At 48.4% G+C, this 116,073-nt stretch overlaps 9 protein-coding genes, 3 long non-coding RNA genes and 1 other non-coding gene across 26 annotated transcripts; 8 read left to right on the forward strand and 5 right to left on the reverse strand.

Annotated features, from left to right (window-relative positions):
• The first annotated feature begins 996 nt into the window (after window positions 1–996).
• LOC119133823 lies at window positions 997–9,114 on the forward strand. Its single transcript, XR_005100198.1, has 3 exons — window positions 997–1,066; window positions 3,424–3,507; window positions 9,009–9,114. It is a non-coding gene; the product is annotated as an uncharacterized LOC119133823 (long non-coding RNA).
• zgc:158291 (uncharacterized protein LOC572084 homolog) lies at window positions 7,380–11,788 on the reverse strand. The gene is made up of 2 exons (XM_037269991.1): window positions 11,595–11,788; window positions 7,380–9,970 (listed from the first exon to the last, which is right to left on the reverse strand). The coding sequence occupies exons 1-2, from the start codon at window positions 11,712–11,714 to the stop codon at window positions 8,957–8,959; spliced, it is 1,134 nt and encodes a 377-aa protein (XP_037125886.1). The 5' UTR covers window positions 11,715–11,788; the 3' UTR covers window positions 7,380–8,956.
• A 20,095-nt stretch (window positions 11,789–31,883) lies between these two features.
• klf5l (Kruppel-like factor 5 like) lies at window positions 31,884–42,008 on the forward strand. Its single transcript, XM_037269469.1, has 4 exons — window positions 31,884–32,372; window positions 36,310–37,234; window positions 37,751–37,810; window positions 41,136–42,008. Exons 1-4 carry the CDS (start codon window positions 32,229–32,231, stop codon window positions 41,312–41,314), a joined length of 1,308 nt encoding a protein of 435 aa, XP_037125364.1. The 5' UTR covers window positions 31,884–32,228; the 3' UTR covers window positions 41,315–42,008.
• Window positions 32,972–35,380, forward strand: LOC119133527. Its single transcript, XR_005100153.1, has 2 exons — window positions 32,972–35,273; window positions 35,323–35,380. It is a non-coding gene; the product is annotated as an uncharacterized LOC119133527 (long non-coding RNA).
• Window positions 42,009–44,827: 2,819 nt separating the features above from the next.
• klf8 (Kruppel-like factor 8) lies at window positions 44,828–72,721 on the reverse strand. Its single transcript, XM_037269465.1, has 8 exons — window positions 72,593–72,721; window positions 71,445–72,113; window positions 55,758–55,904; window positions 50,389–50,652; window positions 50,065–50,302; window positions 49,167–49,278; window positions 48,419–48,558; window positions 44,828–48,194 (listed from the first exon to the last, which is right to left on the reverse strand). Exons 2-8 carry the CDS (start codon window positions 72,096–72,098, stop codon window positions 48,013–48,015), a joined length of 1,737 nt encoding a protein of 578 aa, XP_037125360.1. The 5' UTR covers window positions 72,099–72,113; window positions 72,593–72,721; the 3' UTR covers window positions 44,828–48,012.
• rbm41 (RNA binding motif protein 41) lies at window positions 57,166–73,653 on the forward strand. 5 transcript variants are annotated; one of them, XR_005100152.1, is made up of 10 exons: window positions 57,166–57,180; window positions 62,177–62,252; window positions 63,134–63,285; window positions 66,279–66,395; window positions 66,588–66,789; window positions 66,857–67,061; window positions 67,368–67,750; window positions 67,883–68,033; window positions 68,122–68,236; window positions 72,312–73,653. XR_005100152.1 is itself a non-coding variant. In XM_037269467.1 (9 exons), the coding sequence occupies exons 2-9, from the start codon at window positions 63,233–63,235 to the stop codon at window positions 72,327–72,329; spliced, it is 1,254 nt and encodes a 417-aa protein (XP_037125362.1). In that variant the 5' UTR covers window positions 62,177–62,252; window positions 63,134–63,232; the 3' UTR covers window positions 72,330–73,653. The 5 variants fall into 5 exon arrangements, 2 of the variants coding, with proteins under 2 accessions (XP_037125362.1, XP_037125363.1); XR_005100151.1 differs by lacking the exon at window positions 72,312–73,653 and adding an exon at window positions 71,267–71,645; XR_005100150.1 differs by lacking the exon at window positions 57,166–57,180 and adding an exon at window positions 71,267–72,126 and having other exon boundaries at window positions 68,112–68,236.
• Window positions 73,654–74,420: 767 nt separating this feature from the next.
• On the forward strand, window positions 74,421–82,885 carry clip2 (CAP-GLY domain containing linker protein 2). Of its 4 annotated transcripts, none has more exons than XM_037269460.1 (18): window positions 74,423–74,994; window positions 75,565–75,742; window positions 77,770–78,275; window positions 78,407–78,531; window positions 78,588–78,801; window positions 79,378–79,575; window positions 79,648–79,751; window positions 79,914–79,974; window positions 80,212–80,262; window positions 80,606–80,881; window positions 80,968–81,453; window positions 81,516–81,567; window positions 81,652–81,735; window positions 81,812–81,968; window positions 82,049–82,208; window positions 82,284–82,472; window positions 82,588–82,650; window positions 82,773–82,885. In XM_037269460.1, exons 2-18 carry the CDS (start codon window positions 75,640–75,642, stop codon window positions 82,779–82,781), a joined length of 2,838 nt encoding a protein of 945 aa, XP_037125355.1. In that variant the 5' UTR covers window positions 74,423–74,994; window positions 75,565–75,639; the 3' UTR covers window positions 82,782–82,885. The 4 variants fall into 4 exon arrangements, with proteins under 4 accessions (XP_037125351.1, XP_037125355.1, XP_037125353.1 ...); XM_037269458.1 differs by having other exon boundaries at window positions 82,758–82,879; XM_037269459.1 differs by having other exon boundaries at window positions 74,424–74,994; window positions 82,770–82,885.
• Window positions 82,886–83,754: 869 nt separating this feature from the next.
• Window positions 83,755–92,903, forward strand: gtf2ird1 (GTF2I repeat domain containing 1). 3 transcript variants are annotated; one of them, XM_037269453.1, is made up of 27 exons: window positions 83,757–84,167; window positions 85,649–85,779; window positions 85,844–85,985; window positions 86,077–86,286; window positions 86,371–86,554; window positions 86,737–87,041; window positions 87,136–87,231; window positions 87,306–87,389; window positions 87,503–87,686; window positions 87,791–87,816; window positions 88,000–88,123; window positions 88,215–88,258; window positions 88,323–88,403; window positions 88,469–88,588; window positions 89,431–89,487; window positions 89,548–89,628; window positions 89,705–89,888; window positions 89,989–90,044; window positions 90,146–90,217; window positions 90,297–90,564; window positions 90,640–90,668; window positions 90,734–90,781; window positions 90,849–90,932; window positions 91,012–91,204; window positions 91,373–91,410; window positions 91,488–91,606; window positions 91,716–92,903. In XM_037269453.1, exons 2-27 carry the CDS (start codon window positions 85,654–85,656, stop codon window positions 91,782–91,784), a joined length of 3,024 nt encoding a protein of 1,007 aa, XP_037125348.1. In that variant the 5' UTR covers window positions 83,757–84,167; window positions 85,649–85,653; the 3' UTR covers window positions 91,785–92,903. The 3 variants fall into 3 exon arrangements, with proteins under 3 accessions (XP_037125350.1, XP_037125348.1, XP_037125349.1); XM_037269454.1 differs by having other exon boundaries at window positions 89,551–89,628; XM_037269455.1 differs by lacking the exon at window positions 90,734–90,781 and having other exon boundaries at window positions 83,755–84,167.
• Window positions 92,904–92,951: 48 nt separating this feature from the next.
• Window positions 92,952–98,697, reverse strand: dtx2 (deltex 2, E3 ubiquitin ligase). Of its 2 annotated transcripts, XM_037269461.1 has the most exons (9): window positions 98,111–98,697; window positions 97,017–97,692; window positions 96,879–96,937; window positions 96,249–96,467; window positions 95,563–95,630; window positions 95,319–95,495; window positions 94,988–95,149; window positions 94,806–94,895; window positions 92,952–94,001 (listed from the first exon to the last, which is right to left on the reverse strand). In XM_037269461.1, exons 1-9 carry the CDS (start codon window positions 98,442–98,444, stop codon window positions 93,762–93,764), a joined length of 2,025 nt encoding a protein of 674 aa, XP_037125356.1. In that variant the 5' UTR covers window positions 98,445–98,697; the 3' UTR covers window positions 92,952–93,761. The 2 variants fall into 2 exon arrangements, with proteins under 2 accessions (XP_037125356.1, XP_037125357.1); XM_037269462.1 differs by lacking the exon at window positions 96,249–96,467 and having other exon boundaries at window positions 98,111–98,696.
• A 30-nt stretch (window positions 98,698–98,727) lies between these two features.
• On the forward strand, window positions 98,728–103,973 carry LOC119133523 (FH2 domain-containing protein 1-like). 2 transcript variants are annotated; one of them, XM_037269464.1, is made up of 12 exons: window positions 98,728–99,893; window positions 100,363–100,697; window positions 100,778–100,839; window positions 101,107–101,203; window positions 101,283–101,368; window positions 101,658–101,758; window positions 101,833–101,903; window positions 101,984–102,091; window positions 102,174–102,244; window positions 102,326–102,443; window positions 102,678–102,842; window positions 103,113–103,973. In XM_037269464.1, exons 2-12 carry the CDS (start codon window positions 100,392–100,394, stop codon window positions 103,812–103,814), a joined length of 1,887 nt encoding a protein of 628 aa, XP_037125359.1. In that variant the 5' UTR covers window positions 98,728–99,893; window positions 100,363–100,391; the 3' UTR covers window positions 103,815–103,973. The 2 variants fall into 2 exon arrangements, with proteins under 2 accessions (XP_037125359.1, XP_037125358.1); XM_037269463.1 differs by having other exon boundaries at window positions 98,728–100,697.
• Window positions 103,974–104,099: 126 nt separating this feature from the next.
• On the reverse strand, window positions 104,100–104,171 carry trnaw-cca. The gene has a single exon. It is a non-coding gene; the product is annotated as a tRNA-Trp (tRNA).
• A 231-nt stretch (window positions 104,172–104,402) lies between these two features.
• LOC119133753 lies at window positions 104,403–105,330 on the forward strand. Its single transcript, XR_005100185.1, has 3 exons — window positions 104,403–104,455; window positions 104,543–104,757; window positions 105,158–105,330. It is a non-coding gene; the product is annotated as an uncharacterized LOC119133753 (long non-coding RNA).
• Window positions 105,331–105,396: 66 nt separating this feature from the next.
• LOC119133752 (glutamate receptor 1-like) lies at window positions 105,397–114,361 on the reverse strand. 3 transcript variants are annotated; one of them, XM_037269887.1, is made up of 18 exons: window positions 113,942–114,361; window positions 113,295–113,432; window positions 112,482–112,721; window positions 112,232–112,416; window positions 112,084–112,137; window positions 111,779–111,937; window positions 111,544–111,711; window positions 111,322–111,426; window positions 111,147–111,257; window positions 110,806–111,012; window positions 110,523–110,738; window positions 110,372–110,462; window positions 110,036–110,168; window positions 109,772–109,970; window positions 109,418–109,665; window positions 107,607–107,721; window positions 106,143–106,277; window positions 105,397–105,835 (listed from the first exon to the last, which is right to left on the reverse strand). In XM_037269887.1, the coding sequence occupies exons 1-18, from the start codon at window positions 114,015–114,017 to the stop codon at window positions 105,623–105,625; spliced, it is 2,793 nt and encodes a 930-aa protein (XP_037125782.1). In that variant the 5' UTR covers window positions 114,018–114,361; the 3' UTR covers window positions 105,397–105,622. The 3 variants fall into 3 exon arrangements, 2 of the variants coding, with proteins under 2 accessions (XP_037125782.1, XP_037125783.1); XR_005100184.1 differs by lacking the exon at window positions 107,607–107,721 and having other exon boundaries at window positions 105,706–105,835; XM_037269888.1 differs by lacking the exons at window positions 107,607–107,721; window positions 109,418–109,665.
• Between the last annotated feature and the right edge of the window lie 1,712 nt (window positions 114,362–116,073).

The following is a 116,073-nucleotide window of genomic DNA, read 5'->3' on the forward strand; positions in this document are numbered from 1 at the left end:
GCGTCCCGAGCTGACAGGCTAAGCTAGTGTTGGCATTAGTGTTTTTTGTTTGTTTGTTTGTTTGTTTGTTTGTTTGTTTGTTTGTTTGTTTGTTTGCTTGTTTGTTTGTTTGCTTGTTTGCATAGTATCAAAATGAGCTGTATGGCTTAACGAGTCAAACTAAATCCAGATCAGATGCGAATTATTCATTAACACCTCCAGTCATGTCGGAATGGGAGCTGTGGGAATGTTAGAAGGAGGTGCGCCGGCCACGTGTCTGGGAGCAGGCCCGACGCGGCGGCGCGTGATGTCGGTCGGGGTTGGGGGGCCTCGGAGGCCGAGCCCGCTAAAAGCCTCTCTTCGGGAGCTGACGATGGAAAGAATAAGGGCTCCGCTCGGGGGTGCGCCACCCAGGAGAGGGTCTGGCCTCAGGGTGATTTTTCACAAGAAAGTAGCACTGGAGAGATGTAATAGTAGGTGGGAGAACATAGAGGAAGGGTGGGGGTACGGAGCACCTTGGAGCACCCAGCAATGATCCTTTCATGCCTGGATCCTCACCACACGCACCTCTCTCATGCCCGACGTGCGTTAATATGCTAACAAAGCTCTTTAGGCACACAGGCTTTGCACCCTCCCATTCTATCAATGATTGAAGAGGCTCGACAAGTTCTCGTTTTGATTTTTTGGATTTTTCTTGCTAACCTGTGAATTTGAACCCACCTGCGTGGATCCCAGTAGTGGGCAAACTCTGAGCTCAAGGGCCGCCTTTGATTTTTCAAATAGACAGATGAGCCAGGCTATTCCACAAGGAGGTTTTGAAAACAAAGTTAAAATGTGTAAGTAAATATGTCAAATGAATACATCCATTTCATGAAACCAACATGAGTGGAAAAACAACCACCCAAATGTATGTACAATGGGTCACAATATTCAGCAGAGCAGAACCAAAACACTTGTAATTCCGCTAGTAGCCAAAGATGGCGTACGTTCAACAACATCCCGAGTGTGTGACTAACAGAAAAACAGAAGAAAAGAGTCCTGCTCCCTTCATCTTTTCTGTCAACGTTGACCTTGCCACAATGACCGGGTGAGCGAGCACAGCACTTGATACACATATGACCTCAAATGTGACCATTTGTTACTCTCTGAAATCACTCTCAGCTTATTTGTTTGTTTCTTTGTTTGTTTGCTTGTTTGTTCAAAAGTACCTTGACTTGTTCCAGTTACAAACCTACTCTCAATGTTAAGTTTTAAACTTGAAATGCTACCAAAACTCCCCATTTTAAGTTGCTATGGAAATTGACTTGCCAAAACCTGTGAGTATGTTGATCCCCTTTGCAACCTTGGTGCCTTGCAATTCCAACACCTCAAAGAATCTGTTGCACACCCACCAAAGTGGGAATTCCACCGTGATCCGTGCTGGTTTCAAGCGCTACGCTCGCCGCATAAATTCAAATGTAGCTCAAAAAAATGTGCACTCTGCAAAGGTTCTCTCATTAAAAAAAAAAAAAAAAAAAAAAAGGGTTACAGGAATATCCTTCCAAGCTGCAGCCAAATTACTGTCGGGCTGCAAGCTTGAAGGAATCCATTTTTACCACTCAGATAAAAATGCATACCATTGAGGGCCCTGTGTTGCAGAGCAAATATTTTATCGGGTTAAATTCTCGGAAGACTGTGAGCTCGTCAGAAGCGGGGGGAAAAGTGGAAAAACGCATGCAAATGTTCTTTCAAGGCAACGTTTGTGAACTGAAATGCAAGATAATGAAAAGGAAGCGATGTAAACATGTAACGGGTATAGAAAAAAGAAAACAAGTAAGTATATTTTTAGCCCTGCTACAAAATGAACTACATTGTGAAATTTCATTTTGACGAGAATTGACGGCATAGGTTGCCCCCAACTTTACGGAATACGGCTGTGATTATTATTCTATCCTTTGTTTACATTGCAAGTGTTAAAATTGTTGAAAGGTTTATACTTCTGCTCATTTCTTTTAGCCTGTCTATGGCCTTTTGCATTGTACGTTAGCATTAAGCTGGATAGAAAGTCGACCGTTTAAGATCATGCAGATCCTCAATGTCGATCCCATGTGGAAATCTTTGCGATCACGCAAACTGAAAAGCTCACGAATCGAATTACGATACCAGACGAAGGCGTCGGATTCTTCCATACGCCGGCCAATCAAAGAGCCGTCATTCCATTTCATCCGTCAACCGCTGGGATATTATTAGGCCTGATCAAAGGCCTCCGATTGAAACCTTTTTGCCGCGCGTGCGTGGAAACCTTCTCGCTGGCCGTTTGGCCAACGCTTGGGGAAATTAAAATCAAGAGTTCATCATTTTAAAAAAAAAAAAAAAAAAAAAAAAAGAGGAGGAAGGCGTGTATCCTCGAAGCAAGGTTGATTAAACTTTCATGCTAAGTTGCGGCGGCCACAACAGGTCGTACTCTCGGGTGGCGAAGACTTCGATCGCCGTAAACCTCGGCCGCCTCCGATACCGAGTCTGGAATCAAAGCGTCTGACTTGATTCGGAATCAATATCTCTTCTCGCCCCGCCTCCCGCCGTGTCGGCTTCATCCAAAATGGCCGCCGAATCCTTCAGATGGTTCACGGCAGCTCGGCTCATTAAGCTCATCCCGGCCGTTAATGTCATCAGATCCATTATTTATAGCCCAGAAGGAATACAAAGGAGCAAAAAAGGAGTTGGGGATCTTCACACCGCAGATCAATGAAGGCCCGCCGCGCATCTGTCTGCTTTACGGCTCTCGGAACGAGCCCGCCCCGTTTCGAAAACTTCTCTGCCGATTAAAAGCGCTGCTGTTCATCCGGAAAAAAAAGTCCAAAACTTCATTAAGACAAAGTTTTGCAGAAAACCCAAGCGGATTTCCGCGATTGTCACTCACTCCCGATATGACTCGTGAGCAGCCTGAGCACAGTGTGGCGTCGCCTCCCTCTTTTGACAGATTACAGGGTCAGCGGGCGCCCCGTAGTCAGGTTGAGGCTTCCCGCTGAGCCTTCCTGCGGTGGATTGGAGCGGCTTTTAGAGGCCCCTCCCCCCCCCACCCGACACCGCCTACCGATCCGGCAATCGTCTCAACGAGATGGAACGCGCGCGACACAATCCTGCCAGGCGAATCCTGCCAGGCAAAAAGTAAACAGCGAGCGCCTCTCCCCCTGTGTTCCCTTCCAATTGTTATTCATAGAAGGGATAAATATTTAATTTCATCTAAGGATACCTTTTGTTAACAGAATTGCTCGACAAGCCTCGCCGCCCGTAAAAATCCCTCAATGAATTGAAATTTTGCTCCTTCTCCTCATATGGCGTGCTGGCTGACTTGGCCTCTCGATGGTGTTTCACATTTGACGTTAGCAGTCAGCTGACAGACGTTTGCTCGTTGAAACATTTTGACAAAATGTTGAATCCTTTTCTGTTTTCTGCCTCTGACAGTAAACTTCAACTGGGAAACCTCCAAGCAAGCAAGCAAGCAAGCAAGCAAGCACACTTGGAAACTTATTTGGAGGACCGTTGCAAGTGAGTCTTTCTTTTCCTCAAAGTGAGAATCGAGGAATACTTTACAACTGATACCTTTAAGTGTGAGGAGTAAAACGATTTGTTCAAGCCAGCAACTTGAAGTGTAATTAGCAGACAGCGTCTTTCCACTGCTAAATCAAAATCACAATTATAAGGTGAGAGTGCCAGTGCAGCTGGCAATGACTGGGAACACTGGTTAAGCAAATTACTATTTAACTGCAAACCCGGCGGCCTGGCGCCGCTGCATTATTCATCAGCGAGACAAGAAAGTAGCGCTTCACGCACGCACACAGTACAGTATATGGGCCAGAGCAGGAAAGCAAGCGTAGCAGGCGAGTCCGCATGGAAGTATTCCCCAAACACGAGCACATACCGAGCCTTCAACACACACACGCGCACACAGCAATTATTGGTTCGCTGTCAGATTGGAAAGGCAACGTTGGGCTTTTGCAGCTATAGTGGCTTGTTGCTTTATTTATTTAGTTCTATTCCAGATGTTCGAATGTCCGCCCGCCCGTATTGCTCGAAATCAATTCAAGTCTGATCTTGAGGACACATTGTACTGAATGGTCTGAGCAAACGGCTTTGATGTCACTCCTCTTGCTAAATCGGTACACGCTTGCGTGAGGCCAGCTTTACATGACTTTAGAACAACGCTGTGGAATCAATGGGCGTGTGTCAGATTGAAGACATGCAATACTTCATCCGTAGCCATTTTTTTTATAAGCTCATTTCCGAGAAGCCAAAATCAGCTTCCCTGAGCAGTCGTGTCAATCGATTTCTTTCAATTTCATTAAAATTGTACCGCCGCTAAATGGTGAAGTTTAGCCAGTGTCCATCGAAGGGGGGGAGCGTACGCTCTGCGCCGCCCGTGGGTTTTTCTTTTTTTCAAATGTATTTCTTTTTTGCAAGGCATCTTGTCAGTTTTAGGCCATTCATTATGGATGAGATGTGATTAGAGGAGCCCGATGCACTGCAGCGCGCTTTGAACACACTTCTCTGAATTAAGTGCAACTTTGTATTTACGTCCGGGGCTGCTGAAAACATGCCTTTATTTATCGAAAAAGTAAAAAAAAAAAAAAAAAAGGGTGACCCTTTCTGGCTCACTTTAATTTACACCAAGTGTACAATAATGTATGTTGCATGGGCTTATTTTATATTTATGTCCCCCCCGCTTTGATTCCATTCAGCAACATTTCCGGGCTTTCGCTCAGGAAATTCTCAGACGCAAATTCAGATTTATAGTAAGACAATGAAAATGATTTCATCACTTGTGGGTTTTTTTTTTCTTCTCTCTTTAGTGAACTGCTTGTCTTGTAATATTAGTTTGAAGTACGCAATTGAACAGCTTGTACATCTCGGCTCTTTCATATTTCACAAAGTTTGACGTAATTTCTCCCGTTTATCCCCCCCCCCCCCCATCCTATTTCACGCTCTAAAAATATCTCCTAAACGAGCTGCGCTTTTATTGACTCAGGTGTCGGCCGGCGAGCTACTAAATAATAAAGAGCAACATCTCGGCAGGGCCTTAAGTCATGACACGAGTTGAATTATTGCTGGTGTGCATATAAATATTGCAATAATTGCTGTTTGCTACATAATTGATTAGAAATGATCAAGAACTATTTGAGTGTAACAAGGATGTTGTTTTTCATTCTTATGCACGTTGTTGTTTTTTATTTTTTGATTCCCGGTTTGTCATTTCTGCTTCTTCTTCTACGATTCGACTCTTCTTCTGCAGACAAAAGGAGGCTTTTCCAAGATCTGGGAGTCCTGCCCTGTAAATATTGATATGGCTGCTACGATATTGTTCCATAATTCATAGCATTGCATTCCATCAGGAATTTGCCCCCCCCACCCCCCGCGTTGCTTTGTTTATTTTCCATTTACAGTGAGCACCTGAACGCCTCACCGACATTTGGTATGATTTGTCCGAAATGCTCGTTATTGTCGTCCCGCAAGCCCGCTCCATTAGGCCTCATAAGTCGACTGTTTGATCACGGCCTAGACCCCTGCGCACACACACACACACACACACACACGCACTGCTAACCCCCCCACTCGTGCTCATTAGGCCTGATTAGTTATACAATGTTCCTGATTACCAACGCCATGTTTTAATTAGCGCCTCGTATGTTTAACGACATCCTCCAACGCCCTCAAAAACTGTCGCAGATGGAGAGAAAATAACGTATGTGGTCATTCACAGTGTGTGAGTGTGTGTGTGTTTTATGCACAACTTCCAGCGCAAATGGTGAAAATCTGTGATTAATTCACGCCCATCCAAAGAGGTTTAGAGTTGCCTATAGATGGTGGCAAAGCACCACTTTTGTCCAAATGAAGCTCCTAGACTCACTTCTATGCGGTTCCTTGCTTAGCAAGGTGCCACAAGATGGCGACAAATCACTTCTTTGGACCTTTTGCAAGTGTGTGTGTGTGTGTGTGTGTGTGTGGTCACGGCTGCCTCAATGAATTTTCCCCATTAATGGTATTAGCAGAGGTCAGTCTCCTCTCAATAATAATAAAAGAATAACAGATTAGATTTCCACTGCTTTTCCACTGGAGGGGGGCAGCGGTAGAAAGAAGGCCTTGTTTGCATATGTGTGTACGTGTGGCAAGAGACTTAGTAGCGTAACAGAGGCCTGCTAATCTCCGAGGCCCCCACCCCACACCCAATGCTGCACTCAAGACTCGGAGCGTCATTAAAGTTTCATGGCCGCAGTGCTCGGCCAAGGTCTATTTATGAAAATGTGCTTCCTCGCTTCATGGAGAGAAAGAAAGAAAGAAAGAAAGAAAGAAAGAAAGAAAGAAAGAAAGAAAGAAAGAAAGAAAGAAAGAGAAAGAAAGAAAGAAAGAAAGAAAGAGAAAGAAAGAAAGAAATGCATCCAAAAGCACACAAGGCGGTTTTGGGCTCATGTGAGAGGAGAAGCGGCATGAGGTGCAGACATGGCGAATGTTTGTTGAGATGTGACGCGCTGGCGTTGCCACCTTGGCAAACATTTGTTGAGATGTGACACGCCGGCCGGCGTTGGCGCCTTGGCAAACATTTTGCCGCCACTCAAATATCAACCATTTGGAGTCAAGTCCAATGACTGGATTATTTTTTTTCCTGAAAATTTCTCGTGATGGAATCAGTGACTTTCCAATGTTTCCAGGAATCGAAGGGACAAGCCGACATTTGAAACAACAACAATGCCTAATTTATTGCAGGTTGATGTTTGCAAAGTGTTTTATCTTTCTAATTATTGATATGGCTATCACTGATGGTTCCACTGCATTTGTTTTCTTTCCTTTTGCTTTTTTCCTTCAATTTTCATTTCATTTGTCGACTTAAAACTAAAAGTATGAAACGAAAACAATGTTTTTTCCCCAGTTGTAGAAATAAAGCAAGTTTGGATTTTAGCTGCAGAAAGAAGGAAGGCCTCTCGTCACATTGGTAGCGGAAAGTTCACTAGGACATAAAATACATGGTGTAAATTGTCTTAGCATGAATTTGCAACAACAACAACAAAATCGAATCCAATAATCTTGTGTGCTGCAATCAAGTAAAAGGGAGAGGCCATGTCAGTTGGTCGGTCGGTCGGGCCCTCCAGGCTCCCTTTTGGAGGCCCCTCGTGCTTACAAAAGTTGCTGTCAGCTTTTCAGGAGAAGATATTAGTAACTGGCACTTTTTACACGTTTTTCAGAGTCGTTTGCTTCTTCTTGAGACCAATCAATGACACACACACACGCACACAAACATTTTTGTGCAAAATATCTTCAGCATCGGTCACACGTTTTAGGGAGGCCATTGACTGATACTTCCAAAATTGATCAGATCAAATCCAAACTGTTTACATTTAGATAAAAATGGTTGCTGTGAGAGTCTGACGTAAAACGTGCACGTTTTATTTCAGCTTCTGTCATGTACACAGACTCATTATTGAAGAACACAAAGGAAATCCATTCATTGTCATTTCCCCAAAAATCCAAATCAATTCTTTTTCAATCAAAACAAAAAAGTGGGGAGACATGTTTAAATAATGAAATAAATAAGTTTGGTATCTACAAAGTGCGCTCCGTTGAATAAATAATCATGAATAATCCAAATGAATGGATGGTCATACTTGATTGTCAAAGCATCATTGTGGTGAGAGCTTTTTACAGTGACTCCTCCTTCTACTGTGAATCCACCATCCAAAAACCAAAGAATGTTTTTTGTGAGCGTGTGTTAGATCACCATGAACACTTTGAGGGTGTGTGTGTGTGCGTGTAGTAATGAGGTAGACACACAGCCACGACACAACAGTGTGTTGCTTCTTCTTATTGCGATGCGTTCGTCGCGCTGGGAAGTTACAAAACTTTGCCCTCCGTCCATTTAAAAAAAAAAAAAAACATGCTTTTTTTTGCGCTGTCTCTCTCTCTCTTTTTTTTTTTTTTTTTTTACATTATCATCAAAAATAATCAACAAAAACAATTCAATACATTGGTGCAGCCTATTCACACAATATGTACAACAATAAATATAAAAAAGGGAGTCTTTTGTATTTTTTATACAATAATTGCCATATGAATGAAAAAGTCCCAGCATGGTGCCTTCACTCGTTGTTATCCACATCCTCCAGTCCCTTATCCACTTTTTTTTTTCCCCATTTGAAAACATCTCAACAAGACACATCATCACCCTAAAAAAAATTGCATTCGCCTCAAATCCCTCCTGTAGCTGACAGAAATGATCATAAATACGGTGATGGCTGGGGAATATCTTGCTTCTCCTAAATGTATCTTCATCCGTTTTGCTGCTGTCCCTGGAACCCAACCACCTTCTGACTATTTGATTAGCCTGTATCTTTTGTCAAATGACTTGATCGTTCGAGGGAAAACTAATCAAATCAAATAGATCAAGTAAAAATGGAAGTACCTACAATAACGAACTATTTAGTTACTTCCCAGGACAGTAATGTCATTTCAACAAAACAATGAAGTTGTGACGTCATCCGCTAAGATTGACCAAAGTCGAAGTACACAGATCTGTTTTCAAATAAGGACGGTCCAAAAACAATTAAGTGCAGTTGCCAGGAAATCTACTTCAGCACAGTAACTTGATATTTCGTTAAACATGGCAGCCAGGCCATCGTTTGTCTCCTAAAAAAAAAAAAAAAAAGTAACGGGCAAGTTGTTTATTTTCAAAGAAGCTATTTTGCTAAAGTACTGGGTGTAACGTACAAGTAGCAGGAAGTAGTCAAGCAAAAAATTGCAGAACAGATAGCTACCTGAAGTAGTGGAGGAACGAAGTATTTGGTTACCTCCCACATTACTCGAGGTGATGAAATGTCTCGTCGAGGCACGAACATAGCAGCCGCTCCATGATTTGTCTTTCCAAAGTGAAAGGGGCCTTTCTTTTTCTTTTTCTTTTTCTTGCCTTTCTCATCCCCTCCCTAAGCCCGTCTTTTGTCTTTGCCGGTTGTTTTTAGTGCGTGGCCGAGAACTTCATGCGCTTCTGTTTCTGCCTCTGGTTGCAGAACCAGACGCGCACCACGTTCTTTTTGAGGTCCAGCTTCTCGGCGATGGCGGCAATCTTCTCGGAGGAGGGCCGCGGCTGCACGGCGAAGTAGGCCTCGAGCGAGCGCTTCTCCGGCGCCGCGATGGACGTGCGCTTGCGCTTCTTGTCGCCGCCGCTGAAGATCTCCGGCTTGGCCATCTTCTCCCGCTGCGCCCGCTCCGCCTCCTCCAGCCAGGCCTCCAGGATGGGCTTGAGCGCCACCATGTTGTTGTGCGACAGCGTCAGCGACTCGAACCTGCAGATGGTGCTCTGGCTCAGGCAGCCCACGCCGGGGATCTTCAGGTTGGCCAGCGCCGCACCCACGTCCGCTTGCGTCACGCCCAGCTTGATGCGTCGCTGCTTGAAGCGCTCGGCGAACGACTCCAGCTCCCGGGGATCGGGCTCCGCGTCTCCGCCGCCCGCCGGCCCGCCGCCCACGACCACCCCCGCGGCGGCGGCCGCGGCGGCGGCGGCGGCGCTCCCCAGGGAGCCGTGCGAGGCCAGGCCGTGCGCGTGCATGTTCATGGACTGCGGGTGGTGCGGGTGATGATGATGGTGGTGGTGGTGCTGCATGTGGTTGATGGCGCTCATGTGCGACGCCGTGGAACACACGTCCGAGCCGGTCATGGCGCCCAGGGAAAGGCCGGGCGTCAGGTGCTCGAGCAGGTCGCCCTCCAGGCCCTGCGCCGGCTGGTGGTGGTGGTGGTGGTGCGCCGCCGCCGCCGCCGGGTGGTGGTGGTGCGAGGTGAGCACGGACGGGTGGTGCAGGTGCGCCGACGACGACGTGGGCGTGCACGTCATGCTGGTCATGGTGGTCATGGTGTGGTAGGTGGCGTCAGGCTTGAACGGGTGGCTCTTCTGGCTTGCGATGTCCACGGCGGCCAGCGCCTCCGCCCGCTGCAGGAGCGTCTCGTCGAAGCCGGCGAAGATGTTGCCCTGCAGCTGCCGGCGAAAGCGGGCACAAGCGCGCACGGTTAATAATCGCAACAGTTCCGTGCGCTCCGACCGCAAGTGGCTCGTTTCTGACGGCCCGTAATTGAAAGAAAGAAAGAAAGAAAGAAAGAAAGAAAGAAAGAAAGAAAGAAAGAAAGAAAGAAAGAAAAAAAAGAAGCGATTATTTAGTGACCAGGAGTGCATGGCTGGAAATAGAAATGCCTTGCAAATGACGCGTTCACTCCACTTAATTCATCCCTTGAGAGTGAAAAGAACTCTACGACAGATACCAGCAAAGTAAAAAAGGAAGATAATAATGCCACAATTCAATGAAATCGTCATCTCAGAACGAAGAAAAGTCAACAGAAAATCCGCATAGACAAACGCTTGAGTAATATTTGTAGGAAAGTGTGGAAAATGACCATCACTTGCCCCTACATTTTAATTGTCTTCACACGGTGACCGGAAGTGCGTGAACATTTAGCGACATGCTTCCGTAGTCATTTCCAATCATTTGTTTGTGTTTTTAGCATCTTTTTTGTTGTTGTTACGGATTCAATTTTGACATCACCATATCCAGTCTTTTTCATGTTTTCATGTAGCTACACAGAGGCTGGAAGTGTCTAGAAACTGACCAATCAATTAATTCTAATGACGTGCCTATCATAACACTTCATTACAATTATAATAATAATAATAACAACAGAATCCATACATTTTGGTATGTGTCTGGGAAGTAACATAAATCAAGGAGTCCGTTTTGCTGTTAAGTGAAGGTAACTGAATTTACTCAGTGACCGTGAATAAAGTCAATTACATTCTTTAGTTCAAGTGTCATCGCGCCGAACGCCAGCCCGCCCGTATATGCTCATTTTGCCGTTTAATTGCATTTGCACGATGACACCGACTGTAAATTAAGAGTAATTTTTTTGTAGGCCAACTTTTTTGTAGCCCAATTTCTCGGGGAAATTCCACTCAACAAAACGCGTCCATATTTCTAAAGGCATTGGCTAGATTTATAGATGATTACATTTATTGGATGGATTTTTATTACAGTGTGATTTCAATTTGTATTTCAGCACTGTTTGAAAATGAAGACCTCCAATTTGTTTTCGTTGTATGTAAAACCTGAGTCGGTCACAAACTGTCCAGTTGTGCACCAAAAGTGTTACTTCAAAACTGGTCTTTGCCGAATGTCGCATTTACCAATTCAAACCAAATTCATCCTGCAATTACTTTCCTCCTCACTCCAAAGAAATGAAACGGACATTTTCCTCGTGTGCGTGCATGGCATGTTCCGCAAAGTGTGCCAGCAGCGTGGATAGACATTCATCTAAAATTAATCCTTACAACGGGCCCCCCACACACACACTTCCTTTTGAATAATTTGTGCCTCTACAAATAAACGAGACAGGCGGGTATTGATCAATGATTCCTGAATATAAAATCATGCTGCTGTGTATTTTGTTTGGAATATTGACATTGGTGTGACGATACGTGCTTAAGTGTAAGAAATATGCACAATATATTAGGATTATTATTGGGACTATTTTAATTCGTTTAAAGTTGATTTATTCTTCCGTTTGAGTGTGTCTTTTTTTTTTTTTTTTCTCCCACGCAGTGTTGGACTCACCGACGGCGTGGGCAAGCATGCCCGGCGGATGGCCTCGGAGCTGCTGTGCAGCGGCGTATACTTGGGTTCGTGCAGGATGGGGTGCATGCTGAACGGCTGCTTGCTGTTCATCGACATCATGATGAGGCAGGTGAGGGAGGCAGGCAGGCAGGCAGGCAGGCAGGCAGCCACGCAGGCAGGCAGGCAGGCAGCCACGCAGGCAGGCAGGCAGGCAGCCACGCAGGCAGGCAGGCAGGCAGCTGTCCGTCGTCCACTTTTCACAAATATGGAATGAGAAAAAAATACCACACACACTTTGAAAAGTTGTCAAACGTATTGAAAGGGGAGAAAAACGTCCTCCAATCCTCGCGTGTGCAACACTTGAGCGATGAAGACGAAACTTGGCCCCCCCTTCCAGATAGTTTTATAGGGAGAGCGCTCGGAAGAAAACACGCCCCTAGAAGGCTCCTCAGCCAATCAGAGTGTGCGCGTCTGAGTTTAGCCACGCCCATTCGCGTGTCTCTTTTGTCGGTCTTGCTGAGAGAGCGAGCGAGCGAGCGAGAGCCAGGCCGGGTGGCCCGCTGCAAAAAATAATCTCGTCTTCAACGATACAAAATTTAAAAAAAAATGGAATTCCATCACACTCCCGAAGCGACACAGAGTAAAATTTAAAAAATTCGTTATGGTGAGTATAAATCGTAAAACAACAGAATGCAAAAACAAAAAAAAACGCGGGTTCTGGCTCATTCATACTTGATATTAAATACATATGATAAAGACAATTGTCAAGAAACAATTGATTCCGGTCTCTCGACAGATTTGAATCATATCAACAGTAGTGACTGTATGTGTTGATTTAGAAAAGAAAAAAAATGCTCATTTTATTTTGCAACACTACCATTTTATTGATATTCGTAATATTGTACAACTAAATCAAATTGAGCTAACTGCTAAGCAAATTGTGCAAAAATGATTTAACTGTAGAGATTCAATCCACTGATAACAGTCGATTAATCACTAGATCCCCAATTAATAAACAATGTGACGACACACACACGCTCAGAGTTATTTATTCAGCTCGGGATTATTAATTGATGTGAGGCGTGCAGGAATTTCCTCCTGCTTGTCTGCGCGAACCACATTCACTTTCATGGCAATTAATGCATTAATTAATCATGCTTCATTTACTTTGCGGGTGTCGTGGAAGGGAGTGGGGGGGACAAAAAAAAATCCTAAATCAAACATACACACGCAGCGATAAAGATTGAATATAGACAAGTGACTCGCTCCTTGTGCTATTTGATAGGCAATTCATAAAAAGAATTCTGCTCATTTAACATTAACTGCTGGATGGAAGCATTTCTCTTTTTATTTATTTATTTATTTATTTATTGATTTCATTGTCATCTTTTAACTTTTATGAAGGAGAAGTTAAAAAAAAAAAGGTTATAGTTTGGGTGCACAGGAAATGTCAGGAAAAGCTTACTAGAACATCTGAACTTTCTATTTGGCACATCACAAAAACCTGGTAATTGAACAAGGGTGTGTAGACTTTTCATACCCACTATCGTTTCCGTGAATTTAATGTGTAGTGCACAATTAATGAACAAGACTAATAAGAGCAAAGATGGGAGATGTGTAATTGAAAATATGAATACCATGAATAATTGAGCCTTTGACCTTTTAATATGTGCTGAACATCACATTTAAATGATTACTATCAAGTTGACAGGTTCCAATGTATGGAAATGTGACACATCAATGTCATTTCCAGTGTTTTTCCACTTCTTTTTTTTACAACAGTTTCTATATTTGCAGGTGCCTAGTATCGATTTTTTATCATAAGTATAATAATGATGATGTTGACATTCTTTTGTTGTTGGGAACAGGTTTGCAAGCAGTGGCTTGCAAAAAAAAAAAAAAGAGCAACACGGCACTGCGTAACCTGAGCGAGGTGGCCATTGTCCCCGATGCGTGCGGCCCCTCTCCAGAGGGTCCCCGGGACCCGCTCATCAAATATGCATCAGCCGCCGTCCTCCGGGACCCGAGCAGGCAGGCAAGCGGGCAGGACGCTCCTGCGGGAAGGCGACACTGGCGTGAGGAGGAGGAGGAGGAGGTTGCCGACAACAACCCAGGTAGGCGCTTGCAATTAAGGCTGCTGACCTCATTTCACTTCAATTTGTTGTGAGCTGATTCAGGTCCGCTAGTTATTGTTGTGAGGCCTTGGCGGAAGTCCTGTCCTCTCCGTATGTAAAAGCCACACATAGAAACAAAAGAAAATCCTTTTTTTGCGTCTGATGTCACACCACTTTGTTTTACCCTGTTAAGAAAATCGAATGAGCCAGAGAAAAAAGGCACATTCGGAATTGATGCAAAAAAAGGAATCGACAACAGAAATTTTGTAATTTTATCGATTTGATCAAAAACGATTTTTAGTGCCCATGAAGTGCTTGGACGCCATCTCATGGCGCAATAGGCAGCCAATAGCACAACTTCACCCGATGCTAAAATGTTTGCGCCATATTTAAGAAAGGACTTCCCAGTTTCTCCTTGTCCCGTTTGCACCTTGCATGATTCATGCCGGGTCAAATCTGCCGTTGTAAACTTTGCTGCCACAGTTCACCAAAGCGGCCTTTGAGGCAGCGCGGGCGGGGCGGGGCGGGGCCTGGCCAAAGGCTAGGCTGTGTCTAACCACACACTCTTAATGTAATTGCAAGCATGTAGGGGTCCTAGTGAATATTTCATTGTCTGCCAGTACAAATTAAAGACACCAGTGCTTCTCTGAGGAGCACAGATCCTCTCTCTTTGCACTTTACCTGTAAATTTGTCCAAGCCGGATGGGAAATGGAGACCGTGTTCCTTCCGCTTGAAATGATGACAAGCCCGCACTCGTCCTCGTGTCGACAAGACCACCAGCCACCTAGTCCTAATGGTTGGAGTGGTTCATGTAGCGCTAGTTGTTGTTGACGACTTGGCGGTAGGAGTGCTTGCGTTGTTGTTTTTGATTGTAGGCTCTAGTTTGTTGCTGTTAACATTAGAAGAGGAGCGATGACAAAAAGTGAGCGAGGCTGCCGAAGGAGAAAAGACACAAGACATATTTTGGATCAATGGATTAACTGAGTGCTCATGTATTATGCAACGTAGCCCTGCAGCACTTGCACGCAAAGTTGGCCGATTGGCGTGTAAAAGCCTCCGCCGGGCCCGGCCTGTTTACCCGCTGCACGGTGGCCGGCCCCGAAATCAGGCGGCATTGTTATACGTGACTTTTTTGAAGTCCCCGTCGACCTGAGCGTCAGAACCCGACATTGGCCCGTAGCGGTTCGATCCACCGAGGAACGGGCATCAAACGACCACACACACACCCCCTCATCAGAAAGCCGCCATGGCTCATTAACATGCAAGCAAAATCCTGCACGCTGTACTACAACAATAGCTCGCTGTCAAACAAAAGGAGCAAACAAGCGAGGGACATGTCGCGCGTCACAAATGAATTTTCCGTGAACGTGCGTCTCTGATGTTTGCCGCCGCAGGGACCAGCAGATAGAGACGCTCGCGAGATGAATCCAAGCTATTTTCAAATTACGACCGGAGACGAACGCTCCGGAAATGCCGACGGCACACCTAGCAGCATCCAAACAAAACCGTGGTGGCTTTTTTCGTGACCGAATCGTTTTTGATAACTGAACTTTGAACCAGTATGAAGAAAAAAAAGGTTGTTATATTTTTTTAAAATAACATTCCATAACGTTAGCATTTCATGCTAGCTTATTTCCTTTTGCGTGAGTATGATTTGTTATTTTCATGCACGGGGGGGTGAAATATACAGACATCCATCCATCCAGCTGGTGTGGCCCAAGGGGGGCCTTTGTGTCAGTCATTCATAGACCCCGCCCCCCTCCGTCCTCAGGGCATTGACTCCCCAGCAGCTCACACTAACAGGATTAGAGGACGGAAGGACCTGGCGACGTATGTGAATATAGAGGTGCTCCATGTGTCAAAAGGGGCTGGTCCCTCAAAGGCTCCCCGAGGGACATGAGACGCCAAATTCGCCCATGTGACCAGGTGTCCAAGCATGTGCAATACAATGGAGCCAATGATGTCACGACGTGTACTCGGACTCATCTGACGTCTCCATGCTACATTTGTTGCTTCTAATTGCACGAGGAGTTGTCATAGTTGTAAGTCGTTGTATCAAATCCCGCTTTGTCAGGTGCGAGAATTTGCCTCCGTAGGCCGCCGCCTCACCTGTAGCATCAGGGAGGGAGCGAGCGGCGGCGCGCTCTCATTACGCCGACGATGAAATAATGATGATGGGAATATCCATTGTATTATTTATTCATCCCGTTCCCCGGGCTCAGGGGGAGCCAGGACGCGTATAAACTTCGCCGCCCGGCCCTGATGCCACTCACTCGCCGAGCGGAGGCTCAGGGACGCGCTGGCTGGCTGGCTGGCTGGCTGGCTGGCTGGCTCTTCTTCTTCTTCTTCTTCTTCTTCTTTGGACACCCTCCGGCTTTGCTTTACTTTTCCATACGCTGTTGTCTAACACGGACGCCATTAGCTGGATGATTCAAAGACTTGGAACGGTGCAACCGGTCAAAGGGTACGGTGGGCTGTGGTCGGGGGGGGGCGCACAAAGAAACCCATTGAAGGTGCCTCGCAGGGCTGACATGACAGCTGCGTGACAGGCCGGAGGCGAGGCAGCGGCGCCTCGGGGGCACAACAGGTGAGTGATGCGCTGACTAATTATCACTCAATAGATCCTTTAACGGAGGCTACTGTTACTCCGCAGTACAAGTAAAGCAATCACATGTCAGCCTGTGTGACTTGACTTGTTCTAATTTGGCACACATTTGGGAAACAGGCCTATTCCCATCTGCAGTCAAGTGCCTAATATTGCCCCTGAGCGAAGATGTTTGTACGCGGCAAACAGGTGATTGGCGGGTGGACAAAATGGCCGCCGCCGCCGCCGCCGCTCACCTTGCACAGACAGGTCTTATTTCACCTGCTGCCAAAACTCAGGAAGGAAGCACATAGGAGCAGTGAAAGCCTCGTCTATCCTCCCTAAAAAGCAAATACGTATTTGTCACTTTCACTTGAAGTCTTCTGTAAAATTGACACAGAGAAGCAAACAAGAGAAGGACTCATGCAAGTTCGCTAGCTCAATGCAAACATGCCAAGCAAAATGCTATGATTTGGTACAATCAAGCGGGCGCTTCAACGTGACATTTCCAAATGTACTGACAATCACACGAAGCATTCCATCGACAATATTAGCGGCGCGTTAGCGTGCCAACCCGGCCCCTGCTGGAGAAGGCTTTTGGGTGCGCGCCATCAATAATGCAGCACGTTTCCGCGGCACCCGCGCACCGGGAAGCCCAGGCAGTGACGACGGGGATATCATATAATACGACACAATCGTATTATATCGGGTCAGAGACAAGTTTGAGCTCATTGGATTTCTTTTATTTCATTGGCTTTGAGAGTTTGGATGCAATGTTCCAGCAGCATTTAACAAGTCAAATTGAAAACAACTTCTCCCCTTCTGATGTTAACGTTGATTTCAATGATTTAACATCCATCCCGTTTGCCAATTCTGCCACCCACCGATTCTCCTTTTACACATTTTCGACTGACATTCTGCTCGAGCTGTTGAAATCCACGTTTGGCGCCCGCCAGTGCGCGGTGCCCGAGCTCGACGTCCTAACATAGATCCCGTGTCGTCTCTGATAAATACTTGATGCGGCGGCGGCGGCGGCTATCTGGCTCACACTTTTCCAGGCGGAGGTTGTGCAACTTTGTCAGGGGCGGTGGCGTTATTGATTGGCGGCGGCGGCGCGACCAGTGAGAGGTGCAACAATCATCATAAATAATTCTCCTGAAGAGGAAATGCATTTTTTATGTTTTTACTTGACCTTAATTTAAGGCGGACAAGCATGATGTCTTATTTACGAGCTCTGCAACAGATGGGCAAAACCATTTAGGACACTTAATACACTTTGCTACTATTGCTACTACTACTGTGTGTGTGTGTGTGTGTGTGTGTGTGTGTGTGTGTGTGTGTGTGTGTGTGTGTGTGTGTGTGTGTGTGTGTGTGTGTGTGTGTGTGTGTGTGTGTGTGTGTGTGTGTGTGTGTGTGTGTGTGTGTGTGTGTGTGTGTGTGTGTGTGTATGTGTGTGTGTGTGTGTGTGTGCGCATGCGTGCGTGTGTGTGCGCGAGTGGTGAGAGAGAGACTGCATTTTGCATTGCCCTCATGCTACTGCAGTCAATTGATTTGTTATTAATTTTTGTGGTCAATTTCTAGGGAACTCAGTATTTTTTGGGGAGGTCGGATTCAGGTCTTCTTTCTTTTGAACGGCAGGCACTGCCATGCGCCCAGAATCCGACACTACGTGGCATCATGCGTTGAAAAGGCAGAAGAAAGAAACGAGATCAGAGGTTCAAATATGAGACAAGCTGGGATAAAAGCGTCCGTAAGCGTTTTCCCCGCTTGTGAAGTGTGTCGCTCAGCCTTCCGGGATTCGCCGGTTATCAGCCTTCGGAGACGCCCTCATCCATATTGCATGGTCGTTAGCATCGCCCGTGATGGGGACTTTGAATGGGATGGGAACAGTGGCAAGAAGGTCCCACCAGTGGAGGCGCCTGGGGGGCTTTGCAAAGGGGGGGGGGGTGTCACTCTCTGAACTGTCATTTCAATCTAAGGTTGGAGGTCTTGTCACAAGATATACACTCCAACATCTAAAGTGGTGGAACATCAGAGCCCCCACCCCGCTAACCCAAATTGGGTCCTACCCAACTTTTTGGGATATTTTTATTTTGGGTTATCAGTCCAATGAGCAGTGATAAGAACAAATGGTATCAATTGGACTTGCAGTCAAACAAGAGGTTTTGAAATGTTCCCTTTGATTGACTCCCACTTGCTACAGTGCAAAGTGCATTCATAATCAGAAGGAGTTGCTAGTGGTTTAGATTGTTGGGCTGGTAGGGGGGTGCTCCGCTGAGGATAATGGGAGCAGCCCAGCCCAGCCAGGCGGCATATGGCCAGGCTGGGCTGCCTGCTGGTGCACCAGCTGTGGAACTGGTGGCTGAGATCACACAGCCGCTAAAGAGGCCATCATCATCACCATCATCATCATCAGAGGCCCCTCCCTCCCTCCCTCCCGCCCGCCGCCGCACAATCCCATCTAGTCTTTCTCACGGCGCTGCGCTAATGCTAAGCAGTTAGCTAGACAGTGTCAATGTCAAGTGGATTCAGTCGACTGTACACGTTGGACGACGTCCTCATCTATTGACCCGTAAAAGGCTTTTGTTTTCATGCCTTTCTCAATTGCATGGAGAGAAAATAAAACAAAAGAAAATGACGTCATTTTCTTTTTTATTTGACCAGTTCCGATGGCCTTTTAAAGTGCAGTGCAGTGCAGTGCTGCCCTGCCCTGCCCTGCCCTCCCTGCCCTCCCCTCTCTGACTTTAGCCTCAAGGCTTTTCTCATAGTCTTGGAGTGCTTTTAGCCTCAGTGCACTAGCCCACCACCGCCACCCTGTGTGCTCCCCCCCCCCTGCTCAGGCCAGTGGGACGCTTTGGGTCGGCTACAGTTTCACACAAGTTTCACTGCTGTCACTTTTCTACCGCGTAAAGTTGACAATCAGCAATCATTGCACCCGGATCGGGATTGTGAAAAGTTTTTCCATTGCGTCTCTCCCTATCCTGCACTAAGTCACTATTTCAATGTCGTTTGCAGCGATAAGTAGCTTCGCTAGCTATTTGACGTGTTGCTTTGGTAACAGCGGGAGAAATTAGATGTCGTTGCAATGCGCGTCAAGTGTCGGTTGGGATGTTTTGCTAGGTTGCTAACGCTAACACACACACATACACACAGAATCTGTCACTACGATATTCACTTGTCTCTTGGGCAACTTCTCATCTTTATAGAAACACACACACAGTGTGAGACTCCCAATGCTAATAAATATTTCAAAGGCGGAAAGTTTAGTAAACAAAGGTGCACGTCTGTGTGTGTGTGCGTGTGTGTGTGTGTGTGCGTGTGTGTGTGCGTGTGTGTGTGTGTGTGTGTGTGCACACAGATGAGGTGTCATATTTGCCTTCAGGATTCTTCTCTTCTTCCTGGTCGAAACTCGACGCAGTAGTTGTGCTGTTTGCAGCAAACAAATACACCCAATACACAAAACCACACACAAAATACACGACACGATGACCGCCACAGTTTTGCGAGCCGAATGAACGAGGGGAGGGAATTGACCCGAAAAGCGCAACTCCATGTATCAGGTGCGCATGCGATTGTCGTCACCGTGAGATCACTTTAATAGCAATATGCAAAATGTAAATTTAGTGGCGAGTTTCCGCACGACATTGTGTGCCGGATACGGGTAAATGTAACATTTTTCTTCGGTGCTGGATCCGCTTCATTATTTGTAATCCTGCTGCATAAAATTCCATGTAAAATTCCTGTCCTACAATATCGATGATGCATGATGATGATTAGCTTCATCACATGAACTAATGTTATTTTTATCACGTGCTGAATATTTTTTTTACTAGCATGCTACAAGGACACCAAATTCCGTGTGAAACAACGTCAGCGCGCTCGCTCATTTCCCATTTTCAAGGTTTTTCCGCCTCTTGATGCTCATTGAACGAGCAAACGCGGAGTAAAGCGTCGGCGCGCCTCATAAATCTTTAAGCGAGCTTTGTTTTGCCCCGGCGAACGTAATTAATACATAATTAATATTTAAAGATCGACTCGTTTATCAAATTTAATTTAGGCGCTGCGACAGAAGCAAAACAAACAAAGGGAGGAAGCCTCGCTTGTTTTGGGGAAGAAGAAAGAACGGGAAGGCAAAGCAAGGAGGGCAAGCCTAATTAGCGCTAATGAGGCACAAATGAGGCGGCGGCGACCTAATTAACCGGCCAAGTCCCTCAGGTAAACATGGTATGTCTACCTGCTTGTGTTTTTCCAACTAAGACGTAACAGTCTGCTTGACAGTTGGCGCAAAATGGAGAGTCGACAATGATTAGCAATTTATTTTCATTGTATTTCATATTTTATTCATTTGTAGCATTTAGCTAAATGGGAAAAATGATACAAATTTCAGGTGCACATGCTCAGGCACTGTCTTTTTTATTTATATAGGTACGTATATTTTAAAATTGTACCCAATGTTGAGTACAAACGTTGGATAAACTGTGAGTGGATACAAGTGCAACTGTTTTGTGTTTATTTGTGTTTCTTGAAGTGACCGCTTGACATTTATGAAGTGGGCCTATCTCTCTCTCTCTCTCTTGTTGTCGCCCGGCCCCCCTTCCCCCGGGGGAGCGCTGTTAAGTAGGACCACTTTACGCTGTCAATACATTCAATACCATGCTCACAGCGGGAAAATGAGACGGCAGGACAACTGACTGAGGAAAGAAACATTTAGAAAGAAAATATTTAACGTACACTTAACGTTTGACTTTCAAATGAGCCTGATTGATGAAGCTGTTCAAATACGGAAGACACTTCTCCGAGATTTCTCTCGGTACTCTTCGAAACTCTTTTTCAAAATCCCGCTTCTGTTGACGTGATTCATCGATAGATATTGGAAGATAGATGGACAGACTGCACGCACGCACGCACGCACGCACGCACGCACGCACGAGCAGAGTGATGAAAGCATCTCTGGGCTAATGGCTTCATTTCATTCCACTGCTCTCTTCCATGTTGAAGACAATTAGTCCGGAATGGCGTTGTTAATTTTTAATGACCAAGAAGAAAAGGTAGGACGAGAGTGAGGAAGCAGGAAACCAGCATCCAGGATGGAAAATTATGGATGGATGGATGGATGGATGGATGGATAGATGGATGGATGGATGGATGGATGGATGGATGGATGGATGGATGATAGATAGATAGATAGATAGATAGATAGATAGATAGATAGATAGATAGATAGATAGATAGATAGATAGATAGATAGATAGATAGATAGATAGATAGATAGATAGATAGATAGATAGATCCCTCACCTGCAAACTGGTGACCAATCAATAGGTTTCCCCATCCAGCAAGCTTTCCATTCCACCTACCCATCAGCGTCCAATCAATCAATCAATCAATCAATCAATCAATCAATCAATCAATCCTCCTCTTTGTCATCGAGGCCATGAATAATTCAGACTTTTGATTGGCTGATGAGGATCAATTGGCCAATTAATGAGCCTCTTTCTTTTTTTTTTTGCTTTTGTTTCTCCTGTTCCAAAGGAAGAACGTGCAAACGGCTCGGGTGATTGGCAGGCGCCGACCGCTCGTCGCCTCGGGGCACGGCGGAGCGGCTGTCAATCATCCATCCGGCATGCAGTCTAATTGTGACTGGACGGCTGCACGGGTCAGACGGAACGTTCGTAAATAAGGGCAACATCAGCGCGCGCGCAAAGCCTCTGGAGGAGGTCCGCTCCATTCTCTCAACTTGTTCAACTTCTTTGCAGTCCAACTTTTACACGTCTCACAGAAAAGTTTGGATCCAGTTGAAATAATCGATCCTTTCAAAGTAATGGTAGAACAATGACAAAGTACTGAACTGTACCAAAGAAAGTGACTTTGCTTTGAGTCTTCATTTTCCCAGACGACTTGAAAATGGATATCTGTGCTAAAAAAGATTGAATGAACGCTGAACGGTCAACAAACAAATCAATCCGTCGTAAAGAAGCAAACATTGACATTTACAGTGGCCCAATGGAAATGCAAATGCGGGATTAAGAGTATCCGAGCGGAGGGGGGCCGAGCCGGGCCGGGCCGGGCCGGGCCGGGCCGGGCCGCAGGCAGGCGCCAACAGAGCATCGCTTGTCAGGTTAAGCTTCACCTGGAGCCAGCGGCACGATGAAGCAGCATATGGCACACGGGGCTCAGGATGGATCAGCTATGCAAAGCGCTCCACGCTCTCCTGTTTCCCAGAGAACAGCTGTTGCTCTCCAACGCCACACAGCACACAAAACAACGATGCTGGTGGCCATAGAAAAGACCTCCTCAGAAAAAGGGAAAGAAAAAAAAAAAAACATATAGTAGTATACATCTCGATATACACAGACATCCCTATTCAAGCCATAGCCTCAAAGAAGATAAGCTACTCGACAAGCCGGTGTATGTTTTTGCGGCAGTTTCCCCAGTGGGACAAAATGAAGTGCAGCGGCGTAATGCACTTTATTGATATGTGCACATGTCAAAACAACAAATTAGCGTCCTGCCGTCTGCCCGAGATTTCATCTATACATCACCTTGCACTCATGGCAGCCAGCATTAATGCATTTTGTTGATATCAGCGACTCTTTGGCCATTAAGAGAACGTCGATACACGTCTACGCGCATACGCACGTCCGAGCTAGAGATGCTGGCACGCTTAAAGACGCTGCTGCTTTTCATTAGCATTAGGCTAGCTCTGCATCTACAGTTTCAGTATACTAACTATACATGTATAATTCACTCATTAGGTGAGCTCGTTCTCACTCGTTCAAACAGAGGACGTCCTTTCATGTGCCCAATTAAGCCACAACAAACGATCACGTCCTACGTGTGCAGCGAGGCCGACGCTAAGCGGGTCCGACGTGGACGTATGGCGACGTGGTTGACCCCCCCCCCCGCCGTCGCTTCAACACTTGTAGCTTTTTTAGGGGAGTCCTTTTGTGGAGCTGCCGGCCGGCGGGTCCAACAAGGAATAGGGTCGCTGAGGTCAAAGGTCACAAGGTTGGTCAAATCTAAAGAGTCGGGAGGGGCCAAATGAAATATTCCTGCTGGGCTGACCTACAAAGATGGCAAGGAAAAGTGTATTGGCCAAGTAGGAATTCATTCAAGCAAAATTCCATGGAAAATGATATCAGAAATATATTTTGGAAATATGATTTTGGTGTCGAATGTGCAATTTTGCCCTGAGCAGTCGTGCCTGAAGCAAAGCGGCGAGAAAAAGGCCTGACGTAACAGCACCTAGAAAAGAATCATAAGTGCTCCCCGTCGGGCCCAGCTTTACCCCCTGCGTCGTCATTCTCACAAAGCTCCTTGTCATCTTTGTTGCATTGTCCCTCCGCTGCCCGTTAAGTCGCCTCAATTGACCCGACGGCATCAAAGATGCAAAAGAAAACTACAAAAGTCAGTTTCAAACACTACAAGCTAATAACACAGAATTTGGTTTTCGTGTGGGGGGGTGACCTGTTGACTGCAAGCTTGTGTAATGAACAGGAGCCATTCATTATACATCACACACACACACATCATTTATTCATCTGTCTGTAAACATGACTGAGATTTACAATGTGTGTGTGTGTGTGTGTGTGTGTGTGCGTGATGGAATATTTCCACATTTCCAGAGTTGGAACGTCAGGTAAAAGCGGTCATTTTTTTTTCCGTTAGCAACGTTATCGTCCGTCCGTTGCTTCAATTGGCCGTTTTTCCATTCAAACTCCCAACGTCCTCTCGATGCAAAAAGTTCTTTTCTTGCTCTTATCAGGTATTGTTTGTCCAAACAAAAGCTTTGTTTTTTCTGCGGCGTGTGCCGTCGCTTGCCATTGTCATCGGGCGGGATCGCCGGAGGGGAACGTATCGGGTTAGTCGGCGGGAGGTTTGAAAATCCCATTTGTATTTTTTCACCTACTTTTTCGGAGTGTTCCTTGTCCAATCAAATGTCGGCAGGTGCTTAAGTAAGCGTGTCCTTTCTCATGTGATGATAAACGAGCGGCATCCCCCGCGTGGCAGCGGCCGTGATGGATCATTCCAAAGGGCACGCCGTGGCTAATTAGCCCAGCCGTGGCTGGGCCCTCTCGTGTCAACACCCGTAATAGCCTGATGGAGAGTTGCGTTGGGGTCACGGGTGTGCGAGCGAGCGAGCGGTCGATGAGGAAATGTCGCCGGCCATTGCCAATGGATGGGCTGACTAATTTGCAGTTGAATGGGGAAGAGAGCAAATCAAGCGATACTATCAATAAATGCTTGGTCTTTTGAAGCCATATTAGTCAGACGGTCGGTCGGTCCTCTGTGGACTGTTGTCCCCGCCGATCGGGACATCGGCGGGGCGGGCGCCAAATGGGCTTGGCGTCAAGTCAAGATGGATGGGGACGTGTTGGCCTTCTTGTTCAATGCTTGCTCCGCATTACCTGGATCACAGAGCACACGCTCCCTCTGGGCCGCACCGCACCGCGCACACACATTTACATCCGCGTTGCCACGGCATTGCGACATCTGATCAATAGACAACACTCACTTTGTCCTTCATTCTTACGTTTTTCATCTCCACTTCGTATTGATGGCAAACACGTGCGCGAGTGCCACAATACAATGCCGTACAAAACGATAGCATGTCATAATATGATCTCGTGTGTAACATTTACAAAGATAAGATCAAGATAAGAACAGATCAAACTGCTGTTCAGCAAGACCGATTGTTAAAGGTAGGTCTGGGCTGGTTTGTTTGTTTCTCTGCAGTGAGGTGTCAGAGCACTGCTGCGCCCGCCGGCCGGCCGGCCGGTTGCCGCCCCGTTGTGTCAGGCGACTCCATTGACGCCTCCGGCGGGCACCAACGTTGGGTCTCCGGCCTCGTCCAGTCGGCCCGAGGCTGACACCCTTCAACCTACTTTTTTCCCCCCGAGCGCTTCGCCGTCATCAACTCTGAACTTTGGAGGCCTGAGCTGGTCGTGAGTGAAAGCAGTGTCACTTTAATATTTCATCTTTTTTGCCCCTTTAATGGACCACGCTGATGACTGACACATACATAGCACCACATGAAACTTTAAACAACGCAAGCACGCGCACACACACACACACACACGCGTACACACAAAAAGCAAAAGATTTCAGAGCAGAATGTAAAAAAAAAAGTATGTTTCAAAAAACTTTTAACATCATTGAAATAATGCATTTTTCAGACCAAGAGGGTTCACTTCCTGTCCTGTCCTGTTTTGTTTTGTTTTGTTAGCTGAAATAGCAGCGAGGTCGATGCTAAGAGGCCAAGCTTCAAGAGGGAATTTTGGTAGCTGCACGCTGACTTATCACTGCACGGGGGGGGGGGCCTCGGAGGTGCAGTAAAATTCAACCCCTGAGCCGGCGGTCCGGAGGAAGCGGCCTTAATGGTCTAATGGCCCTCTAATGGCAGTCGGCGAGCCCTGGCCGACCGGCCGACAATTACGACAGGAAAGAGAGCGAAAAACCAGCGTTTCGCTGCCACTAATGAACGTAAATGAAAAGAGAAAAAAACCACAAGCTCGCTCGGACATCCAAGACGCTTTACGGGGCCTGACGTGAGCAGGCCCCTCCCTCCCTCACTCACTCACACACACACACACTTTTTTTACAAACAAAGCGGCACATCTTGTGAGAGCAACCTTACCTTTGATTCCACTTTGAGTAGGCGTCACGCGATTAAAGGAACACCAGTTGCGAATTGCGAGCCAGCAGTCGGCGTTAGCTGCCGTTTGGTTGGCGGAAAAGCTTTTGACACTTGCGTTGACTTTCATTACAGCTCCGGATGAAGCCTTTTCGCAAAGCTTCATACTCATCAACGGAGAGGCAAAAGCAGAAAGTGGGCGCCTGCTTGGAAATTGCACATTCACTGCGCCATCGCACTGTGGCGGATGCACCCAAATGCCCTCCAAATGCACCAAATTAAAAGCAAAGTCATTCATGATGGAGGTAGGAACCCCTTTGTTAATTTGTGAGCTGATGTTTTGATTAGAAAGCTTGTTGAGCTCATTAGCACGTGCGTGAGAGTGTGTGTGTGTTTCTATGCAAATCATTATGAAGGCAGAGAGTTTCCTGTCCCAGGGGGGTCTTCATTAAAAGAACATCAGGTGCTAATTAGCCCAGACTTACATATCCCTCATCTCAACTCGTCTCTCTCTTGGCTTGCAGCAGTAGCACTTTCTGCAAGGTCTGTCCTTTGGCGCCCCCTGGTGGTCTTTCTTAGTCTCTGCTACGTCTGGGACCCCCAACTGCTACCTTCGCCGTTTGGAAACAATCATTTGCTAAGGGGCAGCAAAATCCGAATTTAGAATTGCGCACCTTCGGCGTAGTACCGATTTGTGCCACGACATGCTGAGCAGCACTGTGCTCAACTGGAAGACACGCAACGCAATTGCTCTCTCTCTCTCTCTCTCTCTCTCTCTCTCTCTCTCTCTCTCTCTCTCTCTCTCTCTCTCTCTCTCTCTCTCTCTCTCTCTCTCTCTCTCTCTCTCTCTCTGTCTGTGTTCAAGTAGCAATTGTTTGAAAGTTTACTACAACGACGTAAAGACTGAGTCAAAGATCATCAAATATGGTGAGAAGACAATAAGCTACACAACAAACAAAAATAAGATACAAAGTGAAAAGTAAGATATCGTTTCATGTGATGCCGATATGATATGATACAATAAGACAAGATATGTTCCGTAAACATACAAAGGACACACACGCACCGGACCGAGCGCACGCCCCCCAGACAGCCAAACTGAGGTGAGACAAGGCGGCCGGGTGCTTCTCAAGGTCCCTGAGGTGACAGGGATTAAGCCGGCCGGCCGGCCGGCCGACCGACCGAGCGGGGTCTCTCTGGAGGGGTCATTAAGGCGGCTATGATTAGCTCTGATCCGCAAATGCACACACTCACACAAACACACGCATTGATCTTTCCTGGTTGGCTCACATGTGCTTAGCATAGGACCTTGAAGGCGGAAATGTGACACCTCATCATCACTTCAACCAGCTTGCGCGTGCGCGCGCGCCGTGCCCTTCCGATCAAGTCTGCTGCTTGGAAGAACAAACTGATCAATGTTCTTCCCTTTCTGTCCACTAGAGGTCAGTGTGAACCTCTGAAATGTATTGAAATGTAGTGCGTGTACCTGAAAAGCAGCTGGAATCCGCATCTTAAGAGTTCTGGTTGGTGTTAAAAGTTCTGCTTTCGGAGTAAGGATTGGTGTTCAGCTGATGTCAATGAAGATGTAGAAATGTGACCTTTTGGGGTTTGTGTCACCGTTTCAGCTAGGCGTTAGAGTTCGTATGAAGCGTTGGAGCTAAGTTGGAGTAAGATCTCCATTTGTTCTATCATCATTGCAATACACGAGCTGGATATTTGGGTGCGTCCTGGTTCACGTGTTGGACAAAGTTGGAGTGTGATGGCGTTCCGCACTCTCTCAGGCTTGAGTGTTTGAACGAACACTCGTCCATCCATCCATCCATCCATCCATCCATCCATCCATCCATCCATCCATCCATCATGTTCTCATACAGTAAGTGTCACAATGGTGCCGGTCAAAGGTTGCGTCTTTTTGTGTGTGTGCGCGGCAGTAATCTTAAAGTAAACACCACCATACAGGCCACGACAAAGCTGCTGTCATTGCAGCTAGTATATGAATCCATCCGCCTGTTGCAGGGGGAAGTTGAAGCCTATGTAAAGCTGGAGGAAGAGCCCGCCTGCTTTAAGAACGTCACGTTGTCTAGGTCAGACAGAGGTGGGTGAGGAAAGGACTCTGAGGACAATGACTTGGGAACCCCAAAAAAAATCCCAAAGTAACAAGGCAGATTTGGTAAGGGGTACAATGGACAGACATTTACTGTCGAGATGAATCCTTTGCGTAAGAAGAAGAAATAGTGAAGGGAAGTGAAAAGGACGGTACCCTTGTACTTGGTTACTCCTCCCCAGCAATGTTGTAGGCTGCCAAGAAAATTGGGTCTCATCCAGTGCTCTAATTAAAATACTTAACGGCCTGAGTTGTGTTTGCTGTAGTAACCGCCGGCAAGTTGTTTTCCGCCAAGACGAATCTTTTGTTCTCGGCTCCCCTGAAAAATGTCAGCGGTGCAGATTGTGTAAAACGCCGCTTTGTGGGTGTGCAGGCTTTTGCAGGCACATTGTTAAGGGTGACTCAGCACACCTACGGATTCACAAGAAAAATGAATGACGTCACGGATGTCGTTGGCGGACGTCAAATGTCTTCCTGAAAAGATCGTTTTAAAAATGGTTTGTTATACACAAACCTTTCAAAACTCAAAGGAACATTCTGTGTTGAGGGCTTCCGATTGATTGTTGGTGCTTTGTGACCACGGTCTCCGTCCGGTCCATGGTCTTGGATTCGTGGTCCCTGATCCATAGTTGAGCGTGCGAGGGAGGTCTACGGTCGATCTTGTCCTCTTTTGTACCTTGATCCACCTTGAAAGAACAAGGCGATAGATAATACCACCAATTGATGTTCAGCCGTACAGCTGCGGCCATCACGCTGGAAGTCCTCCACCATCGTCTGAGCCTGGAATGTTGCATTTGACGCAACAAGAGGAAGTCAAGTCATTTTGCGTTTGTTCAGACACGTCGGACGGATGCGTCCAAATCATCATCCCGTCGTGGGTCAGTCACCCAACTTTTATTGCGTGCGCTGTTGTCAAATGGGACAGGACGTCAGATCAAAGACTCCATCAGGGAAGTCAAAGTCAGACTTATCCATCTGACACAACAGATTAGAAAGCAATGACCGTCGGCATCGGTTTCACCAGTCACCCACCGTGAAATTGGCTGGACAGGTCAATGGTGATCAGACATCTCACCCCATTAGGTTTGAAGCAGCCACATTTTTTGATTGCCGACTTGGATTTTGCCGTCCGTTGGATGTAAACGGCGTTAGCTTGTTTATAATTCACGCCGGCTAATTCGTCACACGACAGCGAGCGAGCGAGCGAGCGAGGGAGCGGGACGTAACGGGCCTGCCGGCGCGACGGCAAGTAGAATGTGTCGCTAGCCTGGGAGCGAGCGCGTGTGCCAAGACGGCAACGAGATGCGCGCATATCTATCATATCGTGTTCCGCTGGATGCGGCATCGGTTTACTATTGTTAACACACACGCCAAGTGTAAGGCGACACACAAGCTGATGCTGGTCGATCACACCGTGCATTGGGAATCTCCCTGGGAATGTTGTCAACTCCTATTTCATGCCAGTCTCTTTTTCGGATGGGCCCCACAAATTCTGCCTAGCAACAAGACATTGCTGACTTTTTGTTCTTGAACAAACTACGATATGAGAAAAATTGCATCTGTAGGAAATGTTCCGAGGATACGAACGTTACGATGTTTATGTTTTCCCCGTTTGACACGGAAACAATGAATCATGACCGTCCCCCATGGTGACATGATAGGGCAAGAGATTTCCATCTTTGGAGGAACGTTTGGCCGACCTGTTGCCGAGTTCCCGTGTTTTCAAGGTGGCGTCATCTCAGAAGGGATTCCAGGGACTTCCTTGCGCCCAAATATGGTCACGGCTGGTGATGGTGAAATATATGTAGCTTCTTGGCTTGCTTGCTGTCATGTCACACACAACCAATTGTGCATTTTTCACCTTGACTTCCTTCACCATAATTGACATAATGAGCAGGAATTTGTCTTTCCATTTGACAATTGTTTCTTCCATCATAATCTGCGTGTTGTGCAATGTACCGGCGACATATACAGCCCTGACGTCGACTCATAAAGTCTATTCGTTTTCCTACTGATAAGACAATTCTGCCTCCTCTAATGTTAATGATTTCTTAAAAAGTTCCACTCTTGCAAATGTCGCACAAGTCAGTAGACTGTAACTGCCTGCTACTTTGAGCAATTGACCAATCATTTGATTTTGTTCTTTTAAATTTGCAAGAATCAATTATTCATTTGAATGAGTCATTCTTTTGGGCGCTGGGGACTTGACAGAAAGCCATGAACAGCGGCTATAAAATCATAACGACTGCGTCATCACATCTGAGTTGCTACAAGAATTTGGAGTCATTTTTTGGGTGACAGGAAGTAGGAAGGGGCAGTACAGAAGAATGACGTTGCCGCAAATCTAATATCTCTGAAGTAAGTAGGAAGGGGCGGTACAGAAGAATGACTAATATCTCTGAAGTCGGATGATGTTCCACCGTCAGTTGAATATCAATACATAACATTTGGATTTGAGATATAGGCAGTCTTATGTATATAGCTATACAGCGTATATAGCTAGTCTATCTAGCTTGCTAGCTATGTACGTAGCTAGTTAGCTAGCTAACGATATACAAAACATGATTTATATGAAACAAATATGATTGATGCAAATGAATACAATTGATCATATACAGGTGTTGACCTGTCACTTCTTCACTGTTATCCTGGTTTATTTGGACCCTCTTGACATTTTTTCGTCTTGAACTTGACAAAGCGGCACCGAAGTGGATCAATGCCTCAGCCGTGGCCTTAAAGGAAGGCAAACAGGAGGCGTCATCCCTGAGAACAATCGCAAACTGTTCACCGTTTCCGCCCTGGGTCAATATGAGGCCGGGCAACCAATTGCGCCGCTTGTCTTCAACACACCCACTGACATGTTATTTAATACTGTGATTTACAACTAGGCAGTAGTATTTGTAACATAATAACGTTTTAGTAAGCTATTTTTCATTTCACACGTCTATGTGGATGACCTGACCACGGGCTTTATCCACGGATAGTAGCTCGGCTTCACGTTGGTAGCATAATATTTGGCTAATGCACAAACGACAGCGTGCCGTCATTTCAGCTTTCAGGTTGCCAACCGCGTAGCTTTATCCAAGGATTGGGCTGCCATTAGCATGTTGGCTAACGAGCTTCACCAACCTACTGTCATTGCGCCCGGTAGAATCGACCAAAACTATCTGGAAAATGAATAAATGTTTGCTCATTAACCAAACTGCTAACACAATGGTGTTGCCTGGTTGCTATTTGTGTCCCCAAACTCAATAAAGGGCGTTAGCCTGCCCATGTGTTTTGATGGATCCCCATTAAGAAAAGGTCGCCATTAGGGAGGGAGGAATCAGACTATTCCGGTTCTCATCTCATGGCTCTTTTGATGTTGGCGCTTCGATGGAGACAGAAGAAATGTCTATTTAGTCCCTTTTTGCCTGGAAATCTCGACACCGTTCAGACCTGTGGGAAAAGCTCAATTGGGCAATGCTAGTTTTTAGCCACAAATGTTAACTAGAACCCATCGTCTTGTTTCTTGCTGACGTAAATCGACTGAACTTCTTTTTTCATTCCAAACCATTGTGCAATTATGTCATTTGACAGCAATTAAATGAAAATGAAAAGGGCAAAGGGAACCTCCCAGTGTTATTACTGTTAATGACTTCAAGAGCAGTGTCGATTTTTTTCCATGTGATCTTTACATGCCAAGCAGAGTGGGAACGAGAAAGTCAACGTTCCTTATTATTATTATTCAATGTATAACTTGTACTATTGTCAAAAAGCTACTCTCTATTTCTTTTCACTCATTTATTCTGCATTGAACACCGTTCTTTTGTTTGTAGTCAACCAACATAAGCAATATACACATACAAGTAATGTGCTGTTTCTTTCACTGTGCAGACTCAACGAATGAGAAAAGTGAAAATATGATTTATTCGTGTTGATGACATGAGGCTTGCGCCTCGCTTCCTGCTCACGCTCAGGTGTTGTGTCCCGCCCTCCTCGCAGGCGATTGGCCAGCTAGCCTCGTGCCCTCATCTGATTGGTAGTTGGAATCTCTACTTGAGCTCAGGTAAAAGATCACACAGGTAAGAAGAGCGCGGAAGACTTTGCTGGACTTACTGTGTCGCTTCTTTCAGCTGCTGCGGTAAATATACCCCCCCAAAAAAACAATACATGTGTTTCTAAAACAAGAATTTCACCTTAAGTGAACCTTTTGAAATGGCAGCGAGTGTAGGGCCGGTCATGAATACGCCGCAGGGGAGCGACGAGCGGGTGGTTTTCACGCAGCTAAAGCCGGTGAGGATGTCCGGAGCAGCGGACGGTGCCGAGGACTCATCCGTGTTTGAAGACGTTAAGCCCGGGGTGAGAGTCTCCGCCGACCCGTCGATGTGAAGCGGAGCTCCTGCTCCTCGAGGGCTCAGTCTGTGTGTGTGTGTGTGTGTGTGTGTGTGTGTGTGTGTGTGTGTGTGTGTGTGTGCGCGCGCGCGCTCTTGTCACATACGCGCGCTCACCTGCGCGGGTTAAAGTCCTGCTTGACGTCTTATAAAGAGAATCTCTACTATTACGTGTTGGGAATAGACAAAAAGCGAACGTTTAAAGAGAGCCGAACTCCCTCCCTCCCTCCCGCATGTATTCATTCTCATGGAACATCGTGCGTTAGTCATGTGATGTCATGATTGGCGAGTTGAATTAGCCAGGCAGGAATGATGTGGAGATCCCGTCCGGCCGTCCGGCCGTCCGTCCGTCTGCACCGCGCGTGAAAGTTGCGCTTTGTTGGTGTCTAGTAGCTTGCTAATACTGCAGACAGGCAGGGGGAAGGAAGCTTCTGCTGCCAGCCAGGACTCGCAGAAACCTTTTGACGGCCAATTGAAGACACTCATTGGCGGAAAAAGACCTTGATGCTTGTCACTAAAATGCAATTTGGCATCAAAAGACATGACAAATTGCTATAGATGATGACGACATTTCTTCTGAAAAGATGTCGTCAAATGTGTAGATGGTAACTGTGGTTAAAAGAAGTTGAATTGGCATCAAACAGGCAGAGATGCGAAGTCAGAGGTCACAACGCTGATTGTCATTAGACGTGACGAGGCAAATTGTAGGCATGAATTACGGTCAAATGAAGTTGATGGTCATTTCCATAAAAAAGTGGATTCTAAGTGTTGTAAAAGACATTGACATTCATTGTTTTCAAAATGCGGCCATTGTGGTAGAAGACGTTGATTGTCACAAAAATACGTCAGCAAGAAGATGCCGAAGCAAATGGTTGTAAAAGATGCTTAGAGCTGCATAGCTTTGCTAAAAGACATCAGTCCTTATTATCATACATGTTTTGGACAAGAAAATCATACATTTGTGGTTTAATTGTTCTGTTCAAAATGTTCAAAAGTAGAATTTGCACAGCGGATCATTTTAAAAGCTCCTGTGGGTCATTCCATGACCCACTTACCTCACGTTGCACACCACTTAAACTGTAAAGGCTAACTGTAAACTTGCGCTGGTCTTTTTTTTGTGCTATCTCCATTTGATCGTTTCCAGACCTTTTTTTTTTTTTTTTTGTCATTTCTTTTCCTTTTTTTTGTCGTTTGAAGTGAGCGTCTAGTCAGTGTCGTGACAGCAGTATGTGGTCCGACCTGTCTGAGCAGGGCCCGCATCTCCATAAGCCTCGAGGGAGGCACCGCCGTCAAAGGCCCACCGCCATGAGAAAGTCAAGTACGGGGGGGGAATGTGTGTGTGTGTGTGTGTGTGTGTGGAGGGGGGGGGGGGGGCATCATACAGGTTTACCTGTTATGTGCTTGCTTTTGCTTGGCCGCACGGTTCTTCTATTTGCGTCTCAGAGTGATCTTTTTGACACGGGATTTTCAGCGTGCCTGCCTGGCTTTTTTGAATCTAGTCCCGTACATTTGTTTCGTGCAGTTTGTTTGTCTTTGACGTTGAAGTCAAACACGAGCTATTGCGTGACTACCTCAGAAAGGGCTCAGCGCCACATTGCAGTAGCCTAATGTTGCTTTGATGAAGATGTTCCTTCACGGCGGGAAAGTCTTTCGTGTCCTGCCAGCCATAACCGCAGAATGAGTAACCCATATGAAAGCACTCACGGGATTCTTTAGCCGTTCTATCAGCGGCCGTAAGACGACGGCGCCGGTTACACAGTAACCTGACGGTCACGCCTAATGATCCCCTGCAGATCAATATTCAGATACGGCGTAACTATGTTTGGAGGGGAAACATTTCTTTTGTCATTGTGCCGCTCTTTCTTCTTCCTCGACAACATGCGAGGAGTATTTGCGTGTACGCAAAGCAGCGATGCAGAAATCCGTCACACTCTGGCATCCTTGAAAAGGATTGTGGCCATTGTTCTTGCTTAGTCTTTGGGTGATAAAAGATTGAGAGCATCAAGTGTGCGAGGGGAAAAAAATCCAAGCAATTCAGTTGATCTCGATTTGTCGCTCAACAGTTTCAGGGTGAATCGTAGAATATTTCTAGTCGCCGATTAGCATCTTTAGCTAACTGAGGATAATGGCTCTCAAGTTTAGCGCAGTGTGGTTATGCTAACATTCTTTTATGTTTGAGTACTTTGCTAGGTTCAGGGCTGAAGCTAATGGCTAAGCGTCGAGCATCTCATATTATTAGCATGTTCGCCTAACGCATCTTGGAAGGTGGCTCAAGAGCTCATCCAATATTACCAAATCACACAATTCTGTGCTAGGGTACGAATCATTTAAAATCCAATTCAAATATATTCGTCCAAAGCTCACAAATGATCTTTTTTTTGATGGATGCTTTTCCCACTTTCATTTTGGATTTGAACGCCAATACTACAAGAAAGTGAAACTCACTTGTTTTTCCCAGCACGACTTATCGCTTGCTCCATCAGGAGGTCTTAAAAATAATAGCCAAGTCAATGTTTTCCATGTTAGCAAAGCAGTTTCCTGGTAGCTTGAGTCATGTTCATTTTGGAGTTCAATCGGAATGCGAGGAAGCGATGGAGAATAATAGTAATTCAAAACAAGCCTTGTTATCGCTCACTGCGTCATAAAATATCAGCGCAGTCTCAAAGGTTTTGATGCTGACATAAAGTTGGGATCAGGCATTGAACAAGACCAGACAGGACATGGTTTTAATGAAAGAAATAGAAGGTGTTTTCCTCTGTTTGAATAGCTCTTAATCCATAGTCGCTGGCGTAAGAAGCAAAACATGAATCCTGTAACGCACATGCTAGACAAACAACAAATGAAAAATCCTCTCCACACGGGTGTGTCGGTGGAAGCCAACGCACTCAGACAAGCCAAAAAACAAAGGCCGGAGGAAGGGAGGCATGCAAGCCATGTAGTGAAACGTAAACTCTGTCAAGTCAAAATAGACACAAAGAAGAAGGGCTGACAAATAAGAACAAAAGCCCCCCCAAAAAAAACCTTTGGAATGAAGATGAGCCATTTACCAGGAAGCTAATCTGACCAAGACATCGGAAGAAACATTTTCTCACTCTCATGATGCTTGAAAAATGTCTGCTTACTCATCTCTTGCATCTGATATCTAGTCATAGTAGACATAACCTGCTGAGCTAACATCATTTGAAACAATTGACTGCCGACAAACAGATGGGAAAATGCTTTGCTGGTCGCGTTAGTGCTAACACACAGATGATTAGCATTTTTAGCTAACGTTTATGGCATAACAATTCCAACGTAGATCGACCGGTTAATCGAGAGCTTTGCCTTTAGGCTCAGCTCCTTCTTCACCACACCACACCACACCACACCACACCAGACCAGACCAGACCGGCACAAAGTCTGCATCGCAGCAGATGCTGCACAGTTAACAATGTTTTGGATAAACAAAGTACAGTACAAGCGCAAGAAATCCAAACCCTTCTCGCTCAGGTTTGAACAATGTCTCCAGGCATCAACAGTCAGTCGGTTGGTTAATAATTGGAGAAGGCGCTTGACTGATCCCGCTATGAATCCTGGCGTCCGATGATAACAAAACAGTAAGAGTCTCTTATCAGCTCCCTTTTTGACTTTATTGGACGAGAAGGGGAGTTTCCGTACTTCCGGCCCATCTAACAGTTGATCCTTAGCTCACCCGCCGCAACTTTGTTCAGATCAAAGCTTGGTGCTTTATAAGGCGGGAGGGAACCTGGCTGCGATGGTTCTCCATTCAAATCACTGACAGAGTGGGTGAGTGGGTGAGTGGGTGAGTGAGTGAGTGGTCATGATTTTGTAGCCTCAGGCTTCCACTTAGCCACCCGGTCCACGGATTTCTCCTTCTTATTGTCGGCGGCGACTTGTCCTTCCAGGTCCAGTTGGAGATGGACAAATACCTCCCGCAGATCACCAGCTCGCTCTTGAGTCCCGCCATCGACCTGAGCGACAAGAAGTACCGGCGGGAGAGCGCCTCGGTGGTGGACGAGTACTTCTCCGAGGACAAGCCCGGCGGCGCTCCCTACAGCTTCAACATCAACGTCATCCTCCCCAGCTCTTCTCACCTACGCACGGGTCTCTACCGCCACAACTGCAAGAGCCTGGCAACGACGCAGATCAAGACAGAGCCCGGACTGGAGGTGCCCTGCTCCTCCGCCGGCACCCAGGCCCTGCCGGACTTCACTTCGGTGTTCAACGTGCCGCCCGTGGTCAACGGTGTTTTTATCAAGCCGGACCTGAACACCGGAGGCGTCACCCTTTCCGGCGGGTCCCAGCAGCAGCAGCAGCAGCAGCAGCAGCAGCAGCAGCAGCAGCAGAGTTTGGACACGGAGCTTCACATAGGACCCCCGGCCCCCCAGCCGCAGGTTTACCACATGCCTGTCAACAGCACAGCAGACCTCACCATGACTCTGTCTCACTCGGCACCCTCGGCGTCCGGTTGTCGGACCATGCTCAACCTGGGCAACGCCGGCGGCTACCTGTTGGCTGAGCACCAGCTGGGGGCCCACCACGCTTATTACCAGACATCCACCCAGCAACACGCGGGCCCCCACAGCCTGCCACCCTCGCCCCCAAACTCGCAGCCGGGCAGCCCCGAGGCTCAGGCCGAGCTGCTGAGCTTGGCCAGCCAGCCGCCGCCTCCGTACCAACAGCATCTGGTGGCTGGGACAAAAGTCACGGGGTTGTCTCATCACGCCATGCTGATGACGCACGGCCAGGGTGTCCTCACGGGGCCCAAATACAACCGGCGGAACAACCCGGAGCTGGAGAAGAGGAGGATTCACTTCTGCGACTATCCAGGTCTTTAACCGCTTCCAAGCTAACCTTTGAAAGCGAGTTAGCGCACTCACTCTGTGTCGCTAATCCGGCTTTTTCATGGAAAATCGAACCTTGGCGGTTCATCAGCATTATTTTGAAGATTCTCTAGATAGCAAATTAGCGACTTTCCTTGCATCTCCATATCTAGTGAAGTACCCTTGAAACAACCTAAAGCGTTAACCAGCTATTAATGGAAAGTCATGGTACTCGATGACAGATTTAATTGACGCGATAAAACATTTTTCTGAAGACAATAGCTCGCCCGTTCACCTCCGCTAAGTACCTTTTTCCTCCTTGGCACACATTTCAAGCACAATGTGTTCCTTTTACACGGCGTACCCTTTTGAAACAGGGTGAAACGCTTATATGCAAATTTCTCATCCGAGGTGCCAATTACTTTTGTTGTCGTTTCACCAAGATGCTCAACTTGTTTTTTTTTTTTCTTTTTCCACCATCAGCTTGACTCACATTATGATTTTTGTTGTTCCCATTTTGCAGGCTGCACAAAAGTTTACACAAAGAGCTCACATCTGAAGGCACACCAGAGGACGCACACGGGTAAGACTAAAAATGAATACATCCAAAATACAGCTAATAAGGCTGTAAGCAAGTGTGCTAATATCCTGGGGTAACAGCAAAAGAATTCACTTTTTCTCTCGCCTCGTTACATGTCCAAACCTGCCCGGCAAGAAAGAAAAAGCAGAAAGGGGGCGTGGATGGGAGGAAAGGGAAATGTGGAATAGCCAAGGCCAAAACCGGTTACTCCTGCTTTTTTAGACCTTTTCAGAAGAAGATTGAGGGGCATAGTTGTCGTCGCCATACGCATTCGAATGCAAGGCCGGTTTCGATATAGACCTTGTAAGGTGAAACCACCCTGGTTTCTTTTTTTTTCGTGTTAGTTTTTTTTTGTCAGATGGCGATACACTCAAAAGCGTGACATTGAAAGAGTGTAAATGTCATAAATAGATAACACAAACGGGTCCCGTGGGAAAGTTGGCGCCGTGAACAACAGCAGTGAGAAAGTTAAACACAAAAACGAAAACGTAGCCGGAGGTAACAACGCTAGCGATCTGAATCATGAGCTGTACCTACAAAGTAGTTACACAATCTAGCAAAGTAGTTCACATTTAGATCTTTAGCTATGTATTGAAAATCCATAGCTCGATAGAATAGCTGCTAGCTAGCTAGCTAGCTCAGCTAAAGGGCCCGAGTGTGGTCAGAGCGTCTCATTAGCAGGTTTCACTTGCAAAATTGAACTTGTTCCGTCTTGTTTTGTTCTGTTCGGTCGATGGCGGTGACTCACGAGTCAAGTATGTGGAACGGCAAGGTCTTTACGGCTAAATGGAGCAAGAGAAGAAACTCGGAGGCTGTCGTCGATGTTTGTGCTGCGATATTTTCATTGGCGCTTTCTATGGCGGTACAGTGCGGCATGTGGCCAAAGCGGCTGCCTCGCAGTTTCGAGGTTCTGTGTTCAAATCGGTGGTCATGCAGGACTTTTTGTATTTCGACCCCATTCCTTCAATGCCGTCCAAAAAACAGGCATGACTAAATCGGCCATATCCTTCAGGGTGTTACCCCGCTTCTCTTGCCAAAAAATCAAATGCCCAAAGATTGATTGGCAACAAGTCCAGGGTGTTACCCAGGATCAATGAAGACTTTTGCGAGTCTGGCCCAGAGTCCAGAGGATCTGAGTTGGAAATCCCCGCTCGGGTCTTTAGCCCAAGCTGAGCAATGTACTTGTCTTGTTGTTTTCGTGAATGTGAACAACTGATTCGAACTCTTGATGGACTTTGTGGCAGTAATAAAGCAAGTCATTCACAAATGTGTTATCATATCAATTGGCCCGTCCCACATATGTGTACGGAGCCCCAACCTTGAGCGTGAACTTGTGTGTCCGGACCCTCACCTATACCCCTCCACCCACGCTCAACCAGCCAGCCAGCCAGCCAGCCAGCCCTCTTTCCAAACACTAGGTGAGCTGATAAAGACTTTACGGGCGTCCTGGAACGCCTTTTAAGTGTTTACTCTTTGCCTCAGTAAAAGCATGTGCAGGGAGTTGTAAAATAATGACTATTGTGATACAAGACTTAGGAATGAAAGAGCCCGGATGGAGCGCAAAGTGGATGACATCATGGCGTTGCACTTTTTCAATCCTCCTATTGGAAGAGAAACGTCAAAGGACACAAAAAGCCTTTTGTGTGCACGAGCGAGTGATGGATGCACTTTTGCCGTGTTTTGTTTTGTGGTGTTTGACGGGACCATTTCGAAGGCGCTTCTATGCGCAGACATGCTACATTAGCGTGTTTCAGGTTTCTAATTTGCCAGCTGCACAAACAGTTGAGCACTCAATGCTTATTAATGACACTTTGGAGTGCTACTTCGACGTACACGGTGAAGTTGGATGATGAAAAAAGAATCAGGGCCATTCGCTTGGCATAGGCAAATTTGGGCCGGCCGCACAATTATTAAAAACTATCAGTGTGATTTGAATGTATTGGCTACAGCTTACTTAATGTGGCCTTTCTTTGATTGTGTTTTTTGGGACAAGTCACGCTAGTTTTTCATCTCTGGACATATAAATCATACACTAATGACCTCCTCAAAGACAGCTGACCTTTTCCCTCAGCTTGTTCTGAAAACGACACCAGCCGAGAGTGTTTATCCAGCTCGAGTCGGATTTCAGCTGCCAATTTACGGAGGATCGTAATCTATGTCAAGCGAGCGCGCACACACACACACACCTGCGGGGCTCTTTGACCATACAAACATTGTACTCTATTGTATCGTATAGTTCCAATAGGAGCCTGGAGAATTTTGGGGGGGGAAACGTTTGTAAATTGACGCTCGTGCCAGTTTATTGTGGTCACCTGCTGCCTGCCCTTTGGACTCGTCCCGTCGCCGTTAACGACTTGCCCGTGTCACGATTGATTGGTCAATAGTTGGGCGCTAATCTAATCGGTGTCGGTAATGAGCGCTTGATGACCCAAACGGCCAAAAAGACTCGCCGATAGGAGGATTAGCTTCTCGGCCAAGGAAAACCCACAATAGATCGCACTTTGGAAAGTTAGCTAGTTTGCTAGCTTATTTTGCCACAAATATGGATTGGTATGAATTGGATCAAATTTGATTTGGTGAAGCTGGCGAGTTTGCTGGTTGATATTTAGATATACTGGTTTGATTGATTTATTTATTTTTGAATTAGCATGTTTGCTGGTAATGGTAGAAACTGACTAGATGTGTGGAGCGATTTTGTGGATTTCAAAGGTTTATCAAGTGTTTTGATAGTGTTCATATTCTAGGAAGTTGTTTCAGCTCATCTGCTGTTTATTGATGTCATTTTGTGAGGTTGCTCCTTTTTTTGGATCAACTGTGACATCCTGAAAAGTCAGCCTATTTGCTCACCGCTCCAAAGTAGAAAAGCTTGACTAACTGAATGAATATCTCATTTTCTTATCATCTTTTCGGTTGATATCTTTTCTCTCTTCCTGCTTTTTAATCTTTTGTGTTTCTTGTGGTATGTTTGCATAGGAGCCCATTCAACGTCTTTTCTTTTTTTCTGAACTCAGTCTTTGTTGATGATTAGCTGGCACATTTCAAATGTCAAACGTTTGGGTGTGGTTCATGAAACGTCTGGTTGGATTGAGCTCATTATGTTTCACCTTTTCAAGTTTTTTCCCCCTATTATTAATAAGGGAACAAACCTATTCATTTCCTGGTCTTCAAATGTTGAATTTGCCTGCTGGGTGTCATTTTTTGCCACTATTTTTCATACTCCCAGCCAAAACACCTTTACATTGAACATTTATGCCATATATTTCGTTTGTTTTTGCTGCTTTTGTCTTTTTTTTGACTGAGCCGTACGGCGTCATGTTGTGGTTGTCAGGCGAGAAGCCGTACCGCTGCACGTGGGCCAACTGCGACTGGCGCTTCGCCCGTTCTGACGAGCTGACCCGACACTACCGCAAACACACGGGCGCCAAACCCTTCAAATGCGTGGCGTGCAGCCGCTGCTTCTCACGTTCGGACCACCTGGCCCTGCACATGAAGCGCCACCAGAATTGAGAACGCCTCAACCAGAGCCGCTGCAGGAAGCGGTGCGGACAAATCGGAAAAAAGGCACGCTTTTTCCTAATCACAAAACATCTTTTGCAAAATCTGGTCAAACAAAAAAACATGCAGAGCAGAGCGCAAACATCTCTGACTTGCATCATTAACTTAAACTACAAAACAAAAACCTTTGCCTGATCTGCTCTGCCAAGAAGTTTGCTTTCTTTGCCTTTGTGTACATTGTAAAGTCATTTTCAAGTTACCTTTTGTGGCAGTTTTTTATATTCCGTCTCAGCTAATTCTCTTTGACAAATTCCCAAACTTTCTGTGGGACAGGTGAATGCCCCGCCCCTGCTCTCGTGTAAATAATGTTTATAGAGCTATTGTGCATATGCAAAGAAATCATTTCCCCCCCCATATTTTGTTAATATGAGTTTAAATTTATCTGAAGTGCGTCAAAAGAAAAATGAAACCAAATTGGACTTAGTCATGGACTGGTTTTGCCTGTTTTGGAGGTCACAGGGCTCAGTCATTGGCTGCTGTTTGTGCCGGGTCCTTCCATGGCAACCAATGTATGTAATCAAATATTTTTGGTGCCATTTTTTGTTCAGTCATTAAAAAAAATGTTTTTTTTTAAATATACTTTGTAGGCCTCCATCATCGACACACGAGAGCACTGCAGTAAAATTGTCTTATTTCAATGCTAAAATGACTTTTTCATGCTTTTGTAAGGATTCAAGTTCTCTGAACGCAATGTGTACATAAATGACAAAAAGTGTCTTGAATTATTCATTTCTTTCTGTAAATAGTTTTGGGGTTTTTACGACTTTGCATCAGGATTGAATCGGAATGTTTGTCAAAAAAAAGGCTTTTGCCTTTTTTTAGTTAAAAAAAAAATTACAATGAAATAATAAAAAAAATGACAACGTGTGACTTGCCTTTTGCTCATTTGGGTCAAAACCGGTGTAAAAAAAGAGCAGTTTAAACAGTTAAAGATTTAACAAAAACAAATGTCACTTTAATGTAATTTGATCAAATTCGTTTGTATTGAAGGACGATCGCTATACAAGCTTAGAGTATATCCATTTGTTGACCTTTTTTTTTTTTTCCCCAAAGCGCCCGCCCGCCCACGCGAAGAAGAACATTAGTGACACCAACGAAGAAGAAAGGGCGCACCTGCTTTGCCTGTTTTCGGCGCCAATTAGCATCACAAGTATAACTTGACTTTCTAAAACGCCTTGAAGGGTCGCCTCAGAACAACGCGAAGAAAAAGATGAAATATTGTGCGAAGGAGGTCTCAGCACATGAAGACGAGTTAACGGGCTGGCGCGTTTGACGACCTCGGTTCTTCTTCCAAAGCTCAGCCGACAGACAGCAGCTCAGCAGCGCAGCAGCGCAGCAGCTCGTCCGGTGAGTCCAACAACGAACGACACAAGCACTCAGTCAGTCTGACAAAGTGTGAGGCGGCAACTCAAATACAATTAAGCAGCTAACCTTAACATATTGTGACAGACACATTGTCAACTCACTGCTAGCAGTCTTCTGATCATCTGAACTTGCTCGATCTGTGTTAGCCTATTGTTGATCTACACAGCAGGTGAGTCCATCGTGTAAAGTTATTTTCATGAGGTTTAAAAAAGAAAAGAAAAGGGAAAGCTCTATGGGAGCAAAGAATTGTAAATGAGTTGGGTTAACACGAACCCCCTTTGCTTTATTTTCATAGAAAAGTCCATCAAAAAAGTGCAAAGTTGATCGAAAGTTCCGATGAATTCATCCAGCAATAACAAGACTATAAGAAATTCTGTTTTTCAATACAAAATGTGGTTTTAGTTGGAAAGTGACAGTGAGGTTTGTTTTGGGGGCACGTCAACTTGAAATGCTATCCACAAAGAAGAGAAAGCGTCAATACATATTTTGTTGAATGGATTGGGAAATTGGTGAAAGTCAAACACGTCGTTCCTTAGCTGATGACACAAAAGAGCAACAGATGATGAGAATCGTCATCGTGAGAATAGTCATGAGAATATGAAGGAAAAAGACACAGACAGGGTGGAGTCGCTCAGAAATAATTGGACTGGTTGTGCTCATGTCTTTCGAGCGAGATTTACCTGGTCGTCGTGGTCACGCGAGGACAACGCCCTCATCATTTCTTGCCATATTATGTTGTTGTAATGTGCTGAGCAGGTTTGTGCAAAGGAGGCTGGCTCCCTTTTGTATTGCGCTCATGCATCAATACATGCACTTAACCTGGATTACGTATGAGGCGAAACAAACAAATGCATCGTTTTTCTCGATTTTTCTTTTAGATTTTGTATGGGGGGAGGTTTGAATATTTAGTCGCCGCGGTTTTTGAAAAACATTACAGGGCAAGCAAGTCAATGTTTGTGTAGCTATATACGTAGGTATATTTTTCTGCGATGTTCTGTGATCTTCGTTCCCGGGGGGAAATGATTCATTTGTTTTTTTTGTTTTTTGCTAAGCTTTCACCGTCAAACGCTTGTTTGGGCCTGTTAGCGTGATTCTGCAATAGCGCCTGCAATGCTTTCTTTAGTCATACAGGTCCATTTTCAACATGACCTTGTATTGAGCTGGGCCACTGGTTGGTGCAGTGGTTCCCAAAGATGACTTTGATTCTCAGTGGTGAGGAACCTGTCCAGGTCCATTTTGACGTTAAATGTACTCAAGTTACCACATAGCGCGCCTTTTTCCGTTTAATAGCAAAATGACATTCAACTGTTCAATTGGTAGAGAGAGTAGTGGTTCACATAGCAGGATGTCAAGCATACAGAGTCAATGCGCAAAGGAATCCACAACCATTATTCAGATAAGCTCATGGGGGAGGGTCTATTTCCTGGATGGCTTCATCAACTTGGAACAGGAAGTTGGACTTTTCCCCATGCTGAATGTAATACGTATGGGGAGGAAGTAGGATGTTGCAAGTGCATTCCAGGTGAGAGGCTGTGAAATGCACTGTCACTCAGCGGCAGCATTTGTCCAAACGTGTCCCGTCCCGCCTATCAGTCAAACGGCATGGCGGGGCACTGCATTAAAAGCAGCTTGCTCGGGATGGTGGCAATGAATTTTTTGGGAGTGACTCATGGGAGGAAAGAGTAGGACTCAAATAAAAGTTTAAAAAAAAAAAGCTGCAAAGAAAAATCACCTTTTTTAATGACGTTGTCATTATTGTGCTTTTATAAGTGGGATGCTGTAATTAATATTAGTGCTATTTTTCTTCATAAAAATTCCCACTAATGCTACCCCTACATTCAACCTAACCTTAACCAGTAACACTAAGCATAAACTTAAACCAAACCTTAACCCTAGTTTAAAACCCGAAGCGATATATATTGATACGTTCCTTTTTCAACGCTAACCTTAACATCCATCCATCCATCCCTCTTCAAACCTAACGAAGGGGACGTCTTATTTGCCTTGGGCACAGCGCCTCCTAGTGACGTTTGCATCTCACTGCACACGCATCTTCACTTTTCCAGTATAAAAAAAAAACACACACACACGCACTGGAAGTAAATTGCACCAAAAACAAGTTTATTCTATAAAAGAAGGAAAGAGGATGAGGAGTAATCATCACAAGTATACAGAAGAGAAAAACAAAGGACTTTTTAAACACCAGAGTAGAATCACAGTATCAAAAAGCTCACGTTTCTTTTTTTCCTTCCGCGTCCATCTTTACATCTCTTTGTTCTGTACACAAATACAAAAAAAATATTCTTATAATATTCTTCTCATTATTATTATAACCATAATAACTGCATTGCACTGAGTAAATAAAGAGTACTGGCCCGCTAAAAATTACTGCATTCATCAGGGAGGGGTTAAGAAAACGTCAAAGATAAAAGCGGCGATTGATGGCGAGTAAGATGCGCAAAAGTGGGCATTCAAATTCTACTTTTTAAAATATGTTTGTCAAACATACAGAATAGGTTAGGCTAGCTAAACAAGCCCTCCCCAAAAAAAGATAATTATCATCAGCTAAAAAAAAAAAAAAAAGGTTTTGGGCGCTATTTATGATTGTTCAAAATAGTTTCATCGAAGCTACATATGTTAGCAGGTATAGCTAAACATGGTTAGTGTCTATTTTGGGGATTTTTGCGTGATATGACTTTGATCATTGATAGCAAAAGGCAAGCCTGGTTTCTAAAACGTTAGCATTTATTGCTAATTGGCCCACCAAAATCAACACAGAATCAGTACCCCAAATTGTTAGCTTTTGGTGGCTAGAATTCAAAATAATAGAAATGATTGCGTTGATTGAACACACCGCAATAAATAGTTTTGTCACTTGTGGCTGCATGCTAGCATTTTAGCATGTTTTTTTATTTTATTTCACGTTCTTCTTTTTGTAGAAAAATGTGAAACAAAACAAAAATTGACAAATTGGCACACAAAATCGTCAAAGGGCTAACCACTAGCTTGCTGTTGCTAAAACAAACATCGCTACCCATGTGGAACTTTTTTCTTTCCTTAAAGGTTTTGTGCAGAAGTGATCATATCCAACTCTTTTATTTTTATAGGTAACGTATTTGTATCCTCAAAAAAGCCAGATGTTTCGCACGCACACACACACGCACACGGCGACATGCTCGCCAACGTCACTAGTTGAAAACAAGAGGGCAACTCTCCATGCAACACAAATATGCACAACACAACTGGGACCAATAGTATTATTCTTATTATTGTCATTTGTAAGAAACTACAAAAAAAGTTGTAAAAAAAAAAATGAGAGGGAGGGAAAAGGGAAGGGGTTCACATTATCTAGTCAGTGTTAAAAATAGAACTCCACCCGTTACATTTACTTTTTAATTATATACATTTATGTACATGGATTCTTTTTTTTCAACTCTGTTTTCTTTTTCTTGTTGTTGCCGTCTTTATCCTTAATGTTTACAAAAGAATGCATAAACTCTTCTAGAAAGATGTGCTTTTTCCATTTTCTTGTTCTAGTCAGACCAAATAAAAAAGGCGGGAAACGCGCAAACAAAAATCCCTCCAAACAAGAATCGGTTCGGATGTTTTATGCGTCAAAATTGTACGTAGTTTCTCGTCTCATTCTACCGGAAATTCACAGAGCATTTTCGCTCCCGTGACCTAGTTTTCAAATTGTTGTTAAAGTCGCCACTCTCCCCTCCCCAATCTTGAAAACTTTTTCCCCCCCTATAATCCCCAACTTCGGTTCAAGCTCAACGTGCCCAGAATGCACACTCGTTAAGTTAAAAAAAAAAAAAAAAAGATGTATTTGTCGCAAAACATGCAGACGAAAAAAAGAAACATGCGCGACCACTTGGCAAAGTCGGGTAAAAGTTCCCGTATTTCCCTGCGATAAGGTTTGAACTTCTCCGCCGACCAATACTTCACAGCGTTTAAAAGACGACCAAAGACCAGAAATAGTTCAAAACGACAAAAGCGAGACTCTGCCACAAAGGTTGGAAAAGCGTAGACAAACCTCAACGATAACACGCAAATACTGTTTTTGTTGTTAAAGTGTGTGCAGGATATGCAACAAAAAATGTGATGGGAAAAGTCTTTAGAAAGTTCACAGTTGTCATAGCGCGCCTGAATTGATAAGGAGTGTCTCAAAACCCGACTTTTAGATGGCAAAATGAAACAGCGCACCCCGAAGGTGAACTCTGTGTCAATTTATACTGTAGGAAATTCTGCTTACGATGAAGACCCTAATGAAACCCATGAGAAATGTCGTCTATTTTTCATCATAGTTTAAATGAAACGCCGCCGCGCTTCATGGATTAAAAATGGACTTGTGCTGCAGTGAACCACTTTGAACAATGCCAAAATCAACACAGTTGGACTTGGGCGGTCGGTCGGTCCTATTGCGAAAAGCTGCAACAAATTTGATCATCTAAAAGTAAATGCCGTACCCCAAGAACGACATGTCTCCTATCGTATGCCTGACAACAAATTTGTATTTTCATTCAACCTGGCAAAATGTGCTATTCAGGCTTTTAGATATAAAAATGAAACACCACATCCCAAGGATGAAATCACTGTCCAACCTTCCCTGTGCATCGAGACAACTTGACAAATGCATTAAAAAAAACAAAAAGAAATTGAAATCCAGAACAAAATGACTTGTTCAGGAAACTACTTTTAGACCATAAAAATTAAACACCGCACCCCCGAGGATATAAAAAGGTCAACTCCTGTGATGCAACAAAAAATAATCTATCAGCGTTAGGAAATTGAAAAAAAGAGAGACCCGGTTGTCCAAACATCTACTTTTATGATCAAAAATAAAATGCCGCACCCAAGGCAAAAAAAAAAAAAACGTCATCTCCTGTGCTACAATGTGACAACTTCAAAAATGCATTCAATAGGTAGGCCAGTCCTGCGATTGGGGGGGAGGATGGGGTGACGTCCACAAAAAATGTCTCGTCCAGCCTTCTACTTTTGGATCATAAAAATGAAATGCCGCACCCCAAGAAGGAAACACATCTTCCGTCACGACCTGTGCTGCAGCCAGACAGCGAGCGTGCCCGATGCATTCAAAAGGATTGCATTCCTGCCAGAAAAAGAAAATGGGGAAAAAATGTCTGGGAGGACGGACGGACGGATGGATGAGTGGAAAAAGAAATCCCCAACCTCCATTAATGCCTGGTACTCCTGCAGAAGAGGAGTCCGAGAACTTTGTTTTGAAGGCGACGGGAGAAAAAAAGCCCAAATCAATCCAAAAGAGTTCACATCATGACGTGGCGGCGGCGGTGCAAGGACAGGTGGTCGGAGCGCGAGAAGGAGCGGTCGCACTCGGTGCAGCGAAAGGGCTTGATGCCCGTGTGCTTGCGGAAATGCCGAGTCAGCTCGTCGGAGCGGGCGAAACGCCAGGTGCAGCCCTCCCAGGTGCAATGGTAAGGCTTCTCACCTGTACAGGGCAGGGCGAGCAAATGTCAGGCAGGCAGGCTTAAGCACTTTCTTCAAGTGATCGACCGTCATTTCCGTTCGCTGCTCTATGATTTGCCTTTCACATTGCATGAAGCGAGTTGACTTTGAAATAAACAATATCAAATTCCCTCGTTTACACCGTTCCTAATGACAAGGTAGCGAGCGCATCGACGGAACGTCAGCTGTCAGAGTTTCCGTATTCACCTGTGTGTATCCGTCGGTGAGCTTTGAGGTGCGAGCTCTTGGTGTAGACTTTTTTGCAGCCTTCGTAGTCGCACATGTGGATCCGCCGCCTTTTGACATCTGGGGAGTCGGGGTCCGCTGGCTCCAAGTCCAACATGGACCTGAGGGCCAACAGAAGTAGACTGAAATGTTGTACAACGTACCCCCCAAAAATGGTGTGGTAGGCAGTGAGTCTGGAAGGCCACCAGGGGGTGCCAAATAGCTACTCAAGTCACAACCGAGATACAATCGTTTTTTTTACACATCAAGTTGTCTGTATAGTGAGTGAGGGTTTTTGTTTATTTTGTTTTCATTAACTTTGCATTTTATTCCTTTTCTTTTGCACATGCTTTGTTTCTATGATGACATTTCATGTTTTACATATTGTCAATTACGTCCCATTTTGGATTGGTTTTAAACTGTGTTCCACCTTTTAAGCCATTACAGAGCCTTTTGTTCTTCTATGGGCCCGATAAAGGAAGGTCAGTGACAGGCAACTTGGAAAATGAGGTGTGGCGTACACACATGTGCACTCACACGTCCGATAACAGCTAAGCTCCAAGGTCCACACCCTAACTTTCCGTTAACACCGCAACGCCTCGCCCACGTAGGTGTGAAGAAGACACTCTGACTGATTTCCAGACTCAAACAAACGAGAAACCTTCCAGGACCGATGAGTTAAATACTTTTTTGCGTGTAACGCTAATAATAATAAATGCGGTGCGCTCACCCTGCATCGAGGCTCTGGGCGCTGATTGACGCCGATCCGGACTCGGTTCCGCTCTCGACGTCGCTGTCGCTGTGATATTCCACCGGAGACGTCGAGCCGGGCTTAATGCGAACTGAGGAAAACAAGGCCAGGCAATCATGCAAAAACGTACTGATGTGACGCTACATTTCCATGACCCTGTTGGCATTACACTGCACGTTCATACCGTGATGTTTACATTGGTTACATCACATTAGCTTCTGCTATGCTAGGTTTATGCAATGTTACTTTGCTCATGTTTTCTTCGTTTTACATGACCTTACTTTATGCTTTGCCCCGCTTGCACTGCTACATTACTCTGCGTTATGCTATCTTGCGCTAGCTTCTTTTGACCTCCATGAGCTTACGCTACATGACTTATACGCTGCTATGAAGGGAAACATGAAAAGTTGAAGTATACTGTAGACGTAAACTGGAAGGGTAGAGAGTTGAGTGGAAGCGTTACACCCTGCAGGATAAACAACGTCCACCCTGCACGGAGGCGAGGGAAGGATCGAGGGTGTGGCACGCTAAAGGAGCGATGGGTGCAATTTGGTGCCGAGACACGCACATAGCAAAATGAAATGTTCTTCCTCTCTGGAGACAATGATTCCACCCACTCCCTCTCAGACACCGCCCATTTCAAAGAAAAAAAGGAACATGCACTCTTAACCCTCACTTCCTCGCCATAAGGTCTTTGCCTGAAATACGTATATGAATAGAATGAACACCGAGATGACAAGCTAGCTAGCAAATAGCTAACTAAATGTAGTGGTGGCTCCAGCTACTCTTTCGCGCCACAATAAGTTCAGATAAAAGGTACAGAAATGACAGACAAGTAATTCATGGTCTATGAGAGGCATCGGCCGGCGTTCCTGACCTGAGCCTTCCGACCGTCCGTCGCTGCCAATGAGCGGCACGGTGATGGCCGCGGTGGCGGCCACGCTGTCTGCGGGCACGGCGGTGTAGACCAAGGGTAAGGACTGCACCACCACGGGGATGGTCTGCAGCTGGCCCACCTTGCTGGGCATGCTGACTGACGGGATCGTGTGGATGACGTGCAAGATCTGTTGGCCGCCTGCGCCCTGCGTGGCCAAAATGGAGCCCGGCGATAAAACCTGGGGGGGGGGGGGGCAAGTACGTCACCCATCAGTTCTAGCGAGTGTTGACGCACGCTTTAAAAGTTAGGCTAGCTGTTATTCACCATGGATCCTATGGACTGTACGTTGGAGGTGACGGGCGTGGCCGTGAGTCCAGGCTGTGCCAGGCCGCTTCCCGGCGCGGGGTTGACGGGCACGTTGACGGTGGGCAGCGAGGACGAGCGAGGCTTGTGCAGGGACAGGTCCACCGGTTCCGTCTGGTCCTCGGTTGGGCACGGGCTCGGCGAGTACGGCTCGGTCTTGCAGCTCCGCGCGTCCGTCTTTGCGTCGGGGTCACTTTGGTGGGAACGCTCGTCTCCGACGTCGGCCTGACAGACGAGGAAAGAACAACGGAAAATTCATTTTTGGAAAATATGACTTTTGGGGACAAAAGTTTACTGTTTGATCGGAATGTCGCGCAATCTATAATAAAAACATCACTTTGTTTCATGTGGCCTAGTGGTAGAGTGTCCGCCGCCCTGAGACTGGAAGGTTGTGGGTGGCCGGCCGGCCGGGTCATACCAAAGACTATAAAAATGGGAGCCATTGCCTCCCTGCTTGGCACTCAGCATGAAGGGTTGGAATTGGGGGGTTCGATCACCAAATGATTCCCGAGCGCGGCGGCGCTGCTGCTCACTGCTCCCCTCTCCCCCAGGGGATGGGTCCAAATCACACGGGGATGGATGGGTTCAATGCAGAGGACGAATTTCACCACACCCAGATGTGTGTGTGAGACGATCATTGGGACTTTAACTTTTTTGAACTTTTTGCCGTTTCGGGTCGTAAGTATTTCATGATTTCTTTCTTGTTGTCATACTTTCTCACGAAGCGACACGTCGTGACTTTTAACCTAGGCGAGGAGCTGAATGCTAACTAAGTCTTTTTCCGGCCGGCAAGGGCCTGCTTTTCCCCGCCCGCATGTCGTTGACGGGGGAAAACAATGGCCCGCTGTGTGGGATGCAACCAGAAAGCAGGCTGAGGGGGGAAGTGAAAAGACGAGAAAAAGAAGCACAAGAAGAAGAAACTGGCCTCCCTCCAGTTCAGTTGAGCGTGGCTCAGCTCTGGGCGAGGGCCAGGGCGAGGGCGAGGCCTCTATTTGGCCCTTTTAGATCGGGTGACGCGGGACAACCGGAAGGCCGGGCACACGAGCACACACACACACACGCCAAAATGTCCTCTCCTTTTCGTAAGTTGAACATGTCGGATAGGAGAGCAAAGAGGTGAGGCGGTGAGAAGAGACTAAGGGGGAAGAGTGGGCGGGAAAAAAAGGGCCTCACGTCGCCATGGAAACTGGGGAGCTATCAGCCGCCGCCACGTTGTGGCACTCCTTTGCCTTCCCCGTCCGGCAACACCCTCGTCCGTCCTCGCTCACCTTTCTCCCTCCCTCCCTCCCTCTCGACATCTTCCCGCTCGCTTGCGCCAACCACACCCTTCCCGCCCATGTGGCTTTTGCTTTGCCGCCATTTTGTGTGGCGCGCTTCAGAAAGTGGGTCAACTATGTCCTCGCCTCACAATTCATTCACGCCGGCCGACCACGGAAGGAAATGGCGAATCGATGGGATTTACACGGAACCCGGCGAAGGCAGGATGCCCTTTAGCGCGTTGGGCTCCCGTCCGTCCGTCCGTCCGTCCGTCCGTTCGTCCCTTTAAGGTCCCCTGAAGATACTTCAATGTATTGTATTGTTTATTCATTTCATGATTTGACATTTACTTGAAATATGTTCTAATGTTATTCTCATTGAGAGTTTTACTATTATGAATGATTTATACTCGGTTATCATCGGTTGACTTTAGTCACCAACGGCAATGGCGCAGCACGCCGCCGGACAGTCTCATTAGCTTTCACTTCCTGTCATTTTTGCTGGCGTTTTTCTCGCTCGGGGCGCCAATCAATAGGCCGAGGATTGAGGGAGGGGAGAAAAAAAAAAAACCACTGGCGACTGTTCGTTTTCATCAACATGTGCAGCTGAGCGGCACGGTCGTTACGCTCGGTTATCAGAAAAAAAAAAGAAAGTGAGCAAAAACAACAGCTGGCTTGGATAGAAACCACAAAAGATGCCAGCAGGCCGCCTCTCCCTGGCCTACGCCCACCCGCCGGCTGCCTCGCCCACCTGTTAGCGTAGCCCGCTAGCCGCACCCTGACGTTACCTAACCCAACGCTGGCGCTGTTGACGCGGCGGCTGCTTAGCGACACCCAACGCAAAGTCATGGACTTCGCCTGGGGAAGAAGACCTTCAGGCTCAAAGCATGCAGTGAGGAAAGAAGAACTCAATGGACTTTTTGAGACTTTTTTTTTAACTTATGGTGCAAAATCCGATTCACAATTTGTGGCACAAGTGTTTTCCAAATTTGCTACGTGCTAAACAATGGCGCTCTATTGTGTGACATCAGATAGTCATGACAACATTGCTAAAACATTATCCAACGAGTTGTGTTACATTTTCAAACAGCCACAGCATGTAAGACCTCCTCCAATGTTGAAGTGTGTGTTTTCCTTCAAGCCAAAATGTAGTAACATCTTGCAGAAAAAGTGCACAATCATTTGTAAAAACATGACAAACGTTTTGTTATTGTCAGTCGGCATCGTTAAGGTTAGCGGTCGACAAATGTGGGTTTGTCACATGGTTTCTTCTGCCAAAACTGCTGGACTCCAGTTTAAACTCTGCAACCCCACTGGTGGCATGTCCGGACTTGTTAGCCAGTGAGGCGCTAACAAGAATTTACGAGCATTTTGCACCAAAATTGCTCTGCTATTTGTTCAAATGGCACTTGATTTGGTGTCTGGAGTGGTCAAATCAATTGCGATGAACCCGGGATGTCTTTCCCCTGCGCCTTCTTCTCGTCGGAGCTCTGAAAACTCCCGTTGGTCTCGAACGCACCATATGTGAGTGATGACATCATCAGCCCGCACCAGCTTAGGCGTCGCCGCATTTGCTACCGCGCCTTTCCCACTGCCCCCCTCCCCCATCCATCCCCAACAAAATTGTGCATGGTTGTGTCCTTTTGCTGATTTGTCTCACACACGCACGCACGCACGCACGCACGCACACACACACGCAAGCAAGAAAGCCTCCTGGCTCGAGTGCGAGGCCGCTAACCTCTCATGACAAACACGTGTGCAAGTGTGTGTGTGTGTGTGTGATTGCTGCCAACGTCGTGCATGACTGCTCTTGTTTGCTGTAGGACAACCGACTTGTTTACGTGCACACACACACACACTCACACACAAGGCCTTGTTTGTGCGAGTGTGTATAGCAGAGAAAGAGAGATTACAGAGCTATTCAGTTTGCTATGCTGGTAGCTATTCAGCGTGTGTGTGTGTGTTATTGGCTGAAGTGGAAAAAGGTGGCAGAGGGAGGTGCGGTGGGAACGGAGGAGGGTCTGGGAGTCTTTTTGGGCAACTCCCGCCGCTGCGGTTGCTACAGCGACAACGAGCGGAAGCGCAGTCCGGCCGCTGCCCTCAACACATCCTATTCGGGGCGAGGTGATGTTAGAAGAAGAATGGAGGTAGAGCAGGAAGCAAGAGCTTCGACCCATTGAAGGTCCAGGTGGTGAACTTTGAACCCGACGTTTAATTTAATGAGGCTGACGCAGATGCTTGGTGACCAATTTTATCCAAGGGGAGACGAAGGGCAGTGAGAAAATGGGGCCCGAAAACAAAGACGAGACTGGGGATGGGACTGTGTACAGATCAGATCTCTGCCAAGGTTCAAATCTTCATAGCTAGGATTTTTTCACAAAAATGGTATCATAACTAGTAATTGTATAGCATGTAACGTCCAAACTTGCTATTAATCATGTATCCAAGAGGAGACTTAGGGCAGCAGCAGCAGCAGCGGCAGCAGCGGACTGCAAACTGTGGAGTATAATACTCCAGGGTACAAAATGGTCAATTAATGTTAGCATGTGGGCTTAATCTGGCTTTATCTCAATGTGTATCCCCAGATGTTCATGGACACATTATGACCAAGAAGAGACCAAGACTGTGGAGTATAAAAGTGCAGCAGCAGCAACAGGATGAGGTGAGCATTTTTGCAATTTTCTCCTTTCTCTCAACATATGCTTCAATGACAGTCAAGCTGATTGTACACACACACACACAAACATTCAATTTGAACTACCTCTTAAAAACAAACATCCTCACTGTTAGTAATCAGATGATGTGTTCACTGACCAACTGAGCCTCGACAGAGTCATGTGATTGCGACGTGAAATGAAAAAGGGTCCGAGCAGTGGGCCTTGGGGAACTTCTTGGATTCAAATCGCTCTGCTCTGACGCTTCCTGGAACAAAGGGAAGTCTGTCTTTGGGGCTAAATGTGCCACAAGTCTCATTCTATTTTCCACAAGATGAACTTTTGACCTTTTTCACACAGTCAGAGATCATTGGACAAAAAGTGATGGGAGAAGTGCAAAACACAAAAATGTGTCATATCCACCCTCCTGTCTGTCTAGTTCATAAATAGCAGCAAAAAAACTCACTGGGCTGAAGATGAGATGCAAACATCATCCGAGTTCCTGGTGTACTTATCTCGCCATCAGAACATGGCTGGGCGTCTTCATCCCGCATTCTCACATACCGTCGCGAGCATCGGCACTTTTCATGTCGCGTCGGCAATCTCTGGGATCGGTCTCAAACTTTTAAAGGCAAAACATGCGGACAGCACGTCCCCACACATTTTATTTGATATAGGAGTTGATCTGGTCTCATCACCAGACACAAACCCCAACCTGCTATCTACTTACTAAATGCTAGCCACTTGACTACTAAGTGACAACTGCTACGATCTACCCTATTCACAAAATACATGATTCCATTTGCTGGATGCTAATTCCTCAAGGCTAACAGATACTCACTGTTATGCTAGCCACTCGAGTCCATCCGCTTGACTGGGGGATATTAATGGTCGGATGCTGACCGTAAATGCCCACCACTAAGCGCCACCTGCGTCCACGAGACGCTGCCCGCTTGATGCCACCCTCCAGATGCTAACTGCTACACCTTATCAGCTCGATGCTACTCGGTAGATCAAGGGTGTTGAGCTCAGTTTTGCCGCGTACCGCGTTAAAGTCGGTCGGGGTCTCTCTCGGAGGGCCCGGTGTGGCCGGCGGGATCTGGGGTCTGACAGCTGTCCACTCGATAATAACCGCTATATGTTCATTTCTAGATGCTACGCGCAAACTGCTCGTCGTCGGATGCTAGCCGAGACGGGCTAGCGTGTACCGACCGGTGTGTACTCGGCGCTGCATGCTAACCTCGAAATACTCGCGCTGGTTGAAAAGTAAGGGACAAAAATGGGTTTTTAGACCCATTTTAAAAGCCGCTTCATGCTAACTGCTGGATGCTCATTGCTAAAGCACTCTATGCTAACCCTCAAATGGACCCACACCCACCACACTTCCTCCCCCCCCCCTTTCTTCCTCCCTCCTCCTCACCGTGCACTCCATCTCCTCTGGCTCAGCTTTGATCTGGACTGAGGGCATGTCTGACGCCTCCTCTCCCTCCTCGTCCTCCTCTTCCTCCTCCTTGGCCGGTGAGGGCGGCGCGGCCTCCTGCGTCAGGGCAGCGACCGGCGGCGGCGGCTGCTGCTTCTTCTTCTTCTTCTGGGCACCGCTCCTCCTCTGAAAGGAGAAGGAAAGTGTCATGGACAGGAGTGAAGGTAGAAAAGTTGAGGAGGAGGAGGAGGTAAGACATGAACATTTAGTACCTCACTTTGATGAAGGGAGAGAAAGGATATTTTTCAAAGGACAGAGAGGATTCGAAAGAAAGAAGAAGAAAAAAAAGGAGGCCTAATGTGGAGGCTTCCACTGAGGGAATGAGGAGCCGGCGAGGAATAACAAGCCAGAAAACGAGAGCGAGGTTGGGAGGGGGAGCAGGGAGGAGTCGCCCCTCCCTCCCTTTCAGCCAGGCAAGCGGACACACCCTTTTCTGGAAACGCGCACACACAATGAGGTGTGGCTGGCGAGGCCTTTTCTGTCCGCACACACGCACATTTACATAAGTCTCAACTCCTGATAAACAAACCATTTCCTCAAAGAACTTCCTCGAATGGTCACAACAACGTAGCAGACGGTTCAAAAGTAGCCCAAAAGCAAATGCCACCTCCAAACCAAAGATGACCGTAACGCAAGTCAGCGAAAGGCTACTTCAAGGGCCAAAAGTGATTTGAAACAAAGGTAAAGAACTGGACATGCCACGCCCCGCCCCGCCCCTCAGCTCACCAACACAAACCAACCAACCAACCAACCAACCAACCAACCTCCTTGAGCTTTCAAATGCTCCACCTTCCATCCTCCGACCTATAGCATATTTAGCATGAGCGCAATAACGATCTCATAATCACTTGAAACGTGTCGTCACAGGACATCACAATACTGACTTCAAAGTCACTAGCTAAATGTGCCTTGGAAAATGGCCGCTTTGATTCCTAAAGAGGATATTTAGTACATTGACACGTGCTCCAAAAATGATGACGGTGTGACAAAATGCACTCTGGGATGGCCTCTTCAATCGGAGTAGACTACAACAAAGATTCAATTTCATTTGAGTACGGCAAAGTTTGTGGAAGTAATAAACAAACATGTCAGTTACTGAAATAGATGTGATTATTTGTATGTTATGTGGAACTGAAAATGTTGATGAATAATTTTCGTTTGGATTAAAAAAGGTCCGACACAAAAGTGAAAGCAATCGCTTACAATTTAAACGTTTTTGTAATTGGCACTATTTTGTTGTTGTTTAGCACTGAGTTGATTTGGCGTTTATTGTTTTACGACCGAACACATTTCTTCCAGGGTGTGTCTGAGGAACTTACAAAGGACTCCATGTCATCTTCTTCTTTGAGGCCAAACAAAAACGGTACGAAGAAAGCAACACTGTTGCGCGTACACGGGGAAGGAAGGAAGGAAGCAATGAACTAAAAGCAGTCTCAAAGTGCATCCACCAAAGTTAAACTTGCATTAAACGCTAACGAGAGTCACACAGCGCTGGAAGTAAAAACGAGTGGGCGTATTCAATTATTGATGCGCTGAAATGCGAGCTGCATTGTAATGGAGACGTCGTCTAAACTTTGGAGACCAAAGTCAAAGTTGGCTCACGTGCTCCGCCCACATGCCATTTGGCACCACCCATCTCTGAGCATTGTGTAGAGCAGGCTAGCTTACTTAGCGTTTGTAGCAAAGCAGAAGGCTAGCTATTTTGGTATAAGGATGATCCCAAAATGACGTTGCAAAAAAGCAAACTATTGTTCAAGCCTATACGACAGAAAAGTGCAAAAACATCCTGTGTCTTCGGGCATGGCTTCTTGAGAATTTGTTTTTTTGCGGCTGATTGACATGCCTACAAAATGATTTCTTTTTTTTGCCAGTCTGGGCCTCTGCGGACTCGATCGTCAAAGAGTGTTTGTCATGTGACTCGGTCGTAGCGGATTCCACACTGAGGTGTGGCCCGGACCAATCGGCTACGGGGTGTGACTGTCTGCGTCACCCCTCCCAAACGCACACACGCATGAACTCACGCTGGTGGCCCTCCAGTTCCATTGTGAGAGGGACAGAGCCCCCTCTGTGCTTCGAAACAAAGGTAAAGGCCTCTCCATGCCACACCTTCCCCCCCCACTCTGCCTCCTTGCACTTGTCCACTTTCCTTCAACAAACGAATGACATACATACTTTGAAACATTCCCTACGATATTTCTTCATGAAATTGTAGTGCTGACTCTGAATCCATTTTTCATAGCCCTTTTATTTTGCAAAACTCATTGACAGCACGTTTTGTTGTTTAACATGCTCATGAAAAAGACTTCTTTGTCATTTATATTCTTATTGGCTTTCAGGCAAAATAACATTTGGATTTCATTGGCATTCAGACTGGAACACCCATTCATCTGAGAGACCTGTTTATCTGCCACCATAGTTGCTGCTGTTTTGGTTAGCACTTGCATAACTGGGGACACTTTTTGTCTCCTTATGGCAAACAGTGGGCATCAATTTCACTTGGTAACAATAAGAAACAAAAAATATCAACATTATCATTCCTTAAGTTCGAAAATCTTGTAAATCTACCCACCCTCACCTCAAGCAAGATTCTGAACACAGCCGGGAGTCCAGGGCCCAAGTCGTGAAACCAAATAGGAAAACACAACAGGGGGGCTGCTTGGGAAACTGTAAGGACAGTGCAAGCGCGCCCCGCCCCGTAGAATGGGAAAACAAGCGCTATTGTTAAGCCACCGGCTAAATTAAAGACCGTTCTCCAGTTCGCTTGTCCAAAGATTGACTTTCGAATGTCCGAGCGTGCATTGCAACTGCGATTTTGACACGGAGGAAAAATTATATATATATATATATATATATATATATATATATATATATATATATGCCTGCAAGTATCATGACATCATCTGTCTGTGTTGCTCCACCATTTGTGTTCAAATTGCTTCTAGAGTATTAACACTGCGACACAGATGCTATTCCTTGGCTCAACTGTAGCGTTCTGCATTGTTTGTTGATATTTAGCTAAACAGACCTAATCAAGGATGCAGTTGGTTTGTATGCGCAACCCGGTGATCAAGGGTAGACATCAAAACATTTTTTGGTTTGCATACATTTCAAATTCTAAAACGGAAACGAGGGGACCATTTTTCTTGAAATGAGAAACAACAGCGCTAACAATGTGTTTGAGAGCCCTGTTCGCTCCAACCACGAGATGGCGTTCCAAAAAAAGTCTCAAAAACATTTGCAAAAATGTCTTTTGGCCTTGACGGGCTTAACGTGAGGCAGCCCGAGAGGCCGCAACCACAAGGAAGGATTAGCCAATAATTCCTCAAGGTTTGTTTTGACCTAATCTGGAGCACCCCCACCGGGCGGAGGATTCAGTGCAACAGGATAAAAAAGAAAAAAAAGGGGGGGGGGGGGGGGGATAAAACACGCTAATAGGAAGAAGTCATCTGGACTCCAACCGGGTCCACTCAGAAAAGGCAAGAGTAGAAATTGTCTGCAAATCCAACTCGGACGAGGCAGTTAGGGTGGAGGCTTCGGTGGGGTGGGTTTAGGGGTGGGTTCTGTTAGCATGGAAGACCTTATGAGGACCACTAGACTGCGAGAGGAGGGGCCTCACTCTGGGAGTGCAGAGTTCCAGGAACTAGAAAAAAAAAAAGGGTGGGGTGGGCGCGACCCTGTCAGCTTGTGATCTCCTCACAGGAAGTCGGGGAGGGGGGTTATTGAGGGTGGGGGTTGGTTAGCCAAGGAGACGACCAAGAACCAAAAGACAAGAAGGGGAAAAAAAGGTTGAGGAGACAGTGAACAAATAGTGTTTGGGGGAAAACGAATTTTGCACCCGTTTTTGTACTCATCCCAAAGTCCTTTCTAATATAAAAGTAGAGCTTTGGCACCATCTTGTGGCATCCTTGTGCCAAGGAACTATGTTGAAGTCAGGGTAGGTGCTTCATTTAGTCAGGCAATATCCCTGTCTAATAGAAAAGTAGTGCTTATCTCATGACATATGCAGGCAATTCGTGACCCTTTTGGCACCTATCATAATAATAATAATGGGGCCTTTCATAATTTCAGCTGATCCAGACTGCAAACATTGTCTTCATGCCTACAAAAGAAACGTCACTGGAAGGTGTTTCTTTTTCTTACTCTCTCCGTTTTTAGTCCCGCCATCACATTTGAAGAGAGACTGAAGTATTTGCGGCGAGGGCTTCAAACGCATCTCTGTCCCCGGCACTTTTTTAACAAGCTATTTTTACCCGCTAAAAGGCCAGCCGAGCGTGAACCGCGTCCACGCGTTAACGCTCGGCCGGCTACCAGCTCGGGAGGAGACACAAGAGTCACGTCGGAGGTGCGTCGTCCGGCCGGCAAAGTGGATTGGAGCACAGTGAAAACAGTTAAAACAACACAAAGTTGTACATTTGGCAGCTTGTTAAATACATTCAAAGGATAACCCCATTTTTGCTTCAGTATTTTTGTGTGATTGTTAACGATATTTTATTTTGTGCACACATTTGACGAAATAGAATTGAAAAAAATGTTTGTCTTGAGATACAAAGGAAAGAAAAAAAAATGAAAACACACGTGTGCGTCAGACCCCTACCAGTAGATGGTGCTAGCAAAATTCCCAACATCCAGCCACCATCACGTCACAGTGAAAAGCAGCAATGAACATTGTAGAAGAAGAACAGGGAAGGCCCCAATGCAAATTGAATGGACATCAATGATACACCAATTGTCACTATTTCACCGTTTTCCCACCAGTCCTCTTCTGTACCAATACAAAAACAATCACTTTGATGATGCCTTCAAGTGGACGCCAAAACTGTAGGAACCTTTTGAACCAGAAAAAAAATTGGATACCACCAACATGAAAACTGGCGAGTTGCTGGCTAATGTTTGGACGATCTGCCACTATGATTAGCAGATTAGCATAGCTCCACTTAAGCGTTATTACATGCTTCCCCCTTTACAGCGTGAGAGAAAGAAGGCGGGACAGCCGAGTCTAACTGGGTCAGCGCTCTACTCGCTCGCTGTCACTGCACACACAAACACACACACACACACACAGGTCCTCACCATGTGTGTGTTTGGGGTGGGGGGTGGGGAAATGCCCCCTGCAGGATCCACACATATGCGCTGGTAACGCGGCTGCCCGCTCCCACGAGCTGCTCGGAGGCGGAAACCTCCCCCAAGGCATCCCAGCAAAAAGCAAAAAAACAAAACTACACACATCACATTGCAGAGGATCTTTTTCGTGTTCTATTTTTTTTTTTGCACAATGTGCGTGAGTAACGAGGGTAAAAATACAGTGACCGCACGCTCCGGGTTCACGTCAAGTTCAGCCCTAAAAAGTCGTTCTGACATGCTGGACTGCAGTGAGATATGAAAAAGGGAAATTGCGAGATGGAAATAAGACTTGAGTTGTCGGGGGGGAGCAATAAAAAAACTAAAGTAAACGTGAAATGAATGTCAATTGCGAAAATGTTGGTGCACTAACAAAAACATGGATTCTCTCTGTTCGATATTTTGTATTTCTATAGGATAGAGGAGAGCGACTAAGTGCAATCATAATCTGCCTCCCATTCGAGTACTTGATCTATCGTGCTCCATCGTCTCCACTTTACGGCCCTCATTCTCCTCTCTGATCAAATGCCTTTCAATGTGTTTGCTGCGGGGCGGCTTTTGCAGTTTTGCGTCCAAAAACGACCACCCCGAACCAAGACGAGTCCACAGACGCACATGAGAGTGAAATGAAACACCGGGTGTGTCCTCCATCTGGCGAGCAGTGAGGCAAGCTAGAGAAGCCGCCTGCCTGTTATCACACCACACCCTGCTGACGCGAAGCTGGCCGCCACTTCCCTACACACCCTCTTATCCGCACACACACACACGTAAGCACACGTACATACAGCGCAAACAAACACGCTTGAGCAGCTTCTGTGGTCAGAAGGTTCCCCAAACGTTGTGTTGAAGGACACAGAGTGCATGGCGCTATCAGCGAGCGTTGACGGAAGCAAAGAGAAACTGAAAGCAGCGCACATTTCAGAGCATTCATGAAAACAGCAAGAAATCATTCGAGACGAAGCGCAATAAGAAACTACGAGCAGTACAACCTTTTGATCCAAGGCGAGACTATGGAGTACCATGCTGATGCAACATGTTAAGCTAACATGAGCCTTTTTGCGTTTACTTTTGTTATTCTCAGCATGTGTTGATTGGTATGGAGATGCATTTGTTCTGACAAGAGAGTGAGGTCAAGTGGAGACTAAGGGTGTAGTTGATCCAAATGGAGACTGTGCAGTACCACAACACAGCACTTGCCAAGTTACATGCCAAGCTAACAATTGCATGTGTGCTTTTTTCAGTTATTGCCATGAAGCTGATTTGATCCAAGAGGAGACTGAGGGCAAACTCTGACCTCCAGAGTGAACACCGCCACAAGGTAAGTTGTATGTTTGTCTTTATTTATGCTGTCTGCAGTTTATATTGACTTCTTTGTGGCATGAAATGATTTTTTATTGGCGAGGGGGCAGGGGTATCCAGGAGGAGACTAAGGGTTTAGAAAGTTGTCTGTGTGTATCTATAAATAAAGCTCAAGCAGGGCAAATGAAGAAAATAACGTCGTCATTGCAGCTTCAGGAAATGAGCCAACTTCCGACCCAGTTTATTGACTCAATCTTCCCTCATACGACATTGTGGGCTTTACGTTGCCTTGTAATGTCGCGATTGCTATGTCCGTGTGCCGTGGGAAATGATCACATTTCACTTTAGAAAAGGATGATAACAAATACAGAAAGACGTGAATATCAGGTCCCCTCCATGGCCACTATCAGCAGCGCAGCACATTCATTTTCGCTCCCCGCCTCTGCCGCGCACCACGCCGACTACCTGCCGCTCGTTAATTCTCGCTGACAATGTCGCCGCTCGGCGACCCCGACGTGCCGCCGCCCGCCAGCGGCGACCCTCGAGCTGGCCCCGAAGCGCTCGGCCCATTCCTCACACCATGTCGTCTTACGTCGCCTCGCGCTCGTTTATCTCGACGCGCGCCCGCCCGCCCGCCCGCACAAAGAAGAAGCAGCCAGCTGGCCGACTAACTGGTCATCCGCTCAAGCCACCTGATAGCAAAATACTGAGCCAGCGCATCAAATGAGCTTCTCCCGTGTCAGGCTCTCTCCGAGTGAAGCTTCCACAACCTTCTGCAAAGAGCACACGATCAAGAAAGTCCGGTACGTTAGGCTATCGATTGCAAAATGGACCAGAAGGGTGAAGGGGAAAAAACCAAAATGGACTTTCTGTAACTCTTGTAATGTTTCCGTTGTGACCTGTCACATTAAAGTCGAAGATCTCAATTTTGGCCTGTTGTACTGCCACTTCTCTTCTCTCTTACGGACTGTCTGCATATCTGTTGCGACGACCTGCTGATGACAATGCAGCGGACTCGAGCGATGTTCCAGCTCTGCTACTACCTTAGCAGGTGGAACATTGCCAGCTTGACTTTTTTTTTTTTAAATGATCTTCCACGTGGAGATTCCGCAAAATTGGAGGCGTCACCAAAGAGCTGCGTCCAAGTATCCACTTTGCCGGCAAAGGCGGGATGTGCGCTTTTGCACAGAGACGCATCCTCCCCTCGGCCACCCTCAATGTCACCATGACAAACGTGTTCTTGAGATAAATGGGCGTACGATGGACAAACACACACACAATCTGAGGAGTGCGATCAAACTTTGTTCGGCTCTGTTAACGATTGACAGACGTGGGCATCATCCCACTACCTTTGGGTCGCTCTCGCTCTCTCAAACACACACACGCATGCATGGACGCCAATGTTATTGTAATGAATGAAAATGAATGAAAAAAAGTCGAACTGAAAAATCTTTGTAAATGAAAATGGTTTTAAAAAATGGTCAACTGAAACTACAATTATAAAACCAACTTTAGCGAAAGGCATTTGTTTATGGTTTCTCCATTTTTTGAGAACTGTAGTTTGCATTATTACGCATTTATTACTTGGCTATTGTTGTTTTCAATCTTGTACTTAACACGCACACATTGTGCAACAAATTCCTGGAAACCACTGGCGAAAACTGTGTGCTTTCCAATATTCCGACCGCTGCATTTGAGAAAGCTGGGAGATTCCGCATGTCTGCATTTTCCCATTTGCCAGCAGTCTTGAACGCAGCATTAGCCTGCAGCCAGACAGGAAAACTTCAAAGGCTTTGCAGCCTAAGTAAGCACATTTGGCAAGTGTCACTTAAGTCAATCGCGGGGCCAAGACAGAAAACTGATTCCAGTCAATCACAAGACACATAACCAAGAAAACTGTCCGCCAGTCAATCACAGTGCAGCAATTTGTTTACTGTAAAATAAACAACCCATATTCCACCTGCGCTCTCGTGAAGAGTTACACGCACACGCGCACGCACACCTTTCCAAATTAACTCATTTCGTACCCTCCTAACCTTCATAAACAAAGGATGTACAGCAATGGCAGCCGGAAGTGCACCTGGCTCTTCATCTGTGCGCATGCGCGTGGGGAGAGGGGGTGGGGTGGGGGAGCTTTAAAAAAAATAATAAGATGGTGTCCTGTGAGGCTGCAGATCGCGCCTTCCTTTGCTCCCCTCGCCCGTTTTCGCCAGCAACTCCGTCCGGCCGGCCGCCCGTCAACATTATGAAAGAGCCGCATCACCGCACTGACAACGTCACAATGTGTCAAATAGAACGTGCACTTACTTTTTTGTGGCGGCTCTCCGTGTGCATCTCGTGGAGGGGCAGGGGGGTGGAGGAGGAGGGGAGGGGGTCGGGTGTGTATAGCTGTAATGTGGGGAAAGGGGAGAAAGGAGGGCTTATGGGAGAGGACAAGGAGGAGGAAGGGGGCGGTGTGCTGTGGATATTCGGGGTATAGCAGCAGCACGGTGGTGCGTGCCTCTTCCGTTCAGTTCATGTCCGCAGCGTCGTTGTCTTTGCAAGCCCCCTCCCCAAAAATAAAAAAGGGAATAAATCAAGCCAAGCGTTGCGCCTCTGGTTCTTGCCGTTCCCTGCCGTGCATTGAAGGGCTGGGCTCTCTCTCTCTCTGCCTGTTCCTCCTCCGCCTCTCCCTGCTTGTGACCCCACCCTGCGTCCCCACCCCTCATCTCTGTCACTCACTTGCTGCGCAGAAAGCGCCCTTTGCGGAGGAGCTCGAGCCGAGCCGAGGCGCTGCACGAGTGCACGGCCGAATTTGACAATGCATTCAAAGTGCAGGCGCACCCCCGCACCCCAACCACCCCTCAAATATTCCACATGCCGCTATCATGCGTGGAGAGCGCCCATGTTACCTTAGTGACGTCATCCGGAAGGCAAATTGAGGACACGCTCGCAGGGCGGGGAGGGCTGCTTTGGACTCGGCACGCGCGCGCCTGCGCGCGCGGAGGCTTTGCAGCATCTGATAAATATGACACCCCAGCCAACTTTGACAGGGAGCCAACGCGACCATCTATCTATTATAACTGTACCAGTGTCATTTTGCAGCATAACAATACATTTAACCGCTGTGCTGCTGGACAAAATCTACAAACAATCGTTAGAAATGTCCCCAATGCGGAGCCTCCTGCCATCCAACGCTTACACTTTTAAGAAAAGACCCATTTAGAAAGAGAAAACGCTCTCTGCAGGATGAAATTCGAATATGAAAGGTTTGACTACATTTCCCATGATGCCTCGCACCGGAAGCTGGAGCCTTACGCGGAAATATGGGCTCAACAAGCACCGTGCTTCATTTTTAAGCATAAATACTATTCATCGTTACATATCATGTGTAGTTACTTTGTATTAACCGTTATTATGTGAAGGAAACGAGGCAACTCTGCAAGTTATGTTAACATTTGAACATGTATTTCCCATGATGCAATTTACCAGAAGTAGGAGCCAAACGCGGAAGTATGCGAAGGTAAACACAGCCGGTCTGCCGTTCCCCTTTTTTTTTTTTTTTAGTTCACCTCATCAACAAGCACTAACAGCATTCAATCTTTAACCACAAATACTATTGATATGTTTTGCATAATTAATTTGGTCTTGCGGTGATTATGCGAAAGTGAACAGGCGACTGCTCGGCTAGCGTTAGCTTCTCGGCCCGCTGCAGTACATGAATAACATAATCGTTCATGGTTCCTGTTATGGTTTTAAACAGATTTTAATCAGTGAAGAACGCCACTAAAATTGGCTTCCGAGGCAGGATAGGATTCATACAATAACACCTTTATTAATTAGCATTATTTTGCCACCATTTATTCATGCTATTTCCTTATGGTTTTCTTTTTCAATCCAGATTTTGTAATTGTCAGTAGAAAGTCTTATTCATGATGTCATTCTTAGTTCATTTTTCACATCTTCTAAGAGTGGCCCTGGGCATTTGTGTAATCGACCAGGTATTTATTCCAATGCGTTTTTTACAAACGACCCAAGTAATGAAACTAATTTGTGTGTTTTAAGAGTTAGCCGGCGATCCTGTGAGGATGGCCCGCTGCTGGAGGAGCAGGAGACAGAGGGACAGCGGCAGCTTCACGGCCTTCTGCTACGGCAACTCCACACCCAAGTCGATGTCGAAAGGTAACCAAATGAAACCAACGATACCTCACTAAACCTCCATTTGGTGAGCAAGTGGGCTCGCGTTGAGCTCAGGTGTTGTCGTTGCTATCCATTGTTTTAAAATGTTTATATTAACAGCAGTTGTACAACGGGAAGTGTTCAAATGGTCACCTGTGCAATTCGTAAATACTTGTATGGTTTTGTGCGCTTCAGATGTGTGGCCAAGAAGCAGAGCTTTGCACCAGCGGCGCTCTACAAGCCGTTCGGCGAACAGGCGTCCGGCGTGCATAGCCTGTCTCAGTTCCAGGCGTTGCAAGAGGACGAGCAGGAGCTGGCCGGCCTGCGAGAGCTGGGCCTGACCGATCCAGAGATCCAGCTGTGGCAGAAAAGGGATGCCCCGGAAATACCTGAACAGGTAGACGCCACTGGAGTTTTTGCTAAATTACCATGAGAAGTCCAGGGAACCATTGTGTTTGTTCCAGGGTCATGGTGTTTGCGCGGCTCCTGGCGTCAAGCGGCAACGCCTCCAGGTCATCCAGGACAAGATCGCAGCCCGGGCAAAGCTTCTCGCGCGGCCCCAGCGCTTTGCCGCCAGCCAGCCGCTGTCCCGGCGCGAGATGGAGATTGAGCAGGCGCTCTTCCAGGGCAGCGACCGCCAAGGATTCCTTACAGCACTCTACCATCGAGGTGAGGATAACGCTCGGGGGGGGTGTATTTACGTAAATGCCGGTGGTAGGTGCTACTATTTTGCTATGAATGGGCTTAGCAGACAAACGGAGGCACTTGATCTGACTCAGCAGTTAAGCGTTTTCTTTTTTGGGGGGGGGGGGTTCTCTCAAAAGGATGCCTGATGAGCAATGAACGTCTTTGGAACACATCTTTTTTTGCCTAGTGGTCTATTTGGGGTGCTTGTTTATTTGTGAGCTACATGTCACTCTTTTAGGAAGTGGTACATACACAAAGAGGTATAAAAAGACTTGCTCCTTCTTCCAGATGAAAATAAGCAAGATGGCCCTCAAGAAGCGACAGATCCAATGGACTCCTTGTACAAAAATCTTCTCAGCAAGCCACCCCAGGGTGTGGAAACTGCCGGAACGTCACGCCTTTTTACATCTGCCCTGCCACAGGAAAGCGACGGCAAATCAGAGGAAGGCTCAGCAGACGCGCCGGAGAGCCACACCGTCCCCCCGCTGGAGATCAGCCGGCAAATCGGCAGCCTGCGTGGGGCAGACGGTGCCGGCTCGGGTCGGCCGCTAACGGTCACGGGGCAGGTGGTGCCCGTGACGAACCAGGAAATCCGGGAGAACCGGGCAAGCTCGGAGGAGATCCAGAGCATCCCGAGATTCCGAAACTACCAGGCCGGAAAAGCCTCCCAAGTATGGCCGGCCAATAAATGAGTTCAAGACTTTGGTGCCATTTTGTAGAAAATAGTTCATTCAGAATTAGTAAACGTGTGGGGATGTCTATTTGTGGTATTCACACATACTAATTGAGATTTTCCTTTCCAGGTGGTGTGCGTGAAGAACCTGAGTCCGCAAGTGTCAGTGGCCCAGCTGGTGGCGCTGTTCTCCAGGTTCGAAAGACCCGGCGGCGGACCCCCGTTGCTCTACCGCCTCCTGACGGGTCGCATGAAGGGTCAGGCCTTTGTCACACTGCCAGGTGAGTGCGCGCTGGCTCCTACAGAACCTACTGCGAAATTCACAGGATATTTATTTACGTGTGCGTTTGTGTGCCGAGACATGGAAACGGCCCAGAAGGCTTTGCAGCTGCTCCATGGTTACCGGTTGCTAGGGAAACCTTTGGTGTTGGAGTTTGGCCGCGAGCGAAAGGAAGCCGATGAGCGGGAAGCAAAGACGTCAAAAGTAAAACACAAAGAATAATAGTTTTTCTATTTTTATGATTAGATTTCATTGGATTGTGTCTAGATGTACCTATAAAAACACTCCCATCTAATTCACTTGAGTTGAAACAATGTTTGAAATATTCTCAAAAAGGGGAAACGTTTTTTTTTTTTTAAAGCAGTTCATTCATGTTTGTATTTTAGACAGGATCGTTTGGCCTCGATGGAGGTGGTTCAAAGACTGTCGACCTTTCAAATGTTTCTTTTGCACACTAGGTGGTGATGTTGCGAGGTTAGGTTATGTGTTCCGTCTAATAGAGCGCTGCCCATGGCTTTCGAGGGGAATTGCATCGGGATTAGAAAATGTCCCAATTAGTGGGTACTGCCCCCGCGGGGAATTTGTGGAATTCAGATAAGGCTTTCATTATTCCACGCACATCATGTACAGTGCAACCTGGTGGATTTTGATTTCGACGCAATCTTTCGCTTCGTTAACTAAATGTCAAGTCCATTCACCCAGATGTGTTTGGAAGTTATCTTCTCAGACATGTTCAAAGAGATTCGAACTCATTGTAGCATCAAATGGCAGTAAAATGACCCATAGCATTAGCATTGCAACCAAACTTCCTCCAAAATCACATTTATTTCAATGGGCCATAAAAGGTTTTACAAGCCCACAGTGGATAAATACAACAATAGCAGATTGAAACACTGTAGTAGCGCGAGGCATTTCTTTCATTTGGAACAAACAACAACAACTCAGCTGACCTCTGGTATTTTCTTTCATGTTTTGTGATGTCATCACACATATCGTGTGACGCCATACATGGACCCTCCGGGTTTCCCAAGGGCTCCCGGGTAGCTCCCGGCGCCGCCTCTGACCAGCATCTGTCCTCTGCTGACGGGGATGTCTCCCATTTGAAGTATGGTGGGATTTCGCGCCACGGCAAAGGGAATCTCGCCGCCGTGGCCCTTGTACGTGTAGCCGCCCCGACGCCCTCCGCAGCATTTCCCGGCGAAGAAGGACAAGGCTAGCGTGCCGCCGCCGAGCACGGAGAGCACGGACGAGGCCATGCCCAAGTAGAGGCAACTGCCCGGCACAAACTTGAGCAACACATTGCTACTGGTGGGGAAGTTCCGGATCACAATGTTGGCGGTCCAGGAGACGGGCACCAAGGCCACCATGCCGGCGCCGATGAGCAAAAAGCCACCTATGCCTGCCACCCGTCTCTTGCACGACTCGCACCTCTTCATGCAAACGGTGCACTGCATGCCCATCACGGCAATGAGCAGGCCCACCACGCTCAGCCCCAGGGAGCTCAACATGAGAATTCGGGAGATCCGGAGATCGGAGGGCATCATCAGGAAGGACTTGTACATTTCGCACAGGAAGGCCCCGTTCAACTTGTTGGAGCATCTCATCCACAGGCCGTTCATGTTGGTGTCCCTGGCCGTCACTTTTGTGGCCACGGCGTCCACCGAGACCTCCCAGAAGGGGAGCGCCGTGGTCACCAGGTTGCCCGCTAGGCCAATCAAGCCCATAAAAAAGCCCAACAGCTCCAGAGACGCAGAAGCCATTGCGACCCAACGATCCTGAGGGAGCAAATGAAACCCGATAACACTTGGCTGGCTGACTGACTGACTGACTGACTGACTGATGGCAATCAGCAAACTTTGATGAATTGCGCTTGGTTAACTTGCAAGCAAGGTTTTTGAGACCTCAAACGCTTAGGAGCTTGTTCATGCAACAAAAGCAGCTTTAAACCTGTTCTCAACTACAACTAAATAATGACCAAGGCAGTCATGGGAGCTCACTCAAGGATTTTGGCAACAAAACTCATCAAAGCTCGCAAGCTTTCTTTCATCGGTTAGTTGTTAGCGAGTGAGTCTAGCGTTTCATATTAACGGTGGCTGCGACAAAAGTAAAGCATTGCAAAGTTTCATCAAAAATGGAGGCATGGCAAAACATTGCCCCTTCATACGCCAGTGTTTTGAGAAATGCAGCAACATTTTATTGCGATCATTTCACCTGTAGCACTGAGATTTGCCTTCAATTGTAAAGTGCAGTCAGTAGAAATCAAATCCATGATTGTTATAGTATCGTTTTCCAAATTTGACCAAAGGTTTGAATCTTAAAAAAAAAGAGTCAAAATGCACCAATCATTGCTTAATGTTAAGACAATAGAGGCTGAGATTTTAGGTGTGGCAAGAATTGATGAACAAGGCTTTTTGAAACGATACTCACACTTGACAAGAGTTGGTCCAAAACTGCGACGACCGAGCCACTCAAATCATCTCCGGCCGGTCGTGTCATAAGGGTAAATGTCTCATCTCTTTATGGGCTCATCATCGTCATGCCACTTTTGATATTTTCATTTTGTATTTCACTATGAAAACCAGAACACATCATATACGGACGAGGTCAATGGGCTCGTAAAGAAAACGTCCCTTTCTCGATCTCAAGAACGCGCAGTACATTCTTGCAAAACGAATGCGAGTCCCATTTGATTGTATAATTGAGATGACTGTGGAAAAAAAAGGCGAGGGGGGGGCGGTACAGGATTTGTGCTTGTAAATATTGACCGTGGTTTCAGATTTTCTGCCTCATTTGTGGCCCATTTTTAGGATTGGTGCAAATTCACCCTGTTCACCTTTGACCACGTTTGAGACATGACAAGACAATCAGCTATTTGTCGTCCTCGGTCAGGACAAAAATCAGGACAGCCAGATTCTCTTTATTAGTGTACCAGAGGACTCTTTGTAAATACGGGCCCAGTTGACACATCCAGTATTGATCCGTTTGGGTAGTGCGTGTTTGTAGGTCAGTCTTTGCTCTTGAATGGACTTTAATGTGTACTTTATATTTGTAGGGTAGTTCAGGGAGATCGAAATAAAACTAGGTCCCATCTTAGTCATGGATGTGTGTGTGGCTGAGTTGTTTGATCCACGTTAGTAGCATAGCATCAGCATTTTAGACAAAGTCTTTCCAAACGAGGCGCCATTTATTTCACTTTGAAAAATCAGTCTGTAACATTCCTACTGTAGATCACAGGTGAAGTGTGATATCATATCCTGTGACATCATCACACGTATCCTGTGACATCGTATCCTGCCGTCAGGGGTTTCACATGGACTCCCCCGGAGCTCCCGCTACCGCTGTGAACCAACGTGCGCCCTTTATTGTTCACGCCGAGGCCTCCCATTTGCAGGGTTGTGGGATTTGGTACCACCGGCGGCGCAGCACCTCCACCCACCGGGTAGGGGTAGCCTCCGCCCCCATACGGCCTCCCCCGGTGGTGTCCTCTTCTGCCGTCCTGCCCCTCACAGAAAGACATGGCCAGCATGCTGCCCCCCAGCATCGAGAGCACAGCTGAGACCATGCCCAAGTAAAGACAGTCACCTAGCTCGAACTTGAGAGTGGCGGGTACGCTGGGATTGTAGAAGTTCTGTATCACCCTGTTGGTGCTCCAGGAGACGGGCACCAGAGTCATGAAGCCGGCCACCAGGAAGAAGCACCCGCCGACGCCCGCCACCCGTTTCTTGAGTTCCCCTGAGCCCTCCAGGCAGACGGTGCACTGCATGCCCAGGACGGCGACGGCCAGGCCCAGGGTGGACAGTACCAGAGAGACCACCATGAGGGCCCGGGACGTCTGGAGGTCAGAGGACAGAGCCAGGATGGAATTGTACGTCTCGCACTGGAAGGCCCCGGTGCTCTGATGGACGCACTCCATCCACAGGCCCTTCGTGCTGCCTGAGGCTGTCACAATGTTGGAGCCGATATGTGCCGTATTCTCCCAGAAAGGGAGCACCGTGGACACCAGACTGCCCAGTAGACCCAGCAGGCCAAGGAAGAAGCCCATCAGCTCCAGAGCCGCAGAGGCCATGGCGCCCAAACACTCCTCGGGAAAGACGGTAACAAGTTACCGATTAACAGTATCCAACTCGCTAAATAGAGCGTCTAGTCGCTGTTATCCTGTTTGTTGTTGTTGTTGTTGTTAATTAGCTATTAGCAGCTAGCCCAATCAAACTAGCTTTTCATTTATTTTCCGAGACTGTCCCAAAATGACAACCCTTTTTTCTGTGTTTGATTTTTGTAGGAGCAAATTTGCCTTTGAAGAAATCTTTGATATCTTTGGACTCGAAGTGAAATCCTCTGCATGACGGACGTCTTTGTGTTTCAAGGTACACTATGGGAGTTGGGAACTCTTACTTTCATCAAATCAAAAGTTAAGATGAATCTCAGTTTGTAAAGCCACAGTTCAGCTTTGTAGAATATATATATATCCTAACTATGTTTTACATCAAATTAGATCTAACTTTTGGCTCTATTGTAGAACTAAAACCTGATGCAATCAAAGAGGCAAAAAAGTAGACTTACGTTGCACGCTATGTGAAGAAATCACTTGTTCCTGTTGTTGCTCCCTTTTTTTCCCCCCAGTGGAAAAATCAGACTTTTTCGGTCCACTTCAACATATTGGCGGCGGCGGCGGCGGCGGCCTTACAACCCAACACTCAAAGTCACTTTTCAGGATTTTGAATGCATTTTCCGAAGCAGGTGGATTTGAAAGGCAGGACAATGGATGTGTGTGTTCGTGCGTAGCATCCTCATCCTCGTCAGATCGCGGGTGTCGCCATCTGATCCGGGCCTCCTGTCAAACACACGCGACAGTTAATCATTCTCTCATTGGTGAAACAAAACAACCTTTGCCATCCTTCCCCTGTTGGCCCTACAGTATTCCCTCCCGCACGCCGTGCCGTAATGGGATTAGAAAAAAGCGGAATAATCCCGCAGTGCTGGTGAGTGCCACATCCACTGGGCGCACACACTGAGGCCTTTATTGGGAAATGGAACAGGGATGTCTTTATCCGGAAATGTTCCGATGAAGGGGGGAAAAAAATGTGGAAAATTCACCCCATCATTTTGCCTCGTTTTATTATTTCTCACAAAAATTCACATCATTGAGTACAGGTCAAATAATAGATGTCAGTAACCCTGGAAAGATGCAACAAAAAAAAGGCAGACAATTAAATCGGTTCGTCATGATTTAGTGCTTCAGTTCAAGTCATTATGCTGCTCCTTCTAGTGTGGCCGCTTTAGCCAATAGGGGGCGGTATCATACAGTCAGGAAAGGAAAGTTCCTCAGCAAAAATGCAAATCTGAGGAAGCTCTAATTTCGTTTGCATATGTCACCACGAGCGAAGCAGTTAATTAAAATACCTTCAGTGGATATGTGTGATTATCTTGTTAGGTACATTTCTATGCATGTTCTTTGTTTGGTCGGTTTTGTATGTTTTTGAGTGATGTTTTGTTGAAGAAAAAAAAGAGGAAGAGGGGGCATTCCATACTAAGTGAGGACCAGCCTGTTTTTCATGTTTTTGCTGCCCTCTAGCCGACATGTGGTGCAACTGCATATAAAAGACGACTAACAGTGAAGGCATCCCAAAGAAATTCTCCTTTTATCCTTTCATCCAAATATTTGTCCGCGTTCCAGGTCAGTAAAATTAAATAAAGTATCAAAATGAATATAAAGGGGTTTTGTTTTGTTTTTTTAAACGAGTGTGACGTTCAATGACAAGCATCGTGATTGTGCGGGGGCCAATCGGGTCGCTCTATAGCTCGCCGGCCCGGAAGTGCACAACGAGATTGTAATTTGTCCAATTAAAGATTCGATGAATATTTGGAGTTGGCAGAGGCTGTGAGGTTATGAAAAGCTTCACACATTTGCCGTATGACGCCTCCTAACGATAATTCCGTGATCGCTCAAATTCACCCACACTAAATTCCAATCCGAATTTCCTCACTTTGGAAGTCCCTGCGCTTCGGCACGATTTCTTGATCCATTTCACGGTTTTATCGCAGTTTATTTCAACATTTTATTTTCTATTTTAATTCGTCGTGGGTTTAATTCAAGAATTGCCCATTTATTCTACAAAACAACTGCTTTTGTGAGCGCTTATACCGGGTGTTTCCAGTTGAGCGTCGGACACGTAACGATTGGGAATGAAGGCCTTAACCTCACTGTGTCATAGGTTTCCCAATTATAATGCTTGGGAATTATGCGGCGGATAGGAATCAATCCCTCCGAACGTTGTAAGCGCAGCGGTGTGTCTTGTGTCTATTAACCAGGTGGTAAGGGCACATTGAAACCCTTCTGTTTTGAAACGGAGTGTGCCATTGACAGAAAGGGAGGAGGGGTGACAGAGAGGCTGTAGTCTTCTCATCCGTCCCCCAGGAGGCTCTGCTTCCCCGGCCCCTTTGTTCCGTCTCGCCGGTGTGGGTTGAGTCAGTCACGGGGAGGCTGCGCTAACCCTCCCAACAATAAGAGGGGGGGGGGAAAAAAGAGAAAGAAAACGAAAACACACCGTGTAGAAAACCGACGGGAGAGGGGGCGAGGGAGAATAGAGAGCGTCGGAGGAAGTCACGGGAAGACGAGACGGGTGGCGCGCGCCTATTGGCAAGATAAAAGAAAGAAAGAAAGAAAAGTTGCTCCTGATGCGTTCGTGGTCACAAGTCGGACAGACAGCTTTACGGGGGGCGAAAAAGACATCTCGGGGAGACATCAGGGCGCTTTTTGATGCACGCTTTAGGGAAGCTAAGTGCTAACCGGTAGGTAGGTAGGACGGATCCACGCGGCAGCGGCGGCGGACTCTCCCTTTCTGCTCCCCTAAGCATCCATATTTGCATCCTCCCGGCCCAGGGAGTGGCATCCTCCCTTTTTTCCCCTCTTCCAAGTGGCTCCTTTTTATACATGATCTGGACCCTGTCTTGTGTGACTCACTGTGAGTATTTACAGTTTTTTCTTTGTTGAATGTGTGTGAGGAAAGGGGAAAGAAAACCCTTGCCGCAGACAAGGCTCTCAGCAAGGGATCAAAGTGGTTGCATTTTTTTTTTTTTTGTGGAGGTGCGCATTATCTACACCCCCCCCCCCCCCCCCTTCCATCCACCCTCCTCAGCACTATCAGGTGCAGGCCTCAAGACGGTGGAGGCTTTCATTTGGATCACTTAGCAGCATCCTCAACCCATTTAAAAGCTCTGCATGTGTCAATCAGTCATGCCAGAATATTTGGAACAGGGTGGGGGTGATGATGATCATTTGTAGCTCGCAAGCTGCGTGGCATCCTCACAGCGGCTTTTATGGAACACTGTTTGGTTTTGGTCTGCCACCGCAGTGCATAAAACCGAGGTGCTCTTAATATTTTGGAGGAAATGTGAGAAAATAGCTCATTCTAATTTGCGAATGTATGCTGCTGTGATGTTTGCTAACAGTTCATTCTGGGAGTTTGTTCTTAACTTTGTTTGTTTTAAACTCCATTCTCTTAGTGTCTTAATAACCTTTCCTGCATTTCCAGTAGTACAACATGGAGGGAGATGATCACCACCTCGTGGTTTAGTGCCTTCGGCGCCTTTTTTTATCCACAATAAACATGCTGAAGTCCAGCGGGCTGAAGATCCCCGGGCGCGGGCCCAAGCATTCCAGCCCGATGGGAAGGAGCGCAACCTCGAGCTCCCCCGTGCCCCCCAAGGACAGTAAGTCACTTCCTCCTCTTCCGCTAGGATGAAGAAGAAAAACGTCTGGTCGTTCGTCATTGCTGCGGTTTACACTGTTTACTGACTCACAGCTGTGCTACGTGAGCTGCTATTTGGCGGAATACACATGATGCACGCAACATGGTTCTCACGGTTACATCGGAACAGTCACCATTGTGAAAAAAAATCTTGATTAACTACAATTCTTTCTCTTTCATGCATACATTTGACTTTGTCGTGCTTCGCAGAGGATAAAGAATGTATGCTTCTTTTACATTGTCCTTCCATCAGCCCCTTGACAAAGATTCTGGGAAATCTGTTTGCTAGTTTGAGACCAACATAGTCGAAAATGTAGCCGGACATATTCCTGAGAATTTCGACTCGACGAAATGGGCGCCTTCCATCACATCACATGACATCACATGACATGACAGCCTGCTAAATGTAAACACAGCTGTTTCCCACACTGAATTACACCTTTGATGTCATGCTAGCATGCCCACTACATTGCATTCAGCCATGTTGACATGATAATTATGAGTCCTGTTTTTAAAGCTGATCCCCATTGTGTCGTTGAAATGATTACCAAGCACTCAAGTGACTCATCCCACCGGGCGAGTACATCGTGTAAAACGATTATTTGTTACATGAACGATGAAGGCTCACATTAGCTTCCCGCTTGATTCCACCTTCCAAAAACGTGCGTTAGGTTGTCGTGTCCAACCCGTCGACTTCCAGAGTTCCATTTTTGTTTGTTTGTTTGTTTGTTCCTCACAGCTTAAATTGCGACACAACTACTCCCGGTTGGGGATCAGAAAGATAATCTGTGAAATGTTGCACGCGGCCTCACATCTGCCAGCGAGCTGCGATCTGCGGACAAGGATGGAACGAAAAATGCTACATTAGCAAAGATGTAACAACTGAAATTGTATGTGCCCTCAAAGAGGTCCGAATTCTTTTTTGGTTTTTGAAACGGGTGTTTCATTGTAGCTAACCGTTTTTCCTACACAAATAATCGGCTCAATTGCGACACCTGCTTGAGAAAAAAGGCCAGCTGTGTGGTAAATAACTCCCAACTTGATCTTTAGCTCGGCCTCCTCCATCTGCTGCCGTCCGCGACCGCATTTGAAGCGCTTGTAAATAACCCGGGCGGGCCGGGGACGAGAGGTGCGTCCGCTGCCAGCGTGAGGAGGCGGAGGAAGTTGTGGGGAGGGGAGCGGAGGGGAGGGTTCATTGTGCGTCGACGGGGGATGAATGGCGGCTGTTCACACTGGCCCAGCACAATGCTCAAAGTGGAGGCTTGTCTCGCTGGTCTTCGCTCTGCTTTGGCTCCCTTTTTATCCAACCCCCCCCTCGCGTCGCCTTGGCAACAGAAAAAAAGAGGCCTGGATGGTTGCATAGAACTGTTTACCATTTCCTGTTTTCTTTTCTATATACCAAGTGCTCCTCTAACCTGCTCCTGATAAAGATAAAAAAAAAAAGTTGAGCAGGATATGAAAATTTGCTGAGCGACTTGTCACCCACCCATTCCCACAACAACAGCAACATATGGCAGCAATTGGGGCATAAAGCCCCGGCAATGGGGCCACGGAGCCTCGGGCGGGTCTTCAACTCGGAGTGGCGCACAGAGGGCAACCAATCACAGCCCCATTGGTGTGTGTGTGTGAGAACGGCCAAGAATGGCGGCTTTAATTGCAGTTGCGTCTCGCTGACCCACTTTGTTGGGCACCAATCAAAGTGCGGGCACACAATCTGCGCCCTTGTGCTGCACGCCGACACCCACAGCTTGCTTCTTTTTCGCCGGCACGACACGGTCAAAAGGGATCAATGAGGAGAGGCTCACAATGTCGACACTGACGCCGCTTGGTAGAACGCCGTTCTCTCAAATATACGCAATGCAAACTTTTGTTGCGCCAGTGCGTGACATCAACTGTGTCCTCTTTCGTTGCGGAGTTTGAAAACCAAACGCCTCTCCCCATATCAGGGATGAACATCTCAATCATCAACATTTTCTACTTTGTCTCCAGATGCTCCAGTCAAGCCCAGCACGCCGCCCAAAGCGTCGGAGGAGGGCGACGAGGTGGCGGGTGACTACACGGTGGGAGAGCAGGTGTGGGTGAACGGCGTGAAAGCCGGGGTCATCGCCTACCTCGGGGAGACCCAGTTCGCCCCGGGCCAGTGGGCCGGTGTCATCCTCAACGACCCGCTGGGCAAGAACGACGGCTCGGTGGGCGGCGTCCGCTACTTTGAGTGCCAAGCCCTGCAGGGCATCTTCACGCGGCCCTCCAAGCTCACGCGACAGCCCACGGCCGAGGGCAGCGACAGCCTGTCCGCCGAGTCGCTCAGCGCCCATAATCAGACGCTGCAAGGAGGCGGCGGGGGGGGCCTCGTCGGGCAGCGGGCGCCGACGCTCCGAGAGGGCCTGCTCAACAGCGCCGTCAAGACGGGAAACGAGTCGGGCTCCAACATGTCTGACAGCGGCTCTGTCAAGAAAAGCGCCGACAAGGACCTGAGGGCCGGAGATCGTGTTTTGGTGAGGGAGGGTCTCGTGCGTGCGTGCGCCGTGGATTGATGGCAAATACGTGACGAAATCTAATGCACTAAATAGAACGTAAAAGCATTTCTAATCCGGTATTGACTCCCTCTTTTTGTCTTTGCTGCCAGGTGGGAGGCTCCAAGATGGGTGTGATCCGCTACATAGGGGAGACGGACTTTGCCAAGGGCGAGTGGTGCGGCGTGGAGCTGGACGAGCCTCTGGGCAAGAACGACGGCGCCGTGGCTGGCACCAGGTACAAAAGAAAGCCGCAAAGTGTTCAAGTGGCATCATTGCATTCTGTCCTGGCAGATATTTCCAGTGCCTCCACAAGTTTGGCCTGTTCGCGCCCGTACACAAGGTGATCCGCATCGGCTTCCCGTCCACCAGCCCGGCCAAGGCCAAGAAGAGCAAGCGAGTGGCCATGGGCGTGTCGTCGCTGGCTCACAGCCCCAGCAGCTCGTCCATCAGCTCCGTCAGCTCGGTGGCCTCGTCGGTGGGCGGGCGACCCAGCCGCGCCGGCCTGGTGAGATCATTCGAAGGTCTTGCGCTCGCTCACGCCTTCATTTTTGCAGAGCGAGCAACCTCCAAAGTCACCAAACGGGACGACGTGCCATTGATTTTGCTGGGCGGTTGACGCCTCTTTTTTTCATTTTTACTTGACTTCATTGCTGGCAACCTTTGCTTTATTCTCCGTCAGGCGTAAAGATGGCGGCGTGAGCGAGAATGCTTGCTCGCTCGCTCGGCTTGACTGATGGCGGTCTGTCCCTTGTGATTAAGCGCCGTTGATTCTCCTCAAATACACTCCTTGGCAGCAAATTCTCATCAAGAACGCAGAAAAATACTAAAGAATGTGATCAAATACGAATAAATGTCATGGAGAGGCTTAGAATAGGTTACACAATTAATCGGATAAATTGCAACCCCAAAATGATCATTTGAAAAGGAATGGGCCATAATTATAGTGAATGTTGATGATCTTATATTGGTGATCATCTTCTAAATGGCGAAATGTGTCAAACACCACCCTCTAGTGGCTGACAAAATGTTTTCACCTCGATTTTTGTATTTTTTTTCTCCCCCCTGCTCTTGTTCCTCCAAGCTGACGGAGACGTCGTCGCGCTACGCCCGCAAGATCTCGGGCACCACCGCCCTGCAGGAGGCGCTGAAGGAGAAACAGCAGCACATCGAGCAGCTGCTGGCTGAGCGCGACCTGGAGCGCGCCGACATGGCCAAAGCCACCAGCCGCATTTGCGAGGTGGAGAAGGAGCTCAGCGCCCTCAAGTCGCAGCATGTGCAGGTGGCAAACGTTAGCCAGATCAGGTCTCGCTCGCTCGCTCGCACGTCCGTCCTGACCCGATGTCCTCTCCAGTATGTGTCGGAGAACGAGGGCGCCCTGCAGCAAGTCACGGCCGCCTTGGCCGGCGTGCAGAAAGCCAAGGTGGAGCTCGCCAATCAGCTGGAGGAAGAGAAGAGGTAACGTTGAAGGCTGTCACCTGTTGCTGACCAAAACAGCAGCACCCGCAAAAGCCCATCATCTCTGAGTGTCAAGTCTTGGCGTCATTTAGTATGCCCGCAGTCAAGCTACAAATAAGTCAAGTACAAGACTCGTTGGGTAAAAGCCCCTGTTGTTTTCAGGAAAGTGGAGGACCTCCAGTTCAGAGTGGAGGAGGAGTCCATCACCAAAGGAGACCTGGAGGTAATCCATCAATTGTTGTCCGGGGGAATTCCAGGGGCAGCGCCGATGAAAAGTCACGCTTACCATCGGAGAGGATTGGCCCATTTTCCCCGAGCAGTCCTTGTTTCTAGGCGGGATTGTTACCATGACTTGATTGGATACAAATGCTGGGGCATTTCATCACTTGCCCCACCCATTGCTCCCAAAAATGGACTCCCAGTTGTATTTGGGTGCAGTAAAGTGTGTTTTTGCCAACAGGGAAAATGCAAGCATGACTCTGCATCCTTGGGGTTGGGTAAGAGGACCAAGGTGACCGACCACATTTGCTCAAAAACATGAGACCTGATTCTGGATACCTTCCACACACTTTGCTATATATTTCCTCTTGTGTGCTGTTGTCTTCCAAAAAAAAAAGTCAAGTCGTGCCTTCAAAGTAGCAATGGACTTGTTTCAAATGGATGCTTGCGACAGTGGCTGCGCTCTTCTCACAATTTCCCATTTTCACGCTGCTGCAGTAACACAAGACGGACAGGGATGCGTCCATTCCTCTCTTTGGACTGATTGCATTGCTTGGAAATGGAAATGACACTTGGGAAGGACTTTTATTCCCCAAATATGATGGTTAACCTTCCTCTGTTCTTCCCCATACCAGCAAACCACGGTGGAGGAGCAAAGATGCATCGTGCAGCTGGAAAAGGAGCTGGGCCGAACCAGGGCCGAGATCGAGATCCTTCGGGGTCAGCTGCCGGGCGCCGCCAGCGCCCAAGCGCTCGAATCTCAATCGAATCCGGCGGCGTTGGCGGCGAGTCGACGGGAGACCGAGGCGCTAAAATTGCTGTCGGAGAAACAGAGCCAGGAGATTGGTGAGTTGAAGCTGAAGGTCCAGCAGGCCACTAAGGAGAACATGGACATGATGGATGCCTGGAAGGTAACTAGCCCATCCCATTCCTTCCCGAGCCACGTCTTCATCTCGGCTAGCTCGCTTTTAATGCTCTTTTGCTCGTCTCGGCGCAGGCTAAATTTGACTCTCTGGTAAGCGACCACCAGCAGTCCCTGGAGGAGCTCAAGACCTCGTTCTCCGGTGAAAGCTCCACGCCCGAGGGACGAGAGCTTCGGGCCACCGTGGAGGGCCTGAAGATGGAGCATCAGCTCGAGGTGGAGAACCTCAAGGCCAAGTACAAAATCGAAGCCGCCATCCTCACCAAGGAACGCGAAGACCTCGTCGCTCGCCTCCAGGAGGCCGAGGACCACACCGGTAGTGAGGCCTTGGAGGAAGCCGGCGGCAAACTGCAGCGGGCTGAGAAAAGGCTGGCGGAGATGGAGGCGCTTCAACGGGAGAGCGCTCGAGAGCTGAAGGAACGGCTTGAGATTTCGGAGAAACAGTTAGCGGACTCCCGATCCTTGCGGGAGGTCAGTCAAGAGGAGGTCCAGAAGCTGCGAGAGAAGCTGAGGGTGACGGCCAATCAGCTGCAGGCCATCCAGACCGACCGCGACGCTAACGTGAGCGATGATGCGCAACAGCGCCGCCTGATGGCCAGTTATCTAACGCTTGATTCTCATAGGTGATTGAAGATAGCCACCTTTCTGACAAGAAGCTCGAGCAGAACATTGAAGGTATAACTCTTTACAGTTTCTATCTACACTTTTGACTTCTGTGACAGCCCATGTCACAGATGTAAACCATTGTCTTCTTTTCAGAAACCACGGAGAAGCTCCTGAAAAGGGAAAAAGAGGTCTCCACTCTCACCTCCCAAGTTGAAGCTCTCAAATCTCAAATTGGAGGCAAGTCTACCTGACAACAGTGCATTATTCACTCAAACAAAGTCAACACCGGTTCCTCCCCCACCCCCCTCGGCAGTTCTGGAGGGCAAAGTTCGCTCGGGGGAAAGGAAGGCCGAAGCCCTCGTGCGGGAGAAGGTGCGTTTGGAGGCGGAGCTTGAGTCCATGACCAGAAAGTCCCACGATGCCTCCGGGCAGCTGCTCAGCATCAGCCAAGAGCTGTTGAAGAAAGAGGGGTAGGATTAGCTAAGCATCTGTTAGCATCTTTTTGAAAGGAGGCTCTTTTGCAAGCGTTTCTCGACTCGGTCGGTACCAGGAACCTCAACGAGCTGAGGGTTCTGCTCCTGGAGTCGCGTCGACACTCTCGAGAGATGGACAAAGATCTGAACCGTGAAATGCGCAAAGCCGAGTGGAAGGTGAAGGAGCAAAAACTGCAGGATGACATCAAGACGCTTCGGGATAAACTCCTCGTGCTGGTGAGAGACGGACGACTCGTTTTACAAATTTGAAGATGAGCGGTAGAAGTGCAGTAGTACTTGCCTTTATTCCAGGGCCGTGAGAGATTCTCCCCGGACCACCGCCGTCACTCCATGCTGGACCCCTCGGCTTTGGACTCCGAGGTGAGCCGCCTTCGCCAGCAGCTGCTCAGCACTGAGGACGCCCTGAGGACGGCCCTGGAGCACAACCAGCAGGTGGACCAACTGGTGCAGGCCATGAGGAAGCATCCAGAGAAAAGCCCGGTAAGGTGCTATGGATGGCATACTCCTGAAAAAGGCGAATCATTCTCCATCCAGCCAGCCAGCCAGCCAGCCAGCCAGCCATCCATCACTCACTCATCTGCTTCTTCTCCTTCAGATGCACGGAGCCCACAAGTCAGCCAACGGAATTCACCATCAGGAGCCCGACAGCAATCAAGACGTGCGTATCTTTTTTGAGTGACTTTACTACGGTGGCTGGCGTACATCCTGCCGGTGGTACTAAAACATCTTTTTGTTTGTTTGGGGGGGGGTGGTCGGTGTTTGCAGCAGCAGCAGCAGCAGCAGCGCTGATACAAGACGAGAAAGCATCAACCGGGACTCAGAAGAACGTCCGTCCGACCGATCCATCCATCCTGCGGTGGCGGACGTATGAACTTGATATCGTAACCACGCACCTATTATCGATCCAGTTGCGAGCGAGGTCCGAGCGCTGTAAATAAAACGCCTTCCTGAGAGAAATGATCTTCCGGCAAAAGCAACTTTCCTTGTCTTACTGTAGCGGTTGCCGCTTCATGTCCGAGAATTTACCACTAGGTCACTTTTGTTTGTTCTTTTATTTATTGCTTTAAAATGATCTACCAAGTGACTCGCAGAGATGACAAAAGTATTTCTGTGCGCTTGAAGGGATCGGTCGCCAATGCGAAAGAATCCGTCACAGACAGTGACAAATAATGTACACACGTTTAAGAATGCAATGTTACCGGTGCTTTACTTGGGCTCAAAAGGTCTAGCCGCTATTCTCAAAGATTTTGTGGATGGCAAAAGAAGAGCTCCAGTCTTGTACTGTATCGGGAACTCTCATTATCGGGATTAATGCTGCAATGCTTTCCCAGGCTGACTCATTAAATATTTACAACCCAAACAGTTTTCTCACTGGCTGCTGTTTCTTCATATTCACAGAACTATTTGAATGCACCGGAGCAAGATATTGGATTTCTTCCAGTGAAACATTGGCAACCAGGGCTAGCTAATTGGTTTGTTGTTCACGACGATCATACAGGATAAACAGCACACACGTTTTTTTAAAGCTGTGTTTACATTGCTATTCTAATTAAAACGTGTGCTTGTTGTTCTATATATATATATATATATATATATTTTTTTTTTTTTTAACCAATGCACAATAACTGCTTTTGTTTTTCTTCATTGACGTACGCTGCCTGTGGCCCTCGCAGCATTTCTAATTGGCTAAATGTATGCTGTGCTGTGTATTCATTTCCCGCAGGCTTCTTGGACTTGTTTGGACGGACGAACGGATGCAATAAAAAGATCATACACGCTCGGAATTTCCTTTCTCTTTCTCCTCCTCCCCAATCGTGTCCCTTTCCGGAGTTTCTCCGGTTAATCCTGCTCGGGCCGGCCGCAGCCAATGGACGCCGCCGTTGAGTTGGGGTTGGGATTAGCAGGAGGGCGAATGACTTTCAATTTTACTGGATTACAGAACAAAGAACGAGAAGAGGGCTGCGAAAAGGACACTACTACTCTTACTAGTGCTCTGGAGGGGAGAAAACAAGAGCAAGAGAGGAGATACAAATATTCAGGTTGGGATTACGTCTGTACCCCACCCCCCCAAAAAAAGTGCGTTGAGCGACATTTGTGCGTTTTTAACGATGGATTAAAAAAAAACGATTCTGGGATTGACAGCAAACGACCAGGCGGATTTAATCGCGAATTAAGGTGAGCTATGGGTTCTTTTTTTTTCTTTTTTTACATCTTTCAACCTTCCCAAACGTTATCTGTAGCATACATTGTACATTCATTGAGAAATGAGTGGATTGTATGTGAAGAATCAATAGATTATTTCGCGACGACATCAACGAGAGGGAGGGGGGGGGGGGGTGCTAATGTTAGCTCGCGAGCTAACTAGCCAGCTACTTAGCTAGCCCGTTAGCTAATTAGCTCGCGCTTGGTTGCTTGCTGAACTCAAGAATGTCAGTCAATTAAGACAGCGGCAAAATGAAAAAGACTCTCCCGTCTTGTTTTGTAAGAGCAAGAGTGCGTGCGCGGCGTCAATTGTCTTTTTGGTTGTCCTTCGTTCAAGTGTCTGCTTAAAGGTTATTTCGGACCACACAACAATGCCAGCTGCTGTGCAACCAAACGGAGCGTTTAAAAGTCGTCTTTTAGTTTTTTTGTTTGTGTTGTTTTGAACACAATCTTAAATCGAGTTCAACTGAACTTTTTGGGGGTTATTTGACAGTTGTTGATTTGTGCTCGCTCCTCCTTTCAATTTGGGGTAGTGTGTGTTTATTTGTTAATAAAAGCAACAAGGCTCGTCGTTAATGTCGGCCTTACGCTTAACGCTTTACTTTAAACTCAGTCCAAGTTGAAATTGCACAGGATTCGATAGACTGTTGTTTGGTGTTGGAGTGCCAAAAGTTCTTGGTCTCCAGTGTAGCGTTTGAGGAAATTCAATGGACTGGTTGGTGTTTCAATTTACGGTGGCTAACTCGCTTGTGTGTCAAATGTTACTAACCATAAATATTCCATCTTGTTTTCCACACTGTTCCCACCAACTTTGTCAAAGTGTCAAATTGTGTCTGGTGCCTGCCCAGTTTTCCCACAAACGCTCACTTGAGCAGGTTTGTATGTCATTGCCATTGACTGTGTGTTATTTATCATGCTGCTCTATCTGCGCTCCGTCCGTCCGTCCGTCACTTCCTGATCTGGGCTATGTGTTCAGGCTCAGTCTATTGTCAGGCCCTAATCGGTGAATGTTTGCTGCGGCCTCGGGGGAAACGCATTTAGACGGACGGCCACGCCTGCCTCTTCCTCTCCATCCATCTTCCTCCTCCTCCGTCGATGGAGCCAGAGCCCCGACCGGCCGGCATAATGCTCGGCAGTGTCTGCGGAGATTAAAGGGCCAGCGCTACATTGTTCGCATGCCCCGAGATTAGTTTCCAAGGAGACGGGTTGCGGTTGCCGTGGCAACGTGCCGGCCAGTCCCGTCTTCGTCCCTTCGCCCAACGGCATGTGACTGAGGCGGCCGACCGATGCTAAGATAACAGATTGAGACGTGGTCAGACGGAGGCGCTAAAGGGGGGTATTAAGATGTGAACGTAGGACTCGCAGATGCTATGTTATTGATGACAAACGGATGCTAGTATGTTGCTATCGGATGCTAAGAAATTGCCAACAGTGTGTTCTTGTTGTCCTTGTAGCGGCCATGTCTCAAATGAGGAAGCTGACATGTGATGGCGTGCGGCCCACCTCCCGCTGCGATCCTGCGCTTCCAGCGCCGTCTGCCAGGCAGGAGATCCTCACCAGCTTGGTGTCGGCCCTGGATTCGGTGGTAAGTCCGCCGCCGCCGCCGCGCAACTTACCAGATGTGTGTAGTAAGCGAGCTTTTTGTCCAGTGCATGGCCATGTCCAAGTTGAACGCCGAGGTGGCCTGTGTCACCGTCCACGAGGACAGCGTTATCGCAGTTGGTACAGAAAAGGGACGCATTTTCCTCAACTCCAGGAGAGAAATCCAGACTGAATTCTACAAGTTTTGCCGTAAGTTCCTCCCACGTGTTCCCGAGAGTTATTTGGGGCTGAAGGACATTTGTGCTAGGTTTTCGATGCCACTCTCATCCTTTGCCTGTAGGGGCGCCCTCGTACCTGCCCGACGTGACCTCTGCCAAAGACCAGGATGTGGATCCGGGCAAGGCGGGAAAGGAAGGCGAGCGTGCGAAAACGGGCCGAGCGCCTACGCTGCCGCCGCCGCTGCCGCCGCTGCCACCACCACAAACGGACGCGCAGTCCAACATTTTTGTCCTGAGGAAGATGGTGGACGAGGTCTTTACCGTTCTCTACAGTAAGCCCTTTTTTTCCCCGGTCGCATGGCAAGTGTAAAAGTGTTTGAGGGTTGCGCCAACGGATTCCCCGTCGGTGTGCGCAGGTGAAGCGGCTGGAAAGAGCACCCTAGTCCCCGTGCCTTATGAGTGGCTCCAGAAGGAGCCCGCTTGCCTTGTGGCCCACGGTCTCCCGGAGGGCGTCTCCTTGAGAAAGCCGTCAGAGTATGACTCCAAGACGCTCGTACAAATTCTCGAGCAAAGCCACAGGATACAGTTCACCGTCACAAGGTCAGCACCTAACACGGCTGACAATTTCCAGCCGGCTCAGTGACAAGTTCGGGCTTCACGGCTCGTTAGGGTTCTGCCGCTATTTTTGTAAGCGTGACTATTTGCGGCGTATTAGTTTGGGCTCCGAGACGAATTGGGAGAGCGGGCGTTTGACGCGGCTCCTCCTCCGGTCTGTCGCGCAGGCCGACGGAAGACTTGTCCAAGTCGGCGAGCGCAGAGCTGGGCCATCAAAGCTCTTCCGGCAGCCCCGCGGCTCAGAGCGGCGCTGGCCCAGTCAAGACTACTGCCCAGGTAGTCACACCGCCAAGTCCCGCCACTTCCGCCAACTCCGTTCTCTCAAACTTCCTGTACGGCATGCCCGTGTCCTCCAAACCCCACCCAGATGGCACGCCGGACTTCAAAGCCACGTCGCTCCTCAGCCTGGCCAAGGACCGACTGGCCGACTGGACGGACAAGGGCACGTGTGGGAAGGCTGCCGCTAGCAACGGTAGCGCCCCCGGCCGGCCGGTCGGGAGCTCCGCCCACGTTCGGAACCGGACGCGCGCTGACTTTTCCGTCTGTGTGCTTTTGTGGATCCGTAGATGAAACAACAAAACGAGCCGGTGAACCGGGTCAGACACCTGCGAGTGTCCACATTTCCAAGAGGCTACTCTTCTCCATCGTACACGAGAAATCGGGTATGCCTTCGCTCGCGAGCTGGAAACACAAATGAAATCCAAATATTCATTCAATGGTCATCCTGCCTCCGCAGAAAAATGGGACTCCTTCATTCGGGAGACGGAGGATATTAACACCTTGAGGGAATGTGTCCAGATTCTGTTCAACAGCAGATACGGTGAGGAGGAGGAGGCGGCAAGCGGGATCTGCCATCAAAGCAAAGATGGACCGGCCCACTTTTCCCAATTGTGATGCATAAAAACTTTTTTTTTCTTCTTCTTGTCTTTCTAGCCGAGGCCCTGGGTCTGGACCACATGGTGCCGGTTCCGTACCGCAAGATAGCGTGCGACCCGGGCGCGGTGGAGATTCTGGGCATCCCGGACCAGATCCCCTTCAAGCGCCCGTGCACCTACGGGGTCCCCAAACTCAAACGCATCCTGGACCAGCGCCACGCCATCCGATTTGCGGTCAGGCGGTACGTCCGTGCTTTCCTTTCCGTTCCGTTCCTTTCGAGGAACATTGGCGAAAAGCTCACTCCAAGTACATTGGCGCTTTTTCACTGTCTGCTTTGCCTTACAGGATGTTTGATGAAAAGATTTTCACAGGTAAGATCAATTCAGCACGTGCACGCATTTATCATATGGAATCATTATCATTGACGTAAATGACAAAGTGTGTCAAGATGCCTGGAGCTATCTATGTTCAGGCCCCAAGCTTTGCCATTGTAACATTTGTTAAGAATTCTCCGAAACCTGACCCACCCACCGTCTTTGATGCTCTCCCCCAAGCTGCCGCCGGCAAGATGTCGAAGGAAGAAAGCAAGCAGGACGCGGGGTCCTCCGCCCCAGAAGACGAGAACCTGAGTCTCACGCCCAGCGCCGCGGAGCTGCCAGTCAATCCTCACAGCGACTGGTCAGAGCGCGTTGCATTGTTTTGGCAGGCAGGGCCAACAAACGCCTCCTAATGAGCTGTCCCGTCCCGTCCCGCGTGTTGAATTGCACAGGTCGACCAGCGTGTGCGCCAGTCCCCTGGCTGAGTGCGCAGCAGGTGAGAACTCGAACCCGCCCGCCATCAAAGATGATGATGATGACGATGACGATGCCCCCTGCAGGTCCTTCGGCAGATTGCCTCCCCATTAAGAGGATTAAAACGGAGCCTCCGGACGGGGACATCATTCAAGTTACGGTGCCGGGTAAGTCAAACAAATGCAACGGGGGAAACATGCCGTATCACAAACCTTGCTCTTGTTTTTCCAAGCCGGCTCCAACGCCGAGGAGGCCGGCGAGCCCGAGCCCGCCTCCGCCCCCTCGTGTCGGGCCACGTCTGAGCCCGCCCCCTGGTGTCGGGCCGCGTCCTCTCCCTCGGGCCCCCTCGCAGGTAAGGGCCACAGCTCCCCCCTAGCCACCTTCCCGGACCACCGACTGATCCCTCACCGGCTTCGCAGATCGCCCGCCGCCCCTGTAGCCTGCTTGTTGTTTCGGGCCTCGCAGATAAACTTTACCTTCGTGAAGTTGCCACATGCAAAGCCAGCCAGCCAGCGAGCCACCCCTCCCTCCCTCCCTCCCTCCCTCCCTCCCTCCCTCCCTCCCTCCCTCCCTCCCTCCATCCATCCATCCATCCATCCATCCATCCATCCATCCATCCATCCATCCTCCCCCACTGTAGCGCTTCTTCCACTAGCAACTTGCACTAGGATGACCCTCCCCCCAGTCTAACACACAGCTGTCTGGGGACCCAAGGCGACATTTGTGCAGTCACTCTCTTTAAGTAGCAAAAAAGATGAAGCAATCACAATCTCCGGTCATTTTATATGCTATTTTATGTCTGTACGGCGGCCACCTTGAGTGCCTTGAAAGGCGCCTTCTAAATAAAATGTATTATTATTAAGAATATGAAACGTTCAGCAAGTTGTTTTGCTTCCACATAAGGAGAGTCCACACAAATGCGAACTTGGGGTTTAGCGCATATGCTTTTTTTTTTTTCTTTTATTGTTTTGACTGTGCTTTGCTTAAGTTTCTTTTCTTTCGCAAATGACCACTGCAGGAGACAAAGCAGAGGTAAGCTAAGCGCACACGACAAATCCAAGCGCTCCAAATGAACATCAAACTGCAAAATACACGGCCCTCCACCCCATCCACAAATAAGCTAAAACCAACAAGTAAAGTCGTTGACGAATCTCGTTGGAAGCGTTTCAAAATTCTCTTATGCTGTTCTTGCAGCCGCCCAAGTGTTGTCGCCCAATACGGCACCACTCAACCTCCGAAGACCCTCTGAAGGTAAGGCTTTTTTCAAAGTTATTTTCTTTTTTCACATGAAAACTTGTCTTTGTCATTCAGCAGGCAGCCTGGTGGAGGACATTGGTGAAATGATTCTTCAGCTGCGCAGACAGGTGGAGAACTTATTCAGCCTCAAGTACGGTAAGTGCACAAAGAAGTTGTTGTCGCTTATTTTTGGACGCACCGTTTTATTTTTCAACATGGTTTTGTTGCTCAGCTGAAGCTTTGGGCCTCCCCGAGCCAGCCAAGGTGCCCTACTCCAAGTTCCAAACGTACCCCGAGGACCTGTTTGTGAGCGGGCTGCCCGAGGGCATCGCCCTGCGGCGGCCCAACTGCTTCGGGGCGGCCAAGTTGCGCAAGATCCTGGCCGCCGCCAACCGCATCAAGTTTGTCATCAAAACGTGAGCGGAAACACCCACACTCGGTTGGCCTCGTGCCAAACAAAGGCAGAGCCAGCCAGCCAGCCAGCGTCATTGACGGCAGGCCTCATCGTGTCCGTAGGCCCGAGCTGCTGAGCGAGCAAGTCAAGCAAGAGATGCCTTCCGTCTGCGACTCGGGTGAGGGAGGCAAAGTCCAAAGTTTGATTTTCCCATTTTGGGTGCATCCTGCTGAGATGGTTCAAAGGTTTGACCTTCTGAATGGTTGGTTCTTCATAAAGAGCTGGACGCTAAGGAAGTGACAGCGCTCACAGAGGACGCTACTGCGTTGTCCAAAAGACCCGCTTTCTCAGGTACCACCTCATTGGATGACTGAAGATAACTAGCTAACTCTGTGTAGCTCGCCCAAATGAGAGCGTTTTCCATCTCCAGAGTGCCTGGAGTCCAAGCTGTCCAGGATCGACCTGGCCAACACGCTGCGGGAGCAGGTCCAGGACCTGTTCAACAGAAAGTACGGCGAGGCGCTGGGCATCAAGTACCCGGTGCAAGTGCCTTACAAGCGCATCAAAAACAACCCGGACTCGGTCATCATCGAGGGACTCCCGCCCGGGATCCCCTTCCGCAAGCCTTGCACCTTCGGCTCGCAGAACCTGGAGCGCATCCTGGCTGTTGCGGACAAAATTAACTTCACCATCACCAGGTGATTGCTCGTTGTTGTAAACCATGTTGTGGCTGTCAAATGAAGCTAAGCTAAGCGCTGCCTATCCATTTCCAGACCTTTCCAAGGACTCATTCCAAAACCTGGTGAGTACAGAGCAACAGGCGCTCCAATTGGTACCTTGATTAAAAGCGCTCATAATGTTCTTCAGCACCTCGCCGGGTCACGTTACTCAAGAAGGCCTACGCTACCATAAATGGTTGGTAGGTTGTGGCTCACTTTTTAGTAGCTTAGCTTGTGGATAAATGCCATTTGTCTCCTGTTAGATGACGACGACGACGATGTCAACCGAGTTGGGGAGAAGGTGGTCCTCCGCGAGCAGGTCAAGGAGCTGTTTAACAAGAAATACGGTAATGAAGCAAAGACATCGTACGCTGCCGCCGCCGCCGTCTGGGAAACATTTGTAGCGTCGCGTTGCTTTGTCTCTAGGCGAGGCTCTGGGGCTTGACCGCGCCGTGGCCGTGCCGTACAAGCTGATCCGCGGCAGCCCCGCCAGTGTGGAGGTGGAAGGCCTCCCCGAAGACGTGCCCTTCCGGAACCCGGGTACCTACGATGCCGCCTGCCTGGAGAGGATCCTCCATGCCAAAGACAAAATCAGCTTCAGCGTCAAGAGCCAGCTACAGTAAGCAAGCAGTGTACAGCCAGCAATTTATGCTCAGAGAATTGATCAAATGCTAATAGTTGGTATTCAAATGATAACAGCTAGCTTGACAGCAACTGAGATTGCGAAATTGGGTGCCAACCAAAATGGATAGACTGCTAATATGAATGTCCAATGTGTCTCTCACAGGCCTTTCTCTGAACTGTGCAGTCAGCCTTGCAACACAGGTATCAAGTCGTCATCATCATCACATACATTATTAACAAGCCTTTTGTTGATCTTGAACTTGTTTTTGTTGCCTAAGCATTAGCGCCCGAAGCCTCGACCAGTCGGCGGAAGCGCAAGCGCGTCCAGGAGACCCACCGAGGCCCCGCCCCCTCCTCCGCAGAGCTTGCCCCGTCAGCCAATCAGATTCCAGTCATGGTACGTGTGACATATCTGAGATGAACAAAATGGAGCCTTTCTTGGCTCTGGCTATCCATTTGCGTCATGACTGATTGACTCTCTGCTGCCTGCCATTTTGTGTCCTCAGCAGTGGCCAATGTACATGGTGGACTACAGCGGAGTCAACATGCAAGTACCAGGAAAAGTTAACTACTGAAGCCAGTCAAAGCCCAGAAATGGCGTGGTCAACAATCTGCCATTGTTGTTGTTTGGTTTGCTAACATTGGCACTAAAAAGAAGTCACATTGTGTGCGTGCGTGCGTGCGTGCACCATTAGCATCCACGGCATCATTACTGACACTATTAAGTCATATCGTATGCTAATGTTTGTACCTTTTTTTATTTATTCTATTTATTCAACTGTAACACCGCCGTGTGCAGGGATGCTAACTAAAACACTAACGCTTGGGGGCCTGTCTCATACTCTGAATTGATACTTTGGAATTAAAAAGCCGAAGGAACAGTCTGTCTTAATTCCAGTTACAACGGCTGGCACGAGAAGCTTAAGATAGCCGTCTACAGCTTGACTCAAGGTGGCCACTTGTTGATGAGCTGACCTAGCTCCATCTTCATCCTGACTAACTAGCACAAAGCTAATGCAGCCGTTTACATCGTCATTCCAGCTAACTGGTCGTCAGCTAACGGTATTACCTTCACTGTGACCAACCGATTCGTGGCTGAGCCAGCGCAGCAGTCGAGAGCTTCAACCTAGTTAAGGACCGTGTGACCCTTACCCAGCTAAAATGCTGGTGGCTACTGAGCAAAAGAGACTAACTAGTTGTCCTTTGTTTTTCTTTCCATTATATCCAGCGTATGGACGCCCTGACCTCTCAAGGGGTTTGAGATTAACACAGCCTTTTGTACGTTAGCACATTTATGAAAAGCCATTTGAGCATTTATTCAATATCAAGTTTCAGGATTTTTTTTTATCCGCGACCGTATGACATTTCTGCGCATTAGGACAACTTTGACATTATACAATTTGACGAGTTAACCTAAAGCTCTGTATTAAGTAGCATGCAGACATACTCGTGGAAAAGCCTACTAGTCCATGGACCTTCTGCTAGATATCAAGGATATGGAATAAATGCTCCGAGGGGCTTTTGCCTATATGTACCATTATATTATGTGGCTAAAACAAACAGGTCAGTCTGAATGTATCAAGCAGGGCCCACTGTCCCTGACCTAACAGTAAAGAATGCTATGACTAATCCCCATGTGAACATGCTGTACCTTAACGCCAATTAGGCCTTTCCAAATAAATTGTGTTGCCTTGCATCGTTGTTTTGTTTTTCGTAGTTCTCAATTGATACCATAGAGTCTCTTTGTTGTCATCAATCATTTATTGCAGTGACTTGTGCCGCGAGAGGCGGGATCATTCATGTGAGTACAGGAAGTGAGGCCGTCCGTCCGTCCGTGATTGTCACCATTGGAGCACTTTCTTGGCTTTTGTCTTCAGATTGGCAGTCGGGGTAGAGCATCAAGCCGTGCAGGATTTGGCTACGACGCTAACCAAAAGAGAAAGTACGCCACGCCCATTTAGCAAAATAGACGAGTCCAAACGAAAAGGGTGCAGGATCCGATTCAAATGTTAACCAAAGCATGTGTTAAAGAACATGTCTTTTCTGACTTGTGGCTCACCGCTTGTTCAAATTTGGACTCCCCTAACCCCAACGCAGCATCACTTTGCTACGCTTTCAATTGCATAATTCTGACCCCTAGTTTTGTTTTCATTTTTTTAAATTGCAGATTTCTGCACCGTCACAACTAAAGTGCTACTTGAGTTTTGAATTATCGATGCCGTCACGACAACCGAGCGGAAAACGTGGTTGAAGCTAGAAATGAAGAATGTACCACAACGCTTTCCTTTTCCCCAGAATAAGGTTTGTAGGAATGTAGCTGCATCAGAAGCGTAGCAGAAAAGGGGCTATTACAGCAACCGTGTTCACACAGCAGCGTGCTGCATTTCCAGCGCCTATTAGGCTCCCGTATGAGTTCCGAAGGTGGAAAAATGATCGGGTTCTTCCCGATTCCACTGCCTGTATGGTGGTGTTTATACCGCGGCCCGGTCTTGAATGGGTTCCCTTCCAATAGGAGGATGTGAAAAGGGGGGGGGGGGGCTGCTGCGGTTCACTTAGCTGGAGGGGCCGGGGGCTTTGAGGCAGTCCTCGGTCACGCCCTGAGAGGCCAGCTCCAACAGGACATTGTCCAGATAGTTGGGATCCGGGAAGCCGTGTCCCGACAGGTTGGACATCATCTCCGTCTTGTGGTGGATGCCATTCCACACCACCGTGTCGGGCTCGCCGGTGGTGCTGGACGTGCCCACCGTGAAGATGAGGCGGCGCATCCACGCAACCTTCAGCAGCTCCAGAACCTTTGGTCATACAAAAAAGGACACAGGATGAGGTAAGATGAAAAGAACGGGGTAGGGGTGAATCTATTGTGACGAACCCCGAGGTGTTATTTGACTCTGTTGCACTTCTGAGACGTTTTCAAAGTTCTATAATGAGAAACTGTGCCAGCCACCCAGTGAGCAATAATTTGCTAGCAGCCTTGTGAACAAGCCCAGTTGATTGGGCCAGGTGCGCGTGTCAGGAGGAAATGTTTGGGATGGAATGCTTTCGGAGAGCACTTTGATTTTTAATCATGAGTCATGTTTTACATTTGCTGAACTTGTGCATGCATGCACAACACACTGCAGGAGTGTAGAATTAAAGCTGCCAAGGAAACGGACTGATGTCATTGAAAAACAGAGCCATGGAAGGAAAGTCAAGTCATCGAAAAAGTAAGTCAAACAAACCGTTTTTATGTTTGTGGGAGTGCGTTAGCCTTCATTGTTTGCTGTTGAATATGGATAATGTTGGCCTTGTTCATGACAAAGGAAAGACTACAACAGGTACTTTGGTGCTGCAGTTGAAAAACTAGTTAACGGCGCCGCCGTGCATAAAACATCAAATGAAACCTCAATTTGCCCTAAATCCCTTGGAAAGTTGTAGAATAGTTGCATTTGAAATGTTTAAGATATTTCAAACACGTTAGTGCACCTTGTGGGTTAAAGTAGCCTTTGTTTGGACGCTTATGACAACCCCATCATGCTGGCTTACATGAGCCAGTTAGCATTTAGCTAACTGGTGGGTGGGATTTTCACATACCGCGGCTGGCTCCCAAAACATATTACCTTCCTGCCTTTGTCGCTGTCGGGCAAGAAGCAGAAGCGAGGAAATCCCCGGCAGGTGAAGGGCTGTCCCGGGTTGGGATGCTCGGGACCCTGCGGTAGGCAGCGCAAAAGCGGCGGCCACCGTGAGCGAGCGAGCGAGCGAGCGACGGCGCTTCTCATGTCTGGCCCAGGGCGCGGCCCACCTGTATTCCTGGCGGGATGCTGTAGATGATTTGGATGGTGCCGCAGTCCGGGTGTCCGGGCAGCGCTTGGGGGATGCTGTAAATCTCCATCTTGCCTTTTGGCTGCGTGCCCGTCTTTTCGCCGTAGATGGTCTTACACGAGGGGCACTGGAGGCTGCCGTCCTGCGGAGATAAAGAGAAGAGCGACTTGTTGATCCGATGTACTTTTGATGTAAATCACTTGGGGCTGTTGTGTGTGTGTGTGTGTTAAAGTGCGGAGTTGCCCATTTCATCTTTGAATGTTTTTGAAAGCATCTTTTTCAATTTTAACAATCATTTTCTCCATCCGTACCTTGGTGCCGTTGTTGTACATGGCCAGCATGCAGAGCATGTGCAGGGTGTGCCCGCACTTGACAAACTTCCCCACGGCGTCCGGCAAGATGCCCTGGCCGGCCTCCTCCGTCGTAGCCGGCGGCTGCGCCTCGTAGCCGGAGGGATTGGACAGTTGATCCATGCAGATGATGCAGTCCTGGGAAGTGAAACGGAAGGTGTCAGGAGACAAAAAGTTGCAAAGCATGCAGTCAGTAGAGCACGACCTCGTCCGGGACGCCGGGCACCGCCTCCATGTAACGTCGGATCACCTCCTCGGCTCTCTGAACAGAAGCTGAAAACGGAATACAGCCTTTAGAATCTCATGGGGAAATTTGCACCTTCTTTTTTGCGCGGCATGCAAAAGCCAGTTAGCGGGTAGCACGGACAAGACAGTCAAAGATGGGGAAAAAAGTTGGTGATGTGGGACGTTGTCAATTGCTTTCAAAACGACGTCGCGGGAGGAACGAGTGTCGGATTTTGACGCCACTGTAAATATGGCTTTAAATGGCGGTGAGTGACGTGGGCGCAGTCACCCCAAACTTGCTTTACGACAATGCTCTGGTGCGGGCTTTCGTGCTGTTGTGGGCCGCCAGCGCCGATCGCTTTGAACACAAAAGGGCAGGAGAAGCCAATGTCGGCCGTGCGTACCCGTCTGGCCTCTGATAGCATCTCACGAGGCAGATGGATGCTGGTGTGGTACACAACAAAAGAAGAGATGATCCATTTTTCTTTTCAGACCGGTATTAGTATGCCCCCCCCCCCCCCCCGCCTATACTTTGAGGTACGATGGATGGATGGATGACAGGTGACGAGAAGGACAAGACTGAGAATGGCAGAACGGGAGACAAGAGGACCAATGGAGGTGACGACAGGCTCCTCCGAGCGAGCGAGCGAGCGGCGTGGTAGCTACCTCTCCTGTGCTGCCTCTTGGCCCTCTTAACTGAACCGCCGCTGCTGCTGCTGCTGGGTCGGCCGGCGGGGGGGTAGCGGACGGGAGGCGGCAGCGGGAGCGAGAATTGCTGATGCGGCGGAGGAAGAGGAGGAGGAGGCTGCGGGAGGGGGGCGGTGGTGGTGGTGGTGGTGAAGTGCACGCCCAGTCCCACCGCTGACATCAAAATGGAGGCCATGCCTGGAGCGGGGTGGGTGTTTTGGGGGGGCAGGACCAAGGCGGGGCAAAGCAGGTGAGGTGCAGGAGCGGAAAGGAACAAATTGAAAAATAAAAACGGATGAGATGGAGCTGCCACAGTTGTCATGAAAAACACGTCTGGCCAAAAACGATTGATTTCCTCATTAGAACCAAAAAATGGTTTCCTTCTTTCTATGCAGACTTCAATTTTGAAAAGCAGAACGCCGGTAACTGCTCCCAATGGGCATTTTGTACAGTGAGCAGGTCGAGGGTCTCGACAAGACCAAAGCAGAGAGAAAGTAGAGGCACCTAAAACCCGAGTCGCCGCCGGAATCGAAATCTCCCAAAGATGAAAAATCAAAGACGAGCAAAGCGCAGAAAGGCGCGGAGATGGTCCAAGAAGCGTTTTTTTACCTGCCAGGGCCGAGCTGACGCTTGTGGAGCCGTTGAGCTGAACGGGGATGGAAGGAACGCTGCGAGAGGCAAACAATTTGAGCGGTTAGTTGATGTCCCTGCTAGCCAGCATGAGCTCCACGTACTCAAGATGCCAACCTTAGGCCGTTGGCGCTCGAAGAGCCGCTCAGAAGGGGTGCGGCGAGCTGGCTGGCAGAAGGCGGCGGAGGCCAGGGAGTGCCCCAGGACATCCCCCCGACAGAGAGGGGCCTGCGGGGGTACGGGGAGTAGACGGAGGTCGGGTGGGCCGCCGCCGCCGCCACCCTGCCCGGCCCCTGCAGGTTGGGCCGGTTCAGGCTGCCCGATGAAAAGGAGTGGCGCGACCGGCTGGGCATGGGACCTGTGGCCCCGTGGCTAAGACACTGCTGGCAGGAGCAGGGCGGGCCCCCGGAGGAGGAGGAGGAGGAGGAAGATGACGAAGAGGAGGAGGAGGAAGGGGGGACGCCGGCAGGAAGCGCCGAGGGCCCGGAGGGGATGGCCGGGGGTCCGAAGGAGGCCAGCGGGTAGGGAAGGTTGCACTGCCGCCGCACCTGCCGCCTGAAGCCTGACGATTTGTTGACCTGGGCCAGGGAGGTGAGGTCCACGATGTAGTTGTAGCCATGCGGGCCCAAGTCAGCCGTGCCCTGTCGGGCCTGGTAGCTGTGCTCCAGGAGGATGGAAGTGCGCGTCTCGTAGGGCGTCCAGCCACCCTCGTCGTTGGCCCACTCCCAGTACACGCCGCTGCCCAAGCCCGACGACTGGGCGAACAGGGAGCGCCGTACTGACCGGGTTTTGCCTGGAGCAAGATTCAAGTCAATATGTGAAGTCATTTTCAAGAGCTCTTTGTTGAAATGCTGCAGACCGTGAATGGGAAAATGTGACAAAAATGTGGGAGACTGAGGTGCGTGCCTCAAGGGTTAACAAGTGAAGTGTCATTTGAATACCATTTCAACAATCCCGGCATTTGCTTCGGTTATCGCCTTTTCTCTGACAGCCGTTCGGCCACCGTAGTTAACGCATCACCCTTCAGTTGGGACCTAAAAATGTCCTGTTACTGACTCAACTGGACGGGTTTGTGCCTGGTTTGTCCGGCGAATCCGGTGGAGCAGCTCTGTCATTCAGATGACAACAAACGCCCCAAGGCTAACGTGCTAAGCTACTTAGCAGGGCCTTTGAAACGATACGCCTCAACAATGTTCAAGTAACTCACTCACCTGTGTCCTGTCGAAACTGCTTCAGACTGGCCACGTCGATGAGATACGGCGACAAGCCGGGGTCCGACTGGCCCAAGCAGATGGTGGTGGCGCCGGGTGCGCCACCCCGGTGGCCCCGCGGCGACAGGCAGCGCTCGATGTAAGCGCTCACCTGGCCGCTGTACGGCCGCCAGTGGCCCAGGTCGTCCTGCCATTCCCACACGGCTATCATGGGCTGCGAGTGGCCGGACGACGGCGACGGGACCGGGACTGGGCCCGCCGTAGCCGCCGCCGCCGCCGAGGGCCCGCTCCGGGAGCCGTTAACCCGCGCGCAGGAGCCCGACACAATCGCCATCGTTTATCGGCCCCGCTTTAGCTTGAGCTCGATGCTAACGTCACAGTGGAGCCTCGACGAAGGCTAGGCTAACGCTAGGCTAGCTGGGCTCGTTAAAGAACAGCATGACGAACGCGTTAAAATTCCAATCATGGCACCTAACACAACCTTTGCTCACTTAAGACGATCTCCAAATCCATGATTGAGCAAGAATGCGAGACGCCGGAAGAGGGCTCAAATCAAATGCTAAACGTTCTTAGACCTTTCTTTTATTGTGACAGCGTTGTCTGGGTGCTTTCGTTCCGTCATAGCTGCCTTCATTAACTCGGGAAAAATACACTTTCTTTTCAAAGACCACCGTTGGAAGGCTGTTGAACATTTTCAGGATTGACATGTTTTTCAAACTGAAACAAACGCATCAAAGTAACACGTTTTATTTTGGGGTTTATGGTGTATATTTTATCAATGACATGTTGTATTCGCAAACGAGGTTGCTTAAATTGAGCTATTTCCAACTGTAAGCGAAGGCAGCATTCTCTCCCTGACGGCTGCCCCTTGCTGGCAGTATGTCGGTACAACATAGCTAGTGGCCTGCTCTACAATGACAGTAATTCCATTCTATTCTATTCTATTCTAGTCCACATAAGAATGTTGTTGTAGCGCCATTTTTTGGCATTTTGGTGCCAAGCTCTTGTAAATAACTTTGCCCAAAAGAAAAACAATCCCTCAAGACGGCAGTAAATCACTAGGTTTGTCCAAATCAAACTCCTTAAGTCACTTGACCAGAGTTTCTCCACATCACGAAACTATAAGATAGCACCACAGTAATAGTGAATACGTGTGGTTTTTCAGCAAGTGACAAATGATAGGTTCGAAAAAGGAACGGCGAGTACGCTGGGGTGCCTTGTAATCATAGGAGGATTTGGGGCCAAGAAAGGTACACAATGTGAGGAGCCTCTGCAGATGGGACGCCCGACAGGCAGGCACTCCCATCTGCATCATCTTTGTGGCGTGTTGCACTCGGTCAAAATGCCACTCTTTTGATTTCCACTTAAAAGTGTGTTTCACTCTCATACTGAATTTCTTTCGGGTTTTGGGGTCAAAATATCAACTCCAGATCGTGCAGAACCATTGATCCCCACGGGAGGGCGCCGCAGCCTAGCCTAGCCTAGCCTAGCCTAGCAGTCTCTGGGCGGTAGGCGGGCCCGGAGTCCAACTCCGGATCTGATTGGTGGAGATGCTTCTGCACCTTGCGTCCCTCCGCACCTTGTGGCTTTTTCAAGTGGTAACGTCAAGGGAATCTGATTGGTGCAGACGCATTTGGCCGCCATCAATCCGCGACCCGATTGCTTGGGACGATTCCGACGTCGGTATTTCCTCGCGGCAAACTTTTTACCATGCTGACTTCCCTCAAAGAAGGCTACGGTGCCGTTTGGACGTATTGGACCGCTACTTTCGTCAAATATTAATGTGAGTAGTGTTTCAGTTGTCGTGACGCTACGAAAAATACCTTTTAAAAGGATACGAACCGCACTTGGTCGAATCACTTTGAATTGAAATGGAGTCGGCAGCATCAACGCCGCCGGACGCAATAGAGGAGCAACGATTCATCATTTTAATCAGATTCGTCATTTACCGATGTACCAGAAAATGATACCAATAATTGTTAGTTCCCTCCCTAAAAGATAATCAGCCTGCTGTCATGGAGGATAACCAAAAAATGGAGAATATGTATTTTTGTCAAGGTTGAAATTCCGAAGATTTGGACAATTTGAGATCAACAAAGGTTTCTGAACGATTAATCCATCATCAAAATGGTTGCGTCAAAATGTTATAATCGATCGATGCAAGTGAAATATGGAATTGTCCAAAGCGTCTGGTGCTGGAATCAACTCAAATGCATTCTGTGGATCAGGCAGTGCTGCGCTTTTGCTTGCAGAAAGTGGGACCTCCTCATTCTTGGGCGTGATGGAGCCAGCGCAGGTCTCTGTGCAACCTGCTCCTCGTCCGCCGCCGCCGCCTCCTCCTCCTCTCCCCCTTCCGCCGTCCTCGTCGCAGCGGCGCTCCATGAAGAAGCTCAACTGGGACCCCATTCCCAGCCAGCGCGTAGTGGGCAAACTCAACGTGTGGACTCTGCCCCCCAGAGACCTGGTGCTGGACACCCACAGCATGGACGAGCTCTTCGGCCGCGTGGACCGGCGGGCCCAGGCCAGGGCCTCCCTCCGGGGACCGCGTGGCCGTGACAACGGTGACGTTTCCACGCCCCAGGCTCAGGTGGGAAGTTTTCCAGCAAGGGAAGTGTTAAGTTCCGCAGCAAAGTTCCTCTAACGTGATGACATTGTTTGTGTTTTCAGGTGAGCATTCTGGATGCCAAAAGGAACATGAATATCGGCATCTTCCTCCGCTATTTTAAGAGGTAAGAGTTTTCCTGTCTTTCTTTATTAATAAACCAAATAGAAGCTGTTAAATTTGACTTTGTAAAAATATTCAGTAATGAAGATAATTCGGCGGGGGGCGGTTGAGCCTTCAAATAAGGAAGACCAAGTCCACGCGCTTCCCAAATTCGCACGCTCATGCAAAACATGACTTTTCTGTTTACTTCCCCCTTGGTGATGATCATACACGCACGCACAACAAATCTGTTAAACAATACAAAGCGAGTGTATGGTGGCTCCTCCTACAGGCCAGTGGCGGATTTACTGGAGGACATCGTCCAGGGCGAGTGGCGCGACTGCGGCAAATTGAAGGAGCTGTGCAGGCTGCTGCCCGAGGAAGGCGAGGTAGCGCGTCCTCGCTCGTTGGGACGACTCCGTCGGCCGGCCGTCACTCACTCACGCACGCTCGTGAAACTGGTCGCAGGTGAAGCAGCTGCTGTCCTACAGCGGGAACCTGTCGCTCTTATCCGAGGCCGATCGCTTCATGGTGGAGCTGGTCAAAATGCCCCAGTGAGTGGAAAAATGCAAACACTAACAATATCCGCCACCGATACTCAAGGTAAAGAAATCTGAGTCGGCAGTAAAAGTTTTTGGTAGGCGGAAAAAAAATTAAAAAAATGCTGTACCGATGTAATCTTAGCAGAATAAAGATGTTACAATTTGCTTTTTTTTTTTTTTTTAAACCATTCACACCGCAGAAGTGAACATATTGACATTGCCACTCTGCCTCGAGACGGGGGCGGCACAACACAGTGAATTCATGCTAACATTGCTAGCGTACTTGGGCTAACTGTCGCAGCTACGAGGAGCTACTGAAGACCATGGTCCTGCGCCGGGAGTTCTCACCTCTTATGGAGGAGGTGAACAAGTCGCTGGGCGTCATGATCCAAGCAGCGGACGGTATGCATGCTAGCTTTAGGCTAGGCTTGGCTAGCCTAGTTACTCCCTGTTGGCGAGTGTGTTTTCCCGCACAGAACTGCTGGACTGCGACGAGCTTCACGCCGTCATCCGCTTTGTGCTGAAAGCCGGCAATTACATGAACGCTGTGAGTATTTGCTGCTTCTGTCCTTTCGGCCGTCCAACTTACGTGTGCTTGGACGCCGGGCAAAATGATTTGGCGCGCAGGGCGGCTTCGGCGCAGAGGCCATCGGCTTCAGGATGACATCGCTGCTCAAGCTGGCCGACACCAAGGCCAACAAGCCAGGCGTCAACCTCCTGCACTACGTCGCCAAGGTCAAACGGCTCCTGTGGAGTATTTGTGGAGAAGACGCTGTTAGTATTATTTCCCCCTTTTTTTTTTTTTTTTTGCCAACAGCAAGCAGAGGACATTGACTCCAACCTGCTGACCTTTCCCAGCCAGCTGACGCACCTCGGAATGGCAGCCAGGTGCGTGTCATCTCCATGTTATTTTCTTGTCGATGTCTTATTATCATCATTGCTAGAGATTGTTTGTGTACTTGTGAGAAGAGTGTGCAAAGAGGACGTGCTGGCGGACTTGGAGAGAGAAGTGCAGAAGCTCAAGGAGGTCAAACTGTATGCCAGCAGACATATTCAACTCCACCAGCAGATGGGGCCCTTCTTCACGGTACCCCCCCTAAATTGTACTTTATTTTTGAAATCACTTATATCTCTTTGATCAATTGTATGTTTGAAAGAAAAGTCATCTTATGTCAGTGTAGAAACATTTATGAATGACATTGGAAAAGAGACATTTACTTTAACTGAACAAGTGAGGGGGAAAAAAAGTTTCTATTCAAAGTATTTTGTCAGAATGCATGAAAGAAAGAAAAACGTTTATTTTCTTGTTTTGTTTTTACAGCAATGCGACGACGAGCTTTGTCACGTCAACTCGTCGCTGCATGAGCTGGACGTGCTGAGTTTCGCCGTGGCTGAGTTCTTCTGCGAGGACCCACAAAATTTCAAGCTGGAGGAATGCTGCGCCATCTTCCACAACTTCTGCCGACGCTTTCTCACCGCTGTGCAGGTTCGCCGCCGAGAGTGTCGTTTGGGCTGTCTTTGGCTCAGTGGGCCAAAAAGTTCAAAGTGGCTTTTTTCGGCTCTCCAATGAACATGTTGAAATGTTGCCACGTAGAGGCGGAAAAAACCCATCAAATCCCGCCTCTACCATTTTAGTAACTTGACAAGAGGAGTCTGCAGAAAGGAATTCTTTCTCGTGGCAATGTTTATTTTCTACTGCACGCACGAGCCGCTGATGGGTTTTTCAAAGCAGAAAATGTTTCCTTCCCAACCAAAGGAGAATCATGAGCGCGAGGCGGCCGAGCAGCGTCGCAAGAGCCGGGAGAGTTTCCGGGTGAGCGCCAAACGCGCGCCCGCACCCCCGCCGGCCCTGGAATCCAGCCTGGAGTCGGCCTTGCACAGCTTGCTCTCCGTCGGCAGGTGCCAGAGGAACTCCCGGTCGCCCGCGCCGCCGGAGCCTCCCACCGGGGACCACCAAATGGCACTGAAGAGTCCCGAGAAGAAACATGCCAAAGTCGAGGGGGGCGGCGAGGAAAATCCGTCTACGCCACGCACCCCTCGTCCCAGAACCAGAGATGTTTTCTTCGCAAGTAATGGTGACGTGGGCTCCCCGTGGACCATCCTGAGCCCGCTGACCTGCTCCCGGCGGCGACACCCTCGGCGGCGGGTCACGGCGGATGCCGAAGAGCCAGACGACGCCTTCTGGGGAAGCGCGGCAACAGGTCCACGAGGGCGCTCGGTGTCCGTGGACTCCACGCGCCAGCCACCGACCCTGCCCACTGCCGCTGCCGCCTTCCGGATGGGGACTTTGTTCCAGAGGGCCGCCGCCCATCGCTCGTATTCGTCCGGCTCCGGGGCGGCCTGTGTCGGGAATCCCGCCGTCGGCTCCTTTGGCTTCGTTTCCTTCTTCCGACGTTTTGGAGGAAAAAGGGAAACTGAGGAGCCCAGCCCAAGAGAAACGGATACTCTCCTTCAATAGACATTTTATTTTGTTTTTCTAACTGCAACTGTGTTTTAACAGACAACTAGGAACTTGTCTCGGACATTATGGGAGCCAATCAGCGTTCTAAAATGCCATTTTATATTTTAAGCTCTTTTGATGTGTATATATACAATAAAGGCTATTTTGCTACATCTTGTGCATGTGGTGTGCATCTTTATTGTGAGGGTTTTGTAAAGTGCTTAAAGGTGAAGGTTTATCTTGTATTTGTCGCGGTTTTTGCAGATGACATCAAAACAAATCGTAAATGTCATTAAAACACATTGACCCCGACGTGATTTGAACACGCAACCTTCTGATCTGGAGTCAGACGCGCTACCGTTGCGCCACGAGGTCTGTGCCAGTGCTGGTGGATCTCAAGTTATATAAGGATATCATTAGTGTGTGGATGTTTATTGTTTGTTTTATTACAAAATGTTCAAACCGTGAAAAACAAAGCGATTTTGTATGCGTACTGAGAACACGAGATATTTTTGTTTTCACCAAAGTGGAGTTTTTCACGTTGACTCCATTTGGCCAATCGGAAAAAGCATTCGAGTCGCCTTGCGTGTCATGTGACTTTATTTAGCCAATAGCGGGAGCTCTCAAACCACCGGAAGATGGCAGCCGCATACTATCCCGTAAGTATGTGATGTCGCGAATAAAGTCGCTAAGGACAATAAATACATACACGTGTTGTATTTGATGTCTCTCTATAATTTGAAAAGATACAAGAAACAGACATATCTCCAAACCTTCGGATGCCATGCAAGAAGATAACCCGAACCAATGGCGTCAGTGGTCATCCGCCATTGGAGGGCGTGGTCACGTGCTTACCTGGTCAAGCCGAGGAGAAAGAGGTTGTCGCACGCACTTGTTGAACTTTGTGTTCATAACATCGGCAGGAGCTACCTGTCCTCACTGGACGTCTGGACTCAAACAGGTAATTACATTTGACCGGTATGTTGAGAAAATTACAACTGTCCATTTGGTTTCAAATGAGCATGGTTGTTAATTGCGATTAGCCTCCCTAGTAGCCTGATGTGAGTTAGCTGCGGCTGCCACTGTTCATGTGAGTTGAGAAAAAGTTAAGTTAGCACATGGACTCAGCACTGTTTCTTTTTTCCTGCTACTGGCTAAGACTGAGTATGTGTTCATTCCTCGCGCCATGCCAATTGTCATGGATGCTTTTTTTCTCTTGCTACACTTTTCTTACTTCTGTTTTGTTCTTCTTACTTACTTGTCAATTTGTTTTGTATATGTGAAGCCCTTTGAGACTGCTTGTGATTTGGGGCTATATAAATCAACTTGACTTGACTTGACTTCTTCTCCCTCTTTCGGAGTTCTGCACGCCATCTGCATCTCCCACCGGAACTGTGAGTACGCCATCCCTAACGGTTGCGCACCAAAAGCAGCGGGTCGGCCCGACGTGCGCTGGACAAGGTAGGAGTACCGGTAGTGTGTGAATGTGGGCCCACGTTTAATATTGTTACGCTTGTTGCCATATTTAAACAGTCATGTCATATTGCATTTCACAATTTGGTGCTCAGAGCATACAACTTGTTGTTCATTGCACCCCGACTCCATTTTGTTCTTGAACTTTTTATTTGTGTTCAACAAGCAAGCAAAAGACGTGAGAGAAGTCAAAATGCAAATGAGCTTCCACACAACAGGGCAGGCTCGAAAAGAAGCAGTAGAAGACGTTTCGTGTTGCCGGCCTTAAGCCAGCTGATACGTTGGCGGCGCTCGCTTTATCTCGGCGGCTGGCCAAGCGTTAAAAGGCTCGCCGGTCCGAGAGGGCGCTCACCTCACGTGAGGTTGGAGGGCAGCCCCAGTCCGGCGGCTTTGCTCGCGCACGCCAAGCCGGGCGCGCTGGCCCGGGCCAACTCCTGCGCCACCGCGCCGCCGTTCTCTCCTGCCAGGCTCAGGGCCCCGCCTCCTGCTAGGCCCAGGGCTCCGCCCCCCGCCAGGCTCAGGGCCCCGCCCAAGCTGCTGCTCAGCATGGCGGCGTCGATCAGCTCCTGTGAGGGAGGGAGGGAGGGAGGGAGGGGGACGTCACCATTTGCTCGCATAGCAAATAGCATCGTGAGAATGTTTATTTCAGCGTGTGCATCATAGTCGTGCGCAATTTCAGCATTTTAGTGGTGTCAGGGAAAATGACTTTATTAGCCTCGTTATTCTTGGATCATGTGAGGCCTGTGTATGTGTGCGTGCGTGCGTGCAAGTAATGCGCCTGCGTTATTGCCGTTGTTCCCGCTGGCTGGCTGGCTCCCCTGGCAGCCATCAAGCAAATTGGTGCAAACAAATGGCAATTTCTCGCTTTCTCACCTTCATCCTGCGCGACTCTAGCCGCGATTTGTAGCAGAAGTCCAGCAGGGCTACCATCATGGCCACGCCCAGGCCACCGATCAGGATGTAGAAGATGCCCGCCACGTTGCTCAGGCTCAGCGCACTCGTCTTGTCCTGTCAGAGCCGAAGGGCGGGGTCAAAAAACGGCAACCGCTTCCGCGCAACTTCGCGCCTTCGGTTTTTGTTCACGCTTTCAAAAGGCGCACTATAGAGAACTACAATTCCCATCATGACACTGGACCCCGCAATTCCCACTCCATTCCAACCAGCAGTAACGCAGCAGCGGCTGATGGGAAGGGTAGTGTCGTAATGGGGAGGGGGCGTGTCCGACGGAAGAAGGCGTGCGTCGGTTCAAGATTAAAGATTAAAGTCCCAATGATGGTCACACACACACACACCTGGGTGTGGTGAAATTTGTTCTCTGCATTTAACCCATCCCCGTGTGATTTTAATCCATCCCCTGGGGGAGAGGGGAGCAGTGAGCAGCAGCGGGAATCATTTGGTGATCTAACCCCCCCAATTCCAACCCTTAATGCTGAGTGCCAAGCAGGGAGGCAATGGCTCCCATTTTTATAGTCTTTGGTATGACCCCGCCGGGGTATGAACCCACAACCTTCCAGTCTCAGGGCGGACACTCTACCACCAGGCCACTGAGCTGTCATTCATGGAACAAATTGGAAACACTGTCTTTAAAATAGTTGGGGGGGGGGGGGGTTTCTTGCAAAAAAAAAGTGTACATCTCCAGGTGGAAATGATGTCATTAAAAAAAAATCATACTAAAATGAAACCCCAAATTAATAAAAAAAATTCTTTAAAAATTTGACATTTCTTAAGAAACTTTATAGGAAAGTATTTTCAAAGCTTTATAAAAAAAATTAAAAAAAAAAAGCCAAATCCTCCGAAGAAACTTCCTTTCAATTCTAATTTAATTTAAAGAAGAAAAAAAAAAGCTCAACTTCAACAAATATACCAAACATTTGTATGAAGATATGTTTCTTGAAAACGTAATGACTAAATCTCAAAAAGTCTCCTTGGAGTTTCTTAAAAAACGCAAATGTCGCAAAGGGGTTAGCGGCGTGTGTGATGTCACATGACCTCATTTGCATGCAGCTGAGTGGGGAGGGGGGGTCATGTGACTTGAGGATGCTTTTCTCTCCGTGGGTTGCCGGACTCATGCCGATTTGTTCATGCTCCTCTTGGGGGGGGAGAAAAAAAATGGTGATAATAATAATGAAAATAACACAAAAGTTCATGTTAAAGGACAACGAGAGCAACTGTAAAAAAATGGAAACAAAGGACCCCCAAAAAACAGCCAGAAAAATATCTGGAAGAAAATCAAACAAACAAGCAAGAAGGGAAGGACTTGGGGTGGGTGTTTTTGTTGTGGGAGCTAGCGGGGGTGGGTGGGTGGGGGTGGGGATGTCCAAGCGACCTCTAACTGACCTTCCGGCCGGCGTCCTTGTGTCCACATTGACCTTTGTCGTACCACCACTTGTTCTTCAACTTGTCTAACACGGCCTGCTCATTGAGCTTGAGCACGGCCAGGTTCACCGGAATTCTAACATGTAACATAACATAACATCAACAGCCGCCGCCATGTTATCTTATGTTAGCGCTAACACACGCCACAAAACGCCCACTCGCTACGTCGCGCCCGCACATCCGCAACGTCGGCAAACGTGCGGCTGCTTCGTTCATGTCGCCGCTTTCGAATTGAGAATATACGCGCACAAATCAGACATACGACGGACGTGATGTCGTTTGAACACAAACAAGAACACGCCATCACACAGGGAGTCCTATCAAGTAGGCGGGGTTTGCATATGCGTGCCTTTTCTAATGTCCTCAAATGCGCACTCGTGCTCGTACACGCAAACACACACACACACACACACACACACACACACACACACACACACACACACACACACACACACACACACACACACACACACACACCTACCGTCTATATTCATTCACACACACAAATTAAAAAAAAATACATACACACACAAAACGAATCCTCAAAGCATGCGCACCTAACAGATACACGCAAAAATCATGGACTCAATCATAGCACACCAAAATACACCCATACAACACACTAAAGGGTTGCGCACACGCACGTGCGTGTGCGCACGCCCACAGAGCGACGTTGCTAAGCAACTAGATCCCAAATTGTCCTCCCCGTTATTGTAGTAAAAGTGCTGAGTCGTGCGTCATGTGGACAAAAGCATAAATGAGCGAGGTGAACAATTACGTGCTGGCTGAACAAGAAGAAGGAGGCCGAAGAAGAAGAACTCAAACACAAAAAGCTACTTGTCAAGTCTTATTTTGGGATGCTGTGAGTGATGGTTGCCAGGCAACATGGGGTTGATGTCATGCCATGGAAACGTGTGCTCCTAGCATGTCGCTAAGCTAAGTTGCATCACTGACCAAAGCGTTAAAAGGCGTCAGCCGTCGGCAGCCGCGCTTGGCCGACACACAGATGAGCAGAGGGACAAAGTTTGGGGTCGGGGCTCACGGACAAATGGACGCACAGACAGAAGGGAGAGGCACAGATAAGACAAAAAGACACCTACATGCACACAAAGGTGTGATATACATAAAAACACGCGCAGTAGTTCCGCAACGTACACGTCAATGCAATAGCACATACCACGTGAACGCGCCGCAACAGCTCGTACTATCGCAAAGTAGTAGCATGTCGTTCGTAAAAAGAGGCACGTGATAAGCGGAGATGTAGACGAAACGTAATAACATGTTTGGCAGAGTAACCAGTTGGAATTGCACGTCGTCGTAATAGCTTAGCAGAACACCGAAAAGGCCTGCTATTGGTCTATTATTTATTTATTTATTATTATTATTTATTCATCGCTCATTTTATTTTATTTATTGTTTATGGTTTGTGCCTTCTTGTTTTTGTTTTGTGTCGCCTACTTGTATGTCTCGTCACCGTGGGATGGAGGAAACGGAATTTCGGTTTCTTTGTGTGTCTTGACATATGAAGGGATTGACAATAAAGCTGACTTTGACTAACTAGACTTCTGAAGTTCACAAGCAAGGCTAACGTTGCTAATGAGGCTAACAAGCGTAATGAAGCAAATGAGCTAACGAGGCCAAAGTCGCTTATCAAGTCTAACGAAGCAAATAAATGTTTGCCGAGCTAAGAAAGCCAACCAAACTAACGATGCCAGGGAGTGAAAAGATGCTAACGAGGTTACCCGGACAGACTAGCCATGCTAAGGAAGTACCTGAGGGCTGATCCTTTGGGCGTGGCCACGCCGTAGCCTTTAGAATCGAGGTTGCCGCCCGCTTTGATGGTGTCGCAAGGCGCGCGCTGCTCGATGTACTCGTTCATGGACGACTCCAGCAAGTAGGCGTACTTGCCCTTGGACTTGCGCACGCGGCTCACGCCCTCGTCCGTGTTCTTGACGAAGACGGACGGGTCGGCGCCGCGCATGTACGACCACATCTTTTCAAAGACGCCGATCTTGGACCTCTATGGGTGAGGAGCGACCAACAAACAGAAGACGGAAGTGCTTCAAATGAGACCGCTCTTTGCTGAGAAAAAAAAAAGGATGACAACAATATAAGAATCCTCTGACCCTGAAGAATTCCTTGGTGGATCCGCCGTCCAGAGTGCCGTAGGCGATCTCGCTCTGCTTGGCGAGGTCTTCGGCGCTCTCGATGGGCGACACCATGCGCTCGACCGTCAGGAAGGCGGCCAGGTTGGCCGTGTACGAGGAGATGATGATCAGCGTGAAGAACCACCACACGCCGCCCACGATGCGACCCGACAACGACCTGCGGCGGGGTCACGGCGTGATGGAGCGACCTCGCGGCGGCGGCAGAGTAGCGCGGGAACAGACCTGGGCGAGATGTCGCATCCTTGCTGCATGAAGGCTCCCAAGGAGAACCAGAGCGAGTTGAAGATGCCAAAGTGGTTGGTGTGTTCCGGACTCTCTTTCTCTTGGTCTTTCGGGGACTGCCGCCTGTTTGGTCCTGGCGGGAACACGCAAAACTAAACGCGCCCAGCGCACGCACGCACGCACGCTGGCTGGAATGACGATGACGGCGACAGCCGCGATGAATGTGAAGATGATGGCAAGGATGAAGACGATGACCATGATTGCGTTGGCCGTTTACGATGACAAAAAATGGTGAAAATCACGATGGCGATGCCAGTAATGCCCATGGTGTCGTACCTGGGGCGTGTCTGGAAGAGGTGGGCGGAGTTTCCTCCTCAACTTCCTCCTCCTCCTCCTCCTTCCACTCATACGGACTGAAGCGGCTCACCTGCCACGTTGACAAGCACTGGCATCAAAGCCTTTTTGGCGTACGTGGGCGGGGCCTCACCAGGAAGAGCACCACGCTGACGCCGATGTAGGCGAAGACGATGCACATCCAGATCTCGTAGGCCAGCGGGTCCAAGAAGGAGAAGACGCCGGGCTTGGACTTGGTGGGCTTCTTGATCATGATGGAGATGCCGAGCGACATGAAAGGTTTGGTGAAGTCGATCACCTGCTCGCGCACCAGCGTGATGGTCAGCGGCGCCACCGCCACGTCCGCCTTCTGCAAGTCAACGCAGGAATGACGTTTCCGATACGACGAACAGCTCCGATTTGAGTGGCGCCCTCACCCCGTAGACCAGCTCCCCCACCATGCCGTTCCACATTTTGCTGACGGAGTCTCGGGCGCCGTACTTGCCGTCGCCCACTAGCTCCAGCCGGTAGGCGAAGCCCACGTGCTTGGCGATCTCGGCCGCCAGCTCGGCGCAGTAACCTTCGTACTTGTCGTTTCCCACCAGCTGCTCGTGGTTCTTCTTTCGCATCATGTAAGGCGCTTCCTGGAAGCATAAGACCCCGCCCCCTTTGTCACCTGACCTGAGGATGAAGCCGCCTAAAGCTGGGATACACTACCAAGGATTGGGCTAGCCCAAACAAGTGCAGTAGACGCTGAGGCTGTACTGGTTGGGCTCACCAGGATGGTGGTGACCACGTAGGTGCGGTTCTGCAGCCCGTAGAACTCCTCCGGGGTAGGCTTGTACCGGGCCGTGTTTATGTAGCCTCTCTGCTCGCTCCACATACCTACCTGAATATCGCAGTGGGCGTACAGATGCAACTTTACGCACGCACATACACACACACACACACACCTTCCTGGGTCCAGTTCGGCTCAGTTCCATGACTGTGAGTGTAAAGTTGCTCCGACGTCCTCTCTCGTCAAATTGAATGCGACCTGTCAAACCATCCAGACGCACCTACACACACGCACGCACACTTTAGTCACCTTGGGCGTGTTCACATTTGTGATGGTGTCGTCTGTGTTAGCGCTCGTGTACATGCATGCGAGCGTGTACGTGTCACGTGTGAGTGACCTGCTGCAGCGCCCTCTGTATGTCGATGCCTTGCCCCCAGGGCGCGGGGGGGTTCCCCAAACACTCTCCGGCATTCCCGCGGCGAGCCACGTCAATGCGCTGGCGTCGGAGGCTCTGAAAGGCCGCCGCCACCACGCCGACGCCGTCGTAGGTTAGCGCGCCTGCGTACTGAGCAATCAGAGCAAAGGGGTCGCCGTCAGGTGCGCGGCGAGCGCCACGGGAAGCGGCTTCGTACCCGCAGAGCGCGCCGCGTGGTTTTGCCCTCCTTGGGGTCAAAGTTAATCCAGTCCCTCTGGACCTTCAGCGCCGACCCGTGGGACCAGTTGACCAGCTGGAAACCCGTTACGTTGGGGGACAGCGCGTGGAACTCAGTCAGGTTCAGCTCCACAAAGCCCTGGCGCGCACACAAGATACAAATGGACAGTGTACTTTGTCTGATCTCCAAACACAAACTCTGAAGACTACAAAATTGAATCTAATAACACGGAATGTTTTGGAATCCAGATGAACCGGATCAAGAATTGTGCACTCAAGACCAACCGGGTTGAGGAGGATGTACTGATAGTTCTTCAGGTTTCTTCTCTGTGCCGAAATCTGTCACAACGAAAACAAACGCTCCGTCAGGACGAGGAAGCGGACGGGACTGGACGGGAAGAGGAAGTGGCGAGGCGAGGAGGACGGGACCCACCAGGCCCAGGATGGCGTCCAGGCGCTCCGACTCGCAGTCCAGAACCACTTGGTACTCCTTCTTGAAGTCCAGGTCGGCCAGCAGCTGGATGAAGCCCGACTCGTTTAGCGAGTCCAAGTTGACCGACGTCACCTGCCAGCCTCGCTCGGCCGCCCGCTCCAACACCTTCTTCAGGACCAACACGCCTGAACGCACCATCAGATGAGCGTCTGGCTGCAAGCGCCCGTCACGTGACGTACCTATCTCTCACCTTCGTGGGCGCCGTACATGTAGACGAAGCGACGCCAGCCAAAGTGGTCCAGCAGCGACATGAGCGCCTCGCGCAGACTCGGCCGCAGCCGCAGCACGAAGGGGCCGTCGGCCAACGTGGGCGATGACGGCGTGACGAAGCTGACGTGGAGCGAGGCGCAGAAGGAGGACACCGTGTTGACCGTCCTCTGGTCGTACACGCCCATCAGCGCGTGCACGCCTTTGGCCAACTGCGAACAGACTGACGCCACGCGCACAGTTTGTGTCGGCGGCGGCAAAGCGAAGATTTTACGGGCGTGGCTAGCCGGCAGTAAGCTTGAGCCCGCCAGCCACGCGCTCGTGCAAACACAAAGACGACACCTGGGCTATCGTGCTAGCTGTTAGCAAAGGACAGGAAATGGAAAAAGACAACAGGAAGCGGAGACCGGACGGCAAGTAGGACCAAATGGGCGAGCGCCGCCAGAAGTCAAGGAAGAAGTCGAAGGAAGTGGAGAACGGCAAATGTCGGGAGAGCGTGCGGGATGTTGCGCTGCCGTCTTTTGTCCAAATCTCGGCCAAAAGAGGTCAGCGCATTGTTGGCTGAGAGGACAAAAACACACCCTCGGGCACTTTTTAATGCACCGCCACAACCTTTGATGGGCGCCACCGTTTGGGAGCCAGCCCCTCCCCCATACCAGGAGGATGACCAGGGTGATGAAAGTGATGAAGATGAGAGCAATCATGGACATGAAGCTGATGATGATGATGATTACGACAATCCTTGAGATGAGGCTGGCCATGACGAGGACCGACGGCGGTCGGGCGTGGCGCTCACAAGCGTAGGTCATGGCAAAGCTGCTGCCGATGTCGACGGCGTCGATCTGGGGCAGCAGCTTGGGAACGTCGGCGCCGCGCTGCGCCATGGCAAAACGAAACACCTCCTGCTCGTGCGACCCGGCCGGGAAAAGTCCTCCTGCGGGGGGGGGGGGGGCGCCGCAAAACACCAGAAAACATGAACAAACCGGGGGCGGGGCCTGGCTAGCATCTTGTCATTTGATTGGACGTCTCTTAACAGCTGTCAATCACTCTCTGGCGTCAAGGACATCATTCATTGAGAACGTGCGCCACTCGCTTCACGCTCCACAACAACGTTCTCATGCACACCACTAAAATGCACATATTTGTGCACACACACACACACTCAAGTCCACACATTTGTACACACTTAAACAGACGTATGCACGCAAAAATGAAACTGAAGTTCAAATAAATGTGTGATGACTTCATGTGCGCAAACTTCAACACACTTTAGAACGTTGCACGCAAACACATATGCGTGCTCTAAATCTTGTAGATGTGAGGGACACGATTAAGTGTGAGCCGTGTAGGAAGTTGATGAGCTACGCAGTCGTTTATGTGATGGGTGAGTCCGTGCGATGGCGTAAACCGCAACGTGTGTGAGGTGAGGTGAGGTGAGCTCACCTATGCTGACGCTGGCGGGAAAAGCGGCGGCGGTAGCGAGCGCCAAGCCGAGCGCCAAAGCAAGTGGAGTCCTCATGGTTCTCGTCTCGTCTCACCTCGGCTTTCTCCTGGCTTGTGCACAGCCTCCGGAGCGAGCGCTGCAGCTGTCCCACACACACACACTCACTCACTTTGTGTGTGTGTGAGAGAGAGAGAGAGAGAGAGAGAGAATGCAGGGTGGGCTTTCCCCACAACTTAGCTCCACCCCTTGGGTCCTCCTCCAATTTAGCTCACACACACACACACACATCCAACTTTTTACCTCATCTCAATTGTTGCCATGAATCTTATGAGCAGAAACTTGATTCATATTGTCCGCTCTTGATTGTTAGCAGTTCTTCAAATCAAATCAGCCAATGTCTTAGCTCTTTTCCACATGATATGCCGTCTCACTGTGTGGACTGTCTCCAAAAATGTCGTTAGGACTTCAATGATCCAAGTTTGAGATCCGTCTGCATCGTAAAGTCGTGGACGCAGCCGCTTGGCGCCTGAGAGTCAGTCTCGTCTACCACGAGGGGGGCGGAGCTAGCGGCCCGCACAAGCGGAAAGTACATCTCAGGATGGCGCCATCTAATTAACCGGTCCACTTCCTGTCTGCGCTTGCACACGCCGCACGGCTCAGCGCGGCTGTCAAGCAGGCGGCACAATACATCGTTACTTATTCATGGGCATAACGCGTGCAGCCGGGACGAGGAAGTTGACCCGAAGTTTGCGACCAATTATGTTGACTCGACAGGAAATGGCGATGGCACGCGGCTGGAAGCCGGCCGCCTCGCTGTTTTATTCATGCGGGAGACCATTAACGGCGTTGGGCTCGCTCAGCGAGTCCGCCCCCCGCTGGTGGCGGGCCAGTGCAAAATAGTTGCTGGCTGCACCTAAGTGAGCTTTTTGATTTCTGACCACTTTTATACGTCCTACACTTCCTGACACCCCCCCCCCCCCCAATCATCATCACCAAGTTGGGCGAAATGATTGACAGGAAAGAGTCACATGACCTCAACATCACGTGAGTATTAGCCAATGAGCTCTCTCTAACAGGAAGTTGGCTCGGTGCGATTCAAAGCTTCGTTACCATGACAACGCAAACACCTTGACTAATGGAGCAAGCGGCCATTAAAATACTTCACATGCATGAATGGTCCCACAATAACATCAATTATTTGTGGGTCGCGTGCATCTTTCATGAGCGTTTCACACCTGATGATGACATCATCAAATGTGTCCGTCAAGAGTGGCTTAAAATAGACATGCAAAGTTTATTTTGAGACTTCTGGACACACACTTAAACAGACTTTGGATTACGTAAACACGCACTCAGACACATTCGCCGTGTCCATTAGCCCGAGCATTTGTGGCCGTTTAGGGACGTTGGTGTGTGGCGTGTCACATGACCTGTCCACAATGTGTGTGTTAGCATCAGCCATTCCCCACAATTCAACGACGCCTTGGCGGGTCGTTTAATGTTCTCGTGAGCCCCGAGGAAGGCGAAGATCAAGAAAATAAATGAGGATGCGAGCGAGAGGAGGAAGGTGAAGACGAAAAGGACGGCATGAGGCGTGTTCTTGTGCCAGCTGGGGGCCTCGCAGGGCAACGGGGGGAAGGGGGGGGGGGGGGGGTTCTCGAGCAACACAGCTGGGGGACGCCAGCGCAGGGCCCCCGGGCGAGACGTTCTGGAACATTCCCGGGAAGTCAACAGAACTGCCGAGATGGGCTCCGTGATGGCCGTGGTCACTTCTTTGCGTTCAGGGGACACGTTACGAAATCGTTCCCGTTTATCGACCCCGGTTGCCAGAATCTGTCGTATGCAAATGAGGTCCATTTGTCTCCATATGCCATCTGGGTGTTTTCCTTTCATCTTTTACTTCCTCAGCACCTTTCAAATGTCAAGATGACATCGTCAGGTCAGGCAACGTGCGCTTTGTTGTTCAAGCGCAGCAGCTTTGCGCCGAGGTGTGATGTTTATGCTGACTTCAGCGTGCGCGTTCAGCACAAACAAATTGCTCAGTTCCTGCGTGGGCGACGACGTCTTTTCCCCACCTAGCAGCCTTTGCGCTCCTCTCGTTCACTCCGCCTCCCCAGAATGGAACGTGTCT

Source organism: Syngnathus acus, chromosome 14 (assembly GCF_901709675.1).
Source record: "Syngnathus acus chromosome 14, fSynAcu1.2, whole genome shotgun sequence".
NCBI lineage: Eukaryota > Metazoa > Chordata > Actinopteri > Syngnathiformes > Syngnathidae > Syngnathus > Syngnathus acus.

Coding starts and splice junctions, on each gene's coding strand:
- zgc:158291 (XM_037269991.1), bottom strand. CDS start 11,714: ATGATGTCGATGAACAGCAAGCAGCCGTTCAGCATGCACCCCATCCTG. Junction 9,971..11,594: donor CATGCTTGCCCACGCCGTCG/GTGAGTCCAACA, acceptor TTTCGCCGGCAG/CTGCAGGGCAACATCTTCGC.
- klf5l (XM_037269469.1), top strand. CDS start 32,229: ATGGCAGCGAGTGTAGGGCCGGTCATGAATACGCCGCAGGGGAGCGAC. Junction 32,373..36,309: donor TTGAAGACGTTAAGCCCGGG/GTGAGAGTCTCC, acceptor TTGTCCTTCCAG/GTCCAGTTGGAGATGGACAA. Junction 37,235..37,750: donor TCACTTCTGCGACTATCCAG/GTCTTTAACCGC, acceptor CCCATTTTGCAG/GCTGCACAAAAGTTTACACA.
- rbm41 (XM_037269467.1), top strand. CDS start 63,233: ATGACAATGCAGCGGACTCGAGCGATGTTCCAGCTCTGCTACTACCTT. Junction 67,062..67,367: donor TACAGCACTCTACCATCGAG/GTGAGGATAACG, acceptor TCCTTCTTCCAG/ATGAAAATAAGCAAGATGGC. Junction 67,751..67,882: donor AGGCCGGAAAAGCCTCCCAA/GTATGGCCGGCC, acceptor TTTCCTTTCCAG/GTGGTGTGCGTGAAGAACCT.
- klf8 (XM_037269465.1), bottom strand. CDS start 72,098: ATGGCCTCTGCGGCTCTGGAGCTGATGGGCTTCTTCCTTGGCCTGCTG. Junction 49,279..50,064: donor CGGACGGTCGGAAGGCTCAG/GTCAGGAACGCC, acceptor TGTTTTCCTCAG/TTCGCATTAAGCCCGGCTCG. Junction 48,559..49,166: donor GCCCAGAGCCTCGATGCAGG/GTGAGCGCACCG, acceptor GTTGGCCCTCAG/GTCCATGTTGGACTTGGAGC.
- clip2 (XM_037269456.1), top strand. CDS start 75,640: ATGCTGAAGTCCAGCGGGCTGAAGATCCCCGGGCGCGGGCCCAAGCAT. Junction 75,743..77,769: donor CCCCGTGCCCCCCAAGGACA/GTAAGTCACTTC, acceptor CTTTGTCTCCAG/ATGCTCCAGTCAAGCCCAGC. Junction 82,518..82,553: donor CTGAAAAAGGCGAATCATTC/TCCATCCAGCCA, acceptor GCCAGCCAGCCA/TCCATCACTCACTCATCTGC.
- gtf2ird1 (XM_037269453.1), top strand. CDS start 85,654: ATGTCTCAAATGAGGAAGCTGACATGTGATGGCGTGCGGCCCACCTCC. Junction 88,259..88,322: donor CCTGGCTGAGTGCGCAGCAG/GTGAGAACTCGA, acceptor TGCCCCCTGCAG/GTCCTTCGGCAGATTGCCTC. Junction 90,218..90,296: donor CAAAAGACCCGCTTTCTCAG/GTACCACCTCAT, acceptor TTCCATCTCCAG/AGTGCCTGGAGTCCAAGCTG.
- dtx2 (XM_037269461.1), bottom strand. CDS start 98,444: ATGGCGATTGTGTCGGGCTCCTGCGCGCGGGTTAACGGCTCCCGGAGC. Junction 96,938..97,016: donor TCGAGCGCCAACGGCCTAAG/GTTGGCATCTTG, acceptor TGCCTCTCGCAG/CGTTCCTTCCATCCCCGTTC. Junction 95,150..95,318: donor TGTACAACAACGGCACCAAG/GTACGGATGGAG, acceptor TTATCTCCGCAG/GACGGCAGCCTCCAGTGCCC.
- LOC119133523 (XM_037269463.1), top strand. CDS start 100,281: ATGGAATTGTCCAAAGCGTCTGGTGCTGGAATCAACTCAAATGCATTC. Junction 101,204..101,282: donor TGCTGCCCGAGGAAGGCGAG/GTAGCGCGTCCT, acceptor AACTGGTCGCAG/GTGAAGCAGCTGCTGTCCTA. Junction 101,759..101,832: donor CATGATCCAAGCAGCGGACG/GTATGCATGCTA, acceptor TTTCCCGCACAG/AACTGCTGGACTGCGACGAG.
- LOC119133752 (XM_037269887.1), bottom strand. CDS start 114,017: ATGAGGACTCCACTTGCTTTGGCGCTCGGCTTGGCGCTCGCTACCGCC. Junction 112,138..112,231: donor TGGACGCCATCCTGGGCCTG/GTGGGTCCCGTC, acceptor TCGTTGTGACAG/ATTTCGGCACAGAGAAGAAA. Junction 106,278..107,606: donor ACAAGGACGCCGGCCGGAAG/GTCAGTTAGAGG, acceptor CGGCTCTGACAG/GACAAGACGAGTGCGCTGAG.